Source organism: Chiroxiphia lanceolata, chromosome 24, assembly GCF_009829145.1.
Source record: "Chiroxiphia lanceolata isolate bChiLan1 chromosome 24, bChiLan1.pri, whole genome shotgun sequence".
Classification (NCBI taxonomy): domain Eukaryota; kingdom Metazoa; phylum Chordata; class Aves; order Passeriformes; family Pipridae; genus Chiroxiphia; species Chiroxiphia lanceolata.
This window is the reverse complement of record NC_045660.1, coordinates 3,572,455-3,708,323: the sequence shown is the minus strand read 5'-3', so window position 1 is coordinate 3,708,323 and position 135,869 is coordinate 3,572,455. Positions and strand designations below refer to the sequence as shown.

Here is a 135,869-nt window from a genome sequence, read left to right as displayed (position 1 = left end):
ACCAGGTTGCTCCAACCTGGCCTTGGACACTTCCAGGGATGGGGCAGCCACAGCTTCTCTGGGCAACCTGTGCCAGTGATGCAGGGAAGATGTGGACCAGTGTGCTATTCCTGGCTGCTCTAGAACAAGAGCCAGCCCTCATGGTCAAACACAGCACCCCAAAAAGCCTCCAGAAACCCCACAGGGTAGGTAGGGGTGGGGACCCTCAGTCCTTCCTCTGTGTCTCTGCTGCAGGACCCTGCACATGGTTCCAGTCCTGCTCTAACTCCACAGTCTCCACTAAGGAGCCCTGGACTGCCAGGAAGAGGAGTGTATTTAGCTCTGGAGAGCTGTGGCAGCCCCAGCTGTGCAGGGAAAGGCAGATTCCTGGGACAGCCTTCCAGTTCTGGTTCCCACTCTGCTCCAGCCACTCAGCTGGGGGTGCTGAGAGCCCGAGCAGAGCTCTGAGCACAGGCTGGCACTTGGGTACTTACCCCAGCCCCCTCTTGCATCTGGGGTTCTGACCCTCGTTATCCAGAGCTTCAGCCATCCCAGAGTTGCTGCTCCCCAGGCCCAGCCCCTCTGTCCAGCCCTGCTGCTCCAGCACCTTCCTGCCAAAGCCCTGGGAGGAGGGGAGAACATCACAGAGTTGCTGGACAAAGCCCAACCTCATCTTCCCAGAACTTTCTGCCCCCTCCCCACATCCAAGGCCTCTCCTCCCCCTAATCCACATCCTCTGGGCACCATCACCACCCCAGCCCTTCCTGCCCTGCCCCTGAGCAGGTGTCCAGAGCTCACCTTGGTGTATCTCTCGAAGGTTCCAATCTGCTGCCCTGACACAGACCCCTCCTCCAACCCATCCCGGAGCCGCTGCTCCAGCCACATCTGCACCGAGTCCCGAGCATCCTTATCACCTCCATCTAGGGAGAAAGAAGCCAGAGTCAGGGCAGCACAGCTCAGGGAAGCTGTACAGCTCTGTCACTTCCCCCAGAGCACCAGGCAGAGGAGGTAGAACCTGTTCTTTTTGGCAACTCTCGCCGCCAGACCAGAAAAACACTGTTTCAAGTTCACTGACGTCTTGGACGCTTTCAAAGGATGACAGAGGCAAAGAGCTCCCCAGATTCTGCAGGGTCAGAATTTCCCAGCCTCCCTAGTCTCCTCAGGATGGGGGGAGAGGTTCAGCTCTGATACCTTTATCATAGTAGATGCTCATGTCCACGTCCCAGTCGTCCGCTGTCTGCTCGTCAAAGTCTGCCAAGAGAAGGGAAGCAGCAGTTTTAGTGAAGTCTGACACACAAGAGCTGTTTGCTGGTAGTCCAGCTCCCTATTTTCTCTAACAAAATGGGAAGGAATCACAGAACCATTAAGGCTGGGAAAGACCTCCAAAATCTTCAGGTCCACCCTGTACCTGATCCCCACCTTGTCCCCCAGCCCAGAGCACTGAGTGCCAGGCCCAGTCTTTCCTTGGACACTTCCAGGGATGGGGACTCCATCACCTCCCTGGGCAGCCCCTTCCAATGTCTGACAGCCCTTTCAGTGAAGATATTTTCCCCAAAATCCAACATGAACCTCCCCTGGCACAACTTAAAGCCATTTTCTCTCCTCCTGTCCCTCGTTCCCTGGGAGCAGAGCCCGACTTCCCCCAGCTCCCCCCTCCTGTCAGGGAGTTGCAGAAAGCAAGAAGGTCCCCCCTGTGCCTCCTTTTCTCCAGGCTGAGCCCCCCCAGCTCCCTCAGCTGCTCCAGCCCCTTTTCCAGCTCCATTCCCTTCTCTGGACATTCTCCAGCCCTTCAATGTCTCTCTTGCAGTGAGGGCCCAGAACTGGGCACAGCATTTGAGATGGTGCCTCAACAGTGCCCAGCACTGAAATGGCATTAGAGACTCCCCAAATCCCAGTGCCCACAGAAGAGGCAGAGGCAGCACCACTGGGGTCTCTGGTGACTGGATTGTGAGCAAGTTGCCAGTTTTGTGACCAAGGGAAGATTAAAAAGTGATGGCAAGGTGCCGGTGGCTGCAGCTGAGCTGGACTGTTTGCAGGGGGTTAAACCTGCTCCTGGGGGTTGGTGGGGGCTCAGTGACACAAACACCAACGTTACCTCCGTTCTCCTCCTGCCAGAACTGGGCATCTGTGTAGAACACGAGGCCAGAGCCTCCTTTCTCCCACTTGAGCTCGATCTCCTCCTCGAAGAGCCGCTCCTCCACACGGCCCTGCTTGGTCACGTCCTCGTGCAGGGCCTCGTGCCTCTCCCACTCCTCACAGGTGTCATTGTCCTGCAGGGGAGGTGGCACAGGGTGGGTGACACCAGCACAGCCCCCTCCCTGCCCCCTGCCCCCATCCCAACACCCTCCCTGTGGAACAGCCCCACTGACAGAGCTGGTCCCAGCCTGCAGCTCTCAGGCCCCGACACGACGGGTGCGGATGAGCTCATTCCTTGACTAATGCCACTTCCAGAGTCAGCACTGAGAAATCCCACACCTCACACCCACTGCAGGGATGCCCATTTAAGGAGCAGGTGTGCTGGACCTGGAGTCAGCACTAAGCAACGAATTAATTCCACTCCAGTTGATCCCTAAGGAGATTGTGTGGGTTTCCCGGGAAGCAGCTTGCTGGCACAGGCACAGGGCAGGCTGACAGCTCCACTGCTGCCTGCCCAGCTCTGGGCACAGCCTTTCCAGGGCAGGAACAGCCAAAAGAACGGCTGGAGATCCAGGAAACAGCCCGTGAAAAACAGCTGGAGGAGTCTGTTTAGTCTGGAGAAGGAAAAGCTGAATAAAAGGAGGGAACAAAGCGCCCTCTGTGCCCGCTGTTGCCAGGAAAAACTAATGGGGTGGAACTGCAGCAAAGATTTGGCATCTGAGTTAGTTCTGGTGGAGGAGAGAACGGGAATGGCTTGCCTGGGGATCTGTAATGACAGAGGTTTGGGAGAACAGGCCAGACAGGCGTCTGCCAGGCAGGGATGGCTCCACAGAGCCTGCCCTGCCCAGGGCTCCAGGAGCCTTTGTCACAAAGGCCATTTTCCTCACAGTGACTAAACTTCAGTCCCAGGAGCATTCGAGGTCAGCCATTTGTGCAGCTCTGCATGTCCTTTTCCAGCACACAAACACGGGCCTGAGCCTCTGGTCACCTCATGTGTAGGCAAAGCAGAGCTGGGCCAATCTGCCAGGGTCTGCTCTGCAGCATCAGCTCCTTGGGCCAAACCCCTTGGGCTCAACCCCCACCAGAGCCTTTGGGATAAACCCTGACCAAACCCTTTAGGCTCAACCCTTACAACCACCTTGCTCTGGACAAGCAGTTTTTGGGGGGTTCATGCCCCCACTGCCCATGCACCAAGAGGTGAACAATTCTATTTTAACATCATTTTCTTAGACATGTAATTTATACAGTACAGTTAAAATTGAGCTCTACATGCCCTCCCAGCTCTGCTGGGCTCGGTCGGTGCTGGAATATTCCACTTACATCATCTGAGTGAGACTCCTCTTCCTCCTGCTGCCTCTCCTCCTCCTCCTCCTCCTCCTCCTCCTCGGGCCGGGCTGGGCGAGTCAACCCCGGGGTTGGCTCAGGCCCCTCTCCCTCGGTGATCTCATCCCCTGCAGCAGTGTAAACTCCTCCTTCCTCCACCACTGTCTCAGTGTCCTGGTATTCAAAGGGCACATTCCCATACCTCCGGGATGAGCCAGTCTTTGGGAAATCCAGCTGCAGCTTCTTGATAATCCGGGGAGGCAGCCGGCAGGCCCGGATCAGCTCCAGGAACACGCTCAAGGGGGTGCCCACGTTCCCAAAAGGCATGAAGGAGGGGGGGTTGAACTCGGGCAGGCGCTTCAGCTCCGCCTCTGTCACAGATTCCCCGGCAGCCGTCTGGTCCTGGCTGCTGGGAGACGCCTCCGAGCCTGGAAAAGAGAAGGAATGTTTGGGGGGAGGCCCACAAGCCACCTGAGAGGGGTAAAACAGGGCCCTCCCGAGCACGAGGGGGATAAGCAGGGCCCAAACGGGCTCTTCTCGCCTCATAGTAAATTTAAAGCACTAAGGAAGCTCCATAAGGGGTGTTAACCCTTCAAGCTTGGCTGCAGAGTGTCGGTCCGAGCACCCCCCAGGCCCGCAACCGGCCCTCCCCGGTGCCCGCCCGTACCTGTCGCGGGACTCAGGCGGACCCTGCGGATGAGGCAGCGGCCGGGCAGCGCGGCCCCGCCGGGCCCGACCCAGCGCTTCCCCGAGTACATGCGGACGAAGCGGCGGGCGCGGCCGGGCCTCACCGACACCAGGCACGAGCAGGTGCGCGGCCCCGCCGCCGCCAGCGGGCGCTCGGGACGGTGGCGGTAGTGGAAGCAGAGGAAGCCGCCGGCCTCCAGGAACTGGCTGAAGTAGGCGCGGAGGTGCGCGGAGCGGAGCGCGGCGGGGATGCCGCTGACCAGGCAGTACCGGGCCGGGCCGCCATCGCCGCCGCTGCCGCTGGGCGCCGCCATCTTGGAGCGACGGCGCGGGCGCGGGGAGATGACGTCAGGGGCAGGGAGGGAGAGAGGGCGCCGCCTGGTGGACGGAGAGCGCGGTGCGGGCGGGGGAGCGCGGGGAGTGTCACAGGTTCTGGGGACACAGAGAGACCCTGAGGGGTCACAGGACATGGCGACAGAGAGAACCTGGCAGAGGTCTCAGCTCACAGGGGTCTCAGGGGGTCGCAGGCCTTCAGGACACAAAGAGCCTCGGGTGGGTCACAGGCCCTGGGGGGGGTCACAGGCCTTGGGGACAGAGAGAACCCAGTGGGTGAGTGTCACAAGCCCTGGGGACAGAGAGACCCTGGGGGAGTCACAGGCCTTTGGGGTGTCACGGGATCTGGGAACAGAAAGACCCTGTGAGGCGTTCATGGGATCTGGAGAGAGAGAGAACCTGGGGGGGGTCACAGGCCCTGGGGAGGGACACAGGGCATGGGCACAGAGAGACCCCAATGCGAGGGGGGAGTCACAGGCTCTGGGTACAGCCAGACCCTAGGGCTGGCCACACCCCAGTGCGTGTTGGGGGGCTGTTTACCAAGCCCTGGGGGTAGCAGGGGGTGGCCAGGCCCCAAGGTGGGTCACAAACCCTGAGGGTTTCAGGGCACAGGGGCATCCAGCCCCCATGCTGTGCAGCCCCTGGGGTCTGGTGTCCCTGTCCCAGGGCTGTTGGGTGTCCCGTGCTCAGTGACTCACCGGGACTCATCCCATGACTCACAGCCTCCCTCCCCACGGAAAAGGGCCGTCATGGGGCTGAGATCACCCCGGGAGCAGCAGCGGAGGTGGAGGCACAGGCTGACACTGCAGTTTTCCGGGCTGCTGGCGAAGATTCCGGCTGTTTCCGTGGCACAGGGAGGCTCCGTGCAGCTCTACCTGACACCTCACCCGTACCAGCCAGGGAAAATGGGACGGGGTTTGAGCCTGTTGGCAGCAGAGGGGAGCGTCCATGTGAGTCAGAGCATCCACCTCCGACACCACTGGGAGACCCTGGGAGAGGCTCAACACCTGGAGAAAGGTGCAGCTTTCCAGGGGGATTTGCCCCTGGAAATTTCTGTGTGCTGGGAGCATTGAGGGATTTTACATCAAACAGCTCCCACTGACACCATTTGACCCGTATTTGCATTGCCAGGTGGATTTTTATGAAAAATTCTTTTCCTTCCACTGCCTTTCCATGCCAGGCCTGCAGCAGATTTCCCCCCCCTCCCCGCCCCCAAATTCATCACCACCTCTAAAAAGTCACCACTGTTGTTCCAAAACGTCAAGCATTTTATTAAAAAAATAATTTATTGCATCTTATATACAAACCACATGAATGTTCACTTATAAAATACTGACACCTCACCTGTTGAAGGCAGGAGGAGCGAGTTTTCCAGGTGTGCACCTGGCTCTGACTCCAGGGAGGGATGTTTGGATCGACCACTAAACCAGCTCCGCTCGTTTCCACGGCGTTCCCAGCTCAGGGTTCACTTATCACACAAACAGGTAAGCCCAGAGCCCAAAATGAGGTGCAGCAGGTTTAGGTGCTCTTAGTCCTGTTGTATTTCATGGAATTAGGGAGGAAAGATGTAATCTAAGGGAAAGAGGGTGAGTCTGGACGCCCTGTGGGATTTAACACTCTGGCTTTTCCCCCTGAAGGTATTCCCTGAGTGTTTCTAAGATTTCAAGCGCAACAGGCAGATCCAGACCTAATTCCACAATGTTTGCACTGTGTAAGTGATCCCACTGAGGCCATCAAACAGCACAGGATCGAGCTGTCAGCTGAGGACAGCCCTCAGTGCTCAGAGTTAACAGCAAAATGCACAATGATTTCACAGGGGAAAAACTGGGATCAGGCTCTACCAGAGCTCACAGGCAGGGGGGAACAGGGAACAGGGAAGGAAACCCCTCACACTCCATGAAACCCCACACACTCCATGAAATGGAGGCCAGCAGGAGCCGCTGTAAACATCTGCTGAGCCGGAGCTGCTTCTGCACGGATCCTCCAGCCTCAGCCCTAACGAAACACGCAGTTCCCAAAGAGTCCGGAGCGCTTCTCTCCCTAAATCCCCTCTCCTGGATCTGCTGTGGATCCTGGCAAGGTGTGGGGAGCATCCCGGGCTGCTCAGCAGGGCACACACAGCCCCGGAGCCTCGTAGAGCATCTCCACCAGCAGCTCCGCGATGTCGGCGTCGCCGATGACGGGCCGGAAGAACAGATCCGTGATGAGGGTGGGGGGGATGGATTTTAAGGAGGAGGCGACCAGTAAAATGTGGGAAAAGCGTCCCTGGTCGTCGGGGTGCAGAGGCTGCACGACCTCCTGGAGGGCTCGCTGGGCCTCCCGCTGCAGGCTCTCGATGTAGAGGGAAACCCTCAGCCCGGGGATGTCTGTGAGGGAGAGGAGGGGAAGGTGGGGATGAAGCAGGATGGAAAACAGCCCCAGGTTTCCCCCGCTCCCACCCTTCCCTGTTTCTCAGCAGGGCACACTAATGGGATGTACACAGGGCTGCTGAGATGTGGCTATTCCAGGGATGCTGTGTGAGGGAGGAAAAGCAGTTAACTGGGCAAATCAAGCAAAGGAACCTGGGGTTTACTGTCTGCAGGGCAGGTAAAGTCCTGTGGCTTTTACCACTACATTTGACATCCCTCCACCCTGCTTCCCAGTGCATTTGGGAATGACCAGAATTAGGAAGAAGGTGACCAACCCTCTCTGCTCTCACACCTGCCCAGCTCTGAGCAGCTCCAAGCCAAGAGGTCTATGTTTGCCCAGGGAGCTGGTGGAGTCCCCATCCCTGGAGGTGTTCAAGGAATGACTGGATGTGGCACTCAGTGCTCTGGTCTAGTTGACAAGGGGGTGATCACAGGTTGGACTCGATGATCTTGGAGGCCTTCTCCACCCTCAGTGATTCTGTGATTCAGTGTTCAGCTGCCAGCTCCAGCCAGCAGAGCCACGAGGGCCTGGCACTCACCTGGATTGAAGAGGATGGCTCCCTTCAGATAGGCATATTCCTTGGGGCTCAGATCCAGGCTCCAGAAGGTGTTGAGGCAGCACTGCAGCCGCTGCACTGCAGCCAGTGTGGGCTGTGTCCTCTCGGGCTCCTGCCCTTTGCTTTGCCCGCTGAGGAGGATCTTCTTGAGCATGCTGGGGGCCGGCGCCTCCATCACCTCGAAGGTCACCATCTCCTGCACCAGCCCCAGCAGGAAGAGGGGCACCCAGCAGCTATCCAGCAGCAGGAGCTGGTCCTCCTTCGGCAGCAGGTAGAAGGAAGGGAGGTTTTTCATGAAGCTGATGGTTTTGACCAGCACGTCGGAGGCCGCCTGGCAGGTGACGTGTGGCGTGCGCAGCCGGACGGTGCGGCGCTGGTGGCACAGGCAGCGCTGCCGGGCCCGCCCGGGGTGCAGGTTCTGGCTGAGGAGGGTGTAGAGGATGGCAGTGTTCTTATCCTTGCTGTGGCACTGGCACCTCTCGCACTCCATGCCCACACCGGTGCTCATAGCTGAGCCGGGTCCTCGGCGAAACTCCCGTAAAACCCCTCCTTAAATCTCCGTCCTCCCAGCTCTGCCAGCCCTGTGGCTGCTCCAGCCAGCTCTTATAAGGCTTGGTCACCACTGAAACACCCCTCCACAGCCTTGACCGCCCTGATTAAGCCGCCCTCATTAAAAAAAAACCGCCCAACCAGCCCCGCTGTCCCTGGGCTGATTGGCCGGGGGCAAATGAGTTCCCAGCGCTGCGTCAACAGCCGTTTTCTCAATGAATGGCCGGGGAGGGGGGGACGGCGGGTTGGGCCCGTTATCAGGATTACCCAAACAGGATAAACAGAGTCATTACCCCAGGCTGTACCATGGCACCAAGGCCCCTGAGCTGTCGTGGGGCGGGTGTCGCTGCCAGGACCTCACAGACAAACAAAGGGCGCTCGTCTGGGCCCTGGAGTTCAACGGCCCGGCCTTGGCAGGAGCAACCTGGAAGTCGTGTTATCAGCGGCTGGTTTTGCCCGGCCTTGCTCGGGAGGCTCCTGTTGTTGTTGGGAGGAAGAGGAACCTGGTGAAGTGCCCAGGAAGGGCCACGGGTGTTGTCTCTTGGGCTGGAGAAGGGCAAATGCCCCCATTTGCAGCATGAGAGAAAAGGGAGGAAAAAAGGGCAGAATTCTTACATTCTTCCAGTGGAAAAGGACCTGGGGGAGCTGGTAAGCAGCGGCTGAACGTGAGCCCAGGTGGGCAAGAAGGCCAAGGGCACCTGGCTTGTACCAGCCATGGTGTGGCCACAGGACCAGAGCAGTGACTGTCCCTCTGTGCTGGGCACTGCTGAGACACTTCCAGGGTGAGGATTCCTGCGGGGGACAGGGGGAATCTTTGAGGGAGGAGGTGGAGGAAGAACCTCCCCTCTCAATCCTCTCGCCCAGGAATCATGTTGGACCCCAGCCCCGGCGGGACGCGGAGAAGAGGGGGGCGCAGGGCGGGTGGCAGCGCTGGGGCCGCTCCCGTGACAGCAGCGGGTGCCGAAGGGTCCTGGGCCCTGTTGGGACCCCCCCCGGGCACCGGGACCCCCGAGGGCCGCGGGAACCCGCCCGTCCCGTCGCCATAGCAACCGCGCCGCGCCTCACGCCCCGCCTTCCCGGACAGATTGACAGCACCCTCAACCAATCCGCGGAAAGCACAGCGAGGATTGACAGTTCCATCAACCAATCCAAGAAGAGAGCGGTGCGGCGGCGCGATGTGATTGGCGGTTTGGGACAGGAGCGTGCGTTTCCGCGGGCGCCGGTTCCGGTTCCGGCGGGGCCCGGTGTGGCGGCGGCGGCGGCGGCAGGATGGGGCTGAGCGCGGAGGATGCGGCCGAGCAGGAGGATCGCTTCGACGGCATGCTGCTCGCCATGGCGCAGCAGCACCAGGGCGGCGTGCGCGAGGTAGCGCCGCCGGCACACCGGGAGAGCTGGGGGCGGGACGGCGGGGCAGGACCAGGAGGAACGGGGCGGGGGGGGGGGGGCGCGGCGCGGCCTTCTCGGATCCCGCCCCGGCACGTGGGGCACGGGAGGCACGTGCGGTGCTACGGGAGCGGAGATAACGGCCCTGGGCAGCCCCACTAGTTAATTAATAGGATGTTAACGAGGGGGCCTTGCACCCCCGGCCCTGGCGCCTCCGGGATTCCCGGAGCTTTCCCGGAAGGTTCGGGATGCGCGGGCAGTGCCTGTGCCGGGTCACCACAGGGCAGGATGGAGCCCCTCAGTTGCTCTTTCCCAGCACAACCGCTGGCCCCGTGAGGCCTGACCGCGACCGTGGCTCCCCCTCCTCGTGCTCAGGGATCTGCTGACCCCCCTCGCGGATCCCATCGGGATCCCTCTGGCTGGGGGCTCCGCGATCCCGGGTGCTGCCCTGCAGCGGGGCTGGAGGGTGTGGGAACCTCCCACTCACATCCCACTCACAAATAGCTTAAAAAAAGCACTCCTAAACCAGCCCCTCGTGCTGTAGTGAAACCTCAGATTGAAACACCCACAGCACAGAATTCCTGGAAAATGAAGATCAGCCAAGAATATGTGTTCCCACAGGGGTTTGGGGATGCTGGTTGGTAACTGTTCACTCATCAGCGACCCCTGGCAGGCAGCTGGTGATTATTGTGTAAAAATAAAGAGTTTGCACACTTTTAGGCATGCAAAAGAAGCAAAATGTGGTATATATGTATATGTATCCCTGCCCAAATTCCTACCTTGGATAACAGCTTGGGGTACTGGAGCAGGACCTGAGGGTAAACTGCTGCCCTTTCTTCATGCAAACCACACAAATGCCTCTTCTGGAAGGTGGGAGTCCAGGAGCTGGATGTTTTCTCCAGGAAAACAGCCACAGGACTGATTCCAGGATGATTTTGACACAGCCACAGATGGAGAGGACAAAGGATAAGGGCTGATCCAGAGACAGGGGGTGGCTTGGAGTGACCTGGTCTCACTGATCCTTTTCTTTCCACCAGCTTGTGAACACCTTCTTTAGCTTCCTGAGGAGGAAGACGGATTTCTTCACTGGAGGAGAAGATGGAGTGGCAGAGAAGGTAAAAAGTAAACCCTTGAGCTTTTAATTTCTTAATTTACATCCCACCCCTGTTTGTGCCAGGCTAAGACTTCCCTGCCTGAACAACTCCCTGCATTTGGGTGCACTTGGGGCACCAGCAGCTCGTGGTGCTGCTGGAATCCATCACAGAAGGGAGGAAATAAGGAGCTGCTCCTCTCTGAGGGGAGGAAGGAAACAAGGAGCTGCCCCTCTCAGAGGTGAGGAACACACAATTGCCTGCTCAGATGTTACCAACAGTGCAGGTTTTTCTGCCAGACTCTGGCCAAAGGCTTGTTTGGAAAGCAAACCTGCCAGACACACTGACTTAACGGTGACACGCCAGGGTGCTGATAACCCCGGGTTACCTTGTTTGTTCACCTCAGAAAAAGCACAAAGTCCATGTCCCTGCACATGCAGCTGCACCTTTGGCTCAGGGCTGGATGGAGTGAGTGTTCTAGGGAGCCTCAGGTGGCCTGAGCATCACCTGTCCTGCCCTCACCCAGCTCCAAGGCTGAAAAGCTAAGTTTCACCTTAAGGAAATATTTGTTGAGACAAAAAATGGTCAGGCTCCCTGAACATTTCCTGTTTATACTTACCAGTATAGCAGCTGTTCCTCCTCCTGGACTGCTGGAACTCCACCAGTGGGATGTGTTAGGGCAGCTTTTAGGTGCTTGCACAGGGCGTAACATCCTCTGTCCAGTCCCTAAAGTGGTAAAGCTGAGGCAGGTAAGGGATGGGAAAGAGGATGTCCCATCCCTGGAAGTGTTCAAGGCCAGGTTGGATGGAGCTCTGAGCAACCTGGTCTAGTGGAAGGAGTCCCTGCCCATGGCAGGGGGGTGGAACTGGGTGATCTGTAAGGTCCCTTCCAACCCAAACCATCCTGTGATTCTATCAAAGTAAGAAAGATAAACCCCACTGTCAGATTAGAGAGCAAATCTCCCCAAATTCCTGGGGGGCTCTGTGCTCCCAGGGAGTGAAACCCTGAGTGGCATTTCAGAGGGAAGCACTGGCTGTCCTTTGGCATGTCCTGGCCACTGTCCTTGTCAGATCTGTGCCTGTAGAAGAAAAGTGTTCATGTCCTCGGGTGGCACCTGTCAAAACGCTTTACGGCCTCCTGAGAAAGTGCTCTGCACAACAAAAATGGCAGAAGCTGCTCCCCCAGTCCTGCTCACCCTTTGGCATGGAAGAGAAAGAGGAGAGGGTGGGAAGGTCACTATGTTTTTTGGGTGCAACCCTTGTGTGGAGTGAGGGGGATGTGGGTGACACCCACAAGCTCGGGCAGCGTAAACAGTTCCCTCACCATGGATCGTCGTGGGGTTGGGAACAGAGTCTGGGACACACACACACTTCTTGTATCCCGTGTCCCAGGAGTCACTGGACTTGCACTGTGTAAATAAATCCTGCTTTCCTCTTTAGAACAAAGCAGAAACGCTCAGGGCTTGGTTACAAACTACAAGGTTTTGAACTGCGAGTTGCTCGAAAAAGGCGCTGAACCCCCCCTGGAAGTTTCTGAAACATATATAAATCAATTTTTCCCCTCTAATTCCTTCTTCAGGCTCTGTCTGTGCTGTTTTCTGGGGCAGCCTTCAGCTCACATACGTGCTGCCCTGCACAGCACCCCTGGCTTTATCGAGGTGGGGCAATTGCTCTGGCTCCCTGCCTGTGTACTCAGCTTTCCCGCTGAGCACGTGGCCGTTGGCACCAGGGACCTTGAGATTTTGCCTCTCAATAGTCACAACAACCTTTGGGGAGTTTGGAGGGAGGATGGAAGAAAAGATTTATGGAGGAACTTGCCCCTCTAGTGTAAAACATGGGAGGTTTTCAAGCATATCTCATCTCAGTCGTGGCAGCTCTGTCTGGGAGAAGCCCAGTCGTGGGTAAGGTCAGAAGTAGGTAAAAAAACTTGGACCCTGTGTCCCTGTACTTCCAGCTGGCCTAGATATGTGGAGTAGCTGTCAGGTGGCTGGGTTGGGCATCAGCTCGTCCTGCTGGAATAGCACAAAGGACAAAATACGTGGAGAATTATTATTCCTGTGTTATCTCCATGAAAATACACACCTTGTGCAGGGAAGAACTAGGAAGGGCTACATTTAAGTATTTTATAATTATTTAAATATTGAATATTTTGTATTTTTTTCTCTCTTTTCTCTTACTTTTCTTCTCTCTTTTTCAACTGAAAAATCTCAATATTTTCAGTCAAAACCCGAGTGAAAACAAAGGGAAAGGTCACAACACCCCGTGTGGTTGAACGAAGGAGCCCCTCACTAGACCAAGCTGGCTCCATTTGGGTTTGAAATGGGTGATTTGTTTTACAACCCTTGTGGCTTTGTTCCTGTCTTTCAGCTGATCACAGATGCTTTCAACCACCACAACAAACTGGCTCAGAAGGAGCGGAAGGAGAAGAAGGCCCGTCAGGAGGCCGAGCGGCGCGAAAAGGCCGAACGTGCCGCCAAACTGGCCAAGGAGAAGCAGGAGGCCAACGAGCCAAGGATCAAGGAACTCACAGATGAGGAAGCAGAAAGGCTGCAGCTCGAAATCAACCAGGTGAGAGTGTTGTCAGGTGCTGAAATGCGTTAGAATGGCTCAGCCTTGTTCCTCTGCAGTCGTGGCAGCGTGAGGACAAAAGGGAATCTTCCCCTTGGTAGTACCTCTTTCCTGTAATTTTTTTAAAGGCTGAAAATTCCCTGTTTTCAAAGTCTCGGATGCAATTCCCAAGTCCTGCTCTTCAGCCTGAGCTGAAGAGGCTGAGGCCATCTAGTGCCTGGTCAGGAAGTGACACCAAGTGCCAGCACTTGGCTGAGTGTATTTCCTTCTCTTTTTAAACAGAAGAAAGAGGCACAAGGACAGGTCAACAGTGTCCCAGTGAAACCCTCAGAGGATGAAGCTGAATCAGATTCTAACAAGCAGGTAAAACTCACCTGGGGAATTTATTTTAGAATGACAGAGTGGTTTGGGTTAGAAGGGACCTTTAGAGCTCATTCACTTCCACCCCCTGCCATGGGCAGGGACACTTTCCACTAGACCAGGTCGCTGCAAGCCCTGTCCAGCCTGGCCTTAGGCTGAGAAATATATTTCTGGACAATCATGAGAACTCCTGTGAATATGAGGGGATGTCCAGTCTGACTTTCTTTAAAAATACAGAGTTCCCAAAAATTTCAATAAAGTTTAGGTCTTTTTGGCTTTTTTTCCTGTAATCGTGTTGTAACAACAGCATCTATTAATTTTTGGGCCAAGTTTATGTGGCTATCAAACACAAACACCTGACCTGAAATTCTTATAAGCCTCAAGAACTGTTGTTACAAGTGAAAGATAAATGGAAACTTGAAAAGCTTTTTTCTTTACACCTGAATTTTTTAGGGAACAGATGACGAAGAGGAAGACGAGAAGGACAAAGGAAAACTTAAACCCAACTCTGGCAATGGAGCTGACCTTCCAAATTATAGGTGGACACAGACTCTTTCAGAATTGGATGTAAGTCCTGCTTTGTTACCAGGATCTGAGGAACCTGAGATAGGGAATAAGAGCAGGTGCTGGTCAGAGTGGTGGAGCTGATTCCCTGTGTCTCAGTGTCCTGTGGAAGTTTGTTAGTTGTACTTAACAGCAGCATTTCAATATGGCGGGAGAGCTTGGTAAACTGAACAAAATTCCCAGAAGCTGTAGTTTGCCAAGTTTTGGCCTTGTTTTAAAGGCCAAATTTTTTATGTTTGAAATTAAAATCTGCTTCCCTTTGTATGGCCCCTTGTATCCTTTTACCTCCCACTCACTCAGTATCCGAAGGAAAATAGTTTGTGCTCTGTGAAACCAAGGCAGAAAGTCTTGGAACAGCAGCACAGGAGGGTAAGGAGAGAATTCACTGCCCAGCTTCTCAAAATCTGCTCTTTGTCTGCTCCAGCTGGCCATCCCTTTCAAGGTGAACTTCAGGTTGAAGGGGAAGGACGTGGTGGTGGATGTCCAGAGACGCCGCCTCAAAGTCGGCCTGAAGGGCCACTCTCCTGTCATTGATGGGGAGCTCTTCAATGAGGTGAAGGTGGAGGAGAGCTCCTGGCTCATTGAAGATGGTAAAACAGTCACTGTGCACCTGGAGAAGGTAAGGGAATGGCTTGGGGAGGATTCAGGCTTGGCTGCCTCTTCCCAGGTGGAATGAGAGTGACAGCCCTGGGCTTTATCAGGTGACCACTGTGGTTATCCTTGGTGCAGTGTCATTGGTGCCATTGGAAGTGGGATATTGCAAATTCCCTGTCTTCAGCCTAATTTCAGGCTAATCCAGGATATCCAGTGGATTTCTCAGCGGTTCAGAAAAAGCTGGAAGGAAATCAGGCATTTTAAAGTTGTTCCTTAATGGAATAATGGCACATTTTGACATCTGTTAGTGACATGAAAATCCAGGGACAGATCCTATTGTGTCCCCTCTTGTGTCCCTCACTGCCTTCTTTCTAGACCTCTCCAGGTGATTAGTTTTTAATCCCATTTATCTCATCCCAAACACAACATGTGACGTTCTCCCAGATCTCCCAGTTGTGAAAATTCAGGCTACCCGAAGTAGTTAGAAATAGAAGTAGTACCCTTTATCCCTCTTCAGATTTTACTAATATTTAGAAAACTGTCAAATAAAATTCGATTCCAGCAGCTTTTTCTTGTGACTGAAACTTAAAACTCCTAGAGCAGGTCCAAGAAAAATAAAATACTTTTGCTTCTTCGCCCTTCAGATCAACAAGATGGAATGGTGGAACAAACTGGTCTCCACAGACCCAGAGATCAACACCAAGAAAATTAATCCAGAGAACTCAAAGGTAAGAACTCCTCTGTTTTATGGGATGGAGCCTTGTCAGAAATGGGCTCACCTGAGCCAAGTGGTTCCAATTTTAGTCTTGTTTTCAGTTGTCAGACCTGGACAGTGAAACTCGCAGCATGGTGGAGAAAATGATGTATGATCAGCGACAGAAGTCCATGGGCCTGCCCACATCTGATGAACAGAAGAAGCAAGACATTTTGAAAAAGTGGGTACACCTCATTAATCTGTGGGGTTTTGCCTTCCCAAGGCCTCCTCCTCTTCCTCTTTGGCACAAATATGTGAGGAGGAAGCAGGTTGGCCTTCAGTCCCACCTGTGCTCTCATCTGCGTAGTCACTGAACTGTTGGCTGATCACCGGTGTCTGTAAAAGCCTGTGGGGGTAGAAAGCCTAATGGGGAAATTCTGGGAATAGCCTAGCTCTGGAATTGTCTTAATCTGCTGATTTCAAGTCCAGAAGGCATGTTTGGGACTGGAGGTGCCATCTCTGCTGAACTTTAACATGATCTTGATTGCTGTCTAATCTCCCTGCCACTTGCCACCAGGAGCTGTCCCTAAGACACTTTTATGGCTTTATTGCCCTGTTTGGCAGAAATGCAATTCTGGGGAAATGACTCCTGGGGCTCCCAAGGCCATTCAGAAAGGGGTGGAGGCAATTCTGGGTCACTGAGCTTCTCCAGCAAGTGCAGATCCACATCTTATCTCCGGATGGAAGGAGCTGACCTGACTCCTTCTTTCCCTTGGCTTTATCTCTAATGCCAGAAGCTTCCCTGTGGGGTGTAACTAGAGCAGAGACCAGGCTTCCTTAGTGCCTGTTGAGTTAGTGGAATGGGAGGTAGCTCTGCTCCCGGGAAGTCCACATGCAGGACACCTCGTTGGCAAGGTCACTTGTCTGGGTGCTCTGGAAGTTTGGCTTCTCCAGAGGTTGGCTGGCAGAGGATGGAGAGGAAGTTTAGACTTTGTTCAGGCCAAAGTAGACTCTGTGACACCCAGGTAGGTGCTGATATCTGCCAGTGGAGCTCTCCTGGCTGCCAAATGAGGACATTATCCTCACAGCACAGATTTCCCTGGAAATGGAAAGTGGAAATGCCGTGGTGGCATTTCAGGTGAAACCCTGAGATGGGAACACAGAGGGGCCCGAGGCCTGCCCTTACTTGCACTTTGTGTGTGGATCCTCCACGTGGGTGTGACGTGTTGTATCCCCTGGAGAACAGGTCACAGGAGGAACTGGGGAGCTTCTGCATGTTCATCACTCCTGAGCACTCCTAGGCACAGGGTGTTGGGCTCTAAACATTCTGATGTGGCAACCTAAGTCCAAATAGTCCCTGGAAGGTGTCCCTGCCCATCGCAGGAGGTTGGAACAAGATGATCTTTAAGATCCCTCCCAACCCAAACCATTCAGGTTGCACCTGGTATGAAACCAGATTCCTCTGGTCATGTCCTCCATGAGTTTTTACTGTCAGAGCACTGGAGATACTCCCCAGTAATGCTCAAGCTGACAAGGCTCAATCTTAAATCATAATCTGCCCTCACAATCTCCCCTCTGCCCCACAATCAGTGTTGTAGCTGCCACGTGTCTGAGAGGTAACAGTTAAAGGGTGTCTGATAATTAACTCCTGTGTGTCTGGACTTGCTGACCTGGTAGGATGGCAGGAATGCTGCTACCACTGACCCGAGGAAGAGGTGTTTGTAGTCCAGGGAGTGTGTCCCAAGGAGCTCAGCAGAACATTCCCTGCTGTGGAGGGTGTGGGGACAAAGCAAAAATCCTTCCCTCCCCAAACAGGGCTGTTCTGGCTCCTGCTGACTCACCCAAACTCTTGTCTTTGTTTTCCCTGCAGGTTCATGGAACAGCATCCAGAAATGGACTTTTCAAAGGCTAAATTCAACTGAACCCTCCCTTTCTCCCCCCCCTCTTTCAGTCAGCCCGTTGAGTGGGGCAGGATGTGTAGGGTTGGATAGTCCTCACCTCGGGCAAGTAAAACTTCCAGCATCCCCACCCGAGCCTGCTGTGGAGGCAGCTCCATGGAGTCACCCCCAGTGTCCTGTGTGGAGCAGGAGACAGGGCCACAGAGCAACCACAGCAGCTCCAACCATCTGCCACAATTCCCAAAGGGCAGTGGGGAGAGGAGGAGGGGTTAGAGAAAAAAAAAAAAAGGGTGTTAGGGCTGAGAGAGCCAGACCTGAGAGGTTTTGGGGTATATCCTTGATGTACTGCTTTGCTTCCTCGGGCTCCTCAGAGCTGCTCATCCACTCCTTGCCAGTTCAGTTTGGCACAGGTACCTCCTGAGTTTTACTCCCTCCTGCTCTCCTGGAAAAACAAGGGTCAGTTGGTTTTGTGAAATAATTCTCCTGCCTCCTTGGGAAGGGAAAACAGCAGTTCAAACCCACAGCTATTGCAGCAGAGACAAACTCTGCTTCTCCTTGCTGCTGCTTCTGTTCTTGCCAGAAGTGGGACAGCTGGAGAGGTCAACCTGCTGTCCTGTGGCAAGGAGAGGCTGGAGAGTCTGTGGTGTGGGCAGGAGAGGACACGTGGGGGCTCTGGGGGTGCTGTTCCTGCTGGGAGTGTGTCTCCTGCCTCTTTTCCAAGGGTCTCTCTCCCCGTTGAACGCTGACGGGCGTTGCTGTGCTCTGTGCCGAGCTCCTGCTGACGGGTGGCATCACTCTGCATGTTCATATCTCTTCAAACTGCAGTGCAACATAAAGGAAAAAAAGTGGAATATTTCCAGGCAGAGTGTGTGGTTTCTTCTGCAGAAGGGATCGGGGATCCAGGCTGGGAGGAGCTGGGAGTGGGCAGTGCCTGGGTGCCAGGGGGGCTGCTGCCAGGGGCTGGGGTCGTGCTCTCTGCTGCCTGTAAATAGGTCTTGGGTTCCCTGCTCTGGACTGGTGGTCTCTCCCTGCCTCAGGAAGAGGCAGTGGGAGCTGCATGTCTCTCAGGAGCGTTGCTGAACCCCATTCCCACCTTAAACCCTCGGGGCTGACCAAGGCTCGTGTCTCCAGGCTCCACTCACCACTTAGCAGCACATGGCCACACCAGGAAGCCACCCTTGCCCCAGGTCTCCTTTATGCCAAGCTAAGGAGGAGAGTGTCATGAAATCCTGGGCTCTGTCAGTCCAGGCTATCCCAGATCCTGCTCCTGTGGTTCTTCCCTCTGCCTCCCTGACGCGTTTCCACCTCCTACCTGAGGGGAGCAGGCACAAATCCTGCTTGGGCAAAGTCCAGCCTGGCACTGCACCTGGTGTGGTGGTGGTGGGGAGTATTTTTTTTTGAGGAGTACACCACTTTGCCAGTTTTATAGGTTCTTGGGGTCAAAAACCAGCCCCCACCCAGCTGAGCGTGAACTTGAGGGTGAGCAAGGACCTGGGTTGGAGCAGCTGCCTCGAGTTCTCCAGGTTCTCCTGCCTGTTTATCTTACAAATCTCTTTACACACACCTGCCTGTCCATGGTTTGGCCCTGATAAAACAACATAAAAAAAAAGCCAGCCCATGCTGGGTTTGAAGATTTTAGCCCCAGAATGAGCTCCCTACCAGTGTCTGCACAGAACCCTGGGGCATGAGGCAGGTGAGCTGGAAGGGCTGAGCTGTCCTGGGGCGTGTGACGAGCTTCACCCCGCTCTGAGCTCCGTCAGGGCACTGCTGCTGCTCCCTGGAGGTGCTGGAGATGGAGGAACAGGGCTGGGCTCTGCACCTGCAGCAGGATCTGCATCCAGCCGCCGGCCCCTCCTAAGGGACAAGCACAGGCAGGCACCAGGGCAGTCATAAACCAGCAGAGTCCATGGCACCACCCCCAGCCCAACCTGTAGCTTTGTTAGTTCCCCGTTTCCTCCTCAGCCCTGTATCCAGCACCAGGAGCCACAAGCCCGACCTTTTCCCGACGGTTGGCAGCTGCCTGGATCTGGCAGCACGGTGGGAGCAGCCTGTTCCAAGTCCAGAGCTCCCTCAGTGTTCCCAACCCCAAAATCCTGGGGCTGTTCTGTCCTCAGGCACTGCAGGGTTGGGAGTAACAACCGTGAAAATCCCAAATTTGCTGGTTCCAGGCGGCACTGGGATCTGGTGTCACTCGCAGGAGGCAGCTGAGAGAAGGCAAAGAGAAAAGGCAGCGACAGGAACCCCCCGGGAAGGGTTTTTGGGGTGAAGGAGTGTCATTTGGCCTTCCAGGGAGATAAAAGGAGAAGGCAAACAGCCCCGGGAGAACGAGGCCATTGCTGCTGCTCCGAACCCCGCGGGGGGTGAATGGCCTGGGCTGTGTTTGTGAACCCAGAGCTATCCCTGGACTTCAGCCCCTGGGGCCAGCGGAACAGAAGGTGTTTCTCCCCATGGCCTTGTCCTCTGCAAACACCCTGCTGCCACAGACTTCCCCCCCAGGCCAAGGTGAATCAGGAGCTTTTGCTTCCAAAGGCAGTTCCCTCTGGAATAAACCAGGCTCTGACAATGCTCAACTGTCTTAAAGAATGCAAAGCCCCACCTCAGTCCGGGTTACTGGAGACCACGGAGCAGGGGAATGCTGAGCACCACGAGGGATCCAAACCCTACAAACACATCCTTGTCCTGGCTCCCCGCAGATGTTTCCCGAGGCTGGGAATGGCCCTGCTGGAGGCTGACAGGTGATAAAGGTCCCTTTGTCTTTCCACACCTGTGCCAGGTCACCTGGAGAAGCTGTTTTGGTGCTGCCACCCGCCGGAGCTGGAGCTGCTGGCACATCCCAAGCTCCTCACCCACCTGCCCGGGGTCCCTCCCCTGTGCCCCTTCTCTAAAAGCAAAACCTTGCAGGCACACAGGCTCTGCAGAGAGTTTTCCATAGGGTAGAAGTTCTCCCCAGCCTTTTTTTTCCTCTTTTCCAAGAACAGCTCTTGGCTCAGCTTTTATTAATGACTACTGCAGCTCAGACTATTTGGGAAATATCCCAAACTGCAGGGCTGCTTTGGGAAGAGTGATGGAACAGCAAAACCCCAAGGAGGGAAGCAGACACTATTTAATGTTACTGCTTAGTTTTAGGAGGAGCCTCAGCTCCACTGTTGCTACAAGGAGCAGGCTGTGAGGAATTAGGGTCCATCCATCTGCTTTCCAAGGTCTAACCCACACGGAAATAAATAATTCAGCAGTTCAGGGTGTGGGTGAGGAAAAGGAATTTCTTTAACACTCCTGCAGCCATTCCCTGCAGTTCCCAAGCTGCCTTAAGCCAATCCCAGGGAACCACTGTGGGCTGGCTTGGGCTGGGCAGTACATGGATCCCTCAGAGGGATCCATCTCCAGAGACCCTTCCCAGCCAAGAGAAGGCAGCACTTACCTGTCATGGCTTTGAAATCCTTCCAGGAAACACATCTCTCGAGTTGGTCCTGTGCATCAGGGGGAGAACCCACCCACATCCCCCATACTCTGCCCTTGGGAGGGCGAGGGAAGGTCAGGGCGGGAGGGAATGAAGCTCTGCAGGTTATCCTGAGCTTTTGTAGTGAAATTGGGAAGTGCAGAACTGGTCCTTCAAGTCACAGGGTCGGAGGCTGAGCCAACCTCCCTCCCTGAGCTGATCCTGCCCAGACATCAGGGACAGCAGCAGCTCCTGAGCGATTCCTGCACTTCCTACCAAGGCCTGGTGACATCACAGGGACAAGATGGAAATTCTGGCCCCAGGCTCAGGTTTTCCAGAGCTCAGTTCCAGCATCAACCCTCAGGGAAGGCCCAGGTTTCCCTGCATGCCAACAGGCACTTCCCCAGAGGCTCCTTAATTTGCAGCCGGGCACCATCCTGGCGTTCAGCCCTCTGAACAATCCCCCTGGAGCTGCCAAATGGATGGAAAGATCTTTGTCTAGCTCTGGGAAAGCAGGAGTCAGCCACCCAGGATTCCCGAACTGATGTGAGCAGGAAGGTGAAGGACACAGCACAGGTAAAGAGCACGTCTTTTACTTTATAAAAAAGACCAAATCAGAACATTTAAGGCCAAGGAGTGCAAAAGAATCCCATAAGACACCACGGGTGAACCAGCCTCAGGAACCATCGAGTTGAAAACTTCCTCTTAGTCAGTTTTTGGGGGGGTTTTTTGGGGGGGAGAGGGGGTTGTTTTTTTGGGTTTTCTGTAAGCTTAATCCCCACACATTCACTCTTCACACACAGACTGTTTCACCTGCTCCAGCGGTCGCAGCTTGTTGCAAGTCCAGCTCACCCCTCGTCTCCAAAGCACAGCCCACAGAGCTGCTGTTGTGTCAGCATGACCTGTGCTGAGCCCCAGTGCACAGGTTTGAGTAAACTTGTCCAAATAATAACATCCAAATAATCCAGTGGGAAGCAGAAACCAGGCGGGTCCACCCGTACGGAAGGAGGTGACCACACACGGCTCTTCTGGGAGTCCCAGCCTGGCCTTGCTTCAAGTCTTCTCCTTGTATAAACTGGGCTTTTCACAAACCAACAGCTTTAAACACAAAGCAGGGAGGGGAAGCCAAATCTGAGGCTCAGTCTCTCCCCTGTTAAATAAGCCTGGCTGCTCAAGAGAGGAATTAAATCCTTCCCCTCTACCCAACCTTCCGAAGAGTAATCACAGGCTGTGAAATAAAGGCACATTTCAATTCAACTAAGGCACATTTCAGTTCAATTAAGGCACCTTTCAGTCCAATTAAAGCGCATTCCAGCCAAACAAAGGCACAGAAACATGGTCCACACCAAAGCACAGGGCCTATTTTGGGTTCCCTCTCCCCCAAAACCAGTGGGTGTGTTCATTCTATGGCTGGCAAATTCAACCAAGTGTTTTCTATTCATGTCCAAGGACACCCAGAAGTATAAACAAGTCCCGTGGCTGCACGTGTTTACTTTCTGATAAACAACCAAGTGGCAACACCACAGATCCAGCTTCCTCCTGCTGCAGTGCTGCAGCCCTCAAGGTCACCTGGCACTGTGCCCTGGGGGTAGCAATGCCCCATCTCCTGCTTCCCACTGCCTGGTGGAGAGGAGCAAAGGGAAGGAGAAGGTGCTGAGGGGAAGGAAAGGACGAGCAGTGCCTCACAAACCCTCTGCAGACACTCTCAGGAGCCTCTCCTTTCAAAGCAAGCCACTTTTAAGGCACTTTCTAGCAAACACAAGAAGTTACAGACAAACTATTTCCCTCACCTGCCACAGCCCTGTTTCCAGGCTTGCCCAGTGTGATGGAAAACGTGGAGGGCTTGGCAGAGGAGTGAGGAAGAGCTGTGACTGGCAGGGAAGTCACAGGTCAGTGTGTGCACCTGGGAACACCTCACAGCTTTAGTTCACATCAGGCTGGCAGAGCTGATGCCCCTGGTCTGCTCGGGGGGGTGGTGAAGGAAGCAGCTGAGCAGCCATCCCACCTCCCGTGTCACACACCAAGAGGCCAAAAATTAAATTAACCCCTTTACCTGAACCTCCTTCTCACAAGGCAGCAGGAGATGACACCAAGGGTCAGCAGGGAGAAGGCAGATTGGCTACTGCAAACACCATGGGTGGAGCACACAAGTTTTTTGGGGACCAACCCAGCCACTTTAAACAGAGATTTGGGTCCCTAGAGAGGGATTTGGGTCTCTAGAGCCTCAATATCAGCACCAACACAGAGACACCACTCAGTTATTCCCTACCCAAGTTAACTCAGGCAGTGCCAGGAAGCAAGGACTGTACAACAGATCCCCAAAGCAGGGAAAGGGCTGGGCCACTGAGGCTGTTGGAGCTAAATGTGATTTACAGAAATCACAGAGGCACAAGTCATCTGATACTTCCTTGTCCATCTCCTCCTCCCTGGGCACACACTCCGCCTCCCAAGTTCATTAGCTCCACAGTTCTCCTCCTTGATGTTCTACATTGTCCAAAAAAACCCCAAAATATCCGGTGAAATTCAGGCAGCAGGAGGAATTTGGCTTCAATAAAGGATCAGGGCAGACTGGGGGGGGGGAAAAGTGGCCTAGCACATTCCATATGGAAAGAGGAGGAATGTGACTGCAGCAAAGCCCTGGAATGCCTGCCTGCTGCTTGGGTCCTTTAACAATACACCTGAAGCAGAGGTGCCCCAGACGAGTCAGTCTCTGTGTCTTGGAAAGAAGAATCTCTGCTTGTTGGAGAGCCTTGGAGAGAAGAGAGAAGAGATGGTGACATTAGCCAGGGTGAAGCACAGCAGTGGAGCACCTGGCAGGTGGGGAAGGAGCTGCCACAAAAGGCTTTGTGTATCATGAGGGAGGAGAAAGCCACAAAAAGCCCACAGGCAGGGAACAACCCTGCCTGTATTGTAGCCATCTCCTGGGACAGATCTGTTATTACGCAGGTGGAAACTTGTCCTTTAGCCCTGGGCTGCTTTTTGGGAGGATCAGAGCTCAGGGGGACAGCCCATCACTCTCCCCTGCTTCCCTTTTGCACAGTTCCTTTTGTTCCCAAGTCTCACCCAGCTGTGACCTTCAGCAGTCACACCCCAAATACAGCCCCAAACTTTGTCAAGGCACACAGAGACTGAAAGCTCCCGGGACAAATATTGTGGAAGGACAGAGAATGCTCCATACTTGGATTTCAATCCTTTTCAGAAGGACCCACCAACCCAGGGAGTCTCCTGAGCTCCCGTCGCTCCCGAAGCCCAAGAGAACTGAGGGGAATCTAAAGGGCAGGGTCAGCTCAGCCTTTGTGGAGGGTGGAAACTGGAGGCACTGGTGGAAATAGGGGAGGTTCAGGGCATCCCCCTCACTGCTGTGATGCCCCTGCAGCCCAGGCCCCCCTCCAGGTCCGTTACCTGCGCTGCTGTGCCGCCTCATATTCCGGGCCATCACATCTGCCGGGGTTTCTTCCGATATTTGCACGGCCAAATCTGGAACGAAAAACCAAGAGGGCCTGAGACAGGAAAGGATGACTCAGCAGCAAGGAGCCCTGTCAGGGAACACGGGGATCTCCAGGAGGCACCACCCTCAGGGAACAGGAGAGGTTGAGTCTGGTTCTTCCCACTGCTTCCACCATTTCCCGGTAACCTGAGCTGTGTGCTCCTTAAACACCAGGAAGGAACAGCAGCCTCCCTCCTAACCTGGGAAGCACAACACACACTCGGTTTCCTCTGTTACTTCTGGATGTGTCCTTGCCCCCCACACCCAGCTTTCCAAGGTCTTTCTACAACAAACTCTCTTACAACCTGTTCTGGAGGTCGGGCACTTCAGGCTGCTCTGGCAAGCAGGAAGCAGCCCTGGAACAACCAGGAGGCACTGGCACTGTGGAACAGCCCTTCCCTTGTCTTTGCAGGGATATTTACCATGTGGAGGAGGTCTCAGCTCTGAGGAGACACTGTCACAGTAGTCTAAGGCTGGCATTAGACAGGTAGCACACGGGACAGAGCCAGCTGAGTAACTGGACATCCCCTGGCACAAGCAGCTCATCTGGTCATACCAGTTCAGTTTGACTCACGGTCTTTCTGCCTCGCTTAGAGGTGCAGAGGAAAGGCAGAATCACTGCAGCAGCAGCATAAGCCCTTCTATTGCTCAGCACAAACCTCACTGGCAGGGAAAGATACGCTCAAGAAAGGCACAACACAGCGAGGGTGAGAGGCAGAGGTCTCCATGAGGACCTCCATTCACACATCCCAGGAAAGCAAATTAACCCGTACATTTTAAGCCTTGTAAAATAACGAATTGAGAGCACAGCTGCTGCAGCAATGCAGGTACAGATGTACTTTATCAGAGGCACAGAAGCCTGAAATATGTTCCATGGATCACATACACATACCCACACAGTTCTATACTCCTCTGTGCAGCTAAAGAAAACGAGCTAAAGCCCACCCTGAGGACAGACAACAGCTCTCAACCCCGCTCCACAGCCACATCTCCGTGGCTTGGGTAAAACAACCGAGCAAAGCAGCAACACCCAGGGACCCCACATACCATCCTGGCTCATGACCATGGACTCCAGCATCGTCTCGTTGCCGCTGTCGGGCGCGTTGCCCCGGCTGGACTTCTCCTCGTGGCTCTGGCTGGCTGGGATGGAAATGTGGGGCCGGACCCTGCTTTTGCGGGTGCTGATGCGGATGATGCCTCGGACCAGCCTGCACTCGGCATCCTGCTCGTCCAGGTTGTAGTCCTGAGTTATGCTGTTGATGAGGTCCGAGATCTTGTTGGTCTTCTCCAGGAAGACGGTGTCCGAGGTGCACTTGGCCAGCTCGTCGATCTGGTGGACGCTGAAGAGCTCCGTCAGCTTCTTGAAGATCAGGACATCGATCTGCCTGCTGGACATGGAGCCATTCAGCTCACTGATGTCCACATCAGACTCGTGAAAGGAATAATACTCCTCCGAGCTCCGGTGGCTGCTGGGGAGCGGCGGCTTTTCTATGCTGTTCCTGAAGGGCTTCTCCAGCAGCTCCTTGCAGCAGGAATCCGATTCCAGCTGGTGGCTGGGGCTCCTGTTTTGGTAGACAGGAATGCCCTTCAGCTTCACATCCGGGTAACTGAAACTGCTGCCCACGCTGGACTTTTTTATCTGGTTCCCGTTCTTCTCAGCGGGAGAGACGCTGGTGGGGCTGTTTGGCAGCCGCCCGTTATAGTCTCCGTTCTTTCCATCGTCAGTGGAGGTCTCGGTGGGCCCCGGGTAGGGGACACAGACACTGCAGTCCTGGAAGCAGCCCCCACAGGTCACTATACAACAGAAAACGGCCTTGTACGTGTTCCAGGCCTGAGACAGAGAGGAACAGCAAAAGCTCTGGTTTGGGGGAGCCTCTGCTGTGCCAGAGATAAAGGTAATTGTCTCTGCCTCTCTGCCGTTGGAGTCTTTGAGCTCAGCTTTGCGCCCTTTCCTGTCCCGCATCTGCTGGGCTCGGCTGCGGCTGGGCTTGATCTCCGGCGTGGAGCCACTGAACACCTCCAAGCTGACATCTGTGTCCTTGGCTGCCCGGGTCCGCAGGGGCACGGCCTCCTGGCAGGACTGGTTCAGCTGGCGGTGGCTGTTCAGGTCCTGGGGGAGTCGTGTTTTCCGGCCCAGCATGGCTCAGCACTCGGGCACCTGCGGAACAGGGAGGGCTCAAGTCACAGCTTTCGTCACCAGCCCCACCTCAGCGAGCTGCCCATCAGCACAGAGGGGCCTGACAGCCAAACTCAGTGACTCTCAGATTCCACATTTCGGTTTTCACAGGGATGTCTCTCCTTGGGACTCACGCTGTTCCCACTTGTGGCACAGAGGGGGAATCCAGCCCCTGCTTCGGGGCTCTCCGACTACTCAAGCTTTGTTTCCTTTTGGTAGGTGCTCAAACCAGAAGATACATACTTTAAAAGGACTATTTTAAGACATCAAAATCCTTATAACCTTCAGAAGAGGTTTCCTCGAAGCAGCTGGGAGTCAGGCTCCAGAGCAATAAACTCACAGCACAGCTGGAGGTGGAGCTTGGAGCTGACAGGCTCCAAAGGGAAAGTATCCTTTTTTAAACAACTCCCCTTTGTCTCGCATTCCTTAGGATTAGGCTGGGCCCTGACAGTGCTTATCCATTTCAAAACACATCTGTGCCCAGGAGGAGATGACAAGCAATCCATCATTATGCAAGCTGCCAATTCAGACTCCACATTATTTGGTGCTATTTAAATTCAGGGGATTTAGCAATGCTGGCATTACTAACACTAATGATTTTTGCCAGTCATGCTAAGGTTGGGTCGTGTCAAACACTTCCCTGTGAAAACCCAATGTCTTCATCTGGATCAAGGAAAAGGTCTTGTCAACAAGTTGGTCTCAAATCACTCCTCAAGGCAGCAAAACCTTTACAAGCCCTACTACAGAGATCCCACATCAGACTCTGCTCAGCTGTTTCCCTTGTTACCAACACGGCTGCTCCAGGTCTGCACGCAGGAGTAAACTGCTTTTACAGCATCCACTGTCACAGTTTATCTCCACAGAGCCAACAATCAGAGCTTGGCATGTTAATTCTCCCATGTTATTAATCTTCTTACTATTAAAGCTCGGCACTGGGCGATGCTGAGTCAGGTCAAGGCTGTCACTCTCCACTTCTATTGCTGCTGCCTTTATCCCAGGCTGTGGTGGGCCCCTAAATTCTCCATGGTTTCCAAGCTTCTTGGCTAACACTGCTTTCACCCCCAAGAGATCCTTTTAAACACTAATTAGGGTAATTAATAAGCAATGAGAGCCCAGCCATAGCTTAAACGTTTTAATACTGTCCTTGTTGCTCTGCTATAGACTTTCTATAGGGCACCTCAAGCATGAATAAATAAGTCTGTCTGACCTTGTTAGAGCATTGCCTCTTTTTCCCCTGTTTTTTTAAAACAAATAGAAACATTTTCTCCACAAAGGAACAGGCCCAGACTGAAAGCCAGGCAGTTACAGCACATTGCTGCTTTCCAGGAATATTTTGGCTCTGATACCTTATAAAAATTCATCCCAGGAGCTCCCTCTGCACATTCCTGGGTAATATGTTAAATAAAAAGCCCCAGATGCTGCAACTTCAGTGCTGAGCAGGCAGAGCTCCCTCACCTCAGCATCAGTGGAGAGTTTTGATTGCTTTCTCTTCAGAACAACAAAGTTTTTTTCCTCAGCTTCATCATTTGTTCAAAATTTAAAAACAGGCCAAAAACATTTGAGCTGCACTGAGGACAGAGCGGATTACTGGGAAGTTTCTCTTCATCCTGAGGCCTCAGGAAGAGATCCAACATCTGCACTGCTCACTTGTATCACAGCAACACAACACTCTGTGTTCTCTGTGCCAACAGCAACACTCACTTATATAACAATACACGATGTTCTGAAATTTCAGAGCATCTTGGACACAAGGAAGAGTATGAAAAAGAGCTGCAGGGACACGTGTCAGAGACAGGGACCTGTCAGAGTCCTGGGCCTGCCCCTTCCCATCACAGCTCATGTTTCTGCAACCAGTGGATCACACGGAAAAGTTCCCTGGGAGCATGGACAAGACACAGCTCCTCAATCCAGCAGCTTCTCTAGCACAGGCAACGGGCTGGCCTGAAACCCACAGCCATAAACAAGAGCTCAGACCAAAATCCACATCCAGGTGATACTCACAGGGTCGTGACTCTCTCGTCGCTTCCTCTGCTGTCAGGCAGGCGCCGTGTGAGACTGGAGAAGGTCCCTCCAAAGAGCCTCAGCATCTGCTCCAGAGCAGCAAGGAAGGATTCACAAAGGGTTTGCACCTCTAAGAGTTAGCCTGGGTCTAAGATCTTCATTGTTCACAGGACGGGATTTCTTTGTGAAGTTCTAAAAAAAAAAAAAAAAAAAGCTAAATTAAGTTGTGAAGCTCCTTAATTTGCACATGGGTTTGACAATAACAGTATTGCTGGTGTTGTTGGAAGCCAGGGAATGTCTCCTGAGTTCAGGAGACAGGGTTTACACAGAGATACAACTTGTCTTAACTCTGTGGAATTTTCTAAGCAGCCTTGCCAGGGGCTGAAAGCTGCCCTGTAAAGCTCCTGTTCTCTCTGCTGACACCAGGCAGTGATGGAGATCCAGGCCCAGAGTAATGTGGATCCAGCATCTTCCCTGTGGTGCTGGATCCTCATTCTCAATTATTTGGGATCTAAACAGCCCAGCCGAGGAACTGCCTCTCACCAAATGCTTCCCTGTGCCCCTGACCCAAAACCAGGGACAGCCAAGACTCCACCACGCTGCAGGGAAACAAAATTTGGCCCTTCTTTCTCCCAGATGAAGGAGAAGGAAGGGGGAGACCTGCCTGGGCACTTAACAGAGCTCCCTCTGCCTGCCCTGGCCCCCCCGATGTCCTCCAAACAGGGGATTTTTGGGGAGAGGGGAAGCTGGCAGCAGGGACAGCCCCATCCCAGCCCGGCCTGCCCTGCCCCGCGCAGGGTCCTGCCCCACTTCCCACTGAAGTTTTCCATCCCTGGAAAGCAAAGCCGACCCCAGTAGGGACCAGGAAGACCCCAAAAACCCGCGGAGAGAGCTCCCACCACCACCAGCCCCCCGGGAGAGCCCCGACACCGTCCCCCGCGGCCAGGGCGGGGAAGGTCCGGGAGCAGCGGGAAGCGAAAGGCGAGGGAGTGCCAGGGAGCGCCGGGGGCAATGGGGGGGATGTCCCCAAACCTTGCGGTGGGGGGGAACCGGGGGTCCCTGTGCCGGGGGAGCCCGGGGCGCACGGGGAGGGCGAAGCCGCCCTGGCGGGGGGACGGAGCCGAGGGGCGCGGGGGGCTCGGCGGGGTGGGTGTGAGACGGGACCCCCGGGGAGGGGATGGGATATCCCGCTGTCCCTCCCTCCCTCCTTCCCTCCCTCCCTCCGTGCCGGTCGCGGCCTGCGCTGCCCCCGGGCCGGGAGGCTCCGGGCAGCTCCGGGCGGTGCCGGCGGGGTGGGCGGCGGGGCCGGGGCTGATGCCGGGGCCGGGGGTGGGGTCGGGGCCGGGGGTCGGGGCCGGGCCGGGGCCGGGCCGGGTCCCCCCGCCCGGCGTTACCTGCGAGCCGGGAGCGCCGTCCGGCCCCGCCTCACCTGCGCCAGGTGAGACACGTGACGCGGACGGGCCGCGCCGAGGGACAGCAGAGCGCGCCCGGCGAAGCGGCTCCGTCCCGCCGGGAATGACGCTCCATCCCGCCGGGAATGCCGCTCCCCCAGGGAACGTCCCCCGGCCCCCCCGGGGGTCTGCGGCAAAGCAGCCGAGCAGCCTCATCCCCAGCGGGCCGCGCCCCGAAGTAGCGCTGGCTCCCCGGGGATCGGCTCTCCCGAGGGTCCCCGTCCCCCACCCTTAAGGTCTCCGTCCCCAGGGATCCCTGTCTTGAAGGATCTCTAATCCAGTGTATCTTCATCCTCAAGGATCCCCGCTTCGAAAAATCCCTGCCTCAAGGTATCCTAATCTCCAAGGATCCCTGTCCTGAAGGATCCCTGCCCTGAAGGATCCCCGCCCTGAAGGATCCCCATTCCAGTGTATCCTCAACCCCAAGGATCTCTGTCGTAAAGGATCCCTATTCCAATGGATCCTAATTCCCAAGGCTCCCTGTCCTGAAGTGTCCCTATCCCAGTGTATCCTCATCCCCAAGAATCCCTGCTCCAAGGGATTCCTATCCCAATGTCTCTGCATCTCTGAGGATCCTTGTCCTGAAGGATCCTTATCCCAAAGGATCTCTGCCCTGAAGGATCCCTATCCCAACATATCCTCATCCCCAAGGATGCCTGTCCTGAAGGATCCCTATCCCAAAGAGCTGGGGCGTTTGGATCCTTTCCTGAAGGTTTGGAAAAAAGGATGGAAACCCATTGGGAAGGTGGCAGCAGGGGAGGAACCTGGCAGAACGACAGCTGTGCACTGAGGCTGCTGCCAGTTTCCAGGAGGAAAGAGAAGAGAGAAATCAGTTTAAAGGTTGATACCAATGCCAAGAGTCTCCTTCCTTCTCTAAAGGGCACAAAGACAGTGTTTATTTATTCAAGCCTCTGGCACTGAAGCCCAGCTGATGTCGTTTCCCCGTCTGGGATTTCATTCGTGGATAACTCACAGCACTGCTTGGAAATGTGTCCTTTCCTCTGCCAGCTGCCTTGAGCACAGATCCCGGCCATGAAACCTCTCCTGTCACTGTCCCATGCAGCCTGGCACTTCCAGGACGAGCTGAGCAGCAGAGTGTGACCCCCTGAACCCAGCACCACTCAGCTCCTGAATTTTTCCCTGTGTCCCATCACCTCCCATGTCCCAAACTGCTGATGCTGGGTCCAGGGTGGTGGGACAGGGAACTGGGTCAACACAGGAGTCCTGGGGTTTAAACCTGAAATCCTGATGCAGGATTCCTTCCCTTAAACTGTGCCAGGATGAGAGACCAGTGCCTGGGCCTCCCTGTCCTGGTAACTGGGACACCTGGGGACAAACTTGCAGAGAGGCTGGGAGACATGGCAGCAACATTAATTATTTGCTGCCTGTAACAAGGCTTTGCTTTTCTGGAGCACATCCCAGTGCGGGGCTTTAAAGAGACTGGAGACGAGGCCAGTGCACATCCCGTGGCTGTGTCCTCCCACTGCCTGCATCCCTGTGGGAATGCCGGGGACTGGGCTGGCCGTGGGATGCAGGGTGGGGTCCTATCCCAGTGTCCCATCCTGGTGATTGGTGCCTTGGCAGAGGGGCGCTGACAGGGGAGGGAGAACAAAGCTCCCACCGGGCTTTTGCATCACCGAGGTTTATTCTGAGCGCTGCTAATTGCAGCCTCCTCTGCTAAATCATTAATAGCTCGTCAGCCCGGGCAGAGATCCTGCAGTGCCAGAGGGTTCTGGGGACTCACTCACTAACTTACCTCAGGGCAGGGGCAGTTCTTTTATTTTCCTACTGTTTGCCTTTTCCAGCTGCTGTCTGCTCACCACTGGGATGTGCTGGGACAGCCTGGGGACATGGTCACCTTCAGCCTCACTGCCCAACAAACCCAGCCCACCTTTCCCCCCTGCTCCCTGTTCCCATGTCCTTTTCTCACCCCGGAGCAGAACCTGGAGCTGGGAAGGTGACAAGCAGTGCAGGCGTGGGAGGTGATCCAAAAAAAGCAATTATTTTCTGAGCAGATGACGACAAAACAGGCACCTCCTGAGATCACTTCAACCTCTGCAATTCAGGGGTTTCACTCTTGGGGAATGGGGGAAGCTCAGAGCACGGCAGATCCCATCCCCTTTTCCCTTTAGGGGGTACCCTTGGGGATCCAGGTTCCAAGGAAGCAGAGAAAAAACGGGAGAGGAGGATGTTCTGCTAAATTCCTGCCTGTCCCCACAGATTTTTGGGCACGGGGAGCAAGGGCAGAGCTTTGACCCCACGATGGAGCAGCCCCCCTCAAATCCCACACCCCGTTTTAGAGCAACATTTGTATCAAATACACGAAGACTTCAGCTTTCCCACAGCCTGGAATGCAGCCTGCAGGGCTTGAGGAGGTGCCGTGGCCGTGTCTCCGGCCCCGGGCGGGGGGGGTGCGGTGTCTGCCGGGGACGAGCCGGCAGCGGGGGCTGGAGCAGTGACGCGGCGGCCGCTGACGCCGCTCCGGTGCCTTGCAGACGTGTGGCAGCCTGGCAGGAGCAGGAATGTGATGCAAAGCACAAGAGATGGGGTTTTATTTTTCCTCCTAAGGTAAGGGAAGCAAAAATGTCACCGGCTTCGTGGGCGACATCCACTGCAGGCCTGGATGTGGCTCTGCTTGGAACAGATTTAGGCTGGGTTTTTGTTTTTAGCTTAGGCTTTTGCTCCGGTTTGGGGGTGGGATGAGAGCTCGGCACCTGGTTTCTGTCATCCCTTTTATCCTCTCTGCTGCTGCGATGTGAAACACGAGCAGGTTTTACCCCACGCACCCACATGAAGATGCAGCTACTGAGGATGGCATTCCGGCAGGAGGAACCCCAAAAAACAGGCCCTGTGGGGGAGCAAGGTGGCAGCGGCACCTCCCTCTCCAGCCTGCTCCCCGTGCCATCCCACCCCCAGGTCTATTAACACCGTACAAATGATAATGACGTTGGCAGAGATGTTGCCGTGACACCCCTGCGACCACGGACACGCCGTCCCGGTGTCACATTCCCTGCACCTCAGGATGGGACACCCCAGCCACAGCCCCGGTGGGTGGGGGGGGAAAGGGGCTGCCCCCTGCTCTTCTCCTTGCCCCAGGTAGAGGCACCGGCATCCCCCAAACAGCACCAGGAGCTTCTCAACTGCTTCTCTCAGGAGCTGCAGACTCAAACCAGCAGTTCCAGTAACCCCTCACAGTCCAGCCTCCCCCACTAACCCATCCCGGTAAATCTCCCCAGGAAACCCCTTCCGGTCCAGCCTTTCCCAGTGACCCCTCAGTAACCGCCTCAGCGTTTCCCAGTGATACCAGCCCTCCCCAGATCCCTATTGCCCGCCGGCGCCCCCCGAGGGCACCACAAACTGGTAACGCCACCGGGACAGTGCCCTACCGGGCCATACCGAGCCCGGTGTCCTGTCAGTGCTGGCACCGAGCCCGTACCCATGCCGTACTGGGTCATACCGAGCCCGGGGCCGATGTTGGACGGAGCCCGGTGCCAGTGCTGGGTCTGTACAGGGCCATACCGAGCCATGCCCAGCCCTGTGCCAGTACCGGGTCTGTACAGGGCCATACCGAGCCATGCCCAGCCCGGTGCCAGTACCGGGTCTGTACAGGGCCATACCGAGCCATGCCCAGCCCGGTGTCGTACCGAGGCTGAGGCCGTGCCAGTGTCGATACTGGTAACGGGCCCTACCGGGCTATGCCGAATCCCGGCCCAGTGCAGAACCAAGCCCGTACCGGTGCCGTCCCGGTCCATACCGACCCCCGGGCTGCACCGCACCGCTCCAGGGTCGCTCGTCCCTCCCCTACCCCTCCACCCCCCCCTTTGCCGGTGCGGAGCCGCTGCCGGAGCCGCCTCCGCCGGGGCCGAGCCACCCGCCGCCAGCACCGCCCCCGGGCTATATATCCCCGCCGCATCCCTCCTCTCCCGCTCCCGCTCCCCATGGCTGCATCACCGGCGGCACCGGCATCCCGGAGCCCCGCCCGCGGCGACGCGCAGCGCCCGTCCCGCGGCGGCCCCGGCGGCCCCGAGGCGGGCACGGAGAGCGGCGGCGGCGGCGGCAGCAGCAGCAGCCCCGGTGCGGTGGAGCTGGCGGCGGCCCGGCGGCGGCTGGTGGCGGCGGAGGGGCGGCGGCGGGCGGCGGCGGAGCTGGAGGGGCGCGTGTGGCAAGTGCACTGCGCCCTGCGGCACGCAGAGCTCCGCCTGGCCGCCCGGGCAGAGACCCTGGGCCGGCTCGGGGCCGGCGTGGCACAGGCACAGCTGGCGCTGGCGGCCCAGAGCCAGCGGCTGCAGAAGGGGCTCCGCCGCCGCCCGCGCCCCCGGCCCGCCGCGCTCCTCGCCGCCGCCCGCGCCCTCCGCAGCTGCGTGCCCTGGGCACCGTCCCGGGCACGGGGGGCGGCCGCGGGGACCCCCGTGCGCCGGCTGCCGGCGGCGCCCCGCGGGTCCGCGTAGGGAGAGGGGCGGGGAGGTGTGAAGGGGGTTGGGGTGCTTAAAGGGGTTTGATCGGGGGGGGGGGGTCTGAAAGTTCTTTGGTGGGTCTGGGGACCCTGCAGGATCTGGGAGGACCCGGTGCTTCGAGGAGCCCTGGGGAGTCTGATTGGTGAGGAGCCGGGGGGGCTTTGGGGAGCTGGAGGGGTTTGGGGTCCTCGAGGGGGTTTGATCGGGTGGGTTCTGGAAGTGGGGGGTGCCCTGAGGGGTCTGGGGGGATCCAGTCCTTCGAGGAGTGTGATCGGTGAGGATCCGGGGGCTTTGGGGGTTCTGGAAGTGGGGGACAGTTTGATGGGTCTGGGGGACTCTGCAGGATCTGGGGAACCCCATGGCATGGGGGGATCCAGTCCTTCCTCCTGAGAAGTCTGACTGGTGAGGACCCAGGGGGCTTTGGGGTCTGGGGGGGGGTTGGGGAGCTGGAGGGGTCTGGGGTCCAGGGGGGACTGATCAGTGGGACACGGGGGTTCTGAAAGTGGGGGGTACTTTGATGGGTCTGGGGAACCCTGCAGGATCTGGGGGACCACATGGTGTGGGGGTGACCCAGCAGGGTCTTGGGTCCTTTAGAGGGTTTAGGGCAGTCTGATGGGTTGGGAAGCAGTGGGTTTGCAGGTCCTGATTGGATTCTGCAGGGTGGGAGGGGTCTGGGATGAGGGGACCCAGCAGGATCTGGGGAATCTGATGGGCTGGGACCCAATGGATTTGGGGGTCCTGGAGGGATCCTGCAAGGTGGGGGAGGTCTGGGGGACCCAGCAGGGTCTGGGGACCTTGGGGGTGGCCTGAAGGGTCCAATGGATTGGGAGGGCTTAATCATCCCTGGGGGTCCCAGAGAGATCCTGCAGGGTCTGGGGGACTCTATGGGGTGGGGGTACCCAGCAGGATCTGGGGACCCCAGCAGTGGCCTGAGGGGTCTGATGGGGGAAGACCCTGTGGGGTCTGAGTTGTTTGGGGTTCTGTAGGGGACCCTCTGGTATTGGAGAACTCCTCAGCAGGGTCTGGGGATCTTGGGGTGCTCTGAGGAATTTTTTGGCGGGGAGGGGGTGGTCCCTGAGTGTTTGGAGTGCTTGAAGGATCCTGCAGGGTCGGGGTCCAGGGTGTGCAGTGAGCTGGCAGATTGGAGGGGGCAGTGAGGCTGGGGGGCCCAGCAGGGTCTGGGAAGCCCCATGGGGTTGGGAGACCCTCCAGGGTCTGGGATCCCTGGAGGATCTTGCCAGGTTTGGGGGTGTTTATCGGGGAATCTACTGCCAGCACCTCCATCTCAGTCTGGATTCACCTCCCTCTCTAAGGCAGCAGGTTCAGGGCAGCCACTCTGGGGCAGGGCCCCTTCCGTGTCCGAGCCCCACAGACCCCCAGGAGGGGTCCCGGAGCCCTTGGGCCAGCAGGACACTGATGGGACTGGGACTGATCCTGGGCCTCTGTGCAAGCCTCAGAGGGGAATCGAGCAGGCTCAGGGCCACCCCACTTCCACCAGCCCTGGCCAGTGATTTCAGCCCTGGTAGGGGCAGAGAGCGGGAGAGGACTGGAATTCATGAGGGCTGGAACTCGTGATGGCACCGGCACCGTTCGCCTCCCATGGAGCTGGAATTTTGGGACTGCTCTGGTGACTGACCAAGCGGGTGATACTTGAAACCTCCCAGTGCTTCCAGCAAACGTCCTTGGGGACATCCAATGTCACCTGGCAGCAGAGCCTGTCGCTGCAGGCTGGCGAGAAGGCACGAGGAGGCAGAGGAGGGCTCGGGATGAAGGATCCCTCCCCGGGCAGAAGGCTTGTGCAGGACCCTGGTGCTGCTGTCCCCATCACTGTCCCCATCGTTGTCCCCATCGCTGCCCCACCAGCCCTGAGCCGGCCTCAGGGCGGAGGGCTCGGACCTGACGGGATCACCCCTTTGGATGGAGGACTCGGACGTGATGGGATCACCCTTTCCCCGCCGGGAATTGCAGTGGCTCAGCTGGCAAAGCCCCCCTCGTGATCCCGCTCCTCCGCCGGACACAGCGCTCGCCGTCCCCGGGATAACAGAGCCCCTCACCTGAGCCACCAGCTCTTGCTTCGCTGTGCCAAGCTTCTGCAGTGGCTTTCCCCCAGAGGCTGCATGAATCCCACTGGAAAAAAACGTTATTTATTTATTTTACTTAAAAAAAACAAACAAAACCCACTTGGCTTCGGGCTGGGGCGGGGGGTGGGATTTCACTGACGTATGAATGTGCCGCGACTACCTTGGTGTGACAGCAGGTCTGTTGTGTAACCCTGGCTGCTGCTGCTGCCCTCACCGTGCTCTGGAATAAACTTTGATATATATTTTATTCATTACATGCAGTGTCCTGAGGTGCTGGTTGAAATATAACCGAGAGGGTGATTAGAACGGGGATTAGCAAATAAGCCCCGGTAATGGCGTGTAATTAATACCGGGGTGGATTTCTCTGATTATCGACCTCTTCCCTCCTCCTGGGGTGTGGGGACATGGAAAATGTGCTCAGAATTCCTGCAGCAGAATGTCACTGTGGGTGGTCGGGGTCTCTGGCACCACATATGTAAGTATATATTTATATATATATATAAAAACATACAGACATTGTCTGTCCTGAAAAACTCATACAAGGTGACAAATAAGGTACAACTTGCACATAAATATGTGCAGAAAAGAGGTGGCAGAGAAATATTTAAGCTACCACCCTGCCTTGATTGTCCTGAGCTGGGAGACCTATGCCTTATTCCCATTAATCCCAGTTTTCAAACAATTCTTCTCGGGTTTGTGCTGCCCTAAGTGGAGCTCTGAGTGCTCTGATACCCCTTGGTGCTCCCTAATTTCTGCCCTTTCACTAAATCAGTCCCTGGGGGAGGTTTTCCCCTCAGTGCACGGCTGTAATCCCAGCCAGGAGGTGATTCCTGGAGCCGGGTGGGGAATTTGCTGTTAATAGCAGCTTATGGGTCTCAGCCAGGAGAAGGGACACATTATCTCTCTCAGTCTTTCAATTAATGGTATGAAATGCACAGCTTGGGCTTAAATCCCTCGATTTTTTCCCCCCTTTCTATGGTGATTATTTGCAAATCAGCTTTTGACCCGATTAGAGCAGAACCGACTCAGAGGAAACGCAGGGAAAGACCTTAAAATTGTGATAAATCAACTCCATTAAACCAGTCAGACCAAAATAATTCAAAATCCTGCGATGCAATGGTTCATGCACACCCTTTGGTCTCAGGAAGGTTATGGTCTCATCCCACTTTGTATTCCTGGAGTATCTTCAGCTGGAACATGGCATCCATCACAATTCACTCTTACTCCCGTTTTTCTCAGGGATGTGGTCAGCGAGGGCAGGAGGACTGTGGAAGGGCAAGAAGGAGACCCCAGGCCTTCTCACCACCCTGCAAATAGATGAAATAAGGATACCTGTCTGCTCCAGGTGCCCAGGGAACACCACCTCCAGGATTTCAAAGGATGGGGAAAGGCAGTGGGGTCCCCTCTGTCTGCTGGGGCGGGGGGGACATCCCCTCATTCAGCAGTTAAACTGCACTGGGGAGGTTGGGACGGGCAGCTGTGTCCTGGTTTTTGGAGTGGAGGAATAACAGCAGCTCCCCAGGCTGATACTGGAGTGAGAAGTGATCCCTGTTTCAGGAAAAATAATTAGAAGGGAATAAAAGCTAGTCTCAGAGTCCCATTTCACAGTGGCTGCTCATGGGAGCAGCATCGCCTTCTGCACCTCCACAAGTCCCAGGAAGCTCCAGCTGACACTGCCACTGCTGGAGGGTCCTGGGCCCATTTGGGGCACAGATTAGGAGGTGGGAAACCCACAGCACCTCCAGCCAGAGCAGGAGCCAGACCCCCCAGTACCTTTGGGATCACCCCCTGCCTCGGGAGCACAGGGCTTTACATAACCCTGCTGCCTTCCTGCCCTCCTGCCAGCGATGCTGTTACATAAACAGCACCGACACTTGTTGGGTTTATGAGATTATTTTGTTACAGACTTTCTGGGAAAAATAAAATTAATGTGGCCTGTTAATACCTAAGCCTGGCTTCTCTCCTTTCCGCTGCTAATTCCTTCGGGCTAGTCCTGGTGAAGTGTGTGGGTGTGAGGGGGGTTGGCAGGGCCACAGGCACCCACGGGCAGGGGTGCCCAGAGCTGAAATGCCTCTGAGGGGCTGGTGTGAGAGCGAGGGGGGGAAGGCAGGGGCTGTGGGAAGGTGGTGGAGGGAGACAGGGACAGTGAGAGTGATGGAGAGGGGGACAAGGACAGTGGGAGGGTGATGGGAGTGGGAGAGGGGATGGTACAAGAGTGATGGAGGGGTACAGAGACCAGGTGAGAGTGATGGAGGGGAGGACAGGGACAGTGGGAGGGTGATGAAGAGGGAACAGGGACAGTGGGAGGGTGATGGAGAGGGGACAGGATGGGTGCAAAGTGATGAAGGGAGGTAAAGGGATGGGGCGAGGGCGATGGAGGGGGTCGGAAAGGGACGGTCCCGGAGCGATGGGGAGAAGGGGACAGGGTTACCCTCCCGAAGGTCCCGGGGACCGAGAGGCCACTGAGAGGCCGCCCGGAGCCTCCTGGTTCGGTCACCAGAGGGCACTGCGGGAGCCGCTGCCGCAGCCGCCGAGGAGGAGCAGCCCCGGGGTGGCGGGGACCGGGCGGGCGGGTCCGGTTTCCCCCTCCAGCCCCGGCACCGGCGAGGTGTCCCCCCGCGCAGGGGTCTCCAACCAAGGCTGGGGGACAAGCCTCACCCTCACAGAGTCCCCCCACATCCCCCCCAGCATCCCCCCAGCTCTTCCCTTTCCATCCTCCAAGTTTCCGTCTCCATCCCTCCAGCTCCCCCCTGTCCTCCCCTAAGCTTCTCCTCTCTCCACCCTCCCAGCTCCCCCTCCCCACAGCCCAGCATGTCCCTGCACAAATCTCTGTGTGAGTACTTAAAGAACATTCCCCCCCTCTACCGCCCTCACCCTTAACTCTTTCCTGCTGGGCCCCCCAGTGTCCATTCCATGCCCTCCCCCTGCTCCGGTGTTTTCTTCTTTAGGAGGTCGTTACAGCCCCAATCAGTCGCAGGGAGTGGGAATTGCCCCCCTGGTCCTGATTTACCCCTTCCAGCATCTGAGCCCAGCCTGGGCTCCCCCAGAGCTTTTATGGGGGTTTGCAAGTCATCTTCCCCCATTCCCTCAGCCCCAGGACGGGTAACCTTGTGCTTCATCCCAGTTCAGACGTGCTGAGAAGTGCCCATAAATCCCCTGTTTTCAGTTCTGTCCCCCCACTCCTGGCCAGACCCCCCCCACTGACAGCCTGCACCTTTCCCCCCCAGACCTAAGGGCCAGTAGGTCAGTGTGGGATTTGCAGCCACCCCATCCCTGGGCTGAGGAGAGCTGGAGATGGGGGGTGCTGCCTGGGGCCTGGAGGTGGGTACCCCTTGTCCCCACCACCCCATGACCCCCTGTCCCAGCACCCCCAGGGGTATTTCCCTGGCTCTGGTGAGCTTCCAGGTCTCGGAAGCCCATTCCTGTGGCAGCTGACTGTCCTGCACTCTCCTTACTGTGCCAAGCTCCTCTTGGTCCACTTCTCTCTTGCCCACTAAAGCTCTTTAAGTCACTGATCTTTTTAAACCTCGGCAATCGGGTTGTTTTGCCCTGTAAGTTAATGTGCCTAATTCCTGCCCTGCTTACTCCTGATTCCCAGCCCCAGAGTCCCACGCTGGGACTCTGCCCCTGCTCCTATCCTGGGTGATTTTGACCATGGCAGCCCCACGGGGAGTGCTTTTGTGTGAAAACCAGCAGGAAGTGGCTTGTTCAGCCTCCTCACAGCCCTTTTCCAAGTGTTTGGGTGTTCAGAACAGTTTTCTCCAGGCATTTGAGTCCTTTTTCAAACGAATCAAGTAAGGGAAATTGGGTAATTAATGCTGCTGCGTGTGGGCTTAGAGAGGTGGTTTCTCAAGGCCCTTCTCCTTCCAGGAAGGCCAGGCTGGAACTGGGCACAGCCAGGAGCGTCCAAGCCACGATTTTCCAGGGTTCAAGTATCCCTGCCTCTCACCTCCCTGCCAGGGTTGTCTGGATCACCCTGCGAGTCTCCCCTCACGGAGCAGCGTCTCTATTTTCAGCCCTGGCTGCCCTAATCGGATCACACGCTCTGCCCGCAGCCGGCTCCTTCCCAAAGCCCACAGGTGCTCCAGGTTACAGGCTCGGGCAGGAGCCGCCGTCTCCTCCAAGGGCTGAGTCTTCAGCAGAGGGGAATTAACCTCCCGCTCCTCCCCGGGGCTGATCCCGAGCGTCCCAGGACTCGCACCGACCCCTTCCCTGAAGAACTAGGGTTTCCCTCCACCCGCAGCAGCCAAATCTGTGGATTGGCAAGCCCCGGGAAGGGTGATGGAGTGAGGAATGCGCCCCCAAAATAGCTCCATGACGTGCACAGCAAAGGGCAAGGTGCTGCTCAGTGGTTTTGCCTTGCTCGCTGTCCCGTCCCATGCACGGCAGGGGGAGGTGGGAAGAACCCCCCCCTGCAACCCCAATATATATAGAACTATACATAAAATTTAATATCTAGATGTTGAATCCAATCCCCCCAGCCCGCAGCAGGGATGCCCAGAGCAGACACTAAGGGAGTCACCCCCTCCCCTGGCTACTTCACTCCCTGTCCCTGCTAATCCCCGGCAATCCGACATGACGGGAGTCCTGTAACCTGATCACGGTTCATTAAGGGGTTTAACGAGATTATTTGCCAAAAGCACCAGTTACTGCCCGCAGCCCCTCCCTGGGGAGGATCCGGAGATCCCTGGGCTCTGCACGCTGGGATGTCAGCGAGGATCTCCCAAAACTCCAGCGGTGTAATCCCCAAAATTAACAAATTTGTGCATTCTCATTCCAAGGGTGGGGGTGCAGAGGCAGCTCCGGGTTTTCACATGTCCCAGTTCCATCGTGTGGTGTTTATCCCCCCGTGGGTGACACCTCGCCCTCAACATCCCCAAACCAGGGTTTGTGTGCTGCCATAACTCCAGGAGGTGGGGATTTAAGGAATAATAACAAAAAAAAAATAAAAATCCCCAAACTTTTCCAGCCTTCTGTTGTTTGCAGGTGTGTTTGTTCAACCAGCAAAGCTCCTTTGGCAGAGCTAAAAACATGGTGGTTTTGGGAGGTTTGAGCGATCCCAGTGCAGGGGCACATGGTGCTGATCCTGCTGTGAGCTCCTGCGAGGTGCTTTGCCTTGGAAGGGAGGGAGGGAAAGAAGGAAGGAAGGAAAAAAAGGAAAGAAGGGAGGAAGAGAAGAAGAGGAAAGAAAACCCACACACGTCCCTTCTTTCTCTTCCCCCTCCCACACCTGTGGGTCCGCAGCGAGCTCATCCCTGTGCCATGGGATGGGTGACACCAGGACCCCCCTCTCAGTCTTTTTGGCTGGAAATAACCCCAGGGCAGGGCCCTGTGCCCACCACCCCAGGCGGGACCCCCGGGCACCACGAGGCATCGAGCCCCAGCGATGCCCCCGGGGCACATCAGCCCGGCCCCCGGCCCCGGCACCGCTGACGCGCGGCCGGGCTGACGCTGGGACTATATCGGTCGGTGACAGGCAGGAAAGGAATCCGTGGAGCAAAGCCAGGCACAGGCTCCTCTCGGCTCTCCCCGTCGCCTCGCCTCTTATGGAGAGGAGCAGGAGGGAAGAGGGGCCGGGAGCAGCTCCCGTTATGGAGAAGCCCTGGGGAAACCCTGGCTCACCCGGACACCCAGCAGGGCCCCAGCAGCCCCAAAGTCCCCAGCGTGCTTGGGACATGCCATAATCGGCGGGGACAGCCCAGAGACACGGCTTCGAGCCGTCCTGCCAAGGGGGTCCTGCCCTCTCCATGGTCAGGAGAGGTGGGATTCCCCAGGAGGTGCAATAATTACCTCCAGGTTTTAGGCAACTGCCAGACCTCCCCGTGCAGAGGGACTTGTTGCACTGAAGAACACAGGGATACAGGGATTTAAATCCCAATGGGACCACAGGCAGGGCTGACACCTTTACCTTACAGCTGAAGCCTCCTGGAGAGGAAGAGGAGGAGGAGGAGGAGGAAGAGCTCACATTGGTGCCCTGGTGGGAGCAGCCAGGCCATTAACTCGGCCTCACCCCAGGGCTTTCCATGCCTCTAATTCCCAATTAGTGCTGACTCTCGATGCTCCAGGGTCAGCCACTCTCTGCCAAGGTGTGAGCAGAAGGACCTGGGGGGTGGGCAGGGGGTGCTGGGTGCCCCTGGGTGCCCCAGTGATGGTGCCTTTTGCACGGTCTCATTCCTTGATTCCTACACCATTTCCAAGTAGACTGAGCGGATGGGGAATGTGCTGCTCCCAGAGCTGGAGCTGGGAGATGGCTGAGGTGAGGGAACAGTGTCAGGAACGTCTCCTTGCCCTGGTGGTGTCAGGGCAGGAGGGATCTTCGGTGCAGGATGGCCTTGCTTTAAAAAGCAATAAAAAATGATGCTTTAAGCTACCATGGACACAGGGAAAAGCCTCAGGATGTGAATTCTGGAGAAATTAAATGATAGATGAGACTTTCCCCCCCCCCAAGCACAGCATTGTCACTGTGGGGGTGAGGGGCTGGGGGTTGTTTGGGGGGATGATGGCACCGGTGAGGGAGGGTGTCCAGCACCCCATGTGTGATGCTCCACTCCAACACCTTGGGGCTGCCACTGCACAGCGCTGCTCCCCTTCATGCACAGCAGGATTTGGGGGTAGACTGGGGGTCTCTGGGGACCACAGGAGCTTTGAGGATACTCAGCACAGGCCTCAGGGCAGAGCCAGGCATGCTACAGCTCCACCTCTCCCTGAACACCCCTTCCCTGGCTCCCAGTGGGTTTTTCCAGGGCCATCCAAGAGTGATTCCCCTTCTCTGGGTTGCAAATTAAAACCCATTTTGTGCAAACCCACAGACCATGAAGAGGCTCAAAACCCAGGCAGCTCAGCATAGTGACAGGTCAGGGCACAGCTGAACCCCCACGGCCCGAGCCTGCCTCCCCAGGAACTTCCCTCTGGAGCCAGGGAAGCAAATTCTCCTGCTCTTTCCCACGTGTTATTGTGCTGGACAAATATTTGCTTTGGAAAGCGCTGCCTTGCCTGAGCCCTGCAGCCAAGGCCAGCCCTGGCATCAAGGCTGCTCACACCAGGCACCAGGGATGGATCCTGCTCCAACCCAAATCCGTGCTCTTTACTGAAGGGAAACAACCACCCTGGAGCTGGACTCTCACCAGAATGTTCTGTGGGGACTTGGGACCTTCCTTGGAGTGGGAATGTTACAGTCTGGGGAGGCTGTGGGCTCTGACAAGGGGAGCTCCCTCCTTGGCCACTTCCACAGAAAGGGAATCACCTGGAAAACAGGGCAGCAGGGCTGGATGGGAGGTCAGCACCCCATCTTGGAGCACCCCAGGACACAGGGAGTGCAGGAGAGGCATGTGGGGTGCTCAGGGCTATTGGGTGTCCATGCTGGGCTTGGAGCCTCCCAAAATCCTAGGAGATAGGCTGGGGATACACCTGCAGAGGGAAAAGCCCAGGGAAGTTGCTCGAAAGCCTCAGAGGGAAATACCAGCCTTTCTGTGCTGTTTTACAACCCCTCTTTGCTCCTAGAAATGCACTTTTGGCTGTGGGGAGCAGGAGAGGGGGTTGTGGTGGGAGCCGGGCGTGGCTGGGGGGGTCTCTAGGGCAGGAATTCGGGGCAGGATCCCCCTCGGCGGCGGCATTCCTGGCTCTGCCAGCGCTCCCCAGCCCTGGCCTCCGCACCGCCGGGAGCGCGACCAGCCCTCGGCGCTGGGACACTGCCCTTTGTTTCGGAGAATAAAGTTAGCGCTGTTACTCAGCCTGTCGCTATTCCAGCAATTCCTGCCTCCACTTTCGCTCGGCAGCAGCGGGAAACATTCCTGCCTGGGGGCTGCCAAGAAAAATACGCACCGGAGGGACACGCAGGGACGGGGACTGGCAGCACCGCGGTGACGGGGACGGCTGTGGGAACGCGGCTGCCCGGGATGGGCATCACACCCCGGCTGTGGGATGCTGCCTGTTCTGCATCCTATGGGACCCCATTCCCATCTGGAACACCAATAACCTGCTGCTGTGGGTGGCTTTGGTCCCTTGGTTGCCCAGACAGCAACCAGAGGATGCGGGGACAAGGTGTGTCACCTCTGTGTGTCCCAGAGGTGAAGATTTATCTCCGAGTGCCACTGAATTCCACGGAAAGCTTTGCTGATACCAGCGGGGCTACCACGGCTGCAGCCGCATGGATCCATGTTTTTTTTTTTCCCCTGCTTGTTTTCTGCCCTTTACCTTGTGATAGGCAAAGCCAACAGCCTGTCCTCGAGGTCCCTGTGCCCCCGGAAACCTCTGGTGTCCTTGTGCTGCTCCGGTGTTATCATCCCGAGTGGAAAAAGGCGGCTGCTCTGATAACTCTGCTCTGAGGGATAAAACAGCTGCCTCGAGGAAAAGCTGGGGCCTCTGCCAGATCCCACACACCAGCACCCTCCTCCTGCATACATCCCCTCCCCTGCACAGTTTGGGAGCCCTGATTTAGGTGCTCCCAACTCTCATCCTGGCCAGCACCTCCTGCTGTAGGACACGTGAAGCCTTGTGAGGGCCAAGAGAGGATCCTCCTCCACCCTTTTTCGGGGGATGATCCTCTCCCCTCCCCTCCCTGTTACCCCAGGAAGGTGCTGGCACTGCATCCTCTGCGAAACCCTGGAGAACAGCCCCCCTGCCATGTGCCTAGTCCTGAAACCCCCCAACAGCTTTAATCCGACCGCCCGGGGCAGCTCACCCGCGGCTGGGGCTCCGCGCTACAGTGCCCAACTCCAGGAACAAAGGCAGGACAGGAGGGAGGCCTGGAACGTCCTTTCCCAGCCCCGGGGACATTAAACAAACCCCAAGAGATCATTCTCCCTTTGTCAGCCCCGCAGGTCACCCGAGGTTTGATCTACAGCCCAGCACAGCAGATGGAAAAATTCCCGGTGAGGGTTTTGGATCAGGTCCTGAGGTTTCCCTTTGACCAGGGAGCTGCTGCTGAAGCTGCCTGGATGCTGCTTGCTGTGGTGTGAACCCCAAAAATCCCCTCTCATCCTTTCAAAGCCCTCTGAAGAGGATCACAGGGATATATATTTTCCCCACTTCCCTTCTTCCCGAAAGCTTTTAAATCCTTCCTATGTCTGGGAGTAAAAGTTTGAAGGCTGAGCCACAGACGTGCTCAGCAGCTTGGAAACATCCTAAATTTAAGCCCCAGCTGCACCGTGGACTCCCAGGAGCACAAACCTCCGAGCCTCCATCACCCTCTCTGCTTTCAGCCCAGGATTTTAACCCAAATCCCCAATTTGTGCCAGAATTTCAGCCAAGATGAAGCTGCATTTCCACTCAAGAAGAGCTGCTGAGGGCTTTGGGGAGAAAGGGGACAAGGGGCAATGGCTCTAAACTGAAAGAGTAGGTTTAGATTAGATTTTAGGAAGAAATTCCTCCCTGTGAGGGTGGGGAGGCCCTGGCAAAGGTTGCCCAGAGAAGCTGTGGCTGCCCCACATCCCTGGAAGTGTCCAAGGCCAGGTTGGACGGGGCTTGGAGCAACCTGGGCTAGTGAAAGGTGTCCCTGCCCATGGCAGGGGGGTGAAATGGTGCAGGTGATGCTGCACTGCTGGGCTGGGGCTCAGGATGAAGGGAAGGGGATTTTTTGGGCTCGCTTCATCTCACTGTGCTTTGTGGGATGGAGCTGATACTGGCAGCAGGGTCACCAGCACTGGGGACAGGAATCATGGATGGGGTGAGGCAGGATCTGACCTCTCCACGAGCCCTGGCACCAGGCTGTGCCAGCTGTGCCACGATGGACATCCAGGATGTGACAGTCAGGACCCACATCTCCTCCCTGTCCCCTGCAGCCAGTGGGCTCACACGGTCCCGGAGCAGGACACAGCCCACACGTCCATCCTGCGTGTCCCAGGAGCACCACGGAGCTTTGGTGCAGCTGGAAAACTCATCCCCCATCCCAGGAGGGGAAAGGCTGGATTAGACCCTCCAGGCTGGGGCCAAGAGAGCGGGCTGGAGCCCAGCACAGGGCACAGGGACATCAGTGTCCTTATCTTGGCTGTCCTTATCACGGCTGGGCACACGTGTCGAGTGCCGCGCTCTGGGAAGGGAACACGGCTCTGGCAGCTCCAGCCCCGGCAGCATCGGCTGGAGCACAGGAGTCAGGCAGATGGGTATCACAAAGCACCCAGTGCCTCATCACCTCCTTTTTCCAGCCCATGTCCTACGAGGGGACAATTAAAAGGTCTTCCCAGGGTGTGACACGCGGCGTGGGGACTCCCAAAGCCGCCCTGTCCGGTTCCCCCCACACCCCACTCCAGGCTGTCCTGCTGCAGGGGTGGCCCTGGTCCTGCCCTGGCTGTGACAGCAGGCTGGGGGCAGCTGTGTCCCCTGTCCCCTCCTCTCAGCCCTGGCAGTGTGGCTGAGAAGGCAATTCCCACTGGGATGATGCAAACTCCAGGTGCAGGAGGATGAGGAGTGGGCGGCACCTCTGTCCAGATGGAGCCAGGAGTGCTGCTGGTGCACAGCCCTGAGGGTGTGCTGGGCTCACACAGGCTCCCTGTGCATTCCCCATGCCCAAAACCTTGTGCTGGCATTTAGGCTCTGCCATACAGCACCTCCTGACACTCCTTTATGCCGGGAAACATTCCCTAAGCTCCAGCATGACCCACAGCCAGGGCAGACCTGGGTGCTCTCACCTGCTAAATGCCCTCTCCATCAATATTCCAGCTCAAAATACTTATCCAAACTGCTCCTGTCTCAGCTGACCTCTTCATCCTTCCTGTTGAATATATGCCCAACACATTTACGTGGCCCAGGTGAGGGCATGGTTGTGTTGGGGGAGATCCAGGTGCATGTCCCGCTGTGCTGGGAGAAATCACCCCTCTGGCCTCTCCCATCTCCTCATCCCACAGCCAAGTCCCCCCTGGAAATGGCCCCGGGAGCGCTGGCCTGGCCCAGCCATGCACAGCTTAATGAGCTGGCCCAGCTCCCAGCTCCCAGCCAGGATCAGAGAGGAGCAGGCTCTGCTCCATGCAGGAAGGGCCCCCCCTGCCCATGCACCCCACACCCAATTCCCCCCCAGCCCGATGCTCTCCCGAGCCCGGGTGCTCTCTCTGCACTGGCAGGGTCACACTGCAGCACCTCCTCTCACCCTGTTGATCCACTGGGATGCACCAGATCAGTGGGATTTCATGCTGCCTGAGCTCCTCAGCTGCCTCAGCATCCTCCTCTTCCTCAGGGGTGGCGATGGAGCCATCCCAGCCAGGGGAGCATCCCTGAGAGGTGATGTTTGCCTGATGTGGTGGGAGCTGGGACGGACCCTGGTGTGGGGCTGGGCTGGGGGGCAGAGCAATGGGGCTCTGTGGTACCCCCTGCCTGGGATGCAGGGCAGCAGGGGGGTCAGGATTCCGGGAGAGCCCAGCACGGTTTTCCTCTTAAGCAGATGTGCCACATCTGGAACTCTCTGGCAGAGCTGGATTTGGATCTGAGTCCTGTTACAGGTGTGCCTGGACCTTGGGCAGCTCATGCTGGGGACATCCCAGCCTGGGATGTTTGTAGGGACAGGCTCAGCAGTGACCACACTCCATCCCAGAGGCTGCAGGGAGCACGGGTTCCTGCTGGCAGCTCCACCAAGGAGAAAACCTGGTGCAGAAAATTAAGCTTTACCCACAGCAGTCAGGAGGCAGCACCAACCTGCAGTGAGAGCAGAGAGGGGAAAAAATCCATCCCAGCCCTTTTGATGCCACAGCTCTTGGTGGCACGAGCTGGGGGCTGGGAGCAGCCCTGTGGCCACCCCCAGAGCTTGCTGTGTCCCAGCCTCTGGGGTGTCTTCTGGGGGGTTCAGGGGATGGGGGAGCAGTGGGGACCCCCCACCCTGAGAAGAAAGGAGGAAAGGGAACAAGGCAGCAGCAACTGATGGGGCTAATGAGAGGGTGGATTTCCTCAATTATAGGATAATGCCAGTAATCCCAGCTTTCGAAGGTTTAGGCAAGAGACAACTGCTGTGGGATGAGCCTTCCTCCCACCCACGTGATGGTGAGGAGCCCAGTGCCTCTGCTGTGAATTGGGGAGCAGAGCAGCTCCCAGCCTGCCCACAGACACAAACCCCAGCACCCAAACCCTCTGAGCACCCTCCCCTAAAACTCACCAGCTGCCCTGGGGGAGATGAACCCTCTTTAGTCCAGATCAGTCCAGCCACCAGCATCTGCCATCACCTGTCCTGGAGGCAGGAACCAGCTCTTCCCAGCTGCCAGTGGTAAGTTTTGCACTTACCTGGGGCTGTGGGAGCTGCCAGGGGACCCTCACAGGGAAGAGTTTATCCCCAATATCCCATCTACCCCTGCCCTCTGGCAGTGGGAATCCATTCTCTTGTCCTGTCACTCCATCCCTTGTCCCAAGTCCTTTTCCAGCTCTCCTGGAGCCCCTTTAGGCACTGAAAGGGGCTCTCAAGTCTCCCCGGAGCCTTCTCCTCTCCAGGTGAACCCCCCCAGCTCTCCAAACCTGGCTCCAGAGCAGAGGGGCTCCAGCCTTTGGAGCATCTCTGTAGCTTCCTCTGGATTCTCTCCAGCAGCTCCAGGTCCTGCTGACATTGGGGTCCCAGAGCTGGAGGCAGCACTGCAGATGGGGTCTCACCTGAGTGGGGCAGAGGGGCAGAACCCCCCCCCCCACCTGCTTCCCACGCTGTGGGACGAGCTCAGGACACAGCTGGGTTTCTGGGCTGCAAACACACATTTCCAGGTCGTGTTGAGCTTCTCATCCGCCAACACCCCCCAAGTCCTTCTCCCCAGGGTTGGTCTCCCTCCACTCCCTGCCCAGCCTGCATTTGTGCCCATCCCCGTGGTCTCTCCTGGCTCACCTGCACACCCGGGGTGGCCTCGGGGCGGATGGGCTGAGGTCGGATCGGTGACACGGCCTGCCTGGATAAAACAAATCATCGGCTGAATAACTACCAGGCAATTACTGCCATTAGCAGTGCTGACCTTCTCCAGCTCCCTGGGCACTCCTGGGGGGTGGAGGGCCCCTGGCCCCTCCCGGGGTTGGCTCACCCGTGACGTGGGGTGGTGGTGAGGATGCGCTTCCTCACGTCCCTGCGCCCTCCGTCACGGGCAGCGCACGAGCCAGAGCAGCAGCACCCAACCCCTAATGAGCAGGTTGGCTTCAAAGGCTCTCTTCTTCTTCGGAAAGACACGTTCCCAAACCCCAGAGCTACCTGTGGTGGGAGCAACCCCGGCGCTGCGGAGGAGGCGACACGTGCTCCGCAGTCCCTCGGGGGCGGTTGTCACCGTAGGGGAGGGCTGTGTCCCTCCTGCCGTCCCACCATCCTCAGCCTGGGGTTTTATAGCCTCCTGATCTCAGGTGAAACACCCCCAGGCACACAGGCATCCTTTGAGGGGCTGATTTCCCCCTGAGCCCTGCTACAAAACCCCTCTGCAAAGGGGGATTACACCCCGGGATGATCAACCTTTGTCGGGACTATCAAGGGCTGCAGGGAAGGAGGAGCAGAGGAAGGAACTGGCTAAACTCGTTACACTGGTGACATTTGAAGAGGGTGGTTAGTAAGTTGCATGTTAACATTATGTCCAGTCTTTAAGGAATGCATCCAGGATTCATCAGGGGAGCAGTCGTTAGGTGAGTCACGCTGTGGACATGCGGATTTAACTGGGATTTCAAGCCCAAGCGACCTGTAATTGCACATTAGCAGAGGGATGCTTAAAGTAATCAGCTGTTCCAGCCACGCCGGCTACGGGGGGGAAGGGAGGAGGGCTGGAGGGGTGTCCTGCACCCAGCCCCTCCTTGGATTACAAGGCAAAAATATAGGCCACACAAACAGCCTGGGGGACACGCTGCGCGGTGGTGGCTTTTCCTTTGAAGGCAGGGTGACACTGCTCTTGCTGAACCCTTGATAGTGGCAAGATAAGGAGGGTAAATACACCGTGGTGGTGGAGAGGGCAATGATCAGCCACCCCGGCCAGTCGGCCCCATGCAGGGCTTCATCCTCATCCATCACCAAAGGGAAACCTCCCGGCCGGGAGGGAGAGGTGGGAATGGCTACGGCACTCGGAAAGAACGACGAGAGCTGTTGGGAGGGGAAACGCGTGTTCTCGCTTGCACGGGAGGGAGAGATAACACATCACACACCGCCCTGCGCCGCCCCGGGCGCCGCTCCAGCCTCATGCTGACTCCAGAGCCACCGTCCCACCCCGAGTCCCTCGTCTCTCCTGGGAATGTCGCTATTTCCCCTTGGCATCACAGTGGGTCGGGGCAGGGGGGTGCAAGGACACCCCGTCCTTGGTTCGTGTCACAGCTCGGTTGTGCAACACCTCGAGGCTGCAGCGAGAAGACAATTGACTTCTTTTCCTCCTTCCTTAAGGAAACGCCTCTGTGACGGTTGTCAATCATTCCCCTGAATACCTCGGGATGCCAGCAGAGGATTTTAATCAAATTTGTCAGAGCCATCACGATTCTGCAAGCTGAAATGGGTGTCCAGGCTCGGGGATCCACCCAGGTGAGGGAGCAGCAGCAGCAGCTCGGCACACAGGGCTCACTCCTTCCAAAAGGAGCAGGGAAGAGCAGGCACAGGGCACACTGGGATTTTAGGGAAAGCTGGAATGCTGTGGAGCAGGCGAGAGGCTCTGCACGAGCTGATCCCTCCTTGTGATGGCTCAGGAGGGAAGGAAACGCCTGAGCTGCACATTCCAGGCTGGATGCAAGAAGTCAGAGGTGGGAGAAGGTGGTTGAGTCAGGGAAATCACAGAGCCAACAGCCAAAAGGTCTGTGGCAACATGTGTTTGGAGCTGAACAGTGCAAATACTGCATGTACAGAGGAAAAAAAAAGCCTTTTAAATACTCCTCCACCTCTGCACACAAAAGGTTCTTCACCCAGAGGGTGGTTGGGCACTGGAACAGGTTTCCCAGGGAAGTGGTCACAGCACCAAGTCTGCCAGAGGTCAGGAAGCGCTTGGAGACAAGGCTGGGGTTGTCCTTGATGATCCATGTGGTTCCCTTCTGACTCAGGGTATTCCATGTTTCCAACACGAGCCGAAATCCTCTTTGGAGCAAAAAAGCCCAAACCAGAACCTCCAGCAGCAGCGCCAGGAGGTGAGATTGGAGGGTTCAGTGACAGAGCATCACACACTTCTCACCATCCACCTTCACCCACCCAAGGCTCAGGACCAGGCAGGGTGGGCTGTCCATCCCCCCCAGGGCTCAGGAGCAGGCAGGGTGGGCTGTGCCATCCCCCCCAAGGCTCAGGAGCAGGCAGGGTGGGCTGTGCCATCCCCCCAGGGCTCAGGAGCAGGCAGGGTGGGCTGTGCCATCCCCCCAGGGCTCAGGAGCAGGCAGGGTGGGCTGTGCCATCCCCCCAGGGCTCAGGAGCAGGCAGGGTGGGCTGTGCCATCCCCCCCAAGGCTCAGGAGCAGGCAGGGTGGGCTGTGCCATCCCCCCAGGGCTCAGGAGCAGGCAGGGTGGGCTGTGCCATCCCCCCCAAGGCTCAGGAGCAGGCAGGGTGGGCTGTGCCATCCTCCGGCAGCTCAGCCCCGTCCCGGGAGCAAACTGCCCTCCCAGAACATCCAATATCAATGGAGCATTTGTCTCGTGCTTGGCACCAGGCTCTGGAGCACAAGGGCCCGTGTGCTGGATCGCCCAAACACAGCTATAAATGGCAAGAGGAGCTGCACAGACAGACTGTTCTCTCATGCTGCAGGAGCTCGAATGGCACAGTTAACACCCGCGCTGCCCGAGCGGCTCCCGAGGAGGAGGAGGAGGAGGAGGAGAAGGGCAGCCGGGGAGAAACACTGGCACACTGCAAGGGGAAAAAAAAAAAAAAAAAAAAAAAAAAGCTAAATAGAGAGATTAAAATAAAGTTTAAATGCCATGCTGGGTCTAGCAACCCGCCTGCACAGAGCTGGTGCCACCCTCGGCACCGGGCCAGCGGATTAAGGATGGCTGGGAGCAGGGAGGCTGGAGCAAGATGCTTCTTGCATTCTGGAGTCAAGACAAATTCCTGCCGTTTCAGTGATTCTGGAGCGCGGCCAGACGTCCTTCCAGGAGAAAAAGCTGCAGATGTGGAAACCCGCATCGCCAGCCCCGGGAGTGATCCTGCTGCTACAACGCCAAGTATTTTTGGATGCGTCTCCAGGCACTGATGGCACAGCAGCCCTTTGCAGAGGTGCTGTGGGCACGTGCTGTACTGTACCACGGGCTGTGGCGTGGGCTCCTCCGCTCCTGACTCTGGTTATCCGAGCTGGGCACTGCCCAGACCACTGGGCTAAATATAGGGAACTATATTTATAGACAGTTACTATAAAGGAGCAGCCACCCCAGCACACGTCTGTCCTCAGAGCAAAGCTCCTGAGCCAAGCATCACTTAGAGCCCAAATCTCACCCACCAGACCCCTCAGGCACACCCTGACTTATCCATCGCCCTCTGCCTCAAAGAGGAAAATAATGACAGACTACAGGCTGTGAGAAAATATATAGGTTTTTTTTTATTTGACAATTAACAAAAGAGGGATCCGAATCTCGGCTGTAAACATTGATAGCTCCTTTCTGATCACAACTAGTACTTTCCACCAACATCCTTTTGTATGGTCTGATCCGCTCCAACAATGCTGAGCCGACTCTGTCAGGGCTTTTGCTGCTCTGCTCAGGGTCACAAATCCAGAGGCAGCTTATTCACCACAGCATCAACAGCAGGACCAACCACCCACACTGAAGACAGCTGATGGACTAAGACACTTTAGAGCTGCTTCCATACACGAGAGACGCTCAGGGAAGGCAGGAGGCCGTGCTGGGTTTGTGCCAGAGAGAGGGAAACATCTCTAAACCCAGCAGGTTTGGAGAGAAACCAGCTCTGCAGAGGCAGAGCCCTACTCGAGCAGGCAACAGGGACTCACACAGTGCCAGCCCAGCGAGAACATCCCAGCCCTGTTGTCAGAGGGAAGCTTTGGCCCCGGACTGTAAAAATTTGGAGATGCAGAGCCAGCAAGTCTGTCCCAAAGAGGGACTGGCACCTCGTCAGCTCCATTGTTGCAGTGGAACCAGAACCGCCTGCAGCTCGACAAGGGGAAGTGAAACTTCATCTTGGGCTGGAGGGCAGCCAGAGCTGGGGGAGCTGGCACCCAGCTGCCAGCCATCCCACGGGAATCTGGCCTGAACATCAGCAGAACTGAGCTTTTTTAGGGAGATAAGCCTTCCAGAGCCTCTCACCCTCCCCTTTTCCGAGAGGAACCACTCTGCAGGTGGGTCAGCTGCACACAGTATCCAAGTCTTAACTACTCAAACCACCTTTTGCTGTTCAAAACCACCAGCAGGGAATGCAGCCGTGGAAAACCAGCAGGGAGAGTCTCCCAGTGCCATTCCCACAGCAGGGACCTCAGATCAGCACCTCGGGCCACCCTCCCCCCTCCAGCAACATGAGGAGAACCAGGAAAAGGGAAGATGCACAACACCAAAGAACAGTGTTATAAATAGAAACCTCCCTCAGCTGTAGGAGCGACCTGCCAACAGCTACACAATTCCTGGGATTTGTAGCTGCTTCGGAGAGAGGGATGGAGCAGCCTGAGGTACAAGGAGCATCTGGGCAGATCCAGAGGCAGGATCTCAGCTCACTCCTTCTGAGGTCTGGTTCTGAGCCTGGTTTTTGGTGGGAGCAGAGTCACCTCATCACCACAACTCCCCCGATTGGACAAGCAAATAAAAATAACCCGGCAGATTTGAATACACTGTATTTATTCGTAACAGATTCTAAAGAATCTAGTGAGTCTATGTCAAGCCCATTGCATGACAAGTGATACAGGTGTAGGAAAAAAAAAAGACATTTAAAACAAAACAAAACAAAAAAAAAATATCAAGTGCCATTCAAGCTACTGGAATCTTCCAATTGCCCCCTCACAAGAGGCAGCACAGTATCACTGCAAGGTCTAGAAAAAGTCAGATTCAACCCATTCACAAGAGTCCCACCACACACACTCTGTATATCAAAAGTGCAATCTCAATGGGAAGTCGCCCTGCCGAGCTGTTGGCTGTAGGGAATCTTTTTGGGCATCTCAGAGGGAAGGAGGGAATCTCAATTTAGTGTCTACGTGTCTGTGGGCAGGAGCAGCCTGGAGAAAACATGCTACATGGCATCTATGTTCATCTGAAGTTTAAAATGAAAGGAAAAAGTACCATCTGCTCCCACAGGCAGCCCTTAAGCCAGTTTTAACTTGCACTGGAAAATCTCAAGCTCCCACCACTGAGGCTCTGGGGAGTTATGGGGCTGCAGCAGAGCAGACACAACAGCCTTGGCCACGAAGGCAGAGGTGTTCTGCAGGGAGGCAGCTAAAAACCTACACTGTTAGTGACACTTCTTCTGCTCTGTCTGGAGAGGGAGCAAAGCTGGAGCAGTTTCAGCTGGGTTAGTTCATGTTAAGCGCAAGAGCCACCCCCCCCTCCCCTTACTCCCAACTCCACATCGCCCCTACCCCAAAAAAGGTACCAATCTGGCTATGAACATTCCAAGGATCTAGTCTTTATTAAGAGCGTTCAATCTGCCCAGCTATTACAGTTTTGTCACAAAAAAACCCCCCAAAACAAAACAAAAAAACCCCCCAAGTTAGTAAAGATACTTGGAGCACCTCAGCCTCGGAGGAAGCACCACTGAAGCCGTGGTGTTCCCGGAGCAGCATCCCTAGGGAATGCCTGCTGCCTGCCCGCCTCTCCCTCCGTGCATAGTTAAATCTGAGATGCTCCACGGGCACAGCAATCCAGGCACCTCCATGAAAAAACTTTTGTGCTCCAGACACCCAGCAACTTCAAAGCCACGTTGGACTGAGAGAGCCAAACCCTCACAACACAAGAGGGTCTGTTTAGAAGACTTTTTTTTCCTCTTTTTTTTTTTTTTCCTTTCCTAAGGCCAACTAACTTCACCCCCCCCCCCCCAGCTCCATTTCTAGCTAGAGAATGAATTTCAAATGCTGATGGAACAGGCTGCTTTGGAAGATAGGACCTGCCCAAGGGAAGATCTCCAGACTGGAAGAGCTCAGCCCATCTCCTTGGAGGACACAGGCTCAAATAACTGACTAGTGAACTGAGTGGTTTGTGCTTCAAAAGGACAAGCCTCATCTTTCTTGATAACCCAGCTGGCCTCTGGCTTTGTGCATTAAAACCACACTGCATGCCAAAAGAAAAAACCCCAAAAAACCAATAAAAAAAAACCTAGGAAGAGCAGCATTTCAAATTCCCCTAGAAAATACAGGATTAGGTCCAGCAGCCTGGGGCAGGCTCCTGGACAGATCATCTGCCTCATCATCTAGGAACACAACCATATTTTGGCACTGCAGACTTGGGAGCTTGAAGAAATTCATATGCAGGTCCCTGCTGCCTTTTTTTCCAGAAAGCTCTGCACAGCATTTTCCACCATGCACTCCCCCCCTTCCCCAGTGTTCCCCGTTTCAGGCATTTACACGTAGCCATTCCAATACCTCCCTGGTTTATGCAGCCCCACTTTGACAGCTCTTTGCTCCAGCTGGTCCTTCACAGGCAGCAAGTCATGCCAAAAAAAAAAACAAACAAACAAACACAACCTCAGCGACACGGAACCTCAGCCAGGTTACTAGAAATGATCTTACGACCCTCCCCACCCCACAACAGAAACATTTTCCTCTTCAGACAATCCCCACTCAAGCTCTTGGGACATCAGCCCCTGCAAAAATAATAAAGGTTTACAGTACAGTTGTGTTTATATTGTTACAGGCACTTAAACAGGATTCTTTGGTCCTTCAAAGGAATTTAGCCACTCGGGCTTCTGTTGGCAGAAACCACAAGTTTGCACACCCATAACACCTCCTGCACTAAAAAAAAAAAAAAAAAACAAAAAAAAAAACCAACAAAAAACAAAACACAACACAATTCAGATCCATTTCAGGGCAGTGCAGCTCTACCTTAGCGTAATTCTACAGTCTCCCCTCACACACCCCCACCCACCCCACTGCCTTCCAGAATTCCATGAGCGAGTCTTCCCATAAACGTCCGAGTCATCTCATTTCTATAACACTGCACTTCCCATCACAGTGTACAGCAGACAGGTCTTGTTCCAACAACCCCAAGGAACAAGACACTCAAGCAGGAGTCCAGGAAGTTTCCTTTTGTTGCAGTTCTAGGAAGGTTGGTTGGGGTTCTTTTGTGGTTTTTTTGGGTTTTTTTACCCCCCCCCATCCCACCCTCCCGACCCGCCAAGGCAAGGAAATACCTTGGAGGACAGACCCTGACGTTTGTCCTGGCTCAGTTACAGGGAAGCCACGTTGGGTAGGACTGATTGCAAGGCAGGAAGGGCTGCACGTGGGTGACATAGTAGTTGAAGTTTATTTCACTGACATAAGGGGCTGGCTGGTAGTAGCAGGTAACGTTTGTGACGGTGGGGATGATGTTCTGCTCAGCCAGGACCCTCACAGCCAGCATGGCAATGAGGTTCAGGGTCTGCCTCCTCTCGTGTCCCATGAGGCAGACTGTGCTCTCATTGACCACCCTGTGGAGGGTCATTAAATAGTCATATCTGTTGCTCTCCATCCCAACAAAGTGGCTCTGGAGGTAACATTCCAGCTTCCTCAGCTGCTCACCGATGTCAGAGAAGTCTATGAAAAACCTGGAGCACATGTACCTCTGTAGTGCCTTCATATCCACTTCCGATTTGGGCTTAAACCCCCTCACCAGGAGGTTGCAGTACTTCAGGAGCCCCCCGCCTCGGATCTCCTCCGGGTTCCTGGTGGCGATGACCCTGTTCCGCAGGTGGTCCATGGCCTCCTCAAAGTCCCCGTACATGCTCTCCCCGGTGACCGTGGGGTGGAAGTTCTCAGCCATGGGGTTCTCCGAGCACTCCCCGAACAGCAGCAGCGAGTCCAGGATGATCTGGAAGGAGTCCACGCTGAACTCGAACTGCCGCCGGAGAGAGTCCACGAATTTGAGCTCCACGTTCTTCCCGCTGTTGTTGGAGAGCGAGATGAGGCTCCAGCGGTCGGTCTCGTTGCACACCTTCACCAGCTTCTGCACGTAGGCCTCCTTCAGAGTCATGGGGGTGATCTTGTCCTTGTTGACGCCTTCGGGGAGGAAGTCAAGCAGGCAATCCATGACCACGTCTTTGACGAGCTGGAAAACATCTTCTGTCTTCAGGTCCACGCCGAAAATGAGGTCCAGGTCTTTGTACCCCAAGCCACTGTCTTGATGCAGAACGTGACTGGCTGCTGAGCCATTCAACCTGACGTTATGGACTGTGATTCCTTTCTTCTCCAGGCGGCTACGGACAACCTGAGACATAAAGAGAACCAGTGAGAGGCAAGCAGGAATTTTTGGAGCAGCCTGGTGACAGCAGGATCCACTCCCTGGGCTTATATGGGTCACTCCAGTGCAAGACAGTGAAATAAAAAGCTAATCCATTAGAAATAGGTCACTTTGGAAAGCATCCCGAGTCCTGCCAGCAGCTAGGGGTGGCTCTCCTTTACTTATTCCCTGGCATTAGAGGGATCTGACTGCACATGATGAGCTGTTCTGCTTCCAGTGCAGTGTCTGCTCTCCCCTGCCTTCCCCACGCTGAAGGGGAGAGGTTCCCTGACCCCATTTTTTGGGGTGGTCCCTGCCCCCTTCATCCCCTCACAGTTCCAGCCAGCAAGCCAAGACCAGCCGACCCCAAAGTGACCCCAAACAGGGAGGCAGCAGCACAGTCTGCAGCAGTCCCAGTGGATTTAATCAGGGTGGCTCGCTCCTTTTAGCCATCCCCTTCGGCCTGTCAAGATTCATTAAAGGCAAATCAAGATGCCAGAACTGCTCAAAAGCCCCAGCCAGGCGTATGCAAGTTCATGTCCCAACTAGTAAGTGTATCCTAACAATTTCCAGTGTGTCAGAGCTTCGTGCTGAGCTTGGCATGCTATCAAGCACAAGAGGCAGCTTTCATCTTACGGGTGTTACTCCGGTGATTTTAATGCTGCCTGCTCAGTCCTGGCACACCCACCAGTCCCTCCAAAGCTTTGTTCATTTAGAGGGAAGCTGAATCACCTGCCTGATTACTTAACAAGCAGGAGGCTAAAATAACCCCCAAGACCATAAAATAAACTCCCTGGACACCAGCTTATAATTTGAGTTTAACTCAGCTCAAAGATCCCAGGAAGATTAAGTCCGCATCTTCCACCAGAAGCTCTTCCCACCTCTCATCCTGCTTTCATGTTCCTCTCCAGCAATTACCCATTTTCCTGGGACTCCCAGCTAACCAGCCTGAAGCAAAGCTATGGCTTGAAAGAGCCAAAGCTTGGGACAAATTGTATCACCAAGAGCCAGTCCAACCAGGCCCTTCAGCAGCTCTGCGAGGCTGCCCTAGTTTGAGAGGCCCCACAAATTCTGATTTTCGGCCTCCCAGAATCCGAATTTTAATTCAAAACTTTATCAGAAGGGGCAAACCCTCTTGCTGGTTGAGCAGACAGTGCTGGGGGAGATCAGAGTGCTGCAGCTCCAGCCTCAGCAGCCGTAAAGCTGCCCCTCCACGAGTTTTGTTTAGAAAGAAGAACACACAAAAAGTGAAGAACTGCAGCGTGAAACCCTCATCGTGTCACAGACCCCTTGGTGACCCAACTAAGGGCCGCCAGCAAGTTCTGCTGCCTCTGCAAAAAAAAAAAAAAAAAAAAAAAAAATCTCAGAACAACCCCACGGATGTTTTTGCACTTAGAGGTTGTTCAGGCTCACGATGCAGCTTCCCTGCTGGTGTTTCCCCTTTCTCCCTGACACGAGCCATCCCTGCTCAGGCTAGAAACATGCCTGGGCTCCTTGCCAAGCCCGTGGTGACAGTCACATGTCAGGCAACAGTTAACCAGGGAGCTATTCACCATCAGAAGTCTCAGGTCCCCACCAGCACATCCAATCCAGCCAGTGAAAGAAGTTGTTTTCCAAGGCAGATAGTTTGGAAAAAAAAAAAATAAAAAATTAAGTTTACTCCTGGAAGAGACACAGGGTTAATCCCCCAAATTGAACAAACATCGTGCAGGGGAGCTCCTGGTCTGCATCTGCTGCCAACTGGAGTCACTCACCCGGGGCACGGCTCCAGCACTACTCGTGGAGTTAAGAGTTTTGTGCTATTAGGCTTAGAGAGACAAGACATAGGTCACAAAAGTGTTAGATGCGGAGCCAGGCCCAGTGCTTGGAGAAGATCTCATTCCAGATTAATTTCCTAACCCCAGAGAACATCTGCTTAACCCCTTTCCGAGCAAAGCTCAGGACCTGCAGTGTTTCAGACCCATAAGCTCCAGGTTTACTTGAGTTCCCCAGGTCTGTCCGTGTGAGATGTACTCAGAAAACAGGGGAAAAATCCAACTGCTCAAGTCAGCTTTGTCCCAAATCACCCCAGAAAGCTCCAACCTGCAGAGCACCTTGCCATTCCCTGAGAGCTTCCACCTGGGAGCTCAGCTCCCCAGCTGCAGGCAGTGGGTTCAGGGATGCATTTTTTCCCCCAGAGGGTTGGATATTTCTAGGGTTAGGCAGCTGCTGACCTGCTTCCCAAAACAGCAGCTCACCTTCCGTGTGGTTGGGATAATTGACTCTGACAGCCAGGCAGGAGCAAATCCTGCTGCGTCCTGACCTGCCGCTTCCCACCTCCCACAACAACAACAACAGGATAAATAACTGCCTTTTGGGTTACTTGTTCCAGCTTAGTCAGCCCTAAACACAGGGTCTGCCGGCACAATTACAGCCCTCAGTTATTCCATGTTTGAAGTTGCTACTGGCAACATCCTTTTCGGCAGCTCCGACACCGAATCGCCGCAGTTTTTGTGGAACCAGAGAGGAATAACTGGTGGAACATTTGATGCTGCACAGTGCCGTGGTCTTGCCCGAGCCAAGGGCAGCGTCCTGCCTGCAAATCTCATCTGTCATTCAGCTTCGAGACCGAGCAGCCAAAATTTAGCGCTTCTGCCCCCGACAGATGCGGCAGGAACTCGAGGAATTTAAAACCGGCCGAGCCTTTCAAATGTCACCCTCCCATCTTCCAGGCTTAACTCGAACTATTTCTCAAGCAGCTGAGGCTCCGAAATCCCGGCGATTAGGTTATTGTGAAAGCCAGTTGGGTTTTAGCACCGTGAATAGGCTTTTTAATTAGAAGCCAACATGCCCGATTTTACATTTGATGAGTCATTACTGAGGAATGAAGTCGCCTCCCAAACATGAATATGCATCAGCTCATTCGAACTACATTGTTAGTTTAATATTAAACACGGTTATTACTTGATAGTTAAACTAACAGGAGCTCGTGAAGTCTCGGGCAGGCTCTGGAGGATACATCAGTGTCCCGAGAAATCAAAGGACACGGACATTTGATCCGGCATTTGAATTAATAAATGCCTCTTCCAACACAAGCCCAACATGTCCACCAGCACGAAGCCATTTCGTGGAAGCAGCTCCAAAAAAAAAAAAAAAAAAAAAGCCGCTTTTGCCTTGGCCACACACATTTCACAGCTCTTAGGGCGTCAAATTAACTCGAAAAGAGGAGGAACAACACAAGATGGGAGGAAGCTGAGCGGGATCTGTGGCACAAGCCGCAGCAGCTCCAGCGATGGGGCAGGATTTTAAAGGCATGCGAGTTTTCCAGGAGGGTCCTTCCAGCTTTAGACATCGCTGCAGTGCAATGAATTCCTGCCAGCCCCACCGAGACCCTCAGGATTGGGAAGTGGGGCCAGTTGAGTGCACAGCACCCCCCCGGATGATGGGGGCCAGTCCTCCCATGCAGCTTTTAACCCCTGTGGAGCATCCAGGCCAGGCTGGACAGAGCTTGGAGCAACCCGGTCTAGTGGAAGGTGTTGGAATAGGGGTAGGGGCTTGGAATGAGATGGTCTTCCCGAATCCCAGGCGCGCCAGAGGCCAAGCAGCGTCTTGACAACGCTCTGAGACACAGGGTGGGATTTCTGGGGTTTGTGCCGCGCAGAGCCAGGGGCTGGGATGGATGATCCTTGCGGGTCCCTTCCAGCGGAGAGTATTCACGGTATTTAAGGTACTTTGCAACCCAAAGCGTTCCTACGATCCCCGCGCCAGGAGCTCTGCCCTGGGCCCGGCGGGGGGAGGCCGAGGGTGCCCGGGCGGGTTGGCTCGGGGCCCGACGGGGACGATTAATGTCGCCTCAGCACTTTTTATTTTCTCCCTGACCCCCGCTGGAACGGGGCAGAGTCCAACGGGGCGACAGCGAGCGGCCCGTGATCCCCCCCCCCCCACACACACCCCATAACCCACCCGAACAGCCCCTCCGGCCCCTCGGCGCTCACCTGGACGATGGTGCGGGGCCGCACGGACAGCGTGGGGAAGTTGCCCCGGCCGTGGATGGGCACAGCCTCCCCCAGGATCTGGTCCAGCCGCTGCACCTGCTCCCACGTCAGGACGCTGAAGCGGCTCCCGCGCTCCTCCGAACCGCCCGGGGCGGCCCCCGCCGGCACCGCCGCCACCTCCAGCATCTCTCACCGACCGCCCTCCCCCCCCGAAGAAAAAAGAAACGAACCGCCGCCCGAAAAAACACGAGCCGCTCGCCCGGAAACAGCCCGGAAACCGGCCGGAAGTGGCGGGCGGCGAGGGGAAACGGGGGGAAGATTTAAAATGAGGGGGAAAAGGTAAAAAGGAATCCCCCGAGAGGCGCCGGCGAGGGGGTGGGCGCGCGGGGCGCGGCGGGAGGCGCGGTCGGTGCCCGCAGGGACTCGCAGCGAACCGGCCCGTCCGCCCCCCGCCCGCCACCGGCTCCGCCGAGCGCTGCGCCCGCCCGCCCCCCCCGCCGCGCCTTATATAGCCCCCGCCCGCGCCCCATTGGCCCGGCCCACCGCCAATCGCGGCCCGAGCGCGGGCACGGGGGGAGGAGAGCGGCCGGGCCCGGAGCCAATTGGAGGAGAGGGGAGGGGGAAAGGGGAGGGGCGATGGAGGGGGCGGGGCGAAGGGGGTGGAGCTCCGCCCCTCCGGCGCGCGGGAATCCCGGCGGCGATTGGTCGGGACGGGGCGCGCGCTGAAGGGACACCCCACTGATGGGCTTTGATACCCCATTGATGGGCTTTGATACCCCACTGACGGGCTTTGATACCCCACTGATGGGCTTTGATACCCCATTGATGGGCTTTGATACCCCACTGACGGGCTTTGATACCCCACTAATGGGCTTTGATACCCCATTGATGGGCTTTGATACCCCACTGATGGGCTTTGATACCCCACTGATGGGCTTTGATACCCCACTGATGGCCTTTCTTACTCCACTGATGGGCTTTGATACCCCACTGATGGGCTTTGATACCCCATTGATGAGCTTTGATACCCCACTGATGGGCTTTGATACCCCACTGATGGGCTTTGATACCCCACTGATGGCCTTTGATACCCCACTGATGGGCTTTGATACCCCACTGATGGCCTTTCTTACTCCACTGATGCCTCTTTGATGCGTATTTGATTCCCTTTGATACCCTTTGATTCCAGTTCATGCCCATTGATGCCCCGTTGATGTCTCACTGATGCCCCTTTGATGTCCCTTTTATGCCCCTTTGATGTTCTTTGCTGTCCATTGCTCTTCATTGATGCCCATTGATGCCGCAATGATGCCCAGCAGTCTGGTAGCCCATTGATTCCCCATGGACTGATGCCCCATTGATGCCCCATGATCTGATGCCCCACTGATGCCCCACTGCTGTCCATGCCCTAGTACCCTGCTGATGCCTCATGATCTGACACTCCATTAATACCCTGTGCCCTGGTGCCCCATTGATGCCCAGTGATGTGATGCCTCATTACTGCCATTGATGCCCCTCTGATGCCCTCTGATGTCCCATTGATGCCCCATCCTCTGGTACCCCATTGATTCTCCATGGACTGATGCCCTACAACCCACTGCCCCCAACTCCCCCAGGCCAGCAGTGTCCCCAGGGAGCTCTGGCACCCAGGAGACACAGGGTCACACCGTGGGGTGACACCCCAGGGTGACAGAGCTCTCCCAGCCCCGGGAGCTCAACCCCAGCCCCTAAATCCAATCGCGTGGCCTCACTGCCAGCCAAGCCACCGCCTCCTCCCGGGGCCAGATGTGTCCCCAGCCTCTGGCAGCCCATTTCCTTTCATCCCAACAATTCCTATCCCTTTAAAGAGCTCATTTCTCCGCAACATCTCCCCCTGCAGACATTCCCAGCAGGCGCCTCCCCGCCGAGCTGGTGCCCGATGCCCCGCGGACCCGTGGATGGATGGGCACGACTCCAGGCTCTGCATCTGCAGCTGCTGCTCCCTTTCCCCAGTTCCTGCTTGGAGCTGGGATCCATTCTTAAAAGCTACAAACCCCGTTGGAAGATGAGTCCAATTTTATTTTTACACCCTCACAGGGTTTTATTGTGAGAGCTCCCCTGAAAACCCCCACCTGCCCACCCCGGGGCTTTGCAGAGCTCTTCCAAGCTGCAAAGTCTGTCAATGAAGCCAAGGTCTCTCCCATATCCCAGGGGTTTGCTGCTGGAAGCTGGAGTTGGCAGTGGAAAGAGCAACTGAGTGCTGAGGGATCAGGGAGGAAATGGGGTGTTTAGGAGCATCCACAGCTGAGGCTGAAGGGGAAAGGGGGCACCGGGTGTCCCAAGCACTGTCACCTCCAAAATCCTCCCCATTCCCCGATGGGGAGTCTCAGCAGTCTCCACGGGGGCTGGAGTCCCCTCTGCTGGGGTCCCCATAGGGAATGGAGTCCCCTCTGCCGAGGTCCCCACTTGGGGATTCTCCTCATGCTGAGGTGTTTTGCTCTCTGGCTTCCGCCTGTGTCATCCCATGACTCCACCGGGCATCTCCATCGGGATTAAAAGCTGCTCCTGGTTACTCCCCACGAGTCTCTGAACCAGGGCACAGGAGGAGGGGAGCCCTGCTGGAAAGCGATTTTTACAAGTAACTTGATAAAACCAGGCAGCTGCCTCCAATTGCAAAACCCCTTTGATGCTGTCAGCAGCAAAGCTGGATCGGGAAGGGTTTCCCAAGGTTGTGAGAAGGGTCAAATAGCGTTAGGGGTCAGGGTCCATCCAGGTGGGGGGATCCAGCAGGAGGAAGGGCTGACTTGGGGCTGAGCACCCCTCGGGTTTGGGGGACCCCACGGGCCACACCACCTCTGGGTGGTGGGGCAGGATGTGCCATGGAGCTGATGGGATGGACAGGGCACTGCAGGTCCCTGGGGGACGAGCCGGTGGCCTGGCAATGAGCTGGGACATCCACGGGCCGGGAGGGACAGGCTGCTGCCAGCTCCGGAGAAAACATCGGCCCATTAAAAAGAGCTGACGCGCTCCGGCCGGACTGGCTGAGCTGCTCGTTAACATCCATCACCAAACGATTATCCCAGAGAGCCGCCGGCAGCGAACCCAGCGCTGGGAATGGCACCCAGGCCGTTTCCTTCCAGCTCAGCAAGAGCCAGCCCGGGCTTTATTCGTTTGTTTTGTTGGCAATTAAGGAATAATCATCGTCTCGGGGTGAAACGCGGGCGGATCCTGCCTCCCGGGTGGTGGCACGAGGGTGGCAAAGCCCCTTTGGGGATGTGAGGGTGGGACAGGGGCTGTGCAGGAAGACGGGGGCTCGGGGTGCCACGGTCCCATTCGTCCCACGGATTTGGGGTCGGCAGCATCCCGGTTCTGCCCAGGGGACACCGGGAAATCATCTGGGGTGGAGCCGGAACGTACCCCGGCGTGTGCACGGGGAGGAGCAGGGGTCTTCCTGAATTCCAAGCATTTCCAGGGGTAAAGGAGAGGGGCAGAGGCTGCCAGGAGGGTACATCCCCACCTGAGCTGAGCCCCGCGGGGCGTTGGGAACCTTTGGCAGCCCCGTGTGGCGTGGCGGGCTGGTCAGTGGGGGAACCGTGGGGAAAAGGGCTGGAAGCGCCGGGGGAGCGGGGCAGGGGGTGAAAGCCCAGCCTGGAGGTGAAGAGACCTCAGGGACGCCCTGAGCCGCGTGGGACCGGCTCCGTCCCACTCGGCATTACGCAGGGTGTGTGCCAACTCCCTGAGCACGCAGGAGGGACCAAGCCCTTCTTCCCGGAGCCACCAACGTCACCCGGTGTCGCCCCGGGGGAGCAGCAGTGCTCCGTGTCGGGGTGGGGGCATTCCTCCTGCCCCACTCCCACGGCAGCCGCCCCGGCACCGCTCACGTCAGCCGTGTCCCGGGCTGTCCCCGTGAACACGCGGGCTGTCCCCAAGCCCACGGCAGCTCTCACCGGGCACGCACGGGCTGTCCTGTGCAGGGCTGCCCCGTGCACACGCACGGCTGTCCCCGTGGACACACAGCTGTCCCCGCGGCGGCACAAACTCTCCCCACGCAGACATGAGCTGTCCCCGCACACACAGACTGTCCCCATGCACGCACGCAGCTGTCTCCACGCAGACATGAGCTGTCCCCGTGCACACAGCTGTCCCCACGCTGATGCCAGCTGTCCCCAGACAGACACCAGCCGTCCCTATGCATTTCCCTGCCATCCCCATGCACGCACTTGCCACCATCTCCACACAAACGCCCGCTGTCCCGTGCACACCTGCCGCTGTCCCCACACACTTGTCACCGTCCCCACGCCCACACTGCCATCCCCACTCACGCCAGGCTCCACGTGCCTGCTGTGGGTTTAGGAGGTGGAACCCTCCTCTGTGGCCGTGTCCAGCCCCTCCCTGGGCAAACACAGCTCCTGGACACCTCCCAGTTCACACTCGGGTTCACTGTCCAGCTCCTCTCGCTCCCACACAGCCCATCCCAGAGGTGCCACTGCTGCTCGCTGTCCCCAGACCCTCACTGATGGGGAACCCTTGTCCCTGGGGCTGTGCCACCAGCTGCTGTGGTGGCCCTGAGTGGCCACAGTTGCCCAGAGAGGTGGTTTTCCCGTGCTGGCCATGGCAGGGTTGGATTTGGCACAGGTGCACAGTGAGCACTTGTGTTCGCTGCATGGCATGAGGGGTGTCACTCTGCTGTCACTCTCTGCTCTCAGCCCGGGGTCCCCGTGTCACCATCCAGGACCCCCAGACTCGGCCCCATCCCCGGCTGCCTCCTGAAATGGATGATGAGTGATGCCTCCGGGATGCCCTTGCCCTGGAGAGGGGCCACCAGGGAGGCCCCGAGATGAAAGGGAGCGCAGGGTGTTATTACTGCAGGTGACACAGAGCTGGGGAATGGCTCCTGTCACCTCCCCTGGCTGCTGCAAAATGCTGCCCGGGGAGTGTGGGGGGGACATGGCACCCCTGGGGCTCAGGGCCAAGGACACAGCACCGACATGGAGCACCCACCCAGAGTGGGCAGGGACTGAGATGCCCTCTTGCAGCTTCCCTGGGGTGTCACCAGCTGGGGAGGTCCCCGTCCCCTGGCAGCATGAACAGTGACCTGTGTGTCCCCAGGCTCAGTGGCTTCCCGGTGACATCATGTGCTGTTTTTCTTGGCATGACTTGTGCCTTTAAAGCCGTGGCAGGGGATGACCCATCTCAGTGCCACTAATTTGAGCCTGGCAGAGAGCGCAGCCGCTCCCTTCGCTTTGGGTTCTTGGGCCCCGGGTGACACCTGAGCGCGGCTGAGGGTGGTGGCAGCTCCAGGACACCTTGTCCCATCACCGTGCTGGCCTCTCCTCCTGGGAAAGTTGGGGAGCCAGCCAGGAGCTCTGCCTTATTGGGCTGCTCAGCCTGGAGCCAGTGATTTGAGGAGTGATTTCATGGCCTTTCCCAAGTCCCCTCAGTCCTCGCTGAGGCTGTGGGAATGGTCGCTCTCCTCCTGCCACCCACTGCCCCTCAGGCTTCATGTCAGACCACAGAGGGAAACTGAGGCACAGGAGAGCCCATCTCCTGGCTGAAGCAGTTTCCTGCAGCTCTTTAACCCCCATGGATGGGGGTTATGGGGAAGGATAAACACCCCACCACCTGCATGTGTGTGACAAGGTCGTCCCGCTCAGGAACTCCCTGTTCAGGAAGAACTTGATGTGTCCTTGGTGCCACCACCCTGGCCCAAATACACTTTGGGAGGGAAAAGGGGGATACAGGGCTGGAGGGAGCCGTATATAGGGAAAAGGCATCGTCACCAGGACTGTGGATAGGGCTGGGGGGACACACCAGGGCCCATCCACCCCTGGCTTCGGCACTTCGTGTGCTTTGGCAGTTGCTCAGCGGTGACAGCCCATCCCTCGGGGGGGGAATCATTAGTCCTCCCTCATTAAAAAAAGTTACTCACCCTTTAAGACAGAAACAAGAATATCCTGGAAATGCCTGGGTTTGGGGAGCTCTCACATTAAAGCAATGACTGAAGCCAAGAGGACGGCTGCACGTGACGCTCGCTGGCACGTGGGCAGGTGAGATTCCCGGGCACTGCCCGGGGCTGCCGTGCTCCTGCTGCTCCCTCCGTGCCCTGGGCTGTATCCAGCACCTCTAGTTCTCCTACCCCTTGAGCTGGGATGGCAAAACCGCTGCTTTCCTCCAGCGAGGACAGAGCTATGGACTGGCTGTGCCTGTTCCTGCCAAACCCTCCCACTTTGGCACTGCTGCCCCCGGGGATGAGCCACCCTGACCCTTGTGTGGGGTGCAAGGATGGCACTCACCAAACTGGCACCTCCATGGGGCATATGTCATTGCCCACCCCATGGCATCACCTGCCCCATGGCATTGCCCATCCCATGGGCCCAACAGCATCACCCTCCTCATGGGCCCCATGGCATTGTCTGTCCCCTGTCATTGCCTGCCCCATGGGCCCCATAGCATCGACCAGCTCATGGGCCCCCTGGCCTTGCCCACCCCATGGGCCCCATAGCATCACCTGCCCCACGGCATCCCCTGTCCCACATCCCTGGCCACCTCATCCCGCCCAGGCCCCCCTCGGCAAGGAGGGAACCCCTGGGGCAGGGTGACCTGGCCAAATCCCAGCCCGGGGCCACGGGAGACCCTGGGGTTCAGGTATTTTAAGCAGGTGAGCAAGGCCGGCGCTGACGCGCTGCTGGAGGGCGGGGGCTGAGTCACGGCCGCCTGGTGGCTCAGGGCTTTAATTTGCAGCCATGAAACACATTCCCATTGCAGCTGCCCCAGGGCGAGGGGCTCCGGCTGCCCCGGGCTCTGGGAGGGGTCTTGGTGGGAAGGGAGGAGAAGGTGCAAGCCCTGCTGGAGCTGGGGAGGTGGATCCTGGGGGATTTTTGGTTGCCCTAACCCAGGCAACCCAGGCAGCCTTGAGCCTCTTCCCTCTCTGCAAATGCTCCTCTCTGAGGGCTCAGCTCCAACTCCTGGGGAAATCCAGGAAAAAAATCACAGGGCTCAGATGTCCCCGAGTGCCCTTCCCTAGGGATGGAACCTTTGGCCCCCCCAAAAACCCTGCTGCAGTGCCAGGACAAGGCAGCTGCTGCCCCTTCTTGCCTGGGGACAACATCCCGAGCTCGGGGTAGGCAGAGCTGTGCTGGGACACCCAGCTGGCACCCCAGGGCTGTGCCAGGGTGATCCATCCTCCTCCAAAAGCACCTTCATCCCATTAGACCACCAGCCCTTTCCCTCCCAACACACCCTTACATCGGTGTGGCTCTGGGAGGGATGTGGGAGCCCAGGCTCTGTCGAGCCTCCATCTTTGCCAAAACTGGGAATGGCTTAAAAAGCCCCCCCTGGGATGAGGTTCCAGTTCTCCCCAGGCCACAGCAGGAGGGCGAGGGGCAAACCCTCCATCCCAGCGCTGGGGATGAAGCCTCACACCCACCTTGTTCCTCTGGGGCAGCCGGGACCGTGTGGCAGAGGGTAGGAGCCCGAACAGCTGGAAAATACCCCCACTAAAAATTAACATTAATTTATTAGAATATTTATGATAAAAACCAAGAATCTCTCTTTACATGTGGGTTTGGTTTTTTTCTTTTTTTTTTTTTTTCCTCTTTTTTTTTTTTCCTTTTTATACAAGAGAATTTCCATTGCTTTTTGTTGTTGGTTTGTTTTTTTTTTTTCCCCTCCTGGAGGCAGAGCAGGGCAGCAGGCAGGCGCAGGCAGCGACGTGGGTGCTCACCCCGGCACACACTGGACTCCCAGGGGTCCCAGCGGGATGTGGAGCGGGGTGGGCACGGGGGGCAGGTGCCCACCAAGGCAGCGGGGCAGAGGCGACGCGTGGCAAGGCACGGCACGGGGAGGGGGGAAGCGGCTGGGGGGCTCCCCAGGGAGGGGAGGCACATGGCATCCACGTGGTGGGAGCTGGGTGGCACGTGGGGGACGAGGTGATGTGCTCAGACAGGATGCAGGACACCCCTGGGCCCGGGGAGGGCTGTAAATCACCAAAACACTCGGTGATCCCTCCAGCCAAGCTCTGGGGGAAAGACGGGTCCTTCCAAACCCAGGACCCCTGGCACCCCCTGACATCACCCTCCTGCCAACTTCCCCACTCCAACGTGTCCCCATGCTGTTCCTCAGCTCTCCCCCAGCTCCTCTTGGTTGCGGGAGAGATAAATAATCCCCCCCAAGTAGGAGATGCTCCCCTGGCACACCCCAGACCCCGTCTTTGGTTAAGGAGCAGCCGCTGCCGCGCTGGCACAGGGCGAGGGGCCAAGGCTGGTGGAGAGTCCCCATGGGGACAGGTGACAGTGGTTCCAGGAGGGATGGAGAGGCTGCTCAAAGAAAGGGGATCCTGGCTCCCCCCTTGCATGGCTCTAAGATATTTATTTGACAAGACCTGGCATGAAATGTGGGGCCAGGGGGGAGAATCCTGGGCACAGCTGGCCCTGGGGGGAAGTGGCCAGGGCAGGGAGCAGAGGTACCATCCCAAGGTCCCTGGGAGGGTCCTGGGGGGAGTGTGTGTGTGCCAGCCCCACACAGAGCCTGGCTCCTGTTGTCCCATCCCTCTGCTCCAGAGCAAGGCAAGGGGGCAGATAAAGCACAACTGGGGAGAGGGGAAGCTGTGCCATGGGGGAGCTGTTATGGACACCCCCGGTCAGAGCCCCCTGTGCCGGCCGCAGCCCCCCCAGGGAGCCACTCGCAGGTCCTGAGTGGGTGGGCACCTCTAGGAGAGCCCCGTGGGGGCTGTGAGGCACCTGCAAATCCCAGTAAATCGTCCGTCACCCCCAGGCCACGGCACCCGAGGAGCCCGGGTCATCCCGGGGCTCCTTCCCTGCTCATCGGGGCCGGCCCAGGGCAGAGCTGTCCTGGCAATTCCCAGTCCATCCAGGACAGTCTCCCCTTCCCAAACCTGGTGTGTAGTGACAGGAAACCAAAAAAGGAGAGCAAAGAACGAACGAATGAAGAGAGAGAGTAACGATAACGAGGCTTCGTGCCAGCAGCTACTGCCCCTTGGGGATGAAGGGCTCCCCCTCCTCCGGCTCCGGCCGGGGCCCCGGGTCGCTCAGGCACCGCAGCATCCGCTGGTTGCTGGGGCTGTCGCCGGTCCCCGGGGTGAAGACATCGTCAGTCCCCGGGGAGGAGGGCTCCTTCACCCGCATCACCAGCCCCTCCTCATCCTCCTCGGGCGAGGGCGGGAGGCCGCTGCAGCCCTTGGGCTCCTCGTTCATCAGGTCCACGGACTCGGGGGACTGCGGCGAGGCCGGGTCGATGGTGATGATGGGCAGGTTCTCCGAGTCCGCCTTGGGTTCGTAGGCCAGCGGGTCTGGCGGGGCAGAGAGGGGTCAGGAAGGGAAGGGGGGGTCTCAGGGACACCCAGGTGATGCACCCCAGATATTATGGCTGGGGTGTTTGGGGCTGGAGGGCCTGGGTTGTCTCTCTGCTTTCCAATTCTGCTGTGTAATTCCTTTCCCCGATTTCCACATCCCGTCTGGAGCCGCCGACAGCCCGGCTCCATTTGGAAGGACAAAGCTGCCCTCTGCTGATGGACCGCAGCCTCTGCAGCCCCGTCACACCCCGTCACACTGTCACCGTGTCACCGGAGCAGGAAGGGACACACAGGACAGGATGAACTGAGGATTGCAAAGCACGTGCGTGACAGAGGAGCTGGGAGTCCAGACCAACAGGTCTTGGGGCTGAGCGCTCCTGGTCTCCTCCCCTGTGGAGGGCAGGGAAAGGCATGGACACAGACATGGCTGTGTGGATGGAGTAAACTGAGCTCTGGAGAAACTGGCCAACCCGACTTCCCAGCGGGAATTGTGCTGAGGAGCAAACTAGGTGCTTCTGCTCAGAACAGCAAACCCCTGGGGCTTGGCTGGATGGGTGTGGGATGGGGATGGTCGGGGCTGGAGAGCCCCAGGGAGCCGAGGAGGTGCAGGACAGCACACCCTCCGAGTGTTTTGGGTGCCAGCAGTGACACTCCTGCCACAGCTCCATCCCACCTACCTGAGCCTATGCGAGCCCGGGACATGGTGGGCGAATCCAGCCTGTGAGCCGGCACTGTCAGGTAGTTGTTCATCTGGAATGGGAGCACAGGGACTGTCTCAGGGGAATGGCCAAGGTACACGGGGACGGGGAGGCAGGGAACTGACCCCAGGCCGCAGGGATGAGCAAGGAGCAGCAGCGGGATGCACAGCACATGTGCACACATCCTCCCAGCCACGCTGCAGGGAATTGCTCAGAGCCTGGGGCAATCAGAGACCCCCAAGGTTTGGGGTCGCCCAGTGTCATCTGAACCTCAGCTCCCTCCCTGTGCTGGACACTCATGTGCTTCCCAGGCTGGGAAGCCACCCTGTCCCCCCCATCCTCCCCAGCCTGTGGCAGCATCCTGGTTCCAGCATTCCCCTGACACCTTCTGTTCCAGCTGCCGGGCCTTCTGCCTCCGCAGGAGCATCTGGTTCCAGGCCTCCTCGTAGGGGTCAGCAACGAGCGTGTGCCGGTTGTAGGATCGCAACTGGGAAGAGACCCCAAGGAAAGGAGGTGTTAAAATCCCACACGGAAAGAGAAGGAAGGTCACAGCCCTGGTTTCCCTGGAGATTGATGAAACAGCCACCAGTGGGCAGAGCAGCTCCAGGCAAGCTGGTGGCTCATCCCTTGTGGGCCACCGTGGGATGCCTGATCCTGACCCACCTCGGCCCAGCGAGGGTTTAAAGGCTGGGCTCAGCCCTTGACCAAGCCATCCTTCCCCTCAGATTATCCCAGTGCCATCTCAGGAGGAAAAGCCTCCTGGGGATGGAGAGCCAGGCCAGGAACACAAAGGGCAGCAGGGTAGGGACAGTGGGAGTGAAGGGTCCAGATGAGGGCTTCTGGTGGGCAGTGGTCCTGCGAGGCAAAGGGGACACACACGGTGCCAGGGGACACCTCACCCTCTGCCTGGTTTTCTGCAGGTTGTTGCGGAGGATCTTCCGGATCTCCTCCTCCTTGTCCTTGGACAGGGCCGGAAGGATGCGCTCCACAGGGAGGGACTTGGGGTTGATATTCCTGCGTGGACAGACAGGATTCAGAGTGACACCACGATGGCCACGCAGGACCCAAGGGCTGCTTGCCCTGTGGCCACTAGCAGGGAGCACTCAGGGTCCCATGGGAGGGCCAGGGCTGGGAACTCACTGGATGGAGACGGTGGAGACAGCGGAGGGGATCTTGCCTATGCCCCCACTCTCCACCAGCTCGATGGCCTGCTTCATCTCCATCTTGTGGTAGAAGGCGATGAGCTGGGGCTCCTTGGAGCGCTCCCCTGCAATCAGGCACTTCTTCACATACTTCTTGTTGAAGCGGTTCAGCCTTCCCGAGGACACGGGGAAAGAAGGAGCAGCAACATGTCAGACCTCCCCCTGCCCTGCCACCTGCTCCCTGCTCCCCATCCCTGGCCCAGGATAGCACGGTCAGTGGTGGGCTCAGTTCCCACCAGCGCAGGTTAGGCCAAGCTTCTCTGAATCCCTCCTGAGCCAGACATATTCCAAAACACCCAGAAGCTGCTCACACCCACTATGGAGAGTCCTGAGCTCCTGCAGGGACCAGCCACCAGCAGCTCCCACCCTGCTGTGGTGAAGGGGCACAGCCCTGCAGCCCCGCTTGGACCCAACTCAGGGCCATAATTCACCACAGGGAGAGTGTGTGTGGATGTTACAGCCTAGGGAAAAACCCAGCACGGGGCTGAGAAACCTTCTGGGTGGTGATTCAAACCCATGCCCAGCCACCAAACCTCCACACTCACTTGTCCTTCCAGTGGTGATGCCCGTAGTGACCACAGATATCCTCAATCCCCGTCAGAAGGTGATCCAAGAACTGGAAGAGACACTCCGAGGCGTCAGCAGCTCAGAGGGCTGTTGCCCACCCTCTCCCTACCCCGACACCCAGGCTGACACAGAGGGCACTCAGGGGGTGCAAAATCAGGGCTGTGGGTCCAGGATGGGTCTCGGGAGGGCAGGACAGACCTATACAACCAGGCTGCGGCTCTACCGGGCACAGGGGAGAGCTGGGTCGGAGCGGGCACTGGACGACACAGACGGGGGAGAGCCCTCGCTCTGTCCCCCCTTACCTTGGGCACTGATTTAGGGGCAGGTCCTGCTCTGTGAACCTGCCTGGTTACAGCGGTGGAGGTGGCAGAAGCAGAGAGAGCAGAGGGCTAAGGCGGCGACGAGAAGCGCGCGGGGAGGGCCGGCCGGAGCAGCGCGTTACCTGCGTGTGGATCTCTTCGTTGATGGAGCGTTTTGTCTCTTGCTTCTTCTTCACGGCCAGAAGATCCACCAAGGGCCGGATGGTCATGCCCTAGGGAAGGGGGAGAGGGGGTTAGATCTCTCCCCAAGGCTCACTGGTGGGAGCAGGGGGGGGTTCAGCACAGCCAAGTCGCTGTTGGTGTCACCAGGCAACCTCAAGAGCTTTTGGGGGGACAGTGACAGGGCCGGGGAGGGAGGGTGGGGTTGCGCTCCTCACTCCCCACACACACACACAGAGCCATTAAATAACCCCTTTCCCTCTGAAACCACAACCTGAGCACCACCAACCTGCACGAAAACTGTGAAGAAGATGACGGTGATGATGGCTGTGAGGAACATGTCCCTCATGCCAAAATGTTTGTAGTCCAGGAGGTACCCGAGGGAGAAGGCGATGGCTCCCCGCAGGCCCCCGTAGGCGATGATGAACTGGTCCTTCGGCGTCAGCTTCACAATTCGGAACTTGTTGATGAACCAGGTGAGGACCAGGACACCTGGGGGAGCAGGGCAGGGTCTTGTGTGAGCAGATGGTGAAGGATCCCCTCCAGACCCAAAGAGACCCCCTGGCAGCCCAGCCTGCAGTGCAGTGTCACCCGCCCCAGGGCTGTGGGTGCAGGTGGGTGCTGTCCTGCTGCTCATCCCAACATCCCTCACCAGCTCCAATCCCACACCTGGGACAAACATGGTCTTTACCCCATCTCCCAAAGCCAAGCACCTGCAGGGGTGATGCCCACGGTGGAGCAGTGCCACCCAGTCAACTCCAGTCTCCCCAGCAAGGCAAACCTGGGCATCAGGGTCCTGAGAGTTGCCCATGACCCAACACCAGGGTGACCACTCAAGGCCACATTGGACTGGAGCAACCTGGTCTAGCGGAAGTTGTCCTTGCCCATGGCAGGGGGGAACTAGATGGTGTTTAAGGTCCCTTCCAACCCAAACCATTCCATGATTCTGTGACCATCCCCAAGGACTTTGCCACCACACTGACACCTCACCTAACACCCTGGCGATGAGGCAGAAGAGCAGTGTGCTGATGACAAAGGTCCAGTTCCAGTAGTGGTGACCAGCCACGGTGGAGACACCCAGGAAGATGAAGATGAGGGTCTCGCTCACGCTGCTCCACATCTTGAGGAAATACTTGATGGTGGTGTGGGACTTGTGGGAGATGTTGGCTTCCACATAGGGCCTCATGACCACGCCAGAGGCGATGAGCCTGGGGGCAAGGTTGGGACACTCAGCAGTCATGGGGACATGGGGACAGTGCCAAACCCTGGCCCTGCAGCAGTGTTTTGGGGGACAGCCCCAAACCCTGACCCTGCAGCAGCATTTTGTGCTCTTACACCAAACCACAGAGCAGGACAAAGCTTGTGAGGCACCAGCAATTACTCAAGGCCTCTAGAGAAGGCAACAGGAGGTTTATCCTTCCCCCTGGCAGGGCAGGACTGAGCATTGGAGCCAGGCCCTGCCTGCTCCTGTGTACCCAGGAGAATGGGAAACGGGCTGCCAGCACCCTGAGATCTGTGGAACAACTCAAGAGAGTCACTTCCTTCATCTGCCTCCCTGCTTATCCCACCCCAAACACACCTCTGGCCCTCACTGGGCAGTTATTAGCCATGCTGGGCCAGTGGTTACACCACAGTAAATCCTCCAAACGGTCCTGGGGACAGGAGGGCGTCTCTTCCCCCCCATTCCCAACTCACGCCATGATGCCGGAGAGGTGGAAGAGCTCTGCAGAGAGATAGGCCATGTAGCTGTAGAGGAAGACGAAGAGGGGCTCGATGACTCGGATGTGGGAGGTGAAGCGGGACGTGAAGGCGGCGATCACCCCGTAAATGACGCCCACCAAGACGCCGCCCAGCGACACCACGAAGAAGCTGAGGAAGCCGAGGATGATGTCGAGGATGGTCACCTGCTCGAAGTTGGCAAACTCCTCAAAGAGGTGGTAGAGGACCTGGGAGGGAGAAAGGAGATGGGTTCAAACTGCCCTGCTGGCAAGAGACAACCCCACCTTGGAGGAGACCTGCACGGGGACCTTCCCTGGGAGCCAGGCAGGGCCCCAGTGTGTCACACCTGAGCTGAGGTGTGTCAGTACTTGGTGACCCCAGGCTGGGTCCTGGGCTTGACCAAGTCTCACACCAAAAAAGGCTGGTGGTGCTTTGCTACACAGACCCATAGGGACCGACCAGCTCCTCGTCCTCTGTGGCTCAGAGGGACACTGGGCCATCAGAGATGTGTCTGGGACAGCTCTGCTCTCCAACTGTCCCAGGAAGGGCTTTGGTCATGGTCTGAACCAGCCAGAGACCATTCCTGTTTCGCAATGGAAAGGTCAGGATGGATCCAGGCTGGGAGACCCTTGACAGATGCACAGAGAAAAGCCACCATCTGCTCTGCTCAGCTGGAGAGGAGCCCAAACCCTTGAGACAGCTTTGGAACTGAGGGAAACCTCACAGGAGGAGCCCACCTAAGGCTGTGTCACCTTCTCCCACCTCCAGACACTGGAGAGATGTTAAGGCAGCGTGTCAGGATGGGAAAAGGGATTTAGGGCATCCTGCAGGAACAGCAGCACTTGCAAGCAGGCAGAGGGTGAGGTGCCAGCTCCTGCCTGCCAGGGCTGGGCCCTGGGACATGGGCAGGGACAGATGTGGCAGCAGAAGGCAAAAGAATTCCCCAGGGATGGGAGCAGGGACACAGATCCTGCAGGCAGCCCCTCTGGTCAAAAATGGGGGAGAAGTGCCTGGGAGGAGCCCTGTGGTGGGTCAGCATGTTCCTCGTCACCAGGAACCTCGTCAGCAGCACAGCAGCACGCTGAGCAGCCAGCTCCAAAATGGACAGCTGGGATATGGGAGAGGAGCCAGGAAAAAGCAGTGGGTTAGAAGTAAATTTAGAGGTCAGCTCTGCAGAGAGGAGGAGGCCACACTGACGGCTGAGCCAGCACCTGGACACTGACGTCCTTTGGAAATGGAGCAGGCCTGGCTCCACCTCCCAAAGGTCCCTGCAAAGCTGCTGCTCAAAATGGGGCCGAGGGGTGGTTCGGTGAGATGCCAGCCTGGCTGCAGCCCCCCAGCTCCCCTCTTGCCATAGCTGGTGATGTCCTGCCCTCCCACCTCCTCATGGCTGCATCTGGAGGACAGTAAGGGTGACCACATGAGAGGAGACAGAGGGAGCAGCAGCTACATGGCCGTGCTGCCTGACCCAGCACCAGCCCCTCTTGCTTTCCCTGGCAGGACAGGCATGGGCACGGCAGCAATTTCACCCTGGGAGAGCTGATTCCCAGCAAAGCAAGGCACCAGGCACAGTCCCTGCTCTTCACCAAGAGGCAGCAGCTGGCTGGACATGTGCCCTTGGCCTCCCCAAACCACCAAGTAAACCGCTTCACCCTAACTCACCTCCGCAGTGTTTTAAGCCGCTACATTTAGCTTCGAGCCGGACAAGGTTCGGAGCGTTCGGAGCTGTTGCAGCTGAGCAGCTTGGAATGAGCTGACATGTCCCATGTCCCCTGACATGTCCCATGTCCCCTGACATCAGCTGCCAGTCCCAGTGTCCTGGTGCCACCACCCCGAGATGCTCCCCCAAACCCAACCCCGTCCCCTTGGCCGAGCCCCTCCGCGCACTCACCACCGTGACGGCGTCGTTGAGCAGGGACTCCCCGAAGACCAGGATGTGGAGCAGCTCGTTGATGTGGATCTCCTCAAACACGGCCAGCACGGCCACGGGGTCCACGGCAGAGATGATGCTGCCAAAAAGCAGGTTGGCCAGGAGGCCGATGTGGTTGAGGCCGGGGCCACCCAGCTGGCACACGGCGTACATCAGCCCCCCCAGGAAGAAGGCGTTCCAGAGCGTCCCCACCACGGCGAAGATGAGGATGGTGCCCAGGTTCTCGGTGAACTGGCGCAAGGGGAGGAAGTAGCCGGCGTCCAGGATGATGGGTGGGAGGAGGAAGAGGAAGAAGATGTCCGATTTGAGGATGGGGGGCTTCTCGCCCACCCCTTTGATGAGCCCCCCGACCAGAAGGCCCACCACGATGAGCAGGCAGCTCTCGGGAACGATGCTGGACACTGAAGGGATCACGTGGAAGCCTGGAGAGGAGGAGGAGAGAGGAAGACACATGTTGGCTGTACAAATGGAAGGTGTTGTCTGCAGGAGGACACCCCTGCTGGGGTCAGGGAGCAGTTCCCAGCCCTCCCTGCACTCTTCAGCATCCACTATCTTTGTGTGCCTCAGTTTCCTCTCCTGTCCCAAGAGGAAAACCTTGACACTGTCAAGTGGAAACCAGACCCACACACCCTGACACTGCTGATCTCAAGTCGGAACATAACAGTAAATCCCAGTTCAACAGCCACCCTTGGGACACCCCAGGGTCTCTCTGCAGACCCCCCAGGCCCACGACAGCTGCCTGTGGCACAGACAGTTCTCCCCACACAAGCTGTCACTGGCTCCAGCTCTTCCCATTGCAGCTAATCCTGAGTACACGTAGGCACTGGCATTTCCCTCCTGTCAGACAGCACCCTGCCCACCCAGTGCCATTATTCCTGGCATGCCAGGTGCTGGCAGCAGCACACTGCCCATCCCTGGTGATCCCTGATGCAGGGGACAGGCTGGTGCCTGGTGGGTTTCAGGATGCAATTCGCCTTCCTGCAGCTTCAGGAGCCAGCAGGAAGGTTTCACATGCCTGGTTGCAGCAGGGACAGGATGAATCCTTGAGGTGCAAGGTAACAGGGAACATGTTTTCCCCTTTTCTAATCACAGCATGACCCCAAATGCTGGTCTCTGAGCCAGCCATGGACCTGCTGGGATGATATTCCCCCACCAAACACCCCCCAGCCAGGCATCTGCCAACACACCGATACCCACAGAAGGATTTTGGGTTCCCTGGATCTTCTCCCAGGCTTTATAATTATTATTTTGAAGCGAGGCATATTTGTTCCCTGGCAAGGGAAGCAGTTTAAAATAAGGAACCCTGCCTTGGCATCCCGTGTTCCTGCCTTCCTTCCGGCCGGGCGGCTGTGCCATCTGCACATCGTTTCACAACACGTTAAATCCCATTCCATAACAAGTCACGATCCCGCTGACGATCCAGAGCCCCCCCCCGAGCCCCCTCCCTGAGCCTGCAGGGACCACATCTGCGCCACGGTGCCGGCTCATCCCTCCTCCACCTGCGCAGCCGACGGGGGGAAGGCGCCGCATCAATCCGGCTCCCATGGGAAAAGGTGTCACTTCCACAATCCCTCCCTAAGGACGGGCAGGGAATCAGCTCCCAGCCACAGCCACGGGGGCAGGATTAAATCCCAGATTGCCACCTGAGCTGCAGGCACAGGGTGGGTGAGCCCAGAGGGTTCATCACGCCCGAGGCTCCGTGCAGGTCCGGCCGCACCATTCCGGCTGCTCCAGTGGGTCCCTGGTGCCGGAGCGATGTGGGAAAAGGAGCCTGGTTTCTACCTTGGCTTTGCCACAGCAGCACCAGCAAATGCTCAGTGGCTTCAGGTTCAGGTATGAGGGGAGGCCAGGAGGAGATGGGAACGTCCAGACTTTCTCCCAGAGCTCTCCCAAAATCCAGCCACCCGCATTCAGCCTGGATGCAGCTCCTGATTCACCCCCACAGGGTTTTCCTCTGTCTCAGATCCCCCGGAGCCCACACAAGCACTGAGCACCCCAAGGCAGCCCTGGCAGGGTGCTCCCCATGGGAGGGGAGGCAATAATCCCTTTTCCATGCACAGCTCATGCAAACACCAGGAACAACCGACCCTTCCAGCACGCCGGGCAATTGCTGGCTGGAATAAGGCTCAAAGCCACACAAGCAGTGAGAAGCCCACAGCAAACCAGTTTTTGCTTGGTAAGTATGTTCAATCATGAATAAAACACAAACACTGACAATTAAGCATCTCTCACTTCTTCCCCACAGGCCCCAGGATTCCATTAAACTGGAACATTCGTGTGCTGATGGGAATTCAATGGTTTAGAGCCTTTTTGTAGGGTCCTAAAAATACACTCACACGGGCTGCATTTTAATTATGCCTTTGATTTCACTGAATCTCAGCCATTTTTTGCTCCCTGCTTTCTCTGCTTTAGTATTTTTAGAGCGCTCCAGAGCTCATCTGGACCAATCTGTTGGTGGGATCCTGCTGGGATCCTGCTCCGAGTGTTCCAGCATCCTGCTTTGGGGTGGGATTGACTAGTGGGAAGAAAACCCCTCGCTGTGGGGATGATGCCAGGCAGGGGTGAACCGGTTTGATCCCAGCTCTGTGCCTGAATTTCCCTCCTGGGGGATGAGGAAGGCTGTGGCAGGATGAGGAAGGCTGCAGCAGGATGCTGGGTGATGAGGATGGCCAGCCATGGGCACACCCAGGGGCAGCAGGAAGGGGAATAAGCCTTGGTAATAACTAGAATAATAATAACAATAATAACAATAATAATAATAATAATGCTTAATACCCTTCAGGCTCCTGTTTCTGGTTGATTTGGTAAAGATTAGTTGCTGTTCATCTGCACCTACTGGTGCCACCCTCCTGTTCCCAAATGTGGTGCCCCTGCTGCAAACTGGGATTTCTGCTGCAGTGGGGTCTGTAAATCCTCCACCACGGGGCAGGAGGGCACAGCCAGACCCCACTGCTCCTTCAGGTTCCTTTGTTAAGCAGCAAGTGGTTCTTTCCACAGAAGGGCAGGAACTGGCATCTGAGAGGTCCCCCCAGGTGGCAGGGCTGTGTGGGATGTGCTTCCCTGGGGACTGAGGAGCAGGAATGGGGAGGCAGTGCCCACACCAGGAGTATGAGACTCCTGGCACGCTGCTGCCAGCACAGCCTGAATAAACAAGTGGTGGGGAGCTGAGGGGATGAGGCAGCTGGTCCCTGGCACATCCACATTTGGAGGATGAACAGGGATGCACAGGCGAGCACACGGAGCAGCTTCACCCATGAAGAAGCACCCACTGTATTTCAAGTAGTTTTCCTGAATCCTACCAGCAGGGAATTCCCCTTGAGACCTCATTTCCCTAAGAGCAACACCTGACCCCCAAACCCCCAGCTTGGGGCACGCACAGTCACTCAAGTTTCTTCCTTTGGAAAACAAACTCCATGGAAGCAGCTCCCCTGTGAACAGCATCAAACAGCACCGAAACTATTAAAAGAGAGACCAGTTGAGTCAACACCAACCCTGAGAGCTTGAGCAAACAAGGAAAAGGAAATCCAGGAGTTAATAGATCCTATTAAAACAGCTCCTTGCCCACATCACGCACCCCGGCTTCCACGTGCCCAGCAAGGGAACACGGGGATTGCTGGTGGTCAGCAATTCCTTGGGTTAGGGTAGAAAGGAGATGGGACTGGAATTCCAGTTTTAACCACAGTCTAAACACTTGAAGGACTGGAGGAAACACCCATCCTTCAACTGAAAGAGATTTTGGGGTAAGGAAAGCTGTCACAACGCAGTGCTGGCGCTGCAGCTCCTGAACGTTTCTTGTCTTTATGTTGGGATCAGCAGATTCACATGGGGCCATTCTTGCCCAAGGAATCGATGGCAACATCAGGAATTTGCCCCCACCAACTTCTCCAACACGAGGGCTCCCATTTCAGCTTCTAAAGGTTCATCCCCATCCCTCCAAGGGGGAGCTGGGCTGCTTTTCCCAAGGCTCCGGCTGCTGGCGGATGCAGTGCCACGTAAATATTTACTCCTGAGCAACCAGCCAGGGAGAAACTCTGCCCCATGTGTAGTTTTTTTCCTTCCTGGGCTGTATCTGGGTTACTGCAGCCCTGGCAGGGGCTGGATGCTGTGCCTGGGGTTATATAAGCTCCATCCAGCAGCGTCTGCTCCCTCTCTGCCTAATGACTCCAAACCCACCCTGATCTGATCTGCTTCCATCCTCAGCCTGGGCAGGAAGAGCCCAGGGAGGGATGTGGAGGGAAGGGATAGGGAGGGAAGGGTGATGGCACCCAACCCAGGCCCAGCACTCCCACCCTGGGGATGTCAGAACCAGCCAGGTCCCACACGCTTCTCGCCCTGCAGCTGAAGCTGAGGTGACCTCCACGCCCTGAGCTGCTCACAGACATTTGGGAACCCTCTCCCAGGGCCAGAAGGGAAAGATTTGCAGCTTCCCAGCACCCCGGCCGCTGCAATACAGCTCCATATGGCACAGGATCCAAGGTCAGGCTTAGTCAGAGCTCTGGCAGTGCTCCCTCCCCTGATTTTAAAGACCTCCCTCAAAGCAGTGCGGAAAGAACATTAGAAGAACACTTTAATCAAACAGTTTTCATGCAGGAAAGGAGGTAAAGCCTTCACGCACTTCCCTGATCCAGGCCAGGTTAGGGAGATGTTGACATCTCCCATTCCAGCTCTCACCATGGGGACATTCCTGGAGTCAGAGCTGTAAGAGGCTCTGCAATTCCCATGGCCCTGAAAAATGCTGGTATTCAGAGGCAATAAAAAAAAAGAAAAGAAAAAAAAATATATATATGCCTGCCTGTACCAGGAGACACTGTGCCAGCCTTGGGGACAAGGGGGACAAGGAGCCAGTCCCTGCAGCTGGGGTTGGCATGAGCCATCACATCCTCCTGCAGGTTGAATTAGGGTGGGATTAACGTCCCCTCCTTTCACAGGAGGAAAAGAAATATGAAGGAGGAGGGAGGGAAGAAAACCCACTTGGCTGGTGTTTCAAGTTGGAGCCGGGTACAGAGGGAGAGAAGGAGGGAAGGGAGCACATGGAGTGGCTGGAAGGGCTCGGCACGTTCACGGTTAAGCCGGATGCTCCCGTGGCTTCATCCCGGCTTCCCAAGCACCCACGCATGGGAAGATTGTTTCGGGAAAGCCAGGATGCTTCCAGGATGATGCCTGTTAGCTAAGAAGAGGCACAAAAATGAGAATGGTTACAAAAACACCCTGTCCTCCCAGGCCTCCCAAGTTTACTGGAGCAGCTGCGGGCTCCAGCAGACAGGAGGAATTACACAATCATTAACCAGGGTTAGGCAGCTCTCCCACCCCCCTGGATGATTTTTCTCTGGAAGGAGGCAGATGAGGGGTCAGTCTGGGTGAGGGGGTGGTGAAGACCCCTGGGTGAGGCTTGCTGGGGACCCATGGGTGGTTTTTTGGGGTGCAGGGTGGGAGTGAGTGGCTGCGGAGCTGGAAAAGCCCTGGGAGAAGGCACAGGGTCTGGGAAGGAGGCGGTGAGGGGGAGCAGGCATGCTCAGAAGGGCTGCCCTTCTGAAGGACACTGCAGAGAGCAGGGCTGGAGGAGACACACGTGTCTGAGCAGCACCAGGGCCACTCCAAAGGCCACTTTAACCCTTTAGGACACCTGGCTGGGTGGGTCCTACAGAGAGGCAGCAGCCCTGGGTCAATCAGCAATCCCATGGGGAGGGATGCAGGCAGGTATGGACACCATCCCATATTCCTGTGTCACATGGGGACCATGGAGAGCCCCCACATGTCGATACTTTGCTGGCTGAACCCCAGAATCACTGATGTGTCCCCAGCCATGGGGACTCTTCATCCACAAAGCCATTACTCAGGAGCATCCCCTTCTTTCTCCAGGTAGAAGAAGCAGCAGAGCAGGAAGGAGAGATGGTTGGTTTTGGGTGGTGGAGGGTCAAGGATGTGGGAATAAGCCCCCAGCAGGGCTAAAGCCCTGTGAGGATACTAATGAAAGAACAGAGCATTTTGCAACTGGCTCCCAGGGGAAAACCCATCTCAGGCTCCCAGAGTTTGGCTGCAGCTTCTTCCCATTTATCCCTTTTCCTCACGAAAAAAACATGCTGGATTTCTCTCTCCCCTTGCCTGACCATCAATTGCCCAAAGATCAGCCAGGCTTTGCTGCTGGCTGGTGGCCTCCAGCACAGCCCTCATGGGATGTCTCACTGGGAGTGTTTCAAGCCCCACTGTGCATCTCCCTTGGAAAACGGAGCTGGATCCAGCGACTCCCCGCAAAGACAGGGAGTGAGGAGCCTGGGAAGGGCACGGAGAGAGCTGCGTGCTCCCAGCACCAGCAGCAGACGTAGCAGGGAAGCCTCGAGGGGAAGGGGATGAAAATTGAACTTGCTCGAAAGGAATTAAAATAGCTGCTGATTTACACCTATAAATAGAGCGAGGCCACGGCTCGTGTCACCCTGCAAGGGGAGGTGGTAAAACCACAATACTTAAATGACACCCACTGCCTCTCACAACGTCACCACATGCCCTGAACTTCCAGCCCCACGGAGCTCCAACGTGGATCTCTCCAGGAGCTGTCCCGCTGGGACGGCACGTGCGGGGCCGTGACGCACCTTCGGCTTTGCCAAACCCTCTTCTGCCTCACCAGGGAGCAGGCAGGGGTTCAGTGCAGGTCCACATCCCCCCCCGCTGCTCTCCCGCAGCTCTTTTTGGGCTGGTTTCAGCAATTTGGGTTGGTTTGGGCAATCTGTAAGAGAAGCACCCAGTGGCTTCAACGTTCAGAACGGAAAAGCGTTGATTTTCCACCCCAAAATGACATTTCCTGGTGAGAAGCTGACTTCTTGTTTTTTGTTTAAAGATATAGGTACAGAAAGTGCTTCTAAGCAAAACAATTTCCTCCAGAACAAACCAAATGTTTCATTCAAGCCTCATTATTTTCTTGTCGCTAATTACAAAGAAAAGCCAAGAACCAGGAAGGTAATTAATTTATGCTGCTTTTTGTGACTCACTGAGTTAATGCAGATACCACACAGGGGCCACAGAGCCATCCTCCCCCCAGACCTCTCTGTGAGCTAAGCTTGCAAAGCAAGCACAGGGAGAGAAGGGAAAAGCCAAACATCCGGCCCTAATTTTGGGGATCACTCCTGCCATGGGTGGGCAGGGGCTGTAACCAGGATTGGGGTTAAAATCCTCGAGCATCCAGCACTGCCCTGCAGCCTCCAGACATTTCCAGATGTGAGGATGGACTACATCCACATGGGATGCAGGTGGGGAGGAGAATGAAGTCTTGGGTTTCGCCTGGGCTGGGTCCCTGCAGGGTTTGCCCACCCAAGGTGCCCAGCACAGCCTGGCTGTGATCCCAACCAGCTCCCAGAGCTGGATTGCACACAACACCCCCAGAAGTCATGTTGTCACAGTCAATAACCATTAGGACCCGTTGCTAGTGACAAAGGGACTGTTTTATTTTCCCTTGGTGTGACATTACCACCCCCTTACCAACAGACCTTGCTCAAACAGCTGGGCCCCACCTCGCAGCCACTGAACTGCCCCTTGTTTTCCCTCTCTTTCCCCATAATGCAAACACCCCGGGGGCAAATGGAAAGAGTTTCCCCGTGATAGGAGCCCAAGAGCTGCCTGGTACAGCCTGCAGCTCCCTCGATCCTGCGTATCCAGCCCCAACGCCTACGTGTGGGAGAAGGTGACCTGGCTGCACCCTGCCTGCTTTGCACAAGATAAGAACAGCCTTGATAGCATCGGGCCAGCCCTGGAGTGACTCAAAAGCCACAGAACAAAAAGCAGACACTGACAGGTACCAGCCTTGCTGCAGCTCAGCCAGGCAGCCACAACCCAGAACCCGCACCTCACAGACCTTGTGAGGACTCGTGACAAAGGGTTTAGGTTGGATATTAGGAAAAGGTTCTTCACCCAGAGGGTGGCTGGGCACTGGAACAGGGTCCCCAGGGCAGTGCTCACAGCACCAACCCTGACAGAGCTCAAGGAGTGTTTGGGCAACAGTTGCAGGCACATGGTGTGACTCTTGGGGATGGTTCTGTGCAGGGCTAAGAGTTGGACTCAGTGATCCCTGTGGGTCCCTTCCAACTCAGCATATTCTATGATTCTGTGACTCTCTTGTCAGGAGGGGCTGGCAGGGGATGCAGCAGGGCTCTGATGTCTGACAGTTTCCTGGTGCCACCATCCTCCTGCAGCAGCAGTTCACAGGCAGTTCCCACTGGCAGGCCCCAAATAAATCTTCCAATGGAAGGGGAGACAAGTGTAGCCACCCTGCGTCCCAAGGCAGCTGGAGGGAGCAGCCGTGCCTTTCCCAAATCTCACTGTCCCCTGGGAACCTCTGGGGAGCAAAGCCCACACCTCTTAACAGGATAAACACAGAAAAAGCTGCAGCCAAAGCCTTCCCCCTGGATGCTGAGAGCTTCCCATGCTCCCTGCACACATGGGATGGATGCCAGGGCACCAGCGATGCTGGTGTGGCTCCCTGCAAGGTCAACGTGCCAAGTACAGTTCAGAGCTGGTCCAGGGGATGAGGATGGGCTGTCTCATGCCTGGAGCCTTTTGGAGAGCAGCTCTTTAGAGCCATTTCATGCATTTTAGCTGCGAGGCCGTGGGGAATGGTGGTCATGGGGATGGGTCTGGTGTGCTGGTTTAACAGCCATTATGGCAGGGCACGGAGGGAAGGGTGAGCAGGGGGTGCTGATCCCTCTCCCCTGCACCAGTCATTGGCACAGCACAGCTGGGCACACAGAGGGTGAGGAGCCGAGCCCTGGCACAGGCAGCAGCAGCCAGGCAGGGCAAAGGCATAGCCTCTTCTGGTAACTCAGTGCCTGCAGCAACACCACGTAGGAATGTGCCTCTAATCCCACACCAGCCCCAGCAGGCACTGCCAGACTCCAGAGGGATGCAGGGAGTGCCAAACTTCACACCCTGGGGAAGCAGCCCCCTCCCAGCCATGGGAATACCCAAGGATGGTGATGGCACTACAAGGAAGCTGGGAGGTTGTTGGGTTTTGTGTAGGGCTTGATCCAGAGAGACGCAGAAAGGTCCCCAAAAAGATGAGCAGCCTGGGGAACACGACCAAAGGCGTCACTGCATCCTGCAGCAGCCGGAGTCAGGAGCCGCATGCAGATGAGCCTGGCTCCCTACCTGCCCTGACACCCTCCCGGGAGCAACACGCTCCCCTTGGAAAGGCAAACCTCATTTTTCCCACCCAGAGCAGCCCTGGAAGGTCGCAGGGGAGGGGAGGAGGGTGCTGCACCACAGCCAAGCGGGATGCAGGTGTGGTGGGACCCCGCCGGCAGCGCTGCAGTGCTGCAGAGCGGGAGGGGGATGCAGCGATCCCGGAGAGCTGTGAATCATCCGCAGGCACCCTGGATATCAGCCTGCCAGGATGGGCGGCCCCCCTGCCAGAGCCCGCTGTGTACACTCAGGAATAAGCTGTTTACACAGAGAATTCAATGATAACACAGAGATCTCTCCCTTGGCCACGATCCAGGCTCGGCACCCACTCGCCCCTCTGGCACAAAGCTCCTTCATTTGTTTTTCCCACTTGGCTACTTCCCGTTCAAAGGGGCTATGGCCACCTCTCTTCCCAAACATCCTGGGACAGCTGAGGGAAGCCCACCAAGCCCTTTGCATGACCTAAGGACCAGGCCTTCCCTGCAAACCAGACAGCAAACCTCCGTGTGCTGAGCCTGCAGCTTCGCAGACAAGCGCCAAAGAGCCGGCGGCGATTCCTCCCAATTAAACCTCATCGCCCTGACCCAGAAGGTCTGGTCAGCCAGGCGAGCCACAGACAGCCTGAGTGCTCCTAATTCTCCCCCTTCTGACTCTAAAAGATACACTAATTAATTAAGATCAACCCAAACCAACCAGTTGGCTCCACTGTGCTGTGTGGAACAGCTTGCAGCAAACTCTAATTGCGGCGCTGGCGTCTATTAGTGGGAAAGGGACTCATCCTGCTTTGTCTGCACTGCTCCAACTTGGGCTTTCACTTCCTTTAGGCTTAGGTTAGGGTTAGGTTTAGTTTTAGGAATAGTTCCAGGCCAGCCAGCATCTCCCCACAGAGAGGGGGTATCCACTGCAAGAGCCACATTCGGGGGAGAGCCATGTCCAGAAAAACTGCCTAAAACAGGCCGAGAAGTGCCCGGTTGTCACGGCCCTTGCAGGCAGGGCAGGAGTGATCCTGCTTCCCTGACTCATCCATACCTGATTCAGGTAAGCCCTAAAAGCCCATTTTTCCCACGGCCTACTTCTCACCAGGACAACTGTGTGGCTCCATGCTGCAGCACAGCAGGCATTCCCTGGAATCTCACAGGGAGCATCCACGCAGGGCAATGTCCCCAAGGGCTCAGGGTGCCAGCAGCGATCATCACAGTGCCAAAATTTTGGGATGGATATCCCCTCTGACCAGGCTGGGATGGATCACAGCCTGTTGCTTGCCCAATGGCACCTTGGCTGGGATGAGAATGTGCTGGTGAACATTCCAGGGAGGACAGGGAAGGCAGCACCAGCCTCCTGGGAGGAAAAAGTGTCCATACACAACCATAACAGCAATCCACGGACAGAGGCCTTTAGGAGAAACACTTTAACATATTTATTTTTGAGAGCAGGGAGAACCGAGGCAGCAAGAGCGTGTCACCCTCATTTTATCTCCTAAGCACTCACAAGAAATTAACAGATCAATTGGGAGTCTTTTACAGGGCTGGTATTAATTTCCTCCCAGCTGTAAAAAGGAAATGAGAGACAAAGGGCATTAAATGGACTTGCCCAAGTCCCCAAGTGAATGGTGTGAGAGCTGGCGTGAGAACCCAGCAGCTCCCAATTTCCAGCCCTGTGTTTAGATAATGCTTCTCCTTCACACCAGAAGGAAAGCCAAGGACACTCTGCAAGAAAAGCAGATATTAAGAAAGACCTAATTGCTGGTAAAGACTGAGAGGCTCAGAGTGCCTTGGACTGTCACCCCATGGCTACAGCACTTCAAGGGGAGGGAGAGAAACACGCAGTCAGCTGGAGATGCTGCTGGAGCAGTGATGGCTTGAGAGGCTTCAAAGCTCTCCTCCACCTCTCTGCAGCTCCAGGGCTGTCCCATGACAAGATGCTGTCAAACCCAACGTTCTCCTCTGAGCTTTGAGAAACAAGTCAGGGTTTGGCACTACGTGCCCAAACCTCCAGTGACTCTGGGTGCTCCGGTAACCCCGATCCCTTCCTGACTACATTCCTCTAACGGGCACGTTACAGAGCCACTCCCAAACCACAGCCTGAGATCACCAAACCTGTTCAGAGCCTCCAGGCAAGCTCCACAAACAGCTTCTCTAGGGTGGAACCGCATGAATCTTTACCAACACATGGCACTCACCCAGCAGGAGCTGGGCACGCAGGCACAGAGGCACACAGGGACAAACTGCCACCCAGATTTCTGCTGCTGCTGCTCCAAGACTCATTTTGACTTTTTCCCACCAACCCTGGATGGGTGAATCCCACAGCCAAGCCTGCAAGGCTGGACTCTTCCTGGCACAGCTCATTTACCCTGGAAAACTGAGTCTTCTCTAGGGGCAACAGCATGCTCATCCAGGTTCATATCCTTCACAACTATCAGAACAGTGACAGCAGCTGGACTTGAGCATTTTGGGGAGGTTTAAGGTCTAGAAAAACTTCTCCAGCCCCAGGGAAAGGGACCAGCAGCTAAACATAACTCACTCTCACCAGCCACACTCTTCTCAGATTCCCTCAGCTGCCGCAAGGCGCTGGATGCCACGAATAGCTGGGTTAGGAGGGGTCAGTGCCGGGGGATTTCTACAACAAAATCCTCCCAGTTAACATCTGCATGGTGCACAGGGAACCTTCACACTGTTTGATGCAGGTGGTGAATGCTCTGGAGCAGAAGGGACTCAAGCTGATGTGAACAGACAGCACCTGGTCACCCAAAATAAGGCTCCAGTTGCTCTCCCACCTCTTTGCCCTCAACCACATGGCACAGCTTTTAATTCCCAGTTCCTGCTGGCCCTGGAAGCCTTGGGGGGAGTTAAAACTGAGCCAGCATGAGGTGACTGTGGACAAACTCCCCAGGCAGAGTGATGCCAATCAGCTTTTCCCAGGAAGGGCAGATTTCCTACCAGGAACACAGGCAGGAAAGACAAACAAAAGCTTTTCAGGAAACAACCTGTTGGTCTCCACTCGGACAGGAGGGAGGAGGTAATTGCAATTAGCACTGATTACTACCGGGCTTTGCAAGCCCAGACAAAGTGACACCACTCTCAGCACACGCCAGTGGTGACTCCAGAGCCAAGTGAGCACTCGGCCACCGTCACCTCTTCCCCGGCTTTCGTCAGGAGCTGCCAGCACACAGAGATCCCACCCCGGTGAGAGACCCCGGGGGCTGGAGAGCCTTCCCTGTCAGACACCATTCCAGCCTTCCAGCACTGTTCCCAGCCAGGATGCTATTTCACACCCAGCCAAGCTCCTGGGAGCAGATGCTCTCCCCACCACGCAGCAATTCAGACAGGAGAGGAGCTGTACCCTGCAAAACACACCCCCAGGGACCAAGGCTGCTGTGGGAAAAGCATTCCCAAGGGAAACTGAGGCACTCACGGGGCTAGATGCACCAGCTCTTCTCTTTAAATGCCTCTGTGTGCTTAAATCTGTGCTTAAATCTGGCATGTCTGCTGTTAAATCTCCAGCAGTGGGGTGGGAAACCGCCTTGTCTCCAAATCCGTCATTAGGATTTAGCATGTCGTGACTCCAGAATGCAGAATAATTCCAGGCACTGGGAAAAAAACCGCTGCCAAAGAGTGTCTGCCTCTGCAAATGTGTGTCTTGCAGGCCTGATGAAGAGAGGGGAATTATTTCCCCAGCAGCACCCTCTGTTAAATGGAATTTAACAGTGGTGTCCCTCGAGGTCGATTGTATTGCGACTTTCTGGAGACAAAGCCCATGGATGGTGTGATGTTTATGAGTCACTCCTGGGAAACCCAAGGAAACACATGTGCTCTCCTCTGATTACAAAAAGGACTTTGTATTCTCCAACTTTCCGCTCACAACATCACCCCAACCTCAAAGGAGCCTTTGGTCAGGCCTGCCCTAATCACACAGCTCTCCTGGGAAGGAACCTGAAGCCATGGGGTGATGAGCCACCACATTTTTGTACCACAAAAAGGTGACACGCCACCAGATTTATTCCCACTGCTCTGCTCCAAGCAAGGCTCAATCTTTGATCTTGCCTTTTCTGACAAATGCACAGCAACAAGTGTGTGCACGCCCGTCTGCAGAGCTTTTAATTTCATTTCTTCCTTCCCGAGCAGGAACACACGTGTTCTCCTGCCCGAGGAAGGAGCAGAAGAAGAAAACGTGACAAGACAGCCATCTCTCAATTAACACACAGCTGGAAGGTGTTGGAAAATCAGAGAGATAAGTGAGATATCAAGCACCATGCAGAATAGGTGGTGATGGCACACTTGCCTAAGGAGGTGCATCAGCCAGCACCGTGAAGTGAGAGGATTAACCACCAATACTTGGTTCAACTCAAACCATCCCCTGCTCCTCTGCTGTTCCCTTTGAAGTTGCCTGGCCCTAATTTCAAAACACTGAGGATGTTATCGAACCTACACCAGCAGCTTTGAGCCCCAAACAGGGGAGAAGGAACTGCTGATGAGCCAGGCAGCCCAGCAAAGCCAGAGTGGGGATGAGGTGTTACCCAGCTCTGGCTCTGCTCCACAAGGCTGTGTTTTCACAGAGTATTCCATGAGGATTTCAGTTTTTATTTGAACAAATTAGGCCTTGGGGATGCAAAAGAGAAGAAAAAAAATAAAAGAAATCAAATGTTTACAAGGCAGCTGCAGTAATTCATCCTCATTGCTGCTTTTCCTCTGCTGGTACCCACAGCTCCAATGATGCTCCACCAAAGGATCAACTCCTGCACAACCCTGGAACAAGGCTCTACAGTCCCCATCACCTCTGCAGTCTACAGCCAAAATCCAAGACTTGCAGGAGGGAAAAGGGAAAGGATCATGTTAATGAAGTATTTATTTGCAAGCCTACTGAGTGTCTGGTTTATACAAGAGCTACAGAGATGTCTGTCTCTATTCTGCAGAAGAGGGGTTGCAGTCCCTTGGTGCCACAGGATCATTGTCACCCAAAGAAGGACCCTCTGCCCTCCACCACCACCTGGCTTCCCCTTCCCCCATGTGTAATTCTCAAACCTCAAAGGACTCTAATTAGCTGCATTAATTGCAGACAAAAGACTTGTTCTTCACCACATTAATTCCCAAGGGAACTCCAGCACCTCTGGGTATTGTGGTTGGGTACCTGGACAATTTGGGAGGGAGGACAGGAACCAAACAGGCCAAATACTGGCACGTTCTGCTCTTACCCCACAAACCACCCCAGGTCTCCTGGAGGTCTCAGGGGAGGGGGAACTTCATGGCATCTCCCTGAAAGCCAGGCCAGCACCAATCTGGGCTCCGGCTGCCACAGGACTCTCAAGGCAACACCCAGATCCCAAATTCCACCTGCAGCCTGTGTGGGAAGCCAGCCCATCCCTGACCCCTGGCATCAGGTCTCCAGTAAGATAAATGGGATGAAACAAAAGCTTCAGTTCCTGAGGGTCTTGAGGTCCAGAAGCTGCCACAGGCAACAGAGTCCCTGCAGGGAGCAAGGCCATGGCTGCAAACGGAGTGTAATCCTGCCTTAATGGACATTAGGGCTCACCAGGGAGGAATGGGCTGTGATTACAGACCTGTTCTGCTTTTCCCACTCCATCACCATCCCCGTATTTCACAGCAGGAACCTTTCAGTCTTCCAGCCCTAATTAAACTAATGTTTTTCTCAGATCCATGAAGGGAACAGTTTGGATGTTTTTTAGCTCAAGCACCAGCAATGGGCAGAGCAGGGAGGAAAAAATAAATGCCATGGCTGTTCTTTGTGAGATGGCAAAGCAGGGAGAAAGGGAGCCAGAGCATGTGTTTGGATCATTCCCCAATAAGGAAGTAGGAATGCAACAAGTCTGCATTGGAAGAGACTGTTTAAATTCATTATCATGACAATTTACACTTCTGTGGCACCAGCTGCATCAGTATTTCAAAATCCTTTCCGAACAGTTATTCACCAAGCCCCAATTCCCCTGGAACAGCCACCAGCTCCCCAAGACAAGCGGGGAAGCATCTGAGGTGATCCCAGCCCACACACCACCACGGTATCTGCAGACAACACACGTGATAAGACAGGTTTTAAGACAAACATTTCCCTCCAGCTCAGCGAGGGAATCCGCATCAACCAGTCCCAGGATCCAGCTGGAACAGCCCTTCCCACCAGCCTTGCTTCGCCAAGGGCCATCCCAGCGAAGTCAGCCCAGCACAGCCCTGCCTGGCTCCCAGGAGAAGCCAGCCCTGGGGCGACAGAAGGGTGACACAGATAACCCCTGTCATGCTCATCCCACGTCACACACACACACACATGTGTATTTCCATCACGGGGCAAAGCACTTCTTGGAATGTTGCTTTGCTGTCCCCTTTCCCAGCCTTGCAGGTGGCACCAACAGCGATGTCCCCATGCTGGTGGCTTTGCTCCGGGGTGTTTCTGCTGTGTCTGGCCTCAAGATCCGGTTCCTACATCCTGTGCCGCCACCACAACAGGTTTCCTACCCTGCTTATCATCCCTCACCCAAAAAAACCCCTCCAGTTCCTCAACTGTAAGACCTCAGGGTGGCCCCTCCAAAAGCCCTGGTTTCAGAGGACGGGTGTGGGCCGCTAAAAACATTCTGAAAAGCACCCAAGTGTTTTAGCACCCAAGTGTTTTAGCACCCAGATGCCGCTGCCTGCCAGCAGCTGCCAGCTTCCAAAAACATTTCTCTGGCAATTTAAAAACTGTCCCTTCTCCTCTGTGCACAGGAGCCGCCCCACCACGCCTTGAGCTTCCGTGAGGCTCCACCACCCCACTTGCACCCCTCGTGTTCTGCTCTTCTTTCCCCAGCTCCTATCACCCGCCTGCAGGCACCGGGAACTTCCTTAATCTTGTTCCTCCCCAGACACCAGCAGCGATGGGGGGCAGCTGGAACTGGTCAAAGGTGACTGGTGCCACTGCACTGAGCACCGGGGCTGTGCTGGTACAGAGGGCTGAGATGTGACACCAAGTCACCCCCAGAGCAGCAGCGTGTCCCCACGTGCCCACGGCTCTGGGCTGAGCACCGACTCTGTCCCCGGCTCGCTTTACACCAGCCCTACAATCACACACCGGGGACGCTTCTGGTTGGTGCTGGCAGCTGTCAGACGATCTGGAGGGAGAGGGAACACCCCAGACACACGGCAGAGCCGAGTGCTGCGAAGGGGGAAGAAGAGAGAGAGCAATGACTCAGTGATTGCTACGGGCTCCAAACCCAACCGGCAGCGCGCACGTCTGGCGCATCAGCGAGCCGGGGAGCTCAGCTGGGAAGTCGTGCCCTGCAGGGACCCTCCACCGCAGTCACCGGCGTGGACACGCAGGAAATTGAGTCCCCATGTGCTGGTGGCTGAGCTGGAGTTCATTTTGCCCTCACAGGGCTGTGTATCAGTGGCTGGAAGGGGGTTTATAACACCCCGGTGTTTTGGCTACTGCTCAGCAGGGCTCGCAGCATCAAGGCTGCCTTCAACATTCCCCCTCACCAGGAGGCCAGGGGTGGGCATGATCCTGGGAGGGACTGCCAGGACAGCTGCCCCAAACTGACCAAAGGGATACTCCAGACCACATAAAAGCCCAGAGAAAGGAGGAAGTGGGGTGGATATTTGTTATTATGACATTTGCCTTCCGGAGCAGCCACTATGTGTGTACTGAAGCCCTACTTCCTGGGAAGCGGCTGGACATCGCCTGCTGATGGGAAGTAGAGAATAAATCTTTTGTTTCCCTTTTGTTTCTGCACATGACCTTTGCTTTTGCTTTATTAAACTGCCTTTACCTTGACTCATGAGGGTTTTTTCCACCCTAGGGTCTCCCGTCCCATCCTGCTGAGGAGGGGAGTGATAGAGTGGCTTGGTGGGCACCTGGGGTCACAGAATCCCAGAATGGTTTGGGTTGGAAGGGACCTTCAAAGACCATCCAGTCCCACCCCTGCCATGGGCAGGGACACCTTCCACTAGTCCAGGTTGCTCCAAGCCCCATCCAACCTGGCCTTGGACACCTCCAGGGATGGGGCAGCCACAGCTTCTCTGGGTAACCTGTGCCAGGGCCTCCCCACCCTCATAGTAAATTATTTCTTTCTTATAACTAATCTAAATCTTCCCTTTTCTAGTTTAAAACCACTGCCCCTCGTCCTGTCACTAAAGGCCCCGGACTGAAGGGCCCAGGAAGATGGACTCCCAGAGAAAAGAAGTAGGCACCACCCAACTTTCAAACTTCGGTCGTAAGATGTAAATTTTAGGTGACTTCCCAGCCAAGCTCAGCCCATCACACCCTTTGATGCTCCAAGGAGGCTGGGAAGTCATTTGGTGCAGACAGACGGCCCTGCAGACAGAAAACAGGACTGGATGGAAGGCAGCTCCTAATGGAATATGACTGCTGTGCTTTCTGGCTTTAGAAGGAAGGGCCTGAGATGTGCTTTGGAGACACAGTAGCCCCAACTCTTCTCCAAGGTGGGTAAGAGCTGGTGGCCCACCATGAAGCTCTGCCCGCTGGGCCCCAGCACATCCAGCAAAGGGACTGCTGCCCACAATCTGTTATTTACACTCCTGACTCACTCCTTCCCTTTCCCCCGAAACAGAAAAGTATTTACAGTCAAACTTGAATTCCCCTGAATGTCTCCTGGAGCCAAGTGAGCTGAAAGGTCAATCCTCAGTCAGGAAACCAGGTCCTCGTGCTAAGAACCCCCCAGCCCTTCCCAACCACTCCTTGGGCATGGGGTGAAGGAACCCGTAAAGTATCCTTGCAAAACCTTGGATACAGGGCACAGAGGGCTTCTGCTTCGGATGTTTTATGGAGGTCTGACCTGCAGCAATGCAACAGGTTGAGACAACAAGCCTCAGCCACAAAGGTTTCTCCTGGCAAAGTCAAGTCACCACCAGATGTGGTCTGCACATGGTTGTAGCTGCACCTCACCCCCTCTTCTCCTACACAGTCTTAAAATACCACGTGATTATTAAGTAAAGCAGCCAGCACCAGCCTTCCCCTTCTCCACTGGGATTAACAAAGCAGGAACAGCCCATGCCTGCAGGACATGCTGGGGTGACAAGTCCCTCCATCCCTGTCCAGTGGGGAACCCTCCAGGAACCAACATCCTCTGAGGCACTTTACAAAAATGACATGAAGAGGGGAAGGGCTCAAACTCACATCTTGGACTCCAAACAAACCTAAAGTTTGGGCTGCTGGAGAGAGGATAAATCACCTGGAAGGGACAACACCTGGATGCATTTAAGCCTTAATATGCGTCTAAAGTGTCAAGAGGAACAAGGGGGAACTGAGCAACAGGACAAGGGTCAGGTTGCATCTCCTGGCCCAGGGAAGAGCCCTGTAAGCACTTCTGAGCTCCTCAACATGGTCACCCTGCACTATGCCAGGGGATAACACCCCAAAGCCATTCAGAGCATTGAAGACTCTCAATTTTGTAGCAACACGTGGCTCAATCACCAGTTCCAACCCAGCAAAGAGGCCCCAAGAGCTGGGGAAGGGAAGTCAGGAGGTGCCCAGCTGTCACTCACAGCCCACACTGCATTCCTAAGAAGGAATTCCCCTTCTCAGAACAAAGATGTTTGTCCCTGGCACCTCAGAATTTTGCAGGGTCACCCTGATGCACCAATAAACTCACGCTGGCAGGATGGGGGGAAGGAGGAAGCACTGCAAATTCCTGTTCTGCTTATCTGCCCCCTCCTCCTCTACATGGAAACTGGATGCCCCAAACCCTGTCCTGTTTAGGGGAGCCTGGAGATGTGTGTGGCTCATCCTGCCACCCCAGTTGTGTAAGAGCTATTCCTGTGTGGAAAAAAGCCTGTTTTGCTGCTCCTGAACCACGCTCCTGTGATCCCGGGTGGGATAGACAAGGCTGAGATCTGGACATGAAGCAGCAGCTCACGAGTGGAGGGAGCTGTACCAGCAACCTGGGGACTACATGCCAAGACAACATGAACAAGCAATGCTATCCCCATCAAAACCACGGGGAGGAGGCCAAGGAAAAGGACATCCCAGGACTGCGCTGCTGCCACAGCCCCTATCAGAGGTGCAGGTAAGCTAAGGTGTGGATTTTGGCATAATCAGCATCCCTGGAGCTCTGCAGAGCACCTTCCATCCCCAAGGACCCCTGCCAGACTTTCAGCCCCTCCTAAAATACACCCCTTAAACGCGCACAGTTGCATAATATTCGTAACACCTAAGAACTCGCCGACAGAAATAACTTTTCCTGCAGCACAAACCAGCCCCAACTCCAGGCAAGGACGGCAGGAACAGCTTCCCCCGGGGCCGATGATGACGGAGGGTGCCCGTGGGAGGATGTCCCCGTGTCCCCCACCACGGGCGCCCCCCGGGAGCCGCTTCCCGCTGCCCATTCTGGTGTTTTCCAGCGGCGGTTTCCCAACGCACACCCCGAGCAGGCAGGGCCGCAGGCCATTAGCCCCTCCTTTCTCCACCAGCTTCCGCACACAGATACTCCTGATTTCATCACTCTTTGCTCTCCGAGGCAGGAGGGCTGAAAGCGCAGTGCAACAGCCCCGCTTAACACGCGCTGGGAGAGCCCTGAGAAAGAGGTTTCATGGCTGCGATCCCCCCGTGGAGAGGCACCTTCCAGCTGAACGTGCCTGAAAATCATCCTGGGCAAAGCCAGGAAGGGATAAACCTCCATGGATCCAACCCCCTGCCCCGACTGCTTGTCTCCCAGACAAGCCTCCGGGTCTGAAGTGTTTGCACTCCTGCGCCTACACGAAAATAAAACACCCAGGAGGGGTTGTGAAAACGGGGATTTACCTGCCTACTCACGCTCACACCACGCTGGGAAGGGGATGGGATATTTTTAGGAATACGGATCTGACCTCCTGGGGGTCTCTTGGACCCCTCCAGACCAGGACAGCGTACAGTTTACATCAGGCATCAGCTTAAAAAAGCTCCCAAAGCAAGATTTCCCTCAGCAAACTGAAGTGCTCCATAAGCACAAGAGCTGCCCTGAGTGTTTTTAAACCACTGATGGTAATTGAGGAGCAAAATTTAAAAAAAAAAAAACCAAAACCAAACAACAAAAACAAAACAAATCACCCTCCTCACCAGCTCCAGGCAAACATTTCGCCTGCCCTCTTGGCTTTATCAGCAGGGACAGGACCGGGGCCAGCTCAACCCCTGCACTGCCAGGAGTGCGGAGCAGTTACATCACATCGCTGGTTTGGGGTAATTCGGTTGGTATGGATCCAGCTCCAGAAGTTTGGAAAACACTTTGTCAACAACAAACACCCCCGCCCCGGCAGGCTGATGCTTTCCCAAGAGCAGGTGACTTTTCCAGCCCTGCTGCCCGTTATCCTTAATGCGGGAATCCTCCGGACGCTTTGCAGCAGAGGCAGCTGCCCACCCCGGTTCGCTGCAGAGGGGGAGGAAGGGGAGGCTGAAGCACCGGGAGGTTTTTTAAGTGACTTCTCCAAGGTTACAAAAGGCAGCTGTGGTTGAGAGAGGAAGAGAACAACCCGGACGCTTCTGCCCTGAGTGTCAAAGCAAACCTGGTCCAAGCAGGGGACGGTCAGGGGTCATGGAACATCTTTAGCCCCGCTCCCAGGCAGGGAGATGAGCGAGTCTGTGGGAGCAGAGGGGCTGAGGTGCCACTGCCTGCCAGGCCCGGGGCAGAGACCCAAGGTCGTGGGCAGAGGGGTGCCCACCCCAGCCCAGCAGGCCTGGAGGGGGTGTACAGGACGTTTAGGAGAATTTACCCTGGGATGTTTGCGGTAGTCACACCCTGAGATGCTCAGGAGGGTCTCTCCTTGGGATGCTCACAGGGGTCACTCCTTAGGATGCTCAGGGATGTCTGTCCTGTTCAGCTGGGAGGTCCTACCCTGGAACGCTTGAGTGGCCATCTCTGGGATGCTCAGGGGGTCTCTCTCCTTGGGATGCTCAGGGGGTCACTCCTTGGGATGCTCAGGGGATCACTCCTTGGGATGCTTGGGGATGTCTGTCCCATTTGCCTGGGGAGTCCCACCCTGGGATGCTCCGGGGGTCCCCCCTTGGGATACCTGGGGCGTGACTGTTCCATTTGGCTGGGGGATCCCGCTCTGTGATGCTGGGGGGGGTGTCCCTCCTTCAGACACTCCAGGCCCTGCTCCACGACACCGGGGGCCCCTCCCCAGCCGCCTTCCCCGTGACCCCCCCCCCCACGCCGCCGCCCACCTACCCAGCTTCATGAGGCAGGCCAGGAGGATCCATAGGGAGATCTCGAAGGGGATGCGGACGTGCGTGTAGTCGATGCCCAGCACGGGGAAGGCTTTGCGGGGCTTGTGGTGCCCCTCTCCCGAGCCGTTGGCCGGCTGCTCCTTGAGGGGGTGGATCACCTCGGGGGCCGCGGGGGGCGCGGGGGTGAAGCCCCCGATCTCTCCGGCGGGCAGCGGGGCGGGCTGGCCCGGCGAGGGCTCGGAGGTCACCATGGGGTTGGCCTGCAAGCCCTGCCTGGGCAGCAGCGGCCCCAGCAGCAGCAGCGCCCAGGGCAGGGCGCGCAGGGCCGCGGCACCCATGGCGGCGGGCTCGGGGGGCTCTGAGGGGCTCTGGGGGGGCGGCCGCGGCGGCGGCTCGGGGCTGGGGCCGCCCGGGGCTGGGGCCGCCCCGCCGGTACCGGAGCGCAGCTCGGGGCGGCCGCGGCGCCGGGGCTCGGCCCAGCGAGCGGGGCGGGCGGGGCGGGCGGGAGGCGGCGGGGGCGGCGCCGGCGGCGGAGGGAGGGAGGGAGGGAGGGGAAGGGGGGACGGGGAGAGCGGTGAGGGGGGTAACGGAGGGAGGGAGGGAGGGAGAGAGGGAGGGGAAGGGAAATGGCGGAGCACGGGCGGGTGGGAGGTGGGGTGCAGGGGGGGGGACAGGAATGGGGAGAGGGGGTGATGGGCGTGTCAGGGGGAGAGGGAGGGGAAGGGAAAGGGAAAAGGAAAGGGCAGGAGATGGGGTGCGGGGGAAAGGGGGTGCAGGATTGGGGAGAGGGAGAGTTGGGGGTGTCGGTGGGAGAAGGGGAGTTGGGGGTGTCGGGGGGAGAGGGAGAGGGAGAAAGGGAAAAGGAAGGGGGAGAAGATGGGGTGCGGGGGAAAGGGGGTGCAGGACTGGGGAGAGGAGGTGTTGGGGGTGTCGGGGGGAGAGGGGGAGCTGGGGGTGTCGGGGGGAGAGGGAGGGAAAGGCAAAGGGAAAAGGAAGGGGGAGAAGATGGGGTGCAGGGGAAAGGGGGTGCAGGGGGGCAGGAACGGGGAGAGGAGGAGTTGGGAATGTCGGTAGGAGAGGGAGAGGAAGGGAAATGGGGGAGCAAGGTGGGGTAGGAGACAGAAAAGAGGATGTGGGAGTCAGGAATGGGGAGAGGGGGATTTGGAGGTGTCAGTGGGAGAGGGACGGAAAGGAAAAGGAAAAGGGGTTCGTGGACGGGGGTGCAAAGGGGGGATCACGGGGGGTGGGAGGTGGGGTACAGGGGAAAGGGGGGGTGAGGGAGCAGGAATGGGGAGAGGGGGAGCTGGGGTGCTGATGGGAGAGGGAATGAAAGGGAGAAGGGGTGCACGGAGGGGAGTGCAAAGGAGAGGGCAGGGAGGAGTGTGGGTGCCTGGAGGTGAGGGGGTGCAGTGCAAAGCGGGGAGCAGAGAAATGGGAGAGAGCTAAGGCAAGGCTGGTACCGGGAGGGGAAAGGCAAGAAGGGATGCAGAGAGACGATGGGGGTGCAGGAATCAAAGGCACCCCAGTGCAAGGGCGGGGAGGTGCCAAAGGAAAGAAGGAAAACGGGATCTGCGAGCAGGTGCCTGCTGCTGGAAGGGAGCAGAGAGGTGACACAGCACTGCACCGTGCCCAGCAGCGTGTGGGTGGCAGGGAGATGGAGGGCTGCACAGCCCAGGCACCTTGTGGGGAGTCAGACGGGGTTTGTGGGGCTGGCAGAGCACCTTGGCTTGTCAGGAAGAGCCCGGCAGCCACCTCTGTGTTTGCTCCTTGAAGAGGCGCAGCCGTGGTCTGCGTATCACTGGGAGCAGGAGAGCTGCGGGGCGGTGGGGTCTGTGGGACACGGAGGGGGCTGGTGGGCACTGGCTGCTATTCTGGCCCAGCCTGGAGCTGTAACCCCATCTGTGCTCGCTGGAACGGCCGTGCCCTTCGCCCCGGTCACCAGCCGAGTCTGAGTCACCAGGAAATCTGATAAGGCTCCAATAAAACCACTGGAGTAGTGTTGAGGGGGGGTTGCTTGGCACTGTGTGGCCGGGCTCAGCCGCCCTGATTTCTTGGCTCTGCTCCCGACATCCTGAGTGTCATACGTGTGTGTGATTAGAACAGTCCAGACCAGTGGGAGTTTTGACCTGGTTTAGCTAAACTTCAGAAGCTAAGGGGCCTTTTGGTAAAGATGCAGTCCCTAGTCCTTGGGGGGCAGTGTGTGGGGAAGGCGTGGGCTCTTTTTCCATGACATGTGGCAGCTAAACCTCGAGCCTTGAAGGTTACGCCTGTTGGTTTGCATCGGTTACATTCTTAATTTAAGACGGCATCAGTTCCCAGAGCGCCGGTGCTTGGAAGGCTGCAGGGAATGCAGCCCTTCCCGGCAGGCAGGAGGGGAGCCCAGCAGCCCCTGCTGCAGCTCCTCGGTGGAAATCATCCCCAAACAGTGACCCATCAATTAAAGCGAATCATCAGCCCCAGCAGGAACCAGCTAGGTGTGTCAATTCCTCTCTTCCGCTTGGTTATGTGCTGGATATTCAAATTAATCTGTTTTAGCAATTAGGCAAGAAATCCTGAAGCATTTTCTCTTTTTGAAAGGGCTTAGTCATAACTGGGTGAGAAGCCTGAGCTGAGGCGATGCGGTTGGTACACTTTGGGTTGAGGCAGGACTGTGCACTGGCAGCGAGAGACTCGCTGAGGCGAGAACACGGGGGCTGGTTTGCTTTCAGAAACAGTTCCTGGAAGCTAAAACAGGTACAATGTTCCCATGAAATAACTGGGTCAGGTTTTTCTACCTCCTCGTGCCTGGATCCGTCGGCAGCCAGGGTGGGTAGGGCTGGATCTTTGGGTACATGGCTGTTGTGCGTTTGCCAGAGGGGGATGAAGCGTCAAATGAAGTCCTGGCTGCTTTGGTGGCAGGTTCCCAACTGGCTGGAGACTGTTGAACTCTGCAAAAAATTCCGGTTGGTGCAGATTCTTGACAAGGAGGAAGAATTTTCATCCCTGGAGGTGTCCAAGGCCAGGTTGGACAGGGCTTGGAACAAGCTGGTCTAGTGGAAGGTGTCCCTGGATAGTCTTTACAGACCATCCAGCCCAAACCATTCGGTGGTTCTGATTCTATATTCCTGCTTCCTTCGGATCAGGAGGTGAAAACCTGGAGATACCCAGTTAAACCTGTGTTGCCAAGTTAATCCATCAGCACTGCAGCGCTCTGACAGGGGCAGATACCCCCATCAGAGCCTTGGGGCTGGACCTGCCTTGGAGCTTCATCAGTTCTTTGTGTCTTCTTTGTGTTAGGAGAGGACTCCAGTTACCTCCAGCTTGTCCTGGCCCAGCTGAGGTGCTCAGAGTGACTCCTGGAACACTATCCTTGCATTGGGAGGGAATGTAATTAGAATTAAGCTCCTTAGCCTGGGAAGGGCACAGGGTGTAAAAAGTGAACTTTATGTGCATATTGTGGGGGTTTTTACACTGAATTTTCTTTTTTTTTTTCCCCTGTGTTTAGCATAGATTGAGGATAGAAAAGGAGACAGATTTATTGAAAGTGTTAAAAATGCCTTCTGAATTAAATTGTTTTCCTTCAAACATTGTAAAAAGGGGCAAGCTTTCAGGCAGTTTTATTCCTTGCTCCCTGTAACTTTCCTTAAAACCCACGCCCTGTTCCATGAGGATACTTCCCCAGGTGCAGGAGCTGAGTTGCTGGGAGAACACCTTGTTTCCATTCCCCAACTTCGAAACTGCAGCAGGAAGCTTCAGCTCTGACATCCAGAACCAGCAAGTCCTCCTTGTCTCCAGCCCTGTTATTCCTGTCTGTCACCAGCTTGAAAAAAAGTCAGGCTCCTGCGCCCCAATTTTCTCTCCATCAGCAAGAAAAACTTCCATGTCAAGGGCATCCAAAGCCTGCCCGGTTTTCTCTGTGGAGCTTTAGATGCCCATGGGGATGGTATCTGAGAAAAGAAGATAAAACCCTTTTGTAAGGATGGTGGTGATGGATCCCAATTATTATTTGTTTAATTAAAAGACTCTGGACCGATGCAGAGGCAACAATTAACAATTATCTCCTGTAAAGAACTTTGACAACAGCTGAATAAGTTAATGTGTTATGAGATGGAGACAAATCATTGCAGCTCTGTCATTTACTAGGGTGGAGGTGTAAGGGAGAGTCCTCAGGCTTCCACATACTGTCTGATTTAAGGGGCTTTTCCTCCTTCTGTTGGAATAAGCAAGTAGCAATTTTCTTCTGTCGTGCAGCTGGGATTATCTGGGAGCCAGGGAATTAAGATCTAAATGAAAATTTATACTATTCATTACACTTTATTAATAGACTTCGGGGACGTTTAATTGTGGAAATAAATTATAGAGGGATGAACTGGTAAGTTTTGATTTGTTTTACGCACACCCCCTTTTTGGGAGGGTTCGTTAAGATAATTGGGACTAGAGGGGATGAAGCCTTGCCTTCATCCCAGGCCCGTCCCCACAGTCCGCAGGGCCAGCGAAGGACAAGGCAAAGGGAAGGGTTTTGCAAACACTGCCACCCCCTGGCTCTTCCCACGGAGTTTTATTTTCCAGAAAACCCCGAGCTTTGTGCTGCCTGGGCGAGCTGCTTCTCACACACTGCCCTTCGACGAGTTGTGCTGCAAAGAGCAAGCGCTGGGATGGGTTTTTCCACAGGGGGCTTGGTCACAACTCGCTTCCCGTGGAGAGGTCAGAGAATCACAGAATATCCTGAGGAGGCCACCGAGATGATCAGAGGGATGGAGCAGCTCTGCTGTGAGGAAAGGCTGAGGGAACTGGGGTTGTTCAGCCTGGAGAAGACTACAGGGTGACCTAATTGTGGCCTTTCAGTACCTGAAGGGAGTTGACAGGAGAGATGGAGAGAAACTATTGACAAGGGACTGGAGTGACAGAACAAGGGGGAATGGCTTCAAACTAGAAGAGTAGGTTTAGATTAGATTTTAGGAAAAAATTCCTCCCTGTGAGGGTGGGAAGGCCCTGGCACAGGTTGCCCAGAGAAGCTGTGGCTGCCCCTGGATCCCTGGAAGTGTCCAAGGCCAGGTTGGATGGGGCTTGGAGCAACCTGGGCTGGTGGAAGGTGTCCCTGCCCATGGCAAGGGTGGAATTGGATATTCTTTAAAATCCCTTCCAACCTGAACTGCTTTGGGGTTGTATGATTCTCCTGACCTGAAAGGGACCCACAAGGATCATCCAAGTCCAACTCCAGGCCCTGCACAGACACCCCAACAATCCTACCCTGTCCAAACCCTCCTGGAGCTCTGGCAGCCTTGGGGCTGTGCCCACTGCCCTGGGGAGCCTGGGCAGTGCCCAACCAGCCTCTGGGGGAAGAACGTTTCCCTGAGATCCAACCTGAGCCTGCCCTGACACAGCTCCAGCCGTTCACCTGGGTGCTGTCCCTGCTCACACAGAACAGAGATTGGAGCTGCCCCTCGGGAGGAATAGAACCATGGAATGGTTTGGGCTGGAAGGGCCCTTAAAGCTCACCTCATTCTACCCCCTGCCATGGGCAGGGACACCTTCCACTAGTTCAGGTTGCTCCAAGCCCCGTCCAACCTGGCCTTGGACACTTCCAGGGATGGGGAAGCTGCAGACCCCAATGAGGTTTCCCTTCAGCCTCCTGGACTAACCGAGTGATCTCAGCCTATGGCTTCCCCTCGAGACTCTTCACCACCCTCGCAGCCGATTCCACACCTCGAGCTGCCCGTGATGCTGAGAGAGCCCAGATACAGCGAGAGCTTCAAACCCGCCCAGGCTTGGGGAACGGGAGGGGGAGTTATGGCCGCCATCACTCTTCGACTACAACTCCCAGCAGCCCCTTCGCGCCGCCGAGATCCCGCCCCCTCACACCGATTGGCGCATCCCCCAGGAACCGCTTTCTCCCTTCCCATTGGCTCAGCGAGCTGTCAATCCCGGCTCGGCGGCGCGCAGCGAACGGTGCGCTATTCACGAACAGCACTTACGCCGTTTGCGCAGCGGCCGGGGCGTGGCGCCGCGTGGGGGGCGGTTGCGCAGTTGGCGTGGCGCATGCGCGGTGCGCGGCGGCGGGGTTGGGGGGGGCGCAGCGGAGCCCCGGACAGCTGGCGGGGGTAAACAGGGCCGGGGGCGGGGGGCACGGCCGGGGGGCCCTCGGGCACCCCCTGCGCTCCGTCCCGTCCCGTCCCGTCCCGTCCCGCTCGGGCCCGCATGGATGGAGCCTCGCCGCTGCCCGCTACCCGCCGCGTTCGCGCCCGGGAGGCCTGACAGGTAACGGCCCCCCCCTACTCCCCTCCAGCGGGCCGGAGGGGCCCCCCTACCCTGTCAGCCGCCCCCTCCTGTATCCCCTTCCCTGTCTGCCGCCCCCTCTCTGTGCCCCCTTCCTTGTCGTCTGTCCCCACTATGCCCTTTTCCCTCTGAGCTACAGTCCTCATAGCCCCTTCCTTGTCAGTCGCCCCCCCCCCGTGCCCCCTTCCCTGTCATCTGTCCCTGCCGTGTCCCCTTCCCTCTGAGCTACACCCCCCATAGCCCCTTCCCTGTCAGCCACACCCCTGTGCCCTCTTCCCTCTAAGCTACAGCCCCCATACCCCTTTCCCTGTCAGCAGCCCCCCCCTGCCGTGTCAGCCCTGTACCCCCTTTTCTCTGAGCTACACCCCCTCATACCCCTTCCCTGTCAGCTGTACCCCCTTCCCTGTCAGCTACACCCCCGTGCCCCCTGCCCTGTCAGTGGCACCCGCTTCCCACTGCTCCCTGTGCCATCTTCTACCTGCCCTGTACCCTCTTCCCTCTGAGCTATCTTCCCCCTTGCCCCTTCCGTGTCTGCCACACCTCCTGTGTCCCCTTATCTGTCAGCTTTTCCTCCTCTCCCTTTCCTGACATTTCCCCCCCACCCCTGTCTTTCCCATCAGTTACCCCACCCCAGGCTCTGTCAAGTGCCTCCCTATCTCCCCCCAGGTGTTACCTCCCTTCTCTTTGCCAGGAGCAAACCAATCCCAGTTTACCCCAGCCCCTCATCCCCGTTTTCCCCAGACCCTCTTCCTGCCCTCTCCTCCCCATTCCTGCATCCTCTGGCAGGCACCCAGCCCCTGCCAGGTGCAGCCCCTGCTTTTTGGCTTCCCTTTCCCCCTCCTACACCTGGCACTGCCCTGTCCTCACCTTCCTCTCCCCTTTCCTAACTGTGACCCTGCCCTGCTCCCTCCTCTGCTCACCATCCCCTCTCTAAACCCTTCACAGAACCTTTCCCTGCCCCTGGTGGGGGTCCTGCAGCCCCTTTCCCTGGAAGGGGGATCAGCCTTTCCTCCTCTGCCAGCTGAACTCCTTCCTGGAGCTACTGGGCCGTGTGGATCTGGGCATTGGGATGTTGCTTGTGCTGGGTGAGGTGTTGTCTGGCATCTTTCTGTTATCCCAGTGGATGTGTGAGCTGGGGGATGAAGGGGAGAGGTAGGATTCCAGCTGGAGGGCTGAGCTGGAAGCACTGTATGTCTCTGGGCTATCTGAGTTTCCCTGACAGTCCCCTTGTGCTGAGTCTGTCAGGGCTCAGATCCCACTTCTCCTCACTCTCTCCACGTTCCATGTCCATCTGTCCTGGGGACCTCCTGACAACTCCTTCAGCTGGAGCAAAACCTTCTTTTAGCAAGGTGTTTGCTGCTAACCAGGTCATTCCCTCTTGATTTTCCAGGTTTCTTAAAAAAAAACAACCATAAATGTACCTATCTCCATGTATTTTAATTTGATCCATGACCTCTTGGGAAGTCAGGGTAAAGAGGGCAGGGAAATAAGTTGTGAGGATAAAGAAGCTGCATGAGTTGTGTCCTGACTGGTGTTTGGATGGGTGAAATAATTTGTAGATGCTGAAGGGAAGGGTCTTGGGAATGTTCCTTGGGGATGAGCCGTGCATCCGCAGGGCTCGTGGTGTGCAGAGTGCTGCTTATTCCCAGTGACCTTGAGAAACTTGGGCACATCCACACACTTAGGAATTGGATTGCTTGCGTAAAGCTGCTGATTTCAGGGGCCCTGCTGCTTTGTGGAGTTTCTTGGGGTGGATGGAGCTTTTCCAAAGGGTGCTGGTGCCCAGGCTGGGGCTCTGACCCCCTCCTCTGCAGGGCAGGTCTGTGTCAGGATGTCGCTGTGGGGGTGAGGGAGGTGGGGGCTGTTCAGGTGCTTCCATGAGAGGGAAATACAGTCCAGCAAAGGAGCAATCCCCCAAACCCGACCTGCATTGGGATAACTTGGTATTAAATCAATGGAATTATTTGTGTTATCAGTGTCAAGGTTTTGTTTCCAGACTTCGAGCGAGTGTTTTGGGATAATTGGAATCCCGTTACTCCCCTTCCTCCCCATGCCCTGGAGCACCCTCTGGAAGTGTACTTTCCCAGGAGCTTAAGGGGCTTTTAAATTGCTGTCAGTGTAAACACAGCCTGCCAGGTTTGGAGCCCACAGCCTGCAGAAATCTGTGGCTTGTTAATTTTTGACTGCGAATTTAAAGGCCAAGTGTTGCGAAAGTGCTTTTTGTGCCTTTGGAGTTTTAGTGTTGCAGGAGCAGGAGAGTCCAGGAGGGAACTGCAGGTGGGCTGGTGCTCTGTGTGCTCCAGGTGGAGTTTAAGAAGAGGCTGTTGCCATGGGTGAGGTGACAGCTGTAACTAGATCCCAAGTTTTTAGTCCTGTCTGCGGTGTCCCGGGGTAGGTTTGGAGCAGTGAGGGATGAGGGAAGGTTGTCCTTGCTTGAAATTGAAGTGTGATGGAGAAACTTGCTCCAGTGCCATCTAATAAATGGCCCAACAAGGTCACAATCACAGAATCATGGAATGGTTTGAGTTGGAAGGGACCTTGAAGATCATCCTGATCCAATGGCAGGGACACCTTCCACTATCCCAGGTACCTCCAAGCCCTTCCAGCCTGGCCTTGGGCACTTCCAGGGACGGGAAGGGATGGCATCATCTCTAATGTGCAGCCAAAGTGAAGCTGCTTGTGGAGTCATCCCTGGTAGCACTAGTGCAGACTCATCCTACTTTGTCCTTGTCTCTGGGACTTAATCCTCTCATTCCACCATGAGTTGGTTGTGCAGGGTTAGTGAAAAGCCAGAGAAGTGCCAAGAATGGGATAGAACAGAATTTGCACAGTGGTTTTGCCAGAAGAGGAACGTCCTTTACTGATTTCCATGCCTTTGGTGGTGACAAAGACTCTCTGAAGGGGCTTCATGTTTGGAAGCCTTTATGTGGCTAAGAAATTGGGAGACAGATTTATTTTTGTCTAATTATTTGTTATATATATTTTTCAGGGGACCTACAAATCTTGGGGGATTCTGTGTTTTATTCCAGGGTCAGTTTGTGACTGGACTGTGGATCTGCCTGTACAGTGGTGGGGTCAGTAGTCTTGAGTGTTAACAGCACTTAATATTTATTTAATTAAGTTATTATGTATTTAGTTAGTTAATAGTCAAGAATGAGGTAACTATTATATTTATGGTGAATGTGAGTCTGGGATTGTGACCAGTTGTGGCTAATGCTTAAAATCTGACCCAGAATCAGAATTTGGGACCTTTTAATTCTTTGTCTGTGATCCCACGATAATTTAAAGGTTGCCTAAGCCTTTGTAGCTGTGGAATACCTGTTGAGCAACAAAAAAAAAAATAGCAATATGAAAGCAAGAGAGGCTCTTGGAGTCTTCTTGGCCAAGACACGTGTTCTGGGAGACCTTTGAGCATTTTACAACACCCAGTTGCCAAACCAAGCCCTTTCTAGGAAAGAGAGACACCTCAGGCTCCTGCATTCCTGTTTGACTGTGGGTTTTTGCCTAAGCCTGTCACCCAAAGGGCTGATTTCATGGATAATTTTCCTGACCTATATCTTTTTAAGGAATAAAGTTGTGTTGATCTCCTGAGACCTGAGGAACAACGTTCTGTTGGGGACACCTCTGAGTGACAGTGACCCATCCAGAGAGTTGGGAAACTCCACAACACATCTTTAATCCTAAAAACACTCCCAGAAATAGCCAACTCCTGTGTACTGTGTCCCCTGGCCAGTGTGGGTGTCAGAGTTCCAGAAGGGGGAAAATGCTGGGACAAAGGAGACTGTTGAAAATCAAGGCAATTTGAGTCTCTCTTATATGGACTGGCAGGTTTTGGGGGATTTGAATCTTCCTTCTCTCCGTTCATACAATGGATTTATAGTGTATTTGCATTGATTTATTTAGCTCTAAACTGGCTTCTTGGTGTGGGTTATTTCAGTCTGTATAGGAAAGATCTGGATCTTTCCATGGACGTGCATTTTTCCATGTGTGTCCTTGAGGTTTGGTGCTGTTTGAATGAAAAGGAGCTGATTGGAAATTAGCCATAATTGGACATAGAAAATGTGGCAGATTTTTTTGTAGGGCTCTTAAGAGAGCAGTGGGGTTTTTTGTCCTTTGGGAGGTGAGAGCCTGCCTGGCCCTGGCATGGTGTGGGTCCTTTTGGGGTCCTAAGCTCAAAATTAAACTGCTCTCAAAGAGGGAGACAAGAAATCTGCCTGTCAGGGAAGAAGAGGAAAAACCTGGATGCTGCTTGGAGAGAGGAGACCGTAGACAGAATCTGGGAATGTTGTAGGGAAGCACTTGAAAGAGTGGAAAGCTGCAGACAAGACTGAGGCCCTGAGATCTGCTGGAATATTGTCCCTCGTGTCTCTTGGGGATAATGGATCATTTGTTTCCATGGAAAAAGTTGTTTAGCTGCCATCAGTGACTGGTCACAGGTTCCTGTGGAGAAGGGCTGGGTGAGGGCGGGTGGCTGGTGTGGTTAAAATTCCCTTTGAGGAGGAGAAGGAGTGGAGCACTGGGATATAATCTTAGAGATAAGAAGATCTTGGGTTTTGTCCAGTGAGCAGCAGCCCCTCACCTGAGGGGTGAACTGCTGAGGTGTCACAGAACGATGGTCTCTGCCCTGTTGCAGCTCTGGATGGAGAAACTTGCTGTAGCCTGAAGGATTTGTTTAAGGAGGCCAATCCATGGGGATCCAGCCCGGGAGAAGGGCAGGTGGAGGCTTGCTAGCTGGAAAAGGTGTCTGGAGAAGCTGGAGGAGAGGGATGGCAGATACCATTGATCCTGCACGTGTGGTGTGTCCAAACCTGGAGCTGCTTTTTGAGGCAGCAGTGCTCCCTCTCCCTGCAGAGCTCAGCACACGGGGCTGTCTGGAAACCCCATCCTCTGGGATGTCTCCAGCAATGGGGCTTATTTAGCCCAGCTGGCAGCTTTGTGTGGATCTGGCCTTGGACAGGAGTAGTGAGAGGTCTGTCCTGACTCCCTGTGTTTCACAGAGTCATTGAGGTTACCTCTTGCTGAGGTAATTGGGTGTTCAGTTGACCAACCATCACCTGATGGTTGGCTGTTGTGATTTCTAGGAATGTCTGTACCCTTTTGGTTGTTCTAATTTGGTTTTGCTGATAATTAAATGTAATAAAAAAGAGAGAAGAGGTGGCCAAAACCATTGATACTGTGTTTATTCACAGTATGAGTCTTGTTGATTGTAGAGCTTGGGAAACATGACATTGGACATGAGTGAACATGGAGTGGTGGGAGGGAAAACTGTGGGACAGGACACTGCCCAGGGTCTTTGCTGGCATAGAAACATGGATTTTCTAGACTTGTTTAGTCCTGGAATTCTGCTCATTGTGAATTCCTCCACAGACTGGGGATGGCCTCAAGTCAGGCGTTGTTCCTTCCTAGAGTTTCTTCAGGAGCCTTTATACCCAACTTTTCAGTTCTTACCCACTGCTGGTTTTGGAAAATAAAGCTTGACATTGTCTGAATGTGCCTGCCTCTGTCCCCTCCCTGTGCTGTCCTGCAGGTAACTGAATGCCCTCAGCGTGGATCTTGGCTCGGTTGGAATGCTTGGATGCACAGCAGCTCTTCCCATAGCTTCTTTTCCTCTGCCCCATTACAAGAAGATGGCAAAAGCCAACATTACCAGAGACATCATCCACAGACAGATCAAGGTACGTGTTGGGTGGAGGGAGATGGAGAATCAGCGTTTGTGCTGGATTGGGAAATACTCCTGGTGGTGCCTTTACTTTGGAAAAGATCTCTTGTTGATAAGCTCTATGAGAAGCTTAAGAGAACAAACACATAGGACCTATCACTGTCCTTAATGAGGAACTGGGGTGAAGTGTGGCATGGCAGGAATACAGTTCCTTTCCCTGTGCTAGTTTGCCATCAGCAGGTCTGTTCCTTTTGAGGGAAATACAGCTGCTTGTGTTTGGGCACCACAAAGGCCCCTTAGCCAGCTTCTCTCTCCCCTCTCTGTGTTCTCCCTGTGTGATCTTGCCATCAGAGGTATTTCTGACTGTAGTAGAGCTAATGATCTCTGTCACAGCCTCTCTCTGTCTCCTCTTCTTTAGAGAGTGGTGTGTTGCTTCCTTTGTGTAGGGGAAAAAGCTGCTGCAGTGGTTGGATCAGTCATCTGATGGCTGCATTTGTGGAATATCAACGTGAAAGGACTGGCTGCAGCAGACACAATAGGCAATTATTGCTTGGACTCAGAGGCCTGAAATCATTTGCAGCTCTGCTGGTAATCAGCATTCAGGAAAGGGGTCTGTGAGTAGCCAGAATAAGGAATTGGAAGTGCTCACTTTGCAGTTTGGTACCAAACTTTGTGTGACGAGCCTGTAATTTAATCCATGTGCAAAGATTTGTTTTGCTGCCCTAACAAGGAGAGGCTGGTTCTGTGGTTAGAGCCTTAGCCTGGGACTGTCTCATACTGTCTGCTCTGTCAGACTTCGATCTGTGACCTTGGGAAGGTTGCTAAGTCTGACAGTTCCCTGTAGGGAAAGCAAAATCCTACTCCACAGCCCTCACAAAGCCACTGAGGCTGCAGCAGCACAGGAATTACACCTGCAGCAACTTGCACTGGGCCCAGCAGGGCCTTAGGAATGCTCTCCACAAAAATACAGCAGGGGGTTTGAAGTCTGTCATGGAAGCTCCTACAAAAAGCCTGGTTTGTTTTCCCTCCAACACTTTCATGTCTGTCTCCATTTTGTTTTCAAATAGCTTTTGGAGTGTGTGGAGTTCATTACTGAACGTTGGGCTGGGAAGGGAATTCAGCAGTTCTGTGTCTGCTCTGGGTCTGCTGACATGTTCCAAGCCCTATCAGTGTGATTTTTTTTTTTTGAGCCCCATCAGTGTGATTTTTTTTTTTGAGCCCCATCAGTGTGATTTTTTTTTTTTTGAGCCCCATCAGTGTGATTTTTTTTTTTTGAGCCCCATCAGTGTGATTTTTTTTTTGAGCCCCATCAGTGTGATTTTTTTTTTTTTTTGAGCCCCATCAGTGTGATTTTTTTTTTTTTTTTTGAGCCCCATCAGTGTAATTTTGACATTGTTGTTCCCATCCCTAAATGCTGATAGTGAAGGAGTAAGTTACAATTTTTGACATTGGTGTTCCCATCTTTAAATGCTGGTTAAAAAGGCTTGAGTTGAGCATGGTATGGGATGGGACCAAGGCTGGGTGAGTTCCTAGGAAGGAACCTCCTTGGCTGTTCCACCCAAAATGTGACTTGCATTCCCTTGCCTTCATCCCTGCCTCTGCAGTTGGCCTTTTTTCATCGAAGCCATCTGCTAATGCATCTGTGAGCCCTGTGAGATCACAGGGGAAACAACTGTCCTGCTTTTCTTCACCTTCATTTGTACTGACGCAGTTCTGTGGCAGCTGTTCCCTCTAGAACAGCCTGTGCTGTGGTGCTGCAGCTCCAAGGTCCTGCTCCATGGCTGAGGAAATAACCCATCCCAAAGGAAGCTGTCCAGTCACATTCCCTGGGATTTGCCCGTGCTGGTGCCTCAGGACAGGCTCTGTAATGGCAGAGTTGTCCTGAGCAGCTCTGGTCCAGAACTGCTGTCCTCAGGATTGAGTTCCTGCTGAAGTCATCACCAGGGGATAATAATGGGCATTCCCAAGCTCTTCCATGTCTTCTGTTTCAGGCCCAAAGTAGGCAACTTACTCTGCCTTAGTGTGGGCCTGGTCTTGGCTCCCCAGCTGAGCCTGGCACTGAGCTGAACATCATTTTAAACCAAATCAGGGGCAAAAATTATGATCTGCCTACCTGAAGATGTTCAAATGATGGCTTAGAAGGCTGGAGAGGGAATTGTCAAAAGGGCATGGAGTGATAGGACAAAGGGGAATGGTCTCAGCTGAAAGAGACCAGGGTTAGATGGGATATTGGGAAGAAATTCTTCCCTTTGAGGGTGGGGAGGCCCTGGCACAGGTTGCCCAGAGAAGCTGTGGCTGCCCCTGGATCCCTGGAAGTGTCCAAGACCAGGTTGGACAGGTCTTGGAGCAACCTGGTCTAGTGGAAGGTGTCCCTGCCCATGGAGGGGTGGAACTGCATCATCTTTAAGGTCCCTTCCACGCCAAACCATTCAGTGATCCTCTGATTCTGTGCCTCCTTACTTAGAGCACAGCTCCCTCGCGCTGTGGACACCCCAATACCCGGCAAAGCAACCTGCTTGATTTTTAAACTTTTAAGAATCTTCTCTTAAAAGGGGAAATAGGAAATGTTTTGTTTGCTGTAGGAAATGTTTTGTTTGCCCCGTGCAGGAGAGGGGAGCGCTGGGCTTCGAGCGGCACTACCACGTCACGGACCCCTTCATCCGCCGCCTGGGCCTGGAGGCAGAACTGCAGGTGAGTGGGCAGTGCCCAAAGAGCAAACCAGCTGCTTCCTCACTGCAGGAAGGGTATGAAATTCTCTCTTTTGTGGGGTGGATGCTGATTTCTTATCCCCCAAGCTGCGTTAGAGCCAGGAATAGCTCAGTGAGAGTTTGTGTGAGCTTTCCGCGCTTACCTGCTGCACGTGCAGGAGAGCCAGTTGTCAGCTCTTCAACACACTCAGCTCTAATGCTTAATGTGTTCCCTAAAGAACAGGTTGGTTTGCACTCTGACACAGCTTATTATGTCACATCCTAATGTTATCTTGGTTTGGGGGAGGAAAGGGTCCTTTTGTCCCCCTTTTCAGTCACACCTCCCAAATCAAACACTATCAGTGCTCCTCCTCACTACAGCTGTTGGTTAATTTGGATGAAGATGGATGATGGAGTCACCCAGCAGCAAGGTGCTTCTAACAGAGCTATCAAAAGTGCCTTTTCCCTGTGTTCCCAGACAACCTGCACATGTAATTTGTCAGCCTCGCCAAGGGCTTTGGAAGCAAAGTCACCTTTCCCTGCGTGCAGCAGGATTTCAGCTGTAGCCTCCGAGACTAAAACTGCCATTTTATTCAACACTGCCTTTTTTTTTTTTATTTGTTTCACTTTGCCTTTTCTACCCTGACTGCTATAGCATGTCTTTCTTTTCTGGAGGTGCTTATTTGCCATGTGGGTGAGGTTTTTTTTGTTTTGTTTTGTTTTGTTTTTTTACAGGGTTGGAATAAAAACATAAAAAAACCTGCTTGTATTGGAACAAGTTGTTATTTGTGGGGAGCTCGCTGTGTCCTTGCCTTAGAACAACTCTGCTTGATAAATCTGAAGTTTGTGTAATACCATCTTCCTTTTTTTTTTTTTAATTCCCTCAGGGTCACTCTGGGTGTGTCAACTGTCTAGAGTGGAATGAAAAAGGAGAGTAAGTATGTGGCTTGGTTTGGGAGCAACAAACCCATAACCCCAGGTTCTCCTAAGAGTAGGATGTAGGTCATTTTATCACAAGCAGCTGCTTCCCATTTCTAGTAAAGTGGAGCTCAAGCTCAAAGTTTTAGCTGTAGTAGAGCTCACGCTTCAAAAAGAAGCTTTATTTTGTTAAATATATCTGGATATTATTAGAAATGCCCCTTTAGTCAGTTCAGAAGGGAAATGGTCAGACTAAGAAGTGGAGATTGAAGGCTGCTTCTCTTCTCTTAAGTGGTATTATGGATTATAATGGATCTTTAGGATTTGCCCAGCTGGTGGTGACATTTCCCAACCCCCTTCACCATACTGTTAAAAGCTGCTGCAGGGGGACAAATATCTAAGGGAAGGAGGTAGAGAATTTACCCCTCTGCAATTTTAGAGAGAAACTAAAGGGCATTTCCATTAACCAAGTGGAATAAAGACTTTCTACCTGAGAAATGAGTGGCTGGAAGGAAGAGCATGTATTTCCGGACACGCCTCTTAGAACATCCAAGGTCTGCTTCTCAGAATGATTTACCAGAGAAAATTTCATGTGCTTGAAAGAGATTTGGCTACAAGGAAATAAGTTTAAAACAGCTGAGAGTTGCAGATGTCCAGTTCTTTTGGGCTCAGTGCAGAGGGATGTGCCAGGTCAACAGCACCTTGCAATGACTTTATACTTTTAAAGCGGTTTGTGGTTCACTCCATGAGCCCTGGGACTGCTTGGGCACATCCAGAGCCTGGGAATAAATGCCTTGGCTTGGCTTCAGGGATGATGGGGAGCACTTAACACAGCCAGGATAATAAGAAAAATGGAGGCCCTGCATTTTGTTGTTGACCAAATACCTCTGTTTTCCCCTGTGCCATCGGAATCCGTTCAATGAGCCGAACCAACGAAAACCACTCACTTTATTTTCCATGGAGCTGCTGTTTGGCTGGTTTAGCTCCTTGACCTGGCTGAATGGATGAGTGCATGGGGAACACAGAGCTGAGGAAAGAGAGAGGAAATGGGCCACTTAGGGCTGAATTAACTTAATGGATGTCTGTGGTCAAACCGCTCTGTGAAATTGGTCACGGCTTAGAACAGAACAATACTTGGTGCATATTTCTCTTCTCTTTCATTCAGCTTGTTGGCCTCTGGCTCTGATGACCAGCACACCATTGTCTGGGATCCTCTGCACCACAAGAAACTCCTTTCTATGCACACAGGACATACTGCGAACATCTTTTCTGTCAAGGTATGTGGTTGGAAGGAATGAACAGCCAACAAAATTGGTAGCTAAGCAGCAAGAGAATAAATCCTTGCTGGGAAACGTTTTCCTGCAAGCAGTTTGCCTCCCAAATAATTTAATATTTCTAATGATACAAAAAAATGAATTAAATCCAGTACTGCACTTAGTTTATGCAGATCCCTTTGAACTCTCTGTGATTTCAAAGGAAATGGTTGCAGCAAATTGGGATGTGTGACGAAGAGGCAAATTGAAATGTGTGTGTCCTGCTGTAGCTGGTGACTCCTGGGCGTGCACACTGACATGTGTGTAATGTAGGTAATGACATGGGTTATCCCATGTTCCTGAAGCAGTTCCTGCTCCGTGACTGCCCGGACAGCCCAGTGGTGTCCATGTGAGCAGCCTCAGCCTGAAGGTCAGATCTCTCTCCCACAGTTCTTGCCGCATTCGGGGGATCGGATCCTCATCACGGGAGCTGCGGATTCCAAGGTGCACGTCCATGACTTGACTGTCAAGGAGACAGTCCACATGTTTGGAGACCACACCAACAGAGTGAAGCGGATTGCCACGGCTCCCATGTGGCCAAACACCTTCTGGAGTGCAGCAGAAGACGGGTTGATCAGGTACAGAATTCCAGCTGGTTTGGTTTTAGGGTCCCTCGCAGTACGTGCTGTGCAGGCATCTGGAGAGAGGCTGTCTCTGTACTACAGAGCTTAAACTCATCTCTCCCTTTCTTAAAACTGGAAAAATTTATCTCGTAAAATCTGATAAATACCCTCCTCATCTCCTCCATTTTGCTCCACTGAAGAGGGAGGCCAGGAAAGGAGCAGCCATGTCAGAGGCAAGGGAGATATAACACTGCATAACATTTCCCTCCAGAGTCATTGAGACTCTGATATGAGTATTTTTACTATGAGGCTCTGTTTCACTTTTCCTATGAGCTACTGTTTGTGAGGTCATGACTTGGAGTTTAATTTGGAACTTGAATAAATCTGTACACGTTATAGAGCTGGTTTTAATGATTATCCTGATACTGAGGCCTAGTGTGTATTGAACTGAGATGCTTCCAGTAACCTGTGGCACAAATTACTGTTGTTAACATGTCCTTGGTGTCATCTCATCATGGATAATGAATTGTAGGTCACTGCTGAGCAGTGTCAGTGTGCTGCTTTGAGTGGTCTTCAGTTTGGTCACCAAGGAAAACTTAACAAAAGGTTCTTCCCCCAGAGGCTGGTTGGGCACTGACCAGGCTCCCCAGGGCAGTGGGCACAGCCCCAAGGCTACCAGAGCTCGAGGAGCATTTGGACAACACTCTCAGGGATAGGGTGGGATTGTCAGGGTGTCCTGTACAGGACCAGGAGTTGGACTGGATGATCCTTGTGGGTCCCTCCCAACTCAGGGCGTTCCGTGATTCTCTGCTGCTGCTTCTGCTCTCCGTGACACGAGTGCCTGACTCCCTCCCTTTGCAGACAGTACGACCTGCGAGAGAACAGCAAACGCTCCGAGGTCCTGATAGACCTGACTGAGTACTGTGGGCAGCTGGTGGAGGCCAAATGCCTGACAGTGAACCCCCAGGACAACAACTACCTGGCAGTGGGGGCCAGCGGGCCCTTCGTGCGGCTCTACGACATCCGCATGATCCACAACCACAGGTAACAGCACCTGGCTTTGCTGGGCACGTGTGAGCTACAGAAATCTGGTCAAGGCTCTGGGGGGAAGGGGGACTTGCAGGGATCCATCATCTGTGAAGTTTTACTCTTTTTTTTTTTTCTATCACCCAAAGCCTTTTTGATTTCTGAATACACTGGGGTGATGTGAGCCTGGTGACCCATAGCTGGGTGGGCCTTGTCCTCATGGGTGAACATAAAGTGTTAGCTTGGATCAGGCTTCCAGCAGTTGAATGCTATGATTATAATAAGGCTGTTCTTCTGGCTAGGAAAAGCATGAAGCAGAGCCCTTCAGCTGGAGTACACACGTTCTGTGACCGACAGAAGCCCCTCCCGGACGGCGCAGCACAGTACTACGTGGCAGGTATGGACACCTGTACTGGGGAGACACTGGGAGAGACTGGTGGGACCTCAATGCCTGAAGAAGCAGAGTTGTACTCCTCACACAAGGAACCACTGCTTGGAGGAGCTCTTCCATGGGATATTCCCTGGAATTGCAGTTTGTTTCACTTCTGTGCTGTGGATTCTTGCTCAGTTCTCTGATCTGGCAGTGCTGTGGGGTGGTGAGCTGGCCTTGCTGCTTCTTGTCCAGCATAAATGTCTTTTGTCACTTTTATTGGAAAGTCAGGAATTGGGTAACCTGGGCTCTATATGCTTTCCTGGAACTGCTCCCAGCAAAGCTGCTGTTCAAAATCTTTTTGGCACAGGAGAGAAATGACTTGTCCTCATCCTGCAGATGAAGAATCAGTGATGCAGTGTCTGAGCAATCTATATGACATTCTTCTCCAGTGCTTGTTATTTACTATCCTTTTCCCCAAAATGTTCGGGTTTTTTTCCAATATCTCAGACCAGCACGTTCAGCAGACCAGTTCTGACAGTCCTGCTTCTGATGAGTCCCACTGGAGGATTCCTCAGGTCCCCTGAATTGGTCATGCAACACATCTGCTGTCTGAGCAACAGAACCTGTGTGTGAGCTGAATATTTAGGAGCTTTGGTTTGGTTGTGCTGAGGGCTTTATGAAGGAAACCTGATTAGAGGGTTGAAGATGGAGGTATTTGCAGATGGCACAAATGGCAGAAGCCAAATCCTGGTGAATCCCTAAAACTGAGGTTTGCTGGGTTCTGCAGGCTCCTTGTTAACAAGGCAGTTACAGTCCTCGTCTTCATGTGGAGATGGCCTTGCAGAATCAAAATTATTGAATGGTTTGGGTTGGAAGGGACCTTAAAGCCCATTTCATTCCACCCCTTGCTATGGGCAGGGACATCTTCCACTAGACCAGGTTGCTCAGAGCCTTGGACTCTTCCAGGGATGAGGCATTGATACTTAGAAGCTGTGAAAAAGCCCCTGTGTGTTTTGGTGGCTGATGGAAGGATCCAATAAACAGCAGGAAATGGGTGCTCCATGGCTTTGCCCTTGTAAAAGGGAGCAGCTGGGGTAGGACAAAGACAGCACTTACTGGTTAAGCCAATAATTACAAACTTCTCCTCTCCACAGGGCACCTTCCAGTGAAGCTGCCAGACTACAACAACAGGCTGAGGGTTCTGGTGGCCACATATGTCACCTTCAGTCCTGATGGCACTGAGCTCTTGGTCAACATGGGAGGGGAACAGGTAAGGAGGCAGCTGAAGTTTGGCAGAAAGCTTCAGATGCAGTTGTTGAGTCACTGCACATTGTTGTGTGCTCTTGAAAACAGGTACAGCAACTTCTCTGTGGGTAATCTGATTGATTTTAAACTGCTTTCTGATTAATTCAGACTAAGTGCTTGGGATTAGGGATTTATTTGTTATGCTGTCACTGATCAAACTTGAGCCACATTCTGTTCTGGTTTTCCAATTCACAGTTCACTCTCTGGAAGAGGAAAAAGTTCTGGAACTGACCTTTGCTGACCTAGAAAAGATTTCATAGCTCATTCTTGAAGCATCAAACTGCTTCTGTAATAGGGCATAGTGACTAAAGGACTTGGAGAAGTAAAGGCCTTCACCTGGAATATTGATTGCTTTAATTTTAAGCTCTGGGTGATATTCATGGATCTTCTGTAAAGCCTATCAATGAAATGAGAAAATCCTCCTGACAGCATTAATCAGCGTGGATTAAGCAGGAACTTTGCTAGTGGGCAGGTTGCACTGTGGTTGTCCCCTGCAGGTCTTTCTCACCTGTGCTCTCATTCTCTTTAAGAGAAGGTGCTGAGAAGGTGAAGTGTAGGGCTGATCTGGGCTGTCCATTCCTGTCCCAGTACAACTGTAAAATAGAATTTCACAGGGCTGCCTTTGGAGTTTCTCGAGAAATCTTATAGAAATCTTGAATCTTAATATATCCTTCTCAGTTTCTCAGGTTTCATCTTGAAGAGATTATTCCCTCAGTTCAGTGTACCACCTCTTTTCTGTCAATAAATGTTTGGTTCCTTCATGATCACTGTGTTAATTAAATTAATTTATTGGAGTTGAAGCTTTCTGAGCAGGTTGGTCAGTGGTCAGGCCATCTTTTAAGTTCTGTAGGTGTGGGGAGGGCTGTCTTAGCTCTGGGATAAGACCAGGCTGCTGTTTCTCAGCATTATCCCTTCTGAACCCAGTGCTGGAATGGAGCACACCACTAGTACTGCTGCCATCCCCATCCATAAACAAGATTCCCAGTTAGAAAATTGGAAACAGCAAACACAAACACGAAACTGTACACCCATCTGGCCCTGTTTTATTTTGGTGACTTGAGCATCCATATTTTGCTGATTTTTTTTTTCTTTTTTTGTCTCATTCTCTCTTTTTCCTTTCCTTAGGTCTATTTGTTTGATCTGACATACAAACAGCGACCGTACACTTTCCTCCTCCCGAAGAAGTGCCACACTTCAGGGGGTAAGTGTGATGCTGTCACTAAAGGGAGTGGAAGGCAGAGTGAAGTCAGGGTGCAGCAGGAAAATGAAGCTGTTGCTGGGCTGTTTCTGCAGTGCAGCTCATACCCTGAGTTCTAAAACCCTTCTGCAGAGGGCCAAAACGAGTGTCTGGAGGGGAGAAGTGACCTGTGGGGAGCTGAATGTGTGTGTGTTAATTAAGGAGAATGCTTAAAGCTGTGCACAAGGATTAAGTAGACTTTGTAAGTGGTTGAGGTCGAGGTATCCTGCCTTCAAGTAAGGGGGAAGCTTTGTGGACAGGCATGGAAGAGATATATTGTTTGACTTTTTTTTTTTTTTCCTTTTAATTATCAGTAAAATATAGGATACTGTTGTTTCCTTATACACTCAATACAAGGAAACAGAGCAATCTTCCCTAGTCTAACAATCTGGCCTGGCACTAATAGCCCTCCTACAATCAAAAAGTCATTTATTTGACCAGGAAGTTTGTCCAAAAGCCCTTTCATTCCTTGCTCTGTACTCAGATACCACAGGCAGCAGGCAGTGGGTGGCTGCAGTGATACTCCTGACTCTTGGCAGGGAGTGTTCCCTGCTCACCCCTTCCCTGTGTGACCTGTGTCCTCACCTTAGGCCTTAATCTAAAAATCACCTCCTGGTAGCAGGGAGGTACAGCTGCACCAAACACTCCCTGCTGGGCACAGGAAGTTCAGGGAAAGGCTGGGAAAAGGTGTTATCAGGTCAAAGTCCTGTGCCTGCACGTCCCTGCATGCTGAGATCTCTGAGCAGCCCAGCAGGCTGGTTGGGCAGTGTCCCCAGTTCCCCAGTCTGAAGGGGCTGCAGGAGCACTCCCAGCTGCAGCATAAATGCAGTTTGTAAGGTTTAACCTGAATGTTTTCTGGTGAAATGGCAGCTGATGTGGCTGCATGACCTGCAGAGGATTGATTCAGCCTGTAACAACCCTCCTTGAACAGTAGGGTAAGAAAAGAACTAAAGGAAGAAAGAAAGCAAGCAAGCATCTGGAATTCATCTACTGGATTCCTTCAGTGGTTCTACTCATCCTCCTTGTTCTATTAAGTATTCAACAGCTTAGTTGCATGTTCATTTGTCTGAAATACAGAGTTATACTAATGTCACTAAATACTTGTGCAGTTTTGGGATTTTTCACAAAGGCATATAGTGACAGGACAATGGGGAATGGCCTTAAACTGAAGGAGGGCAGGGTTAGATGGGATATTGGGAAGAAATTCTTCCCTGTGAGGGTGGTGAGGTAGAGGTTACTGAGAAAAGTTGTGGCTGCCCCATCCCTGGAAGTGTCCAAGGCCAGGTTGGAGGGGGCTTGGAGCAACCTGGGCTAGAGGAAGGTGTCCCTGCCCATGGCAGGGGGTGGAACTGGATTATCTTTAAAGTCCCTTCCAACCCAAACCATTCTGGGATTCTGTGATACTCCAGCTATGGCCTAGGCTCAGTCAAAGGCAGATCCCTTCAAGATGCCCTCTCTGTGTGTGTGAGTACTTAGTTCTGTGTGTATCTGGTTTTCTGTTCAAGAGTACCGTTGCAAAGGACACTGCAGAGATTTGGTACTAAATAGAAGAAGGCAAATCAAATCTGGGTGGCTGGAGGAGGTGGGACGTGTGATATCCCAGAAGTGATGTGGTGTGGCTCTGCTGTACAAAAACCCCTGAAGCTGCAGATATGAGTTTGTATAATCTACACTGATGCTTAGCATGGCTTTATAGATATATATGTATATATTTTTCTAACCTTCAGAAGTGCAGAATGGAAAAACCTCTACCAACGGAGTGTCGAATGGCATCCACCTCCACAGCAACGGCTTCCGCCTGTCTGAGGGGAGGGCACACGTGAGGTAAGGGCACAGCTGCACCTCCACAGGGGTCCTGGGCCTCTCTCCTTGTCCTCTTCCTCTTGCCAGGGTGAGGTACTGCCAAAAAAGTGTGAAGTACAAATCCACTTGGTGTGTTCGACTCGATTGTCAAGTGGCCTCTGTCCCAGGAGCTGTATTGGCTTCTGGTGCTTGGGCTGTGAACAAGAGCATCAGGAAGAAATTATCCATGAAGATTTTTCCTCTCTTGTGATGAATTAGGGTGGACAAAACTAAGAAATGACTTTTCAGGCCTGGAAGCAAAGCGTCCTGGGTGGTTGTTCCTTCCTGACTTGCAGGAACTGTGTGTTGGGAATGGGAGAGGCTGCCAGGTGAAAGAGCCTTGCTTCCCTTTGCCATGTTTTGGGCACCTGCCTTCTGGAAATTGAAGGAAGCAGCCAGAATTTCTTTAGGACAGTGACACTGGAGTCACTACTCCTGCAGTCTGCATGGGAGCTGGGAATGGATGGAGAAGCTCTTCTTGTTTATTCCTGGTCCTTTCCTTCCTGAAGAGCGAAATGCAGTTGGGGTGAAGCAGCAGCAGCACATCTTGGTGGCTGTTTTTCCTGAAACATGGTTCAAAGTCAAGACACTTATTTAATACCATATATGGGTAGTCTGGGTTCCACCAAAGTCGCTTTGTGGAATGTTTCAGCTCATTTCCTCTAGATGGCCCCTCCACCGCGGCAGCGGGAATGGGGCTGGAATTTTGGGTTGCGGAGCATGGGCCTGGTGAACTCTGGATGCTTCTGGATTTGCATTGTTCTGCACTGCTAAAAGGGGATTGGAAATGTTGTTTATGCAGTCGAAACAAAGATGTGTCGGTGAAGTGTGGTGTTTAAAGTACCCACTGCTCAGTTTGGAGTGTCCCTGTGTATAAAGGAAAAATGGAAACGGTCAAATGATGGCCGAACTGATGCATTCAGACTGACAGAGGGTGGGTTTAGATTGGATGTTAGGAAGAAATTCTTGACTTTAGGAAGAAATTCTTCCCTGTGAGGGTGGGGAGGCCCTGGCACAAGTTGCCCAGAGAAGCTGTGGCTGCCCTTGGATCCCTGGAAGTGTCCAAGGCCAGGTTGGACGGGGCTTGGAGCAACCTGGGATTGTGGAAGGTGTCCCTGCCCATGGCAGGGAGTTGGTCCTTCCCAACCCAAATCATTCTGTGATTCTGTGGTTGAAAAGAAACCTTCCTCCTAAATTCAGATTATTCAGATCCAGGATCTCTTCTGTCTTTTCCTGAATCCTTTGGTATTAGGCAATGCTCGCTGGGAGCTTGCTAAGCTCAAACTAAACACCACAAACATTTACCTGGAGTTAAGGATGTCCAACTTACCTGTGCTCCTCCTTTCTTTCCCATCAGCCCCCAAGTGGAGTTACCTCCTTACCTGGAGAGGATCAAGCAGCAAGCCAACGAGGCCTTTGCCTGCCAGCTGTGGACTCAGGCCATCCAGCTCTACAGCAAAGCAGTGCAGAAAGCCCCCAACAATGCCATGCTCTATGGGAACAGGGCTGCTGCCTACATGAAGCGCAAGTGGTAAGGAGCCAGAGTGTCAGAGTTCAGTGTCACAGGTGCCTGACTTCCAAGGACCATAGATATCTTGTTGGAGGACCTGGTTTTCCTGTGGGGTTGGGGTTATTGGGTTGAGTCATAAGTGGGCACCTCTGGCACAGCAGTGTGTATTGGAGAAATTATGGTCAGGCCCAGCTGATAAAGCTCATCATCTCACCTGCTGACATGCTGAGTGAAGTTTTGATCCTTCCCTTTATAAAAAGAAACCCAGAATCCACTTCTGAGTCACAGGGTGTCTCCAAGGGTGTTTGCATTTCTCTGGGTGGTTCTGATCTGCATTAGAGTGGGTAATGGTGACTGTGCTTTATAACATCTCATGGTAGAAGGTTGGTTTAGGGCTGCCCAGGGTGGCTTTGTTTGCTGCTTTACCCAGGTACCTCATACTGGAGATATTCAGACCTGGTGGTTCCTGTGTTATCCCAGTTAACCCACACTCCCCTTGACTGGAAACCTCTCAGAGGGATCTGGAGAGGTGGCAACTGGTGCCTTGGAATGTGAAGGGGATTCTGTCCTAATGGTTGCAAAACACCCTATAAGCCTCTGCAGTAGGTAATGTCTCTCTGACCAGTGGCCAGAGCTGCATCTGCAAGATGCAGCTGAGTTATTTTAGTGTCTGTCCCCTTGAGCAGAGTAAGACTGAGTAGCATGACTTGCCATTAACATATTTAAAATAGCTGTGGTCCTTCATCTCCATTTGCTTTGTGAGGATATCCTTCCCCTCTCCCTGCTGAAATCCCCAGTATGAATTCTCCTCTCCTCTTGCCAAGATAAAGAGCAGCCAGCAGTTGTTGTGACTGTTGGTAACTGGCCTACTGGCTGTTTTGCAATAGCAGAGATTTGGGAGCTGCCTCAAAAAGACCTCAGTGTTCAGAGGGAGAGGAACAATAGGTTGGGATTAAGGAATGGAAGACAGTTGCTGAGTGCTGATCTCATGAATGACATTTTTCATATAGGAATCGTTTTTCCCGAAGGGTATTGGCAGATCTGAACCTTTCAGTGTGTCAGCTACTGCCTTGCCACAGTTTTGGGTAGCAGGAGGATGTGAAAAACATACACACAATGGGTTTCTGTGGCATGCAATGGGTAGAATTTAAATAGTACCGAGCTGATCTCTTCCAGGTGCAGAAAAGGGACATTTTTCTGCTAGAAACAGCTTCTGGTATATGGAGAAGGTGGCTGGGATGTCACTGAGCAGGAGGCAGAGGCAGGCAGTGACCCACACTGAACCACAGCATGTCTCTGAGGTGTTCTTGATGTTTGGAGCAGGAACAGGTATAGGCCACCCTCAGAACCCTGCAGGTCCTGCTTTGACCTTGTTCTCTAAATAACAGAGAGATCAGGAAAAAAAGGAAGGTCTGTAATTTCCTAACCTCCCCTTGCTCATCTCCCTTAAGATGCTGCTCATACTCTACAGCACTTCAAGGCTGTTCTTTGATATTTTGCTCCTAAAAGCCAACTGCATCACCCTCTGGATTGCTTTTAGCAGTCCATGTTGACAGTACTGAGCTGATTTCCAGTTTTGCACAGGCTGAGTCAAAGCTGTAACAAAGGGAGAAGTCAGTGCCTGCTTTACATCTCACTGTGTACGTTTTCACACCAGTCTGTTGGGCTGACACTGGTAAGTTGAGGCTGAAGGATGTTTGAGAGTGGTAAAGCAGCTCATAACCCAGTCAGGTCTGAAAATGTGACACACTAGTCTGTCATCCTAACAAATAACTTGCATCCCCTCTTCCTCTGATTAAAAGTGGCCCGTTGCTGTGTCCAGGTTCCTGAATTAACACAGACAGTGCTGCAAAGACAGCCCTGAAGAGCAGCATTCCTTCTACCCTTCTGCAGATCTCATGGACAAGGCATTCCACCTTCTGACTGTGCTGGCCAGTGGCCAATATCCACCTAGACAGGAGGGAGCTGGAGGGTCAATGGTTTGCAGAACATGTTTTGTGGCACTGAGTAACTGCTCCTTAGGGTGTAACCCAAAGAGCTGGAGCTCCTCTAAACGAGTCCAGGCACTGGAACACCTCTTCCCTGTTCCACCTGAACGTGAGGAGCAGCTTCTTTACTGTGAGGGTGACAGAGCACTGGGACAGGCTGCCCAGGGATGTTGTGGACTCTCCCTCACTGGAGATATTCCAAAGCTGTCTGGACACAGTCCTGAGGAACATGCTGTAGAGAACCCTGTTTGGGCAGGGAGGGTGTCCTGCATGACCTCCAGTGATCCCTTCCAACCTGAGTCATTTTGGGATTCTGTGATTCCGTGACAAAGGCTCCGTATGATCTAAAACTGTTACCCTGTAGAAGGCACAGGGCAGTTCATCATCTTCCCTTTGGGACTGTTTCAGACAGTGCATGGAATCACAGACTCCTGGAATGGTTTGGGTGGGAAGGAACCTTAAAGATCATCCAGTTCCACCCCCTGCCATAGGCAGGGACACCTTCCACTAGCCCAGGTTGCCCCAAACTCACTCCAACCTGGCCTTGAACATTTCCAAGGAATGGGGCATGTAGGTTATAGAGGTGAAACATTGTTATTATTATTATTATTAACCGTCACATGGCACTCTCTCAGGACAGCTTGTGATGCCTCTGAGCAGTTCAGGCTTGATGCTGGTACACTGGGTCTGTCAGCCCTGTCAGTCTGAGCTGAGCACCACACAAGGCTCAACAAATCCCTCCTGCTCCCAGAGCACAAGCAGGGACACCCTTATTCCCACAGCCAGAGCTCAGGGAAATCAAGCATAGTACTTTAAACAGAATATCAATATCCATTACCATACCAGTCTGCTGTAACACTCATTTCTAAAACTCAAAGGTTTTTCCTGTAAAGGTGAAAAAAAGACTCCTGCTTGAGCTATTTGTCCATCAGGGCTCTGAGATGAGGTGGGTGGTTCTGCAGCTCCTGGCTGAGGGCTCTGAGTGTCCCTGGGCAGGAGCTGTGCCGTGTGTCCACACAGGGGCACGAGTGAGCTGCCGTGTGAGGAGCCTGTTTGCCTGGCACGGGAGGCCTGTGCTGCCTGGCCAGAGGGCTGCTGCATCCTCCATCTTCAAAGGACTTCCCGAAATGTGTTACAGCAGGGAGCTCTGCTCTCCCGGATTTAAAATGGCAGGTCAGGGCTCGCAGGGCATCCCTGTGTGGTCACATCCCAGGGCTGCCTGTGGGCGTTGGGGAAGCTGGGCCGGGTCAGGTGGTGGCCCCGAGACACAGCAAATGCTGTTAGTGAGCTTTGTGGGGTGCCTGCTGCGTGGAAAGAGCTGGAAACAACAAGCTGTGGTGTGAAATGAGGGCTGGGAAACAGCAGTGGAAAATGTTTGCTGTTGCTGCTCGGGCTGTGTGATCCACTGCTCCCTTTTCCTCAGGGACGGGGACCATTACGATGCTCTGAGAGACTGCTTGAAGGCCATATCCTTAAATCCATGCCACCTGAAGGCCCATTTCCGCCTCGCCCGCTGTCTCTTTGAACTCAAGTATGTGGCAGAAGCACTGGAGTGTCTGGATGACTTTAAAGGGAAGTTTCCAGAACAAGCACACAGCAGTGCCTGCGATGCATTGGACAGGGACATCAATGCAGCCCTTTTCTCCAAGAGTGATAATGGTGAGTGCCACTGCTCCGTGTGCTCCTTCAAGGTTACACTGAAATCTAATGATCAGACAAGGATTTTCCTCCTTAAACTGCCCCTCAGAAGTAAAGCTCCAACTTCTGAGAGAGATTGATTGTTACTGTGCACAAAAACCAGCCTGAGCCTGTTCTTTCCTTGCGCCTGGTCCTGGTTTGCTCTTGAGTGAGAGTGTGATAAAAGGAGTCTGATGTAGCCAGGAGATAATCTGGAAGGAAGCTGGTGCTCTAAGCCCTGCTCCCTGCTGGAATCGTCCTTAACTCTTCCCTAAAGCTGTTGGGGTCTCTTGGAGTGCTGTTTGCTTAGAACATGTTCCTCCCCAAATGGTGTCGAGGGGAAAAAATCTGTTGTCCTTCCAGCTGAAGACAAGAAAGGGGGAGGCCCCATCCGGCTCCGAGCCACAGGCCGCAAGGATTCCATCTCTGAGGACGAGATGGTGCTGAGGGAGCGCAGCTACGACTACAAATTCCGATACTGTGGCCACTGTAACACCACTACAGACATCAAAGAGGCCAATTTCTTTGGCAGGTATGTTGGCAGAGTGTGGCAGGGACGCAGGACAGGGGTGTGGGCAGCAGCAAGATGCTGTCTTCCATCGGATAAAGCCTCATGTGTTTATATAATGACACAGGCACTGGTTTGGAGGGTTAAAAAAGACAACAGGAACCCTCCTCTTGTGTGGCTGCACGAGTAGCTGATCAGTAGCAGATCCACAGAGGGACCTGGTTGGGTTAGTGTTTCAGAAATCCATTTGGGATTGAAAACGGGACTCCTGGGGGTAGAGGGACCAGCACAGGAGCTTTTTCTGGATCTGTAAGCATGAGGGGTGTCAGCCTGTGAGTTATAGAAGATTCTCATGTCTGCTAGAGACTGGCTCTGAGCTGTGACCTCCAGCCTGTGCTCCTCTCGCCCTAGCAATGCACAGTACATAGTCAGCGGGTCGGACGACGGCTCCTTCTTCATCTGGGAGAAGGAAACCACCAACCTGGTCCGAGTGCTGCAGGGAGACGAGTCCATTGTGAACTGTCTCCAGCCTCATCCCAGCTACTGCTTCCTGGCTACCAGCGGCATCGACCCGGTCGTGCGACTGTGGAACCCCAGGCCAGAGGTGAGAGCTGCAGTCAAAGACTCCCCTTGTCAGGAGGTGGAACGTGGTCTTTCCTACTGTTTTTTCCCCGCTGGCTTCTCTAGTGAGAGCAGCAGTAACGGCCCCTGAGCTCTCTCCCTTGGTGCCTTGCAGAGTGAAACGCTCAACGGCCGCGTGGTGGTGGACATGGAAGGTGCTTCCCAGGCCAACCAGAGGCGGATGAACGCGGACCCTCTGGAGGTGATGTTGCTCAACATGGGGTACCGGATCACAGGACTGACCAGTGGTGGGGCTGGAGGCTCAGATGATGAAGACAGCTCAGAGGGGCAAGTCCAGTGCCGGCCCAGCTAAAATAGAACTGCCTCTCCTTCCTCTAATTGTTTGGCTGAAAGGGAACCTAGTTTCCTTGGTCCTGGACTCTCTCTGATGAATGGCTGCACTGTTTCGCACTATGCACAGAGTAGGACAAGCTGGCAGGGGCAGGAGCGGCCGTCTCTGTAAACCATCACCTCCTCCTCCTCCTCCTCCACAGCATGGCAGTGCAGTCCGGGGTTTGCCTTTAGTGGAATTTAGTCCCAACAGGGGTCTTTGAGTTGTCTGTAAGCAGTGTAACTGGTGATTATTTTTCCAGAGCTGCTGTATGATGTGGTACAGGGTGATGTTGCCTGCATTGCAGAGGGGATGTTAAATTCCTGAATAAAATACAAACCTAGGGCAGGGGTTATGGAATGAATTTACTGCAGTGATTCTGAAAGCTTGACTCTGTGCTACCAGCCTGTCTAGAGGCCCCCAGTTTAGGGTTGTTGGCCATGAAACACCTGTTTTATCCCATAACATCTTTGTTCTGGCTTCCATCTCAGACACATTGTCAGCAGATGTGGCTGTGCTGTATTGAGGACTGGAGAATGCCTGTCTTGTCCCCCTGTCTTAGCTGAAGGATTGTTGAAGGCACTGGATATGTGCAGCTCAACGGGGCAGGATGTGCTTGCCCAGTTCTGGTACTTTCTCCTGTGGTCCATGAACCCATGGAGGGAGGTGGCAGCAGTGGGGACAGGTTGGGTCAGAGGCTTAGGACTCGTGTAGCTGAAGCTGCTGAGGAAAGGGGCAGGTCACAGCCTCTCTCTCTGTTGCCCAGTGTGTGTAGCTGTGTTCACCTTCTCCTCTCCATGTCACCTGTGTGGGAGCTGAGAACGTTGTCACCGTGTGTATGTTACAACTACAGTTTGGAGCTGTTAGAAGCAGCATTTCTGGGCAGCCAGCTGCTCTATCTTGGCCGAGGTGGACCTTTTCTGCCTCGTTGTTGGTGTGACATTGGATGGATTCGTGATCCTCTCAGGAAACCTCCTTCCTCTTCCCGCTCTCCACACACTGACTGGCTGCAGAGCCAGGAGCGCACCAAGAAACGCAGCACTGGTACTTCCATTCCTTCCCCTCTCATGTAGCACACAGCCCTGTTTTTCCCTCTTGCAGTTGCCAAACACTAAATACCCAACAGATCTTACACAGCTGTGCTACAACCGAACCCGCAGAGGTTGTTTTTTTCTAGGACTATCAACTAAGACCAAAGAGCCCCTGGAGATCTGAACCGCTCTGCGCTGTCTCGTAGCTCTTCCTGCTGAAGGTCTGAACATGCCAGCCTTGGTCCCAGGGGTGTGAGGTGTGTGTCTGGGAGTGTGTGCGCATGTGTGTGTGCTGTTCTTCCATGTGGTGCAATCCCTGGTCTTCCTGTTGCTGCTGTGGAAAGAGGAGAGGCCTCCTTTTCCTCCTCTGGCTGTTTCTGGCTGCCAGGCGTTGCTGAGCGAGGCTGCGCAGTGCTGGCTGAGCAAGGGCTGCCTCTCCCTTCCAGAACAGTCTTTGAGATGAGGAGGGAGAGAGGTCATGGAGTCTGGCAGCATCTCTCCAAGGACACTGTTCCCTGCAGGGAGAGAGAACTGGGATCTCATCCCTGCCCCTCAGACAAACGTCACCTGCTCTGTCTCGGAGTGAAGCCGAGCCCACCCCGGTTTTGTGAGAGCCCCTTGAAACAACCACCTCCCCTCGTGCTCTGGGATGGCAGAGTCCTCTCCACCTTCTCCCACTGAGGCAGAGCTCACCTGGGACAGGTCACTCTGCTCCTGAGGGCAGCTTTGCTTGTTTTCACACAGAACCTACGACTGTTCAGTTCACCTGTTTGCTGGGGTACAGGCTCCCCCACCCCGGGTGTACCTGCTCTTCAAGGCCCAGAGGCAGCAGAAAATTCTCCTCACTTGGGTGGCTTTCTGACACGCTCTGCCCTTTTCTTTTTTTGCTTAAGGCTTCCTACTAGATGCATCCTTTTTTTTTTTTTTCCCCCTCTTCTCCTCCCACTCAAACTTTTTTTTTCAGCTTTCAGTAGACAACGTCTGCAGACTTTGATTTTTAGACTGAGAGACTGAGATGGAAAGCTCTGAAGAGAACAAACCTCTCCCTCCCCGTTCACCTTTTGCTGTGGCAGCTATTTTTTGGGGTTTTTTTACACTCGTGAGACAGTGCAGCTCTTTTACCTGCCAGTTGCAGTGTGAAAGCAAACAGATTCCCTGCCTCTGCAGTGGGTTGCTGTTTTTAATGGCTGCTTTGGTTAAAAAAAAAAAAAAAAGATAAATAATAATAGGAGTGAAAAATCTTTCTGCCTCCAGCCCCTTTTCCCCTTGTTGTGGGCAGATTACCTGCTTGTCACTTGTTAATGAGGAATTTGTATTTATTGGTGAAGGGAAAAAACATGCTGGGGAAGTCGGGAGAAGATGTTGCTTTATTGACCTCTGCTGTTTACTTCAACCCCCTCTTTGGGAAAGCTTCTTCCTGCTCTTTCTGGTTAACTCTTTCTAGCCTGGGATATGCAGGGATGCCTCCTTTATTTTTGTATTCTAGCAATGGGCTCTCCGTTAGGAGACTCTAGGATTCTCTTCGTGTTGCAGTGACCATTGCTTCTCGCTTTTTTCGAGTACTAAAGATGATCATCTCGTAAACTTTGCCCCTGCAGTTGTAGAGGTAACACACGAGCCTTACTGCCCTCATTAGTAGGAGCAGAAAACTTGTTTCTCTGGTCCCTGGAAGAGAAAGGGTTAAGCGATTAAATAATTCTTTGTTCTAGTCCTTTCTTGGTGTCATTTTGTTTGGGGGATTGTTCTGGCTTTGTTCTACCTTCCTCCTCTGTGGGTGGGTGGAGGGTGGCCTGGTTGGGGCTGGGTGTTGTCTGTGCTTGGTGGAGAACAGAGACTCCAAAAACCCGAGTGGAAAGGGGGCTGGGGAGCCCAAAATGTGGTTTATAAGCTGTGGTTGCCACTGAGTTAGTGCTGAGTTAGTTTATCCAGGTTTGGGAACTCATCTGTCAGTGGAGTGAGGGTCCGACACCGTTCAGACCCAGAGATGATCCTTTGCCAAAAGATCTCACAAACTCACTTTCTCCTCTGGGCTCCTGCTGCAAAACCTCCCAAATACTTCCCTGCCCTCCAAGCTGCAGCCCTTAAGGAAGAGTTGGAAAACCAGTCTGCTGTTTTGAGAATCCATTTGAACTCTTTAAAAAATTCCCGTTGGACACCTTTCAGCTGAAGGCCTTTTGAGGCCTCTTCATTTCAAATCCCGTCTGATATAAATTATTGCTTGAAAAGGCAGCTCTGCTCTAACAAAGCAATGAGCATCCATAGCTGGAATTGGCAATCAGCTAATTGGGTCAGCTCTTGGAGTGAGTGGTTGGAAGCTGAGTGGTTGAATCGTGGGTGGAAATGGGTAGAAGGACCTAGAAAATGAGTTTTATTTGTAATTTTGGTGAGGGGATTGGGTTGAGAAGGGAGAGGAGTGATATAGTCTGGGGTGTGGGGGGAGGAACAGTCACAGCCTGACTGACAAATTCATTTTTCTCTGATGGAACTGTTGCAGTGCCAGGAACAAATGTGCAAAGGGCTCAAGATGGCTCCTGTCTCTGAGCAAAATGGGAGCAGGATGTTGGGAATCTGCCTGCTGTGGGTGCAGGGGGGAGTTCAGTCCTCGGAATTTTTTCAGGCCTTGCTGCTGCAGGAGATGAGACTGATGGGGACCTTCTCTGGGGCTGGCACAGAGAGGAGGTGGGTCTTGTCCTGGATTTCATAGCTGAGAAATCATAGTGAGCAGCACTTGGCTCTGTGAGCGCTTCCACTTGTCCCTGAGAAACTGGTGGCTTTTCCTTTAAGCATGAAAGTTGCCCTGTGGACCAGCTGTGTCAGTTGGAGAGGGAGAGAGAGAGGAGGAAATGCAGCTTCCAAGTGACAAGGAAAGAGAAAAGACCCGAAGGTCAGAGCTGAGGGGTGAGGTGGCTCAGGGCCACGCAGTTGGGGTGGGTGGCTGAGCCGCGTCTGTTCCTGAGCAGCACCATCATCAATAGAGCCCAGAGTGACGTTTCTGGTTCATGCTGAGCCATTAGAGCCTGTCAGAGATTGCAGCAGGCACAGACCAGAGGAGGGGAACAACAAAAATGCAGAGCAACCCAGCCCAGCCTCACCTCCGGGGTGGGGGAAGGACACCGGGCTCCGTGTCCTCCATCAGCCCGTGGTGCCTCGGTGACATTTCCAGTCGGCTCCTGCTGCTGCCTCGGCTGTCAATGTCAGGAGGGGGAGGGGATCTCCTCCTGGAGTGGTTTGGTTCTGGCAGTCCCTCTAATGTTCGAGCTGTCACAACAGGGAAGGTTCCCAAGGAAGCGCTGCTGAACAGGAGCTGGCTGGGCGCCCGCTCCTTCCAGGCTCTGCCATGAGCCGGGCTGGGAAGGGGCTCCAGCTGCTCCCATGGTGGTGTGTGCTTGGACAAACTGGTCCATCCTCTCCTCTCAGGAAGGCTCTGGATCACCAGGGTACGAGCAACACCCTGGCACCTGCAGTGAGCAGGGAAACGTCCTCCTTGTCCTGAGGATGTTTTGGCTGAGGGGAGGTAGAGCTGCTTCCTCACTGACAACAGCAGAGAGGAGCCATCAGGGGCAAGTCCCTGGCAAAACCTTTTGTTTCTCCTCCAACGAGAGCTTGCACAAACAATGATGGCACCATTCCTGCTCTGCACATCGATCCAGTGCTGTAGTCAGGCAAGAGAGCTGCAATAAAACCCTGGCCTTTAATTTTATGCATGGAGAACTTCTTACCTGCTCTCCCCTCCCTGTCCTCTCCCCCCTGCCCCCCCCTGCAGTTCCTGTTCCAACTGCAGCTATTTTTCCCTGCTGACTTCAGGTGTTTTGTATTCTGCTTAGATCAATAGCAGCACAACAGCAGCAGCTTTCCAGTTGTCACTAGGAAGACCCTGCTGTCAGCTCCAGCTCATCCGTGCGGTGCTGGAGCTGGAGAGCCCTTGTGCTTCCCTGACAAACACAAAGAGATGTGCAATACACCAGTGCTCTATTGATTTTTTTTTTTGTTTTGTTTTAATTATTATTATTTTTTTTTTAATCCAGCCTGGGGAAAGCTGTGTTCTTCCCGAGCTTCAGCAGCTGGATTTGTCTTCCTGCACTTGGTTTGAGAGGGAATAAACTGTCTGAACAGCCCCTTGCCCACGCGGGAGGTGGCACTGTGGGGACGTGTCCTGCTGAGGCTGTCAGTGATGTCCCTGCTGCGTGGCTTTGCCAAGGAGCTGGTCCCTGGTGATATGCTGCTTAGCAGCCTCAGAGCCACGAGCAGGAAGAGCAAATCCATTGCCTAATCCTACAAACATGCCAGGACCACATTAGCTGATGTGAACATTGGCCCCTATTCATGGATTTTTCACAATCTCTGATGTTTATGGTGGCCGGGAGCAAAGCAATGCCAGGGTGGTTTTTTTTTTCCTTTGTTGAACAAAAAGTGTTCACTGAAACACAACCTCTGTGTGCATCTTCCATCCCAAGTGCCAAAATGGAATCATAAATTGTTGAGGGTTGAAAAGGACCTTAAAGCCCATCTTGTTCCACTCCCCTGCCATGGGCAGGGACACCTTCCACTATCCCAGGTTGCTCCAACCTGGCCTTGGACACTTCCAGGGATGGGGCAGCCACAGCTTCTCTGGGCAACCTGTGCCAGGGCCTCACCACCCTCAGAGTTAAAAATTTCTTCCTGATACCTAACCTAAATTTCCCTTCTTTCAATTTGTACCCACTGCTCCTTGTCCTAAAATAGGAAGTGTCTGTCAGAAAGCAAAGCACCAGCCACGGCTTAGCTCTCAAGAGTGTTTGATTTCGTCAGCTTTCTCTCTTTTGGAGACTGTTTTGTGAATTCTTTTACTGTCAGATCCCGAGAAGCACAGTCTGAGGCTCTTGATCAGCTCCTGGCACAGTGACAGGTCACACAGAGACAGTGCCCACACTGCAGCTCGATGTGAGCACCAGATGGACAACTCTGTGTCCATCCCAATGCCCTCAAAGCAGCTTCCACAGGATCACAGAATAGTCAGGGTTGGAAGGCACCTCTGGAGACCATCCAGTCCAAACCCCCTGCCAAGCCAGGGTCACCTGGAGCAGGTGACACAGGAATGTGTCCAGGTAGGTTTGGAATGTGTCCAGAGAAGGAGACTCCACACCTTCCCTGGGCAGCTGTTCCAGGGCTCTGCCACCCTCCTGCTGAGGTGGAACTTTTATGTTTTAGTTTATGGCCACTGCTCCTTGTCCTGTTGCTGGGCACCACTGAACAGAGTCTGGCATCATCCTCTTGACACCTGCCTTGGAAATATTTACCTCTTAGGTTATCCTAAACCATGGTCTAGACTAGGAAATCAGGTGGGATGTTAGATGAAGTCTTGAGGGCTCGGTAGAGGCGAGGAAACGTGTAAATGTAGTGTTTAGGGCATTACTGAGGTACTTGTGTTGAAGACTGAGTGCCCAGGAGGAGCTGGTGTGGCTCGAGGAGGGGAGGCCACCTCAACATGAGACCTTAGTAATTTCTGCTGCCACAGTGGCCCCTGGAAATGGGAGGACACTGAATGGTGTCCCCTCTGACGTGGGCAGAGGTTTCCCGTCTTCTGGGCTTTCCCCCTGGAAGCTTCACTAATCTCAAACTCCTGGGTTTGTAAGTGCTCTTCTGTCCCAGAACAGAGAATATCGATGGAGGTGAAAGGCTGGGCTCAGCTTAACGATTGGGAAAAGTCAGGTAAGGGAAAGCAGGACACAAAGTAGGGAGAAGACTTTGTTGAAGGAGAGAAATGTCAGTAAAAAGTGGGAGCTGTAAGTTTGTGATGACTGTTGGGAACAGGGTTTATTAATCCCAAAGCCTCTGCGCTGGAGCTGCCTGGAGAGGAGCCCAACCACCTGCAGGAAGGGGCAAAGACTGTTTATTTTTATTCCCAAACCCCTTGGCACGGTGCAGTGTGACACCAACAAATGTCCTGGAGAGCTCTGGCCACTCCAAGCCCTCGAGAGGAAAACACGGCTCAGGGTCTCCGTGTGAGGAGGAAATGAGCAGCTTCCAAGGAAAGTGTGGAGAGGAGAGCAGGGGCTGGATGCTGGACGCTCTCCTGCACCCCTGGGGCAGAACATCCCCATCCTGTGCTTCCCATGGGTCTTGCTCTGTGTTCCGAGTGTGTTGTGGTGGGTGGAAATCCGGAATAAACGCATTTCTTCAGCTTCCTCGTGTAGTTTGGATTAAACTTCCTAATAAAGCAATTGTTATTTTTCTAACCCGATTCTCCCTCTGTAAATACTGTTGCTCCCCGGGCTGTACCTCCCCCTCCTCCCCTCCCTCTCCCAGGGGTCTCCATGTGATGGTCATTCCTGCTCCTGCGCTTCCCTGAGGGGGTTTCACCTGGGGGGGCTCTTCCAGATCCTGCCCTGGGAAGGGCAACAGGGAGGAGGTCGCTGGATCCACACAAGGTGGGTGTGAGAGGTGGAGGGACCTGCCA

At 54.8% G+C, this 135,869-nt stretch overlaps 8 protein-coding genes across 11 annotated transcripts in view; 3 read left to right on the top strand and 5 right to left on the bottom strand.

Moving 5' to 3' along the window:
* The window catches only part of GPATCH3 (G-patch domain containing 3), a 4,973-nt gene extending 534 nt beyond the window's left edge, over positions 1-4,439 (bottom strand). The window contains exons 1-6 of the mRNA XM_032710109.1: positions 4,106-4,439; positions 3,436-3,866; positions 2,075-2,249; positions 1,171-1,230; positions 778-899; positions 474-601 (exon numbers count right to left, since the gene is read on the bottom strand). Of these exons, the coding sequence (XP_032566000.1) occupies positions 474-601; positions 778-899; positions 1,171-1,230; positions 2,075-2,249; positions 3,436-3,866; positions 4,106-4,439 (1,250 nt within the window). The remainder of the gene's footprint in view (positions 1-473; positions 602-777; positions 900-1,170; positions 1,231-2,074; positions 2,250-3,435; positions 3,867-4,105) is intronic.
* A 1,264-nt stretch (positions 4,440-5,703) lies between these two features.
* On the bottom strand, positions 5,704-8,930 carry NR0B2 (nuclear receptor subfamily 0 group B member 2). The gene is made up of 2 exons (XM_032710111.1): positions 7,406-8,930; positions 5,704-6,824 (listed from the first exon to the last, which is right to left on the bottom strand). Exons 1-2 carry the CDS (start codon positions 7,929-7,931, stop codon positions 6,562-6,564), a joined length of 789 nt encoding a protein of 262 aa, XP_032566002.1. The 5' UTR covers positions 7,932-8,930; the 3' UTR covers positions 5,704-6,561.
* A 261-nt stretch (positions 8,931-9,191) lies between these two features.
* Positions 9,192-17,978, top strand: NUDC (nuclear distribution C, dynein complex regulator). The gene is made up of 9 exons (XM_032710110.1): positions 9,192-9,337; positions 10,393-10,470; positions 12,813-13,013; positions 13,296-13,376; positions 13,827-13,940; positions 14,362-14,556; positions 15,176-15,259; positions 15,348-15,466; positions 17,096-17,978. The coding sequence occupies exons 1-9, from the start codon at positions 9,242-9,244 to the stop codon at positions 17,145-17,147; spliced, it is 1,020 nt and encodes a 339-aa protein (XP_032566001.1). The 5' UTR covers positions 9,192-9,241; the 3' UTR covers positions 17,148-17,978.
* A 3,839-nt stretch (positions 17,979-21,817) lies between these two features.
* On the bottom strand, positions 21,818-29,653 carry KDF1 (keratinocyte differentiation factor 1). Of its 2 annotated transcripts, XM_032710268.1 has the most exons (5): positions 29,618-29,653; positions 28,224-28,415; positions 25,094-26,204; positions 23,962-24,036; positions 21,818-23,308 (listed from the first exon to the last, which is right to left on the bottom strand). In XM_032710268.1, exons 3-5 carry the CDS (start codon positions 26,184-26,186, stop codon positions 23,226-23,228), a joined length of 1,251 nt encoding a protein of 416 aa, XP_032566159.1. In that variant the 5' UTR covers positions 26,187-26,204; positions 28,224-28,415; positions 29,618-29,653; the 3' UTR covers positions 21,818-23,225. The 2 variants fall into 2 exon arrangements, with proteins under 2 accessions (XP_032566159.1, XP_032566160.1); XM_032710269.1 differs by lacking the exon at positions 29,618-29,653 and having other exon boundaries at positions 28,224-29,046.
* Positions 29,654-33,369: 3,716 nt separating this feature from the next.
* Positions 33,370-34,122, top strand: TRNP1 (TMF1 regulated nuclear protein 1). The gene has a single exon (XM_032710308.1). It carries the CDS (start codon positions 33,370-33,372, stop codon positions 34,120-34,122), a length of 753 nt encoding a protein of 250 aa, XP_032566199.1.
* Positions 34,123-53,850: 19,728 nt separating this feature from the next.
* On the bottom strand, positions 53,851-61,807 carry TENT5B (terminal nucleotidyltransferase 5B). The gene is made up of 2 exons (XM_032710120.1): positions 61,406-61,807; positions 53,851-57,419 (listed from the first exon to the last, which is right to left on the bottom strand). Exons 1-2 carry the CDS (start codon positions 61,589-61,591, stop codon positions 56,400-56,402), a joined length of 1,206 nt encoding a protein of 401 aa, XP_032566011.1. The 5' UTR covers positions 61,592-61,807; the 3' UTR covers positions 53,851-56,399.
* Positions 61,808-70,340: 8,533 nt separating this feature from the next.
* SLC9A1 (solute carrier family 9 member A1) lies at positions 70,341-98,927 on the bottom strand. Its single transcript, XM_032710156.1, has 12 exons — positions 98,591-98,927; positions 77,251-77,711; positions 75,336-75,586; positions 74,631-74,848; positions 73,930-74,132; positions 73,604-73,693; positions 73,140-73,210; positions 72,533-72,706; positions 72,292-72,406; positions 71,778-71,879; positions 71,372-71,444; positions 70,341-70,691 (listed from the first exon to the last, which is right to left on the bottom strand). The coding sequence occupies exons 1-12, from the start codon at positions 98,925-98,927 to the stop codon at positions 70,369-70,371; spliced, it is 2,418 nt and encodes an 805-aa protein (XP_032566047.1). The 3' UTR covers positions 70,341-70,368.
* A 5,764-nt stretch (positions 98,928-104,691) lies between these two features.
* WDTC1 (WD and tetratricopeptide repeats 1) lies at positions 104,692-131,141 on the top strand. Of its 3 annotated transcripts, none has more exons than XM_032709785.1 (16): positions 104,692-104,826; positions 110,372-110,519; positions 113,111-113,194; positions 114,078-114,124; positions 115,274-115,385; positions 115,812-115,999; positions 116,846-117,028; positions 117,313-117,407; positions 118,538-118,653; positions 119,814-119,889; positions 121,653-121,749; positions 123,125-123,298; positions 126,689-126,924; positions 127,306-127,474; positions 127,862-128,054; positions 128,187-131,141. In XM_032709785.1, the coding sequence occupies exons 2-16, from the start codon at positions 110,412-110,414 to the stop codon at positions 128,382-128,384; spliced, it is 2,076 nt and encodes a 691-aa protein (XP_032565676.1). In that variant the 5' UTR covers positions 104,692-104,826; positions 110,372-110,411; the 3' UTR covers positions 128,385-131,141. The 3 variants fall into 3 exon arrangements, with proteins under 3 accessions (XP_032565676.1, XP_032565677.1, XP_032565678.1); XM_032709786.1 differs by lacking the exon at positions 104,692-104,826 and adding an exon at positions 105,676-105,895; XM_032709787.1 differs by lacking the exon at positions 104,692-104,826 and adding an exon at positions 106,178-106,193.
* Positions 131,142-135,869: the final 4,728 nt, after the last annotated feature.

Coding starts and splice junctions, on each gene's coding strand:
- NR0B2 (XM_032710111.1), bottom strand. CDS start 7,931: ATGAGCACCGGTGTGGGCATGGAGTGCGAGAGGTGCCAGTGCCACAGC. Junction 6,825..7,405: donor AGCCATCCTCTTCAATCCAG/GTGAGTGCCAGG, acceptor TCTCCCTCACAG/ACATCCCCGGGCTGAGGGTT.
- NUDC (XM_032710110.1), top strand. CDS start 9,242: ATGGGGCTGAGCGCGGAGGATGCGGCCGAGCAGGAGGATCGCTTCGAC. Junction 13,941..14,361: donor AGACTCTTTCAGAATTGGAT/GTAAGTCCTGCT, acceptor TGTCTGCTCCAG/CTGGCCATCCCTTTCAAGGT. Junction 15,467..17,095: donor AAGCAAGACATTTTGAAAAA/GTGGGTACACCT, acceptor TTTTCCCTGCAG/GTTCATGGAACAGCATCCAG.
- KDF1 (XM_032710268.1), bottom strand. CDS start 26,186: ATGCTGGGCCGGAAAACACGACTCCCCCAGGACCTGAACAGCCACCGC. Junction 24,037..25,093: donor CATGGTCATGAGCCAGGATG/GTATGTGGGGTC, acceptor TTTTCGTTCCAG/ATTTGGCCGTGCAAATATCG. Junction 23,309..23,961: donor GAGGCGGCACAGCAGCGCAG/GTAACGGACCTG, acceptor CTTCTCTCCAAG/GCTCTCCAACAAGCAGAGAT.
- TRNP1 (XM_032710308.1), top strand. CDS start 33,370: ATGCCGAATCCCGGCCCAGTGCAGAACCAAGCCCGTACCGGTGCCGTC.
- TENT5B (XM_032710120.1), bottom strand. CDS start 61,591: ATGCTGGAGGTGGCGGCGGTGCCGGCGGGGGCCGCCCCGGGCGGTTCG. Junction 57,420..61,405: donor GGCCCCGCACCATCGTCCAG/GTGAGCGCCGAG, acceptor TTTATGTCTCAG/GTTGTCCGTAGCCGCCTGGA.
- SLC9A1 (XM_032710156.1), bottom strand. CDS start 98,927: ATGGGTGCCGCGGCCCTGCGCGCCCTGCCCTGGGCGCTGCTGCTGCTG. Junction 71,880..72,291: donor TGCAGAAAACCAGGCAGAGG/GTGAGGTGTCCC, acceptor GTCTCTTCCCAG/TTGCGATCCTACAACCGGCA. Junction 71,445..71,777: donor CCCGGCAGCTGGAACAGAAG/GTGTCAGGGGAA, acceptor CTCCCATTCCAG/ATGAACAACTACCTGACAGT.
- WDTC1 (XM_032709785.1), top strand. CDS start 110,412: ATGCTTGGATGCACAGCAGCTCTTCCCATAGCTTCTTTTCCTCTGCCC. Junction 113,195..114,077: donor GCCTGGAGGCAGAACTGCAG/GTGAGTGGGCAG, acceptor TAATTCCCTCAG/GGTCACTCTGGGTGTGTCAA. Junction 123,299..126,688: donor GCCTACATGAAGCGCAAGTG/GTAAGGAGCCAG, acceptor CCTTTTCCTCAG/GGACGGGGACCATTACGATG.